This window comes from Electrona antarctica (assembly GCF_951216825.1).
Source record: "Electrona antarctica genome assembly, chromosome: 22".
Lineage (NCBI taxonomy): Eukaryota > Metazoa > Chordata > Actinopteri > Myctophiformes > Myctophidae > Electrona > Electrona antarctica.
In genome coordinates, this window is record NC_136805.1 from 14,732,393 (window position 1) to 14,854,338 (window position 121,946).

The following is a 121,946-nucleotide window of genomic DNA, read 5'->3' on the forward strand; positions in this document are numbered from 1 at the left end:
TGCATGCATGAGTGTGCGCACATGCATGCAAGCACACACGTGTGTGTCTACATGTGTAAATGTGTGCCTGTATTTGTGCATGTATATAGTATACATGCTCTTGATTAAAGGTTTGTGCATGAATGTGAGTTTTTGTGTATTTATCTGTTCATACACAAACAATGTGCACCCACACACTATAGAGACTGTATTGTTTGCAGGTATAAATACACCTTTAAGCCCAAACCACACCAAAGGGTCGCGTTGTTGGGACAAAACGGTTTTTAAGGTAAACCACACCAATGCAACTCAATGAGTTGCATTGGTGTGGTTTACCTTAAACAACGTTTTGTCCCAAGACTCCCAACGCGACACTTTGGTGTGGTTTGGGCTCGACATGTTTGTGCCAGCGTGTGCGATTAGATTTATATTATTGATCGCCTCTTGTCTTGATTGTTTAAACATGACGCCATGGGCCGCTATGCTCGATAACAGACTTGATTAGCCCAAAGCTTATTGATATTGGGTTCCTTCGGGTATCGGGTTTCGAGCTCCATCCCTAGTGATGACACAAAGCTAGAGTGCTGTAGGGGGACGTGGTTGACCGGCACACCTTAAGAATTTTGTCTACTTTGTCGGTGCACCATGTTTCCTTCCGGACAGAAACACAGGAAACAGGTAGTGACACCCGAAAAACAGAGCAGAACTCCAACCTAACAATTATCAGCTAGAAGGTAATCCAATTCATTTCACTCTACTCACCGGGGACAATAAAGTTCTGTAGTAATCTACGTAATCTAACAACTAAGACCTTCTCTTATGGAGGTCCACAGCTTAATATGTTTAGGAGTCCTTTACATGAAAATGTTTGAGAACCCCAGGGGGTATACATTAGGTTGGCATTGGTGTAAATACAATATTGTTCCTATCAAACGTAATTTGTGTGTGTGTGTGTGTGTGTGTGTGTGTGCGTGCGTGCGTGCGTGCGTGCGTGCGTGCGTGCACGTGCGCGCGTGCGTGTGCGCGTGTGCATGTGTGCGCGTGCGTGCCAGTCCAACCAAACAACTGTGATGAACTTCAGACAATAAACAGGTTGTCAGTTAAAACGGTTTAATGAATCAAACTATTTACAAAGTAAAGTAAAGACAATTTAACAAAAACAACATAAATCAGTGATTATAGGCTATAGTAGCTTTGAGCCGAATGCGAACAAAAATAAAAGCCTGGGTACCGAGGTCACCAATGTAGCTACAACATCTGAACGGAAGGAATCTATCTCTTACGTAGGATACCTGCCTGTACAAAAGACCTGCCTTTAATTGTACCTGCCTGTACAATAAAGACTACAATAAAGACTACCCTGAAACCTAGTATCCAGGGAGTGTATGTGAATGGAAAATAAAGACCAGTTATTTTTTCACCTAAACATCATTGATGTTCATTGTTTAGTCTTACAATGCCATTGGTCATGATATTTGCATATAAATACCCCCCACAAAGAAATTCACACATCTTCAAAATCTCTGGACAATTTTTAACCTTTAACCCTGAAAAAAGTAAGTAAAATGCCTGGAATATATATTTTTTGTGATCATTAGAATGTCTAGAACATGTACATTTATTATTGTGAAAGATATCCCCCAAATGTAAATTATGAATTTATTATTATTTTTTAAACATATTTTCCTCTGCAAAGTACTAGGAGTACAAAGTAGTAGTAAGGTTGAAATATCTTTTTTGCAACTAGAAATATATCCGGGTCTTGCAGGGTTAAGGGTAAATCAAACAAAGCCAGGAGCACACCTGGGGGCAGAGACAGAAACAGACTAATAAGTCTCTCCAGAGTAGCCAACCAGGTGAAGCTCCTCCCACTAACGACCTCCACGCTGCTGTCTCTTCCTGAAAGGAGACGAGAGCATGTAGTGAGTAACAGTAGGAGCCAATTAGAACCAATCAATGAAGAGGTAATTATGAGTTCATACGTATGAGGTTGTACTGCAGATTGTGCCAGGACATCATATGTATCCTGACCCATAGTGGCTAGTTGTAGACTCTGATAGGTGGAGTCTGGACCTGTGGTGTGTGCACCTCCACGCTGCTGTCTCTTCCTGAAAGGAGACGAGAGCATGTAGTGAGTAACAGTAGGAGCCAATTAGAACCAATCAATGAAGAGGTAATTATGAGTTCATACATATGAGGTTGTACTGCAGATTGTGCCAGGACATCATATGTATCCTGACCCATAGTGGCTAGTTGTAGACTCTGATAGGTGGAGTCTGGACCTGTGGTGTGTGCACCTCCACGCTGCTGTCTCTTCCTGAAAGGAGACGAGAGCATGTAGTGAGTAACAGTAGGAGCCAATTAGAACCAATCAATGAAGAGGTAATTATGAGTTCATACGTATGAGGTTGTACTGCAGATTGTGCCAGGACATCATATGTATCCTGACCCATAGTGGCTAGTTGTAGACTCTGATAGGTGGAGTCTGGACCTGTGGTGCATATGAGAGAAAAAGTAAAAAGAAATACAACTATTAAGTCATTAAATACTTATATTTGGAGCTATACTGTACTTTTCCAATCGTGGCTTTTAAGCCTTACAGTATTTGCAGGTCCAAAATGTCTCAGTGATTGATATGGTCACACTCACACTACAAAGAATGGATTAGGTTTTAAACTGAATCCTGCCAGAGCCATCGCTGTACCTACTGTGTCCTCCGTTTTCAATTCAGTACAGTATTTAAATACAAACCACCTTCCTTCTAATAATATAAAAAGGGTAACCCAGCCATGAGAAACATCGACACATAATGATGGATTGTAATGCATGTGCAATGGATCTATTTTACCGTGGCAATGTTCACAAACACTCTTCACATTTCTGCTGTAGTATATTGACTGAATGACATTCACGATCACACTGCATGCCAATAGTAACCCCGGTACAATGACAAGTGGGTCCAGCTTCTGACCTGGAAACAGAGACAAAACAATACATCAAATCTGTTAATGACAGACTGAAAATATAATCCTTAAATAGCTATAATCGCTTCCGAATAAACAGCCAAAGAAAATTCTAAATGTCAACATATCATTTAAATTTGATCAAACTACACCTGTATTTACAACATTTCAAAAGTTAATTTAAATGTACAGTATTCATACTGAACAGTGAATGATTTAAATGCAGAACCTATACTGTCGGTGTTTGTATCATGTTTTTTGTATTCCCTTCATCTGACTGTACAATAAAATAGAAGTTTCTCTTTTTGAGATAATGTTTGTTTGTTTATGTGGGCTAATATACAAATATACAATACATAAATATCACAGTGAAAGGTGCAGGTACAGTATACTCTGTAGAGTCAAAAAGCTACAAGGTTTTATCACATGGCTCCCCAACTTGAGTCAATATCCCTACAATATGTGCATTAAAAGGAAGAGGGAATAAACAATGTCAATGTCATTTTGTGTGATGTCTTCTGTTTAATTACCCCAAAATTAACTGTGTTAAATTATCAGTGTTAAAAAAACAAATGCATATCCTACTTATCTCCAGCTTAACTCCTTTGCCAAAGAGTATCTCTCCACATGCAGCCACAGCACAGTAGTACATCCCAGCATCAGAGGAGAGGACACTGTCTGTGGAGAGACTGTAGACACATCTCTGTGGAGCAGAACCAGCCTTGGTTTGACATCCTCTACTCCTGTCCCAGTGAGATGAAACCATGCCAGGATGGGACTCATTTCGGAACCAGAACACATTGTGTCCTCCAGTACACTGGGCATCATCTCCTCTACTCCCAGAGACAACCCAGCACTGGAGGGTCACCCGGCCTCCGAGCGGGACTGACCCAGACACCGGGAGCAAAGTCTGGTTGATGGACCTTTCATGGTCTGACTCTGTTAATAGAATAGAATGGAATACAAGACATTAGAGATTTTACATTAATGGACAAGATTCAATAGGCCTATGTACAGTACAGTACATTCATATGTAACTACAGCAATTAATATGTTCATATGTCAACAGTACAATTCAGATAAGTGTAAGGTGTAATCAATAGTGTAATACATAGAGACTGAATGCGACATACTGTACCGTTTACAACCAAATATGAGCCGTTGTCATATTCAACAGAAAATGGAGATCCTACACCACAGAAGTACGTAGCTTCATCGTCTTTGTTGATGTTTTTAATGGTTAGATTGGAATCGGCCATGCTTGTTGTCACAATGAAACGTGAGTTGTTAAACTGTGCCCGTAGTTCTGTTTTGTCATAGGTTGCCAAAGAAATCTGTTGGAGCGTATGTCCCAGCCTTTGCTTATACCAGAAAAGAAGATCCCCATCGTAATTTCGTGGACATCGTAAAGTAATGGTTTCATGGATTTTGACAATTCTCAATGGGATTTGCTGGGGAACCTGAATCAAGGCTGAAGAAGAGAGAACAATGGTATAGTCACCAGACACAGCAAATACAAAAAAGTGAGAAATCAAATAGAATGAGAAGTTTGGAATGTAATTTAATTTTAATTGTAAGAAAAGACAAAAAATAGACAAAGACATTAATACAACTATGAAATGTAAATGAAAATCTTATCTGGATTCCTATCCAGATAGTAATCCTATATCTAATATACATGAAATGCTGTATTATATCCTAGGTTTTTACAGAGTTAAATATTGTTCTTAGAGCATCGTAAAATAGATGTACTTACACACTGTTCTAAGAAGAAGCAGAACAAACAATTTGTCAGTCATTGTTTTGACGGAAAGCTGCCTCAAATGAAAGGTTTAGTCTGATGATCAAGGTTTACTACGTGGAAAATGCATCATGTGACTGGGAGGAACATGAAAATGCACTTCCTGTCAAACTTGCAGGCCAGCCCAAGATCCATTTGATTTGATTTGATCACTTGATCACTTGAGAAAACACACAAAGACAAAAAATACAACAATACAGAAAATAGAAATAAAAATACAGAAAATACAAGACAATTATGCAGGAAGGGAGAAAAAAAGCGAATTGGATTTATAAAAGATCCTCCCCCAAAGGATAGATACAATCAATAAGCAGTAATTATACCAACAACAAAAAAAATCCCATTTCTGCATCAAACTGTGACATTTGTGGCACCTCATAATGGTGGAAGTGAAATCACTGTTGACTCTGCGTTGTTAGAGGACCGACACACACACACACACACATACACACACACACACATACACACACCACAAACACACACACACACACACACACACACACACACACACACACACACACACACACACACTATTTGATTGATTTAAAATTTGTATTCACAGTTTGTAGAATAGGTAAGTTCAACTAAAGTACAGGTCAATACAAAAGCTGCTACGAGGATAAAACCAGAAGAAAAAAAAACACTTTGACGTGTTTACATCAGGGTCCTCCATTTTCAATTCATCAGAACATTTAAAGACGTACAAATACGCTTCTATGCAAAAAAAAGAAATAAATCATCGTAGTTAAAAAAAGTTTAAAAAGAGGAAAACGTGTAGGCTACAGTAGCCTATGGGAAAGAGGGGGGGGGGACTTTAACTTTTTTGACAGGGGCCAGTTTCGAAATGCAGCCACACGTACTGTAAGTGCTATTTGAGAGCAGTTTTGAAGGAGTCTAGGGATACCAGTAAAGTATATAATCTCTGCCTATACCGACCATTCAGTTTGTGTGAAATCAGTTAAATCATGAATAAAAAGGGGAATGTGTACATACTGTATGTCTGCTGTAGGCTATAGAAGTCACACATTTTTATATCAAATGTTTTCAAAAGCAGCTTTACATGTGAAATCTATCAAGACTGTGCAACTAAATGGCATATTTAATGTCTAAAATGTTTAAATCATTTACTAGCAACCTGCCATAGGCAAGCTCCAAAGTGTCTGTGTGTCAATCTGTCAGTCACAATCACCCCCGTGGCCTGGGCCGTGGCCAGCAGTCCAGGCACCGATTGGCCGGTAGCCCGAGTCTGGCAGTGTGCCGCGGGTTCGACTCCCGATCCCAACGGCCTTTACTGCATGTCACACCCCCATCTCTCTCCCCCATTTCCTGTCAGCCTACTGTCTGTCCCCCTATAAAAAATATAAAATAAAGGCGAAAGCCGCAAAAATATATATAAAAAAAGAAGCTCCAGACCCACAGGAACACGCCCAGGGTACCGGCCCGGTTCCGGCCCGCGTCCGAAACGGTCGAGAAGAAATTACAGTTACCGTGTGGGGGTTACCGGAACATCCAGACCCCCAGGAACGCGCCCAGGGGACCAGCCTGGTTCCGGCGTGCCGCCCCGCGTCTGAAATGGTTGAGAAATGACAGAGTTACCATGTGGGGGTCCCCAGGGGGTCCCTCCACTGTACTGTACTGTACTGTACTGTACTGTACTGTACTGTACTGTACTGTACTGTACTGTACTGTACTGTAATACTGTACGGGAAGAACTCCTTATATGGTCAGCACACTCTATAGTAGGGAGGATTATCACAACAAAACAAAAAAAGAAGTGATATTTGAATTAAGTGAAATCACTGAATATACCTTTAACAAAGTCTTCCTTTGTAACTCGAAAACAAGTTAAATAATATTTTTTTGTAATAGTGATGACGATACATTTTCAATATATTGTGCAGCCCTACTGTACTACTGTACTGTATACTGCCGCACGCACGCACGCACGCAAGCACAACTCACTTAGGCTAAATCATGGGCCAGAACGCCAGAAAATACACTAAAATGCCACAATAAATTCAAAATATAGCTCCAAGAGTCTGGTTATGTGAGTATCTAAGGGCCATCAAATATGTAATTTTACATCAAGTCCAAAGCTCTGGCCCTTATACATTACAGCATATAGGCCCTCAAATATTCTAAACTTTTTTACTTTGTTAACCCTACTCCTGTATAGTGTGTTCTTTTCTCTTCTTGCTGCAGAGCTATACCGTATTGGTTCCATATAACCATCTCTTGACATGGAAAAACTAAAGCCACACAGCCGCTCACAGATGTATGTGGTGGTCTGCCATATCCTTTGACAGACCACCGAGGCTGTTCGTGCTGAATGTTGGTATCAACAGGATGTGTAGCTCGCATGCATTTTGAGAGGCCTAGTAGAATGGACTCATTTTAGTCAGCGGTGCAGTTGACATCTTTCATTTTGGTTTCCAGGAAACACACGCACGCACGCACGCACGCACGCACGCACGCACGCACGCACGCACGCACGCACGCACGCACGCACACACACACGCACACACACACACTATTCTATAATATTTTTGCGGCTTTCGCCTTTATTTTATATTTTTTATAGGGGGACAGACAGTAGGCTGACAGGAAATGGGGGAGAGAGATGGGGGTGTGACATGCAGTAAAGGCCCGCGGCACACTGCCAGACTCGGGCTACCGGCCAAGCGGTGCCTGGACTGCTGGCCACGGCCCAGGCCACGGGGGTGATTGTGACTGACAGATTGACACACAGACACTTTGGAGCTTGCCTATGGCAGGTTGCTAGTAAATGATTTAAACATTTTAGACATTAAATATGCCATTTAGTTGCACAGTCTTGATAGATTTCACAGCTGCTTTTGAAAACATTTGATATAAAAATGTGTGACTTCTATAGCCTACAGCAGACATACAGTATGTACACATTCCCCTTTTTATTCATGATTTAACTGATTTCACACAAACTGAATGGTCGGTATAGGCAGAGATTATATACTGGTATCCCTAGACTCCTTCAAAACTGCTATCAAATAGCACTTACAGTCAATCAATCAATCAATCAATCTTTATTTATATAGCACATTTCATACAACGGGTGCAGTTCAAAGTGCTTTACAGTGCTTTACAGAGCAAAAATAAAACAAGAAAAAAACAGTACATGTGGCTGCATTTCGAAACTGGCCCCTGTCAAAAAAGTTCCCCCCCCCCCCCCTCTTTCCCATAGGCTACTGTACACGTTTTCCTCTTTTTAAACTTTTTTTAACTACGATGATTTCTTTCTTTTTTTTGCATAGAAGCGTATTTGTACGTCTTTAAATGTTCTGATGAATTGAAAATGGAGGACCCTGATGTAAACACGTCTAAGTGTTTTTTTTTCTTCTGGTTTTATCCTCGTAGCAGCTTTTGTATTGACCTGTACTTTAGTTGAACTTACATATTCTACAAACTGTGAATACAAATTTTAAATCAATCAAATAGTGTGTGTGTGTGTGTGTGTGTGTGTGTGTGTGTGTGTGTGTGTGTGCGTGCGTGCGTGCGTGCGTGCGTGCGTGCGTGCGTGCGTGCGTGCGTGCGTGCGTGCGTGCGTGCGTGCCTGCTTGCGTGCTTGCGTGCGTGCGTGTGTGGTGTGTGTGTGTGTGTGTGTGTGTGTGTGTGTGTGTGTGTGTGTGTGTGTGTGTGTGTGTGTTTGTGGTGTGTGTGTGTGTGTGTGTGTGTGTGTGTGTGTGTGTGTGTGTGTGTGTGTGTGTCGGTCCTCTAACAACGCAGATTCAACAGTGATACAACCACACACGGAGATTTTGAAAACATGACCAATGACAAAAAACTCCCATATCTGCTGGGCGAAGTACAACAATGTGCAAACACAGCAGCAAGATTCGTGAGTTGCTGTGATAGGAGAAGGATATCAAACGGAACACAACCACCCTAAAGACTAATCATTGTGTATATTCCTGCACTATACCTGCATCCAGTGATCTTGGTACAATATAGAAATTGATCTATTGAAGATTCTGACGTTCAAATGTACATATTTTTTGTTTTGATTGTATTGCTGTATTGTTGTATTGTGCTTTCTGCTTTGGCAATGTAAACGTATGTTTTCTCATGCCAATAAAGCCCTTTGAATTGAATTGAATTGAATTGATTTCACTTCCACCATTATGAGGTGCCACAAATGTCACAGTTTGATGCAGAAATGGGATTTTTTTGTTGTTGGTATAATTACTGCTTATTGATTGTATCTATCCTTTGGGGGAGGATCTTTTATAAATCCAATTCGCTTTTTTTCTCCCTTCCTGCATAATTGTCTTGTATTTTCTGTATTTTTATTTCTATTTTCTGTATTGTTGTATTTTTTGTCTTTGTGTGTTTTCTCAAGTGATCAAGTGATCAAATCAAATCAAATGGATCTTGGGCTGGCCTGCAAGTTTGACAGGAAGTGCATTTTCATGTTCCTCCCAGTCACATGATGCATTTTCCACTTAGTAAACCTTGATCATCAGACTAAACCTTTCATTTGAGGCAGCTTTCCGTCAAAACAATGACTGACAAATTGTTTGTTCTGCTTCTTCTTAGAACAGTGTGTAAGTACATCTATTTTACGATGCTCTAAGAACAATATTTAACTCCGTAAAAACCTAGGCTATAATACAGCATTTCATGTATATTAGATATAGGATTACTATCTGGATAGGAATCCAGATAAGATTTTAATTTACATTTCATAGTTGTATTAATGTCTTTTTTGTCTTTTCTTACAATTAAAATTAAATTACATTCCAAACTTCTCATTCTATTTGATTTCTCACTTTTTTGTATTTGCTGTGTCTGGTGACTATACCATTGTTCTCTCTTCTTCAGCCTTGATTCAGGTTCCCCAGCAAATCCCATTGAAAATTGTCAAAATCCATGAAACCATTACTTTACGATGTCCACGAAATTACGATGGGGAGTTTCTTTTCTGGTATAAGCAAAGGCTGGGACATACGCTCCAACAGATTTCTAAGGGGACCTATGACAAAACAGAACTACGGGCACAGTTTAACAACTCACGTTTCATCGTGGCAACAAGCATGGCCGATTCCAATCTAACCATTAAAAACATCAACAAAGACGATGAAGCTACGTACTTCTGTGGCGTAGGATCTCGATTTTCTATTGAATATGACAACGGCTCATATTTGGTTGTAAACGGTACAGTATGTCGCATTCAGTCTCTATGTATTACACTATTGATTACACCTTACACTTATCTGAATTGTACTGTTGACATATGAACATATTAATTGCTGTAGTTACATATGAATGTACTGTACTGTACATAGGCCTATTGAATCTTGTCCATTAATGTAAAATCTCTAATGTCTTGTATTCCATTCTATTCTATTAACAGAGTCAGACCATGAAAGGTCCATCAACCAGACTTTGTTACCGGTGTCTGGGTCAGTCCCGCTCGGAGGCCGGGTGACCCTCCAGTGCTGGGTTGTCTCTGGGAGTAGAGGAGATGATGCCCAGTGTACTGGAGGACACAATGTGTTCTGGTTCCGAAATGAGTCCCATCCTGGCATGGTTTCATCTCACTGGGACAGGAGTAGAGGATGTCAAACCGAGGCTGGTTCTGCTCCACAGAGATGTGTCTACAGTCTCTCCACAGACAGTGTCCTCTCCTCTGATGCTGGGATGTACTACTGTGCTGTGGCTGCATGTGGAGAGATACTCTTTGGCAAAGGAGTTAAGCTGGAGATAAGTAGGATATGCATTTGTTTTTTTAACACTGATAATTTAACACAGTAAATTTTGGGGTAATTAACAGAAGACATCACACAAAATGACATTGACATTGTTTATTCCCTCTTCCTTTTAATGCACATATTGTAGGGATATTGACTCAAGTTGGGGAGCCATGTGATAAAACCTTGTAGCTTTTTGGCTCTACAGAGTATACTGTACCTGCACCTTTCACTGTGATATTTATGTATTGTATATTTGTATATTATTAGCCCACATAAACAAACAAACACTATCTCAAAAAGAGAAACTTCTATTTTATGAAGGGAATACAAAAAACATATGATACAAACACCGACAGTATAGGACGGTTCTGCATTGAAATCATTCACTGTTCAGTATGAATACTGTACATTTAAATTAACTTTTGAAATGTTGTAATTACAGGTGTAGTTTGATCAAATTTAATTGATATGTTGTCATTTAGAATTTTATTTGGCTGTTTATTCGGAAGCGATTATAGCTATTTAAGGATTATATTTTCAGTCCGTCATTAACAGATTTGATGTATTGTTTTGTCTCTGTTTCCAGGTCAGAAGCTGGACCCACTTGTCATTGTACTGGGGTTACTATTGGCATGCAGTGTGATCGTGAATGTCATTCAGTCAATATACTACAGCAGAAATGTGAAGAGTGTTCGTGAACATTCCCAAGGTAAAATAGATCCATTGCACATGCATTATAATCCATCATTATGTGTCGATGTTTCTCATGTCTTGGTTACACTTTTTTTTATTATTAAAAGGGAGGTGGTTTGTATTTAAATACCGTGCTGAATATTGAAACGGAGGACACAGTAGGTACAGCGATGGCTCTGGCAAGATTCAGTTTAAAACCTAATCCATTCTTTGTAGTGTGAGTGAGACCATATCAATCAGTGAGACATTATATATATATATATATATATATATATATATATATATATATATATATATATATATATAATCTTTTGCAAGGGAGATGTGTAGTCGGGGGTTGACGCTAAGGTCTCAGAGGCACTTGTCCGTCAGTTTAATCGTCCATTATAAAATTAAGGTATATTTTTTGTTAACTTTAGCATACATTGCCAATATTTAATGAAGATATTTAATGACTAAATGCACTTGCCTGTCTGGCAACCTGAAATCAAACTCCACTTGCCCGAACATTTTATTTACTTGCCATGCAGGGCACTGGGCAGTCGGACAACCGTTAGTGTCAACCCCTTTGTATGTACTGTAGGCTACTGTCCTGCGCCCCACCTCCCCGTCTTTGCAAATTTCTCCATACTACAATAATAATTTTGTTCACTATACTATCTCGTTTCCTTTTAAGTTTAAATAGAATTAGACAAACCAGGCACAGGGACCTTCTGATTCCCAGGCGGCCTCTATACCCATTCAGCTACGGCCACTTAATATTCCTATAGTTCCTACATTAAAGTTGCAACACATTTTGGGTCCCTACTCATAGGTTCAGAAACACTGCCTTAGAAAGCTTATAGTTTCATGTTTATTCCATGCTTTTACTTGTAGGAACATGGAACACTTCGTCTCATCTTGGACGTGTCCGGTCAGCTGTCCATCAGGAACCGGTAATTATTTTTCAAGCAACCAAATCAGTGTTTAGCAATTTGACATTAGTATTTATGGACCTCACATTAATATTCAATATTCCTTTACCATGTGCTTCTCTCCCTGAGTGTGAGCTCTCTCAGGCATATAGGGTTGTGCCGTGGTCATCAAGGTGGTCTTTGTTTCAAGAATCAATACTCATTGTTGATTCAAATGTAATTGCATGATTTAATCACTACTCTGACTGGACTCTAGTGATTTTGGTCACAGCCTGATTAATATAGGTATATCACAATCATTTTTCTCCAGAATGGCGATGATGCGGTGAACTATGCAGCATTGGATTTCTCTGCAAGGAAAGCTAAAGGAAAGAAAAAGATACAGCTGAGAGAATTGAACTCTGAGAGTACATACTCTGCTGTGAGAGTTAGAGAGTAGACTGGCAGTGAAACGCTTCAACATAGTCAACTGTTACATCTGATCTGAGATCAGAACAGATCAGATCAGATCAGATCAGATCAGATTACACCTCCAGGCCAAAAACGTTTCTTTTTAAAGGGGCTTAAATTGATAACATTATAATCATGACTTAAGACAAATCTTACAACTCTCGTTCTACAAAAATAGAACAAATCTATGGTGGCCTGTGCTAACTATTGCTAGTGGATGAGTTAAAATGCAGTAGTGGAGGTAATTCAGCAGGTGCATACTGCAGGTGCATAAGGATCAGGTTATCAGTCATGCAGAGTCTAGATGTACATGCTCTTCTCCAATGGTTCCCAAAGTGAAATTAGAGTTTGCCCGGGACCCAATAGCAGATCTACAAGCTCACAACGCGTTGCACCATGTCACAAGCTTGTAGATCTGCTATTTTCTCTTTTCCTTAAACTTGTTTTTATTTTATTCGTATTTTTTTATGGAAATAATTTGTGTTATTTATGAAGTACTTTCCAAAACTGTTTTTAATTGATGAAAAGTTGTAATTATTTTTTGTTTAAACTTTTTGCTAATCTTTCGATAAAGGCTATAATATATAGGCTTTACTGCATATATTTTTAAATGTAGGAAACGAAAAAAGGGGATATTTACAAAAACGTTTCGATCCAAGACCCGTAAGGGTCGAAACGTTGTTGATTTTATAAAGTTTCCTGCTGGAGCAACTACACAGTGTGCGGACAACCCTCCTCTTAATGTTGAATGAATGAATATGAAGTTAATCATATATGCCCAGTTGCCCACAGTAGGCTATATAACTTGTTTATTTTTGAAGGGTTTTATGTTGAATTATAATGAAATTAGCCTTGATACCCAGGCTTTTATTTTTGTTCACATTAGGCTAAAAAATGAAATGGATATAATGAAATGGATGTACCTAGCCTATATGATTTGTGATTATTTGTGACATAAAATAAATTACAGCTGATCACTGCTTCTAAAAAAAAAGGAAAAATCTCATAAAATAACCCCACCTGTCTCCCTCTGTCAGAATATGAATGACTTTCTGCATATCTTTAGACACATTTCATAATCTTCATTAGCCTACTACTTACTGTCCTGTTTACTTGCCTATATACGTGACGGTGTGATGGCTTATTTTGTCTTATTTTACTTTGACTGAATTCTCTTAATTGTGTACGTTTGTACAATAAAAACAAAATCTTTCTCTTAGTTGTTATTTATTAATCTAAAATGTCAATAGCCTATATTTTTCAATACAAAACAAATTAGAATAAAGGTGTATTGAATTTGTCAGATAGGCCTACTCACTAGAACAGCTAGCTACATAGCTCTCAAACTTTTCCTTGCCAATAAGGACCCCCAAATTGATATAATATATAGCCTATTTGGCAATTTTTTCAAACACTTTCGAGATTTTGTTAAGTAAGTAGGCCTATCAAAATAAATTTGCTTGGGAGTTGGGACCCCCTGCAACGCCTTCAAGGGCCCCTGGGGGTCCCCGGACACCACTTTGAGAACCAATGGTCTAGCCCTAGAAGGTAAACAGGATACAGTCGCATCACGTACCTCACCTAGGCTCCAAAGAAGCAGGCTCACCGGTTTTAATTTCCCACCGTAAAATTAAAAAATATATATCGTCATGACAAACTGCAGTGAGTGGATTCTCCAGGTGAGTTAGATTAGGCTACCTAGTTAGCTGCGTAGCATAATGCAATATGTGTAATTAGGTTTTACTTGTAAAACAAACTACTCAGATAAAGCACGTCGTGTGCTGTCAAGTGTCCTTGTATTGAGCTGTTTTATTGTAATTTGTAATGCTTATGCAACCTGCAGGCATTAAAGCACATAAAGGTAATGAAATGAAATGATTACTATATTTACCCAGGGTATCTGGGCTAAGCTCAAGAACTTGTTTCCAGCCAGGCCCTGCTCATAGAACACATTTCATCGTAGTGGTTCAATGCCTTGTTCAAGGGCACTTCAGCGGTGGTAATTTTAACGTGTCGGACCGCTGATTCGAACTGGCGACCTTCCGGTATCAAGACCGATCCGCTATCCGTTCGGCCACCGCTGCCACTGAGGTAGCCTGTGGTTGTGGCTAAATCTGTAAGTATAGGCTTGTAAAGATAAAAAGGCCAGATACATAATTTGTTTGGACATTGAAATGCTGAAGGTGCACGTGCATGCCATGCATGGGTCCAGGGTTATACCTACTACTTTTAAATAAATACAGAATGTTTTGTCAGGGTGGTCACAGTCACAGAACCAACTATCCTTGATACAACAAGCTGTTACAATTCCAAACATGCAATCATAACCAGCTTTAATTACTTTAGTCTAAATTAGTAGCTTAATGACTAGTAATAAAATGTTATTGTCTATTTTGTGTCCAATTTGTATTTAGTTCATAAAGTTAACATCTAACTATAAATGCACCAAGTCTCTGTGTGTACGTCTGTAATCCACGTAACTCGAGAACCGTTAGCCCCACCGACTTCAAATTCGACACACGCGTTTCACAAATTCACACCACCACAGGGAGTGCAGTGCCCGGCGGTGTCGAGTCGGTCGGACCTGCACGGTTGTCCAGAACCGCTTCTGCCTGGGCTGGCGCCCGGTCTAGAGCCCAACTCGGCACCGCCAACTCAGCGTATGAGTAGCACGGCTTGAAGTTGAGTAGCACGGCTTGAAGTTGAGTAGCACGGCTTGAAGTTGAGTAGCACGGCTTGAAGTTGTGCGGTAAGTATTGGGAGCTGATGGTAGGTGTTGCGCTCCACCTCAGCAAACCATCTCCCAGAGGTCTAGCACATTGAAACCACAATAAGCCTCTCTGACTGACTTACTTATATTACTTATATAGCAAAAATAGCTCAAAACGTGCCTTGAGCTTGTAGATCGGCTATTTTTGCTACGACAGTAATATGCAATGTAGCTCTCTGGAGTGAGTGTGGAAATTTAGTAGCCCTCTGGAGTGAGTGTGGAAGTAGTGGCCCTCTGGAGTGAGTGTGGAAATATAGTGGCCCTCTGGAGTGAATGTGGAAATATAGTGGCCCTCTCCATCGTCAAAGTTGCCCACTGCTGTTAAAGTACAAATTTCAGAGTAAAGTTTCTATTTACAGTAATATCAATGCACTGCTGTATTCATGGATTAATTTAAAGTTCTCAGGCGCCACAACTGATTTCAGATTATTGGATAACAGAGTCACTTTCTCTGTTGTGTGCCGCAGAGTCACTTTCTCTGTTGTGTGCCGGTGTTGCACACTGAAAATAGCTTGCAGATCGGCTATTTTATGATGAGGAATGGTAAAGAGGTGGATTTATTTCCCCTTCTTAGAAATGTAATGTAATGTGGTTCTCAACCTTTTCAAGCCGTGACCCCCAAAATAATCATATTTGATTGACAAGCACTTGGTATGTAGGAGTTGAGGAATTCCATTTTCGGTCCCAAAAAAAATAAAATAAAAAAGAAAATAGCAGATCTACAAGGTCACAACGCCTCACTTTGAGCTGTGAGCTTGTAGATCTGCTATTTTCATATATAAGTACAGTACTTTGATACTGTCTACCGCTGCCAATGATCGCTTCATTGAAAGTTATATTGTAGCAAGTATTTCAACCTGATTAACACATCTAGATTTCAATTTAATCTCTCAATTTAGGTGGACAACCTTGCTTGGAGGGCTATGAATGTGGAATGTGGAACCCCCCTCCCCCAGCAGCAGAGGAATAAAGTACTGGCAAGCTAGCCATGTACTGGGCTCGAGATCACTGGAGACACCGCCAGGTTCTAATCTATCTCTATCCATGGATTCCAATTGGTTTGACCCTGGCCATCATTTGCAGTACACAACTGATGAAGTCGGGTAGAAGACGGTTCAAGCCTTCAAGGTAGGAACCTTTTTTTCTTTTTTTTTTGCTGCTGCTGCTGCTACTGCTGCTGCTGCTTGTGTTGTATGCTGTGTGTATACATTACTAATGTAGCCTGGCCCAGCCAGCGTGATTTCTGGTGGTCTAGAGGGGCGGGTGCCATAGGGAGTGGGCGGCCACCGAGAAGGCCCTGTCACTCCTAGGTTTGTCTCTTATGGGGATGTCCAGGAGGTTGGCATCACACGACATGAGGGTGTGGTCACCGTGGTGTTGCAGGAGCTCAAAGAGGCAGAGAGGAGCCTGGCTGTTTAGGGCCTTGTAAATTTATTCTCTGAGAGCCAGAGGAGGTCACAGAGGACTGGTATGATGCGGAATCTTTAGTATAGTAGCCTATAAGTCACTCATGTTATACTGTCCCCATTGGGGGGGAAATGGGGGCGAGTGTGTTTTTTGGGCATGGTTCCGGAACTTCCGGCATGGTTCTTGCTTATTTTATCTGTAATGTAACATAGACATTTTCTCTCAAAGCATGTATATTTGTAACTGTGATCAATATTATTTTATTGAACTGTAGTACTAACTTTAGATTTATAAAGTCCTATTCCACATAACACGACAATCTTGGATCTTGGTACAATGGACAATGCTTGGTATCAATCTCATATAGTACAAATCTATGGCAACTACTCCCCAAAACACCTATCACTGATATGCACAATGTTGAACATGTATGAAACATACAGCCATGGGTGTCTACTTTCTGAAAAAGGAATTGCTGCAGGCTACAGTTATTTTTTATTCAGCAGGCTGCAGTGAAATAGACACGAATGTGTGCTTTTGGGGCGTACGTTTATATGGAAGCACAAACAATATTGACAATAGTCTCTGAATGAATTATTAATCAATCCTGCTTGTGCTTCTCTTTTTCTGATGAGAGATATCTCTACATGTCTCTTAAGGGTTTCCTTCTAAGGCCTTTGGGATTGATCGATCTATAGACAGACATATTATATTAAATAATTTAAAGCAAAACTTGCCCACAGTGAGTAATAGTGATAGTATAACATGACCCCCCCTTCCCCCAAGCCAGAGTATATAAGAAATAGCTGCCACAATGTTTCAACAGAGATATTGTTCTGGTTTACTAGAGTAAAAATATTAGACATATTAAATTATCTAAGTTGTGTCCTATTCGCGGATGACACAAGTCTGTATTGCTCAGGGGGGAGCTTCGACCGGCTCCTGGATACAGTAGAGAAGGAGCTTAGAATGTTTGATATTAATAAACTGTCTCTAAACTTAAGCAAAACTAAATTCATAATTTTTGGTAACAGGAAAATAGACAAACGGATCAAAATTAAGTTCGCCGATGTTGAAATTGAACAAGTGCTGAACACTACATTTCTAGGTGTTATAATTGACAATAAACTTAATTGGAAATCTCACATAAACAATTTAAGAACCAAACTCTCAAAAACAATTGCAGTACTATACAAGATGAGACCAATTTTGAACCAGAAGTCACTCCACTTACTGTATTGCTCCCTCGTACTTCCGCACATCAGTTATTCTGTGGAAGTATGGGGGAGCAACTATCAAACATCAACCCAATATTCTTACTTCAAAAGAAAGCAATCAGAATTATAAATCACGCAGATTACTATGCACCAACAAATCCACTTTTTATTCAGTTACATACCCTAAAATGACATGATCTTGTAGACTTCACAACAGCAGTTATAATGTACAAAGTGCATAACAGACTTCTTCCGGGCTGTATCCAGGAACTGTTTGAGGCTAGAGATAGTAGGTACAATCTTAGGGGATTTGGCATCTTTAAGGGGACAAAGGCAAGAACAAACAAAAAAGGGAGATCTATAACACAAATAATAGTATAAAAGTATAAAACATTAACAATATAGTATGCCACCCATAAATCATATCTTTAAGATATGATTTATACTTAATAATATATACTTAATAAGATATTATCTTATTAAGTATATATTCATTAAGATATAGTAATGTAGAATAACCTTTATTTTCACGTGCAATTGTGAATTCTGAGTGATCAAATTAGTGTTCTCCTATTCTCTTTCTTTTTTCTGTATTTTTATTTGTGTTTGTATTTTTTCCCTCTGTTTGTCTGTTTCACCCTGTTTGTTTACTGCCCCCCCCCCCCCCCCCCCCCCCCGTATGTTAGATGTTTATATTATTCTTTTTTTCCTTACAAGTCTGCTAGGTGTAAATAGGATAGGCAAAATAACTAAAAATTACGTCATTAAAATATCTGTGTTGTAACAATGAGCAATGATGAAATCAACAACAAAAGTAATGATTCAATGCATTACAAACAGTACAAAAAGTACAGTCCATTCTGTACATGACTGAGTCCCTGATCTGTGTCCTTGTGTTCACTGTTGTTCCTCTGGTGGTTCTGCTCCACCCTGATCAGCATGTACTGACTGGAAAAACCCAGCCTGAGAGTAGGACACAACAACATACACATGAGGAGAAAAACTAGAATAAATATACAGCAAAGCAGATTTAACGCTCTAGTGTGGCCCACGGAGCGCCCCCTTGTGACCCTTGGAAGGACAAAAAAAAAAGATATATATATACCATATATATTTTTTCCGAGGGCTAATGAATGTTACAAGTATGGTGTGGGCGATATAAAGTGTGAGAATACCATAATGTCAGTAATCCTTAATCATATTCAATGATATTCAAGGGCTTTTGGAGAGAAATTAGACTTTAATGTCAAGGCAATTATGTTTATGCACTGTCAAATAGGTCTACATCTATTCTAAGGTAGCATATACCTGTATACACATATTATCCTGCTCATTACTGTGCAGACATGTATTATATATACATAAATCTTCGTGTTTGAGCACAAAATGCATTTTGAGAACCCACAAAATGTCTGTGCGGCCCCCCACACACCCCTGCTCTAGTGGCAAAATAACAACTACAATATAAAAATAGCAGATGCTGGGAATTTCCTAGTTAATGCACCTTGATTAGGATACGATGCGAGACATTATTGAATGGATACGTTTTGAACATTCATAAAACAATTAGTCTGCCTGGGCTAAAACCGTTTTTGAGACCGTTTTAAAGCGGTCTGGCCTGACTAGTTGCAGAGCGGTGCCATTTGGGGATAATGGCTGCAGGTAGTTGCAATGAGTTGCAAGTAGATTAGAACACAGTAGGATACTGCTATTACCTTGTATAAGCCAGCAGTGATCAAAGCCAAAAGAACAAGTCCTCCCACGGTTCCACCAATGATCGCATTGGTGAGGTCTGTCTCAGTGTACACCTCTACTGTTGCCACAATCTGAGGAGTGGTCACAAGAACAACTACATTTCATTCACATTCTTTAAATCATAATTTGTCTTCTTTGTTCTAAATGACACAGAGTGACATTAACATATAGATTCAATGTTACCTGTCGAACTGGGGGTTTGTTTTCAGACTCTGGTGAAAAAAAGATGTATTTGTTTCTGTCATACTCCCAAGTGGCTGTGCTGATCAAACGGAATTTGGCAGACTGGAGACCAATCTGTGGGTCAGAAACAAAGAGGGAAGAGGATGAGAAGCAGTCTTTGTTAGAGACAATTGAGAGACGGTGAATGAATGTAAACGTTTATAAATCTACAATAATTGTAGAATTGCAGAAATATTCTTATGACAACTACTGTAGACTTTTATTGATTGGTTGTGTCACTATGAACATTATTAAAAATCATGAATATTAAAACATGTTCCCAAATTGTAGTCTGAGAAAATGTTTATATGAATTGTCCGTCCGTGTGTCCCCACATTATCTCAAGAACCGTCTGACAGAGAGAGTAATGTGCCAAATGGGAAGTTGTTTGGATCAGCAGCAAAGTCTGAATAGTTCTGTGAATCTCAATATATGGAGTAGGCTACTGACAACGGGTACAATATTGCATAACCAGAGGGCATGCGTTCCCAACGGGCATCGGCCTAGTCATTTTAATGATGAATGTTAAAAAGAAAGGAGTAGTCCTGCACATTGTCTTCAATGTTGGGGGTTGGGGGTCAGGGGTGGGGTGGGAGAAGGGGAGCAAGCTAACTGTACCTGTATGTGTATGTCCTGTGTATTTGTACTGTATGTCATGTTGTGTCTTTAGTACTGTGTACTTGCAGCTGTAATTTTGTATGTATAGGACCCCCTCTAAAACGAGATGCTGCATCTCAAGGGGCCATCCTCTCAATAAAGTTCAAAGTTCACTTACAGAATACATGCTGTATCACTTCATTGAAGTAGGCAACAGATACTCATGAATGTCAGTTGAGTGAAAGTGTACAATTAATTCTTGAGGTAGCTTTAACCCTGTACTGATCCTTTACCTGTACACTAGTATATTGAGATCATTTATACGTATTGAGTAAACGCCACATATCATAGATAGACGTTGTTATTTACCTGCTCGATCCATCCGGAGCTCAGGTTAGCAGAGAGTTTGTAAACGTGTCCATCACAAGACGTGTTGCATCTGAACACTGCACACCTGGCAACGGAGCAGTCCTATTGGCAATTAAAAGAGAGATTAAACCAAAGTCATTCATGTTGGACAAAATAAATGTGTGCAATTTGTGGATGGCAAGACATATTTACCACAGTAAGATCTTTCTTGATGTTATCTACAACATCTGAGCGAGTAGGTTCCTCGTCGTTGTGTTTGTCGCAGCCTAGAATCTGAACGTTGGACAACATATCATTAGAGTCACATCCATAGAAGCACAACTCATTGAACTGAATCTGTCATGAGAAATACACGGAGCAGTTTGCACTAGGTTGGTGTGTTTGAGCTCCAATATCATGCATTGAAGTGTCCATCCATGTGAGTTACCTCTATACTACCAGGATTCACCCAGATGTCTGCATCACCAAGCCTCACTGGCACCTTGATGACCACAGTAACATTAACGGCTCTCCCAGTATTTTCAACCTGAGAGAAGATGTTAGAAAGAGGGGTGAGGTATTCCTTAATGTCGCAGTAAACCAGTAAACCTAAACACTGAATTATATTGTTAAAAGATTTGCATAACATTTTACCTTAATTGATTGCGGATGTGGTGTTTGCAGATCATTTCTTCCAAAAATAAATTTGGTGTAGAGTGAACTGAATGAAAATATTAAGAATAGTTTTATTAAATATAAAACCTTGCCGAGGTTTGATCTGCTAAGTGCTAACCAGTCAAAAGAAAATGATTAAATTAAATACAGTGAGTGGCTGACTTTGTGAATGACAAAAAAACAATGCAAACCTTGGATTGAAAATGGATAGAAAAATGCTGTACTTCACATCAATCTCCTTCTGTTGATAAAGTTCACTTTCTTGGGAATGCTTAGCATTTGCACTGAAACAGAAAACAAATGATTCCTAGGAATGTAATAATATAAAGCACACAATCACACAAGTGCAAAGTTTTCCACCAGATAACCGTACCTTGTGGCATTTGCAGTGATCAGAATCTTTCTGTCAAGTTCACTGTTGGTATCTATCCCATAGGAGACAGTGAAAACAACCTAGAATGGAATGAGAGAAAACAGAGAAAGTGCTTTGACCCAATGTATTCATCTACGAAAACAGTAGAACATACATTTTCAAAGTTATTTTTGATCTGATTATTCAGAGGTGTGTGAGCAGAAGCTGGGTTAGAATAGCAATCTAAAAGTCGAACCTTGGCATTGCTTTTGAAAACAGGCTTGTCAATGGTGCAGTCACTCTTCCCCCGTGACGAACCATTCTTAGCGTCTAAAGAGTTGCATTCCACTCTTCCCTTGGTAAAGACAGAAAACCACAAGGCATGTTAATCACATATCTTTAACGAATGAGAACAACGTATTAAGGCTGAACTTGATGTCAGTTATATAATATTGCATAGTACCATGGCAATACTGCCTTACCTGCTGTATGGTGAACTTCCTGTATGAGAGCCCAGGAGGGTATGTGAGAGTGACACGACTGTTGTACGAGTTCTCCTCTCTGTTCTCAACTGACACAGTTACGTTCAACAGATCATCTATGCCCACTCTAACCTCTGTAGAGCTGATTATGATGCAAAAATGGAAAAGGAAAAAAGTTTTAATTTCCAGGTTTCCCACAGTCATGAAATTCCTGGAAATATATTTTTATTTTAAAAAGAGAGAAAGTTTTCCAGGCCTGGAAAAGTTTTAGAATTAATCAAATGCATTACAAAATGTTTGGATATACAGTACCTTGTTTTTGTCTAACATAGAATGTAGTGCTGGGCTGCACAAGCTGCGTGAGTGTGGCCTAATGTATACAGGACATGAATAATAGATCTACAAGCTAACAACACGTTGCACCGTGATACTGTCACCTTCGCTCAAGTCTGTCTTGGTGCATTGATGACACTGGAGTAAGAGCCTAATTATTGCACCAGATGAATGCTTTTGTCTGGATATGAGATTGAATACTTGTGGATAAAGTTATGGAAAAGCTTTGAAAATTCATTGTTAATGTGTGGGAAGTGGGGATTTACAGTTCTTCTTAATCTTGAGAGTAGGTTGAATCATAAGGTGGAAAGGCAAAATGTGGTTTTAACATCCTCTGCTGGTCAACCCAAGAAATACACATTACTAATGAATTGCTTTAGCCTGTTTTCCAGCCCATAGACCACGCCCACTCACTGGAATTGCTTCCAAATTGGATCTAATCAGAATGCTATTGAAGAAGAATGTATTTTTTTTCTCTTCTCAATAACCTAGAACAGTTCAGGTAATATGTCAACAAAAGACAAATGCATTACTTTCTGGTGAAATATGTGCCTTTTCTTTTTGTAACTCTTATACCGTACGGGCGTACGTGTTCTATTGAATAAATCACATTTCAATCTAAAAGTGCTTACAAAACCCCTCTTTCTACGTCCAATTTCGGCAAGTTGGTGCACCCAATTGTTTGAGCATTTTGAGCTGTGTCTTGTTTTTATTTATGTCTGTGGTTCTTGTACAGTATTGTAGCTACCTCCCGGTCTGTACAGAACTTTGGTCAAGGAGAGTTGTTCTTAATTCTTTTACTGCTAAGTATGAACATATTCTATTGCTACCAGGCAGCAATAGTAACCTGTATAGAATTACTATTTGTCTGTGTGTTGTACATTTAAGTCAGTCGTCTATGCTACTGATATGCCTGTAAATGTACAAAGGAATTTATTGTAGCAATAAAGAAATCAATTGGATAGCATTCCTGTGCTAGTACTGTAGGTATCAAGGCATCAAGACGGCAGGTCTCATTCCCCTTGTATTCTAACATGTTGTATGATGGGAACCAGTGCTGACTCATCAACACTTATGTGTACATTATGACTCACCCGGTAAAGTTGAAATCAACTTTGAGGTTGTCAGTAGTGTCAAACTTTAACTGTTGTACAAGGGAGAAAGTCAACCGTGTTAATCACATATTGTAACAATGAGATGATGATACAGTTAAGGTGCTAAGTCCAGCAGTGGATTTGCTGCATGTCACTCCCCAACTCTCCCTGTTTCCTGTCTCTACTGCTGTTCTATATCGAATAAAAGCAAAATATCAAGCTCTCAAGGCAATGGGTAGTCTGTCTATTCTCCATCTCTAAATAAAAATAATGACCATTGAATTTTACAGAAATATTTGACCCATGAAATGACAGATAGACAGACAGGCATCATTTAAAGGTAACTTACATGATGATAGGTGGTTGTTTGAGCTTGCTGTGCAAGGCTTGGACTGAGTTTGTCTGAAGATGGAACACCTTCAAAGGTGAATCCAAGTTCATTACAAAGTTCATTCACAACATCCTCTGGACAAGCCTGCAATGACAGAGCGTTATTATCATAAAGATTCACAGTCAAAATATTATAAATGGGATTTTTGATTATTTTTAGGTTACCAACCTACCTTAATGTTGAATTCATGTGAGAAGCAGTGTGTCTTTGCCATGTCAAGGGTAAAAGTGTTGAACAGCTGTCGTTGTTTTGGTGTCTCGATGTAAGCGCGGTTGTGGGTTGAATCCAGCGTCAATGTGTAATTAATCTGTGCTTGAACTGGAGCAGTTTAGACTTTGATTAAAAGGTTAATCTTTACATGAAATTAATGTAAAAGTCTAAAATGGCTCTATGGTGTGTATATTGTGTATATAGATTGTATTAAACCTGTCTCCACATCCACAGTAGAATGGTTAGTCATAGTGAAACAGACTTTAGCTGTGTTGTTAGAAGGAGAATTGCAGTCTGAGTTGTTGGTGGGGATCTGGTCTGGGCTGAATGTCACCTGTGCTTCCACCATTACTATTGGCTTAGATCTGGAAATGAGAGAGCAATACAATTCATCACATGTTGAATCGCATGCCTGTATAGAGTACAGAGCACCTCCAAAAAGCACATTATGGTGCCACAAATGCAAGAAGTTGTACTGTATGTCATAGAAATGCTATGACATGCAACCCAGCCTAGGGGATACAGTATGCACTCTGTGGAGCGTTTAGCGTTTGTAATTATAGAGTCTGGTAGCATATTCTGATGTCATTGTCTCTATGAGGCCGAAGGCATGGGGGGAGAGGGGTGTGTGTGTGTGTGTGTGTGTGTGTGTGTGTGTGTGTGTGTGTGTGTGTGTGTGTGTGTGTGTGTGTGTGTGTGTGTGTGTGTGTGTGTGTGTGTGTGTGTGTGTGTGTGTGTGTGTGTGTGTGTGTGTGTGTGTGTGTGTGTGTGTGTGTGTGTGTGTGTGTGTGTGTGTGTGTGTGTGTGTGTGTGAAGAGACAGCTAATTTCTGGCACCGTTGGCTTGATCGCAGCCAAACTCTGCGCACACACACCCCCTGGTTGCCAGTGCTGAAGCTCTGCCCCAAAATGTTCACATAGGCCTGTTATAGCGCCACTAGGAGGTCAGGTTTTGCAAAACACATTTTATTTTTTATCCCATTTTTTCACCCAGTGTCAATTGGGTGAAACACACAGACGGTACACCTACAGATTTTGTCCAAACGTCACACAAATTGGTACACAGTCTCTATATAGCCAGTAAGCGAAACGGGTCTTTCAGATTTTTCATACTCCATCCTGATTGGCTAAGATTGGCTTCCAAAGTTCTCCGTTTTGAACAAAATACCGCAAATCATGCACACATCGGGCCGTTTCCGTGACATTTTGCACACACATTCCCAATAGGCTGAGGAAGAAATGCCACTTCAAAAAACGCTCCTAACCTGGTGGAGACCTGTGCCCCGAGGGGCACTTTTTCTAGTTTGTAGTGAAATTGTCAAATTCTCAGGTTAAAAAAAAGTTGGTTGAAAGACCTTTTTGGTGATTTGTTGGAAATGGATCATTTTTTATCACGTTTGAGGTCTTAGAACATAGCAGAATAACAACAGGATATACATTTCACCATTCTTTATAATTACCTGAGTAGAAGGACAGCACCATTTGAACCCACTGCTAAGTCAGGCAGACTGTCTCCACTGAGGTCAAAAGAAGACTGGCTAATGGACAGACCAAAGAAGCGCAGTCCAGGCTGGACATCAGAGGCAGGAATTCTCTACATGAGGAAGAAAGGAATGACAATATTTTAACCGATACAATTAGAACGTTGCATGAATCCATGGAAACTGGATTAAACTCTGACTCTCTCTCTCACACACACACACACACACACACACACACCTGTGAATATATGGGATTGACGGTTTGTCTTCCATCACCATGGAAAATATAGATGCTTCCTTGACCACCATTCTCTAGCGGTGCTCCCACAGCCAAATCATTTAATCCATCACTGTTGAGGTCAGGCAGTGGAGCAAGAGAGGAACCAAACCTTCCTCTTTGTCCTGCAACACCTTTCAACACCGCTTGTTTATCGAATAGACAATATGCTCTCTGGTGGGAAAACAGGAATGAGAATTATACTTTGAATACCTGATGTCAATTTTATGTGTTTGATGATGAGTTAAACATGCTGTACCCCGTGAGTAAGACTGCAGACGTAGACCCTGCCCTCTCGATCTTTCTCCGTGAATGTAGGAGCAGATATGAGGATTATATCAGTGTATCCCATTTGATCCCCATCCACATCCATGGTACAAACCTCTGCCCCAAAATATGCCCCAATCTGAAACTGAGAAGTCATTGTTCAAAGCAGGAATGACGTTTATTAGAAAATACATTTCTATTTTCCTTCATGTTCTGTGAATAATATTTGAATACAAAGTACAAACCTGTGGATCTGTTGAGGGGTCAATCATTTGGGAGGTTTCGTTGGAGAACACCATTACCATCCCCATGTGTTTATATCTTGGAGCACCTACAACGGTGAGAATGGCACTTTTTCCTATGGCAATTGCCATGGAGTAACCTAGGAGAAAAGAGCACTGATTTAAAATATACATTTTAAAAATATTTAATTATGCTTTGGCTGGCTGGCTGCATACTACTGTGTATATACTGTACAGTAGGTGATTATCACAATACTGTCACAGTCTTAATGAGAAGCCACCCCTAGAAGAAATATTATGCAACATACATACAGTACATTTCTTTAGTTGGTGGTCACTGTATTACAATACAGCAGGGGCTCAGGTCACCGCTTAAATAACCTTTTCATCCACGGCACTCCTGAATTATATTGTTTCTTTATAGCACCTTTTGTCATTAACAGTACATAAATATTTAAATCTTTTCCCTAGGGATGTTAACAATTAATCGCCGTTAAGAAATTCTTCGATTAAATAGTTAACAATTTATAAAATTCTGCGATTCTATCATTGGGCCGACGGATTTCTGTGAATGTAATGCTGTCTTTACGTGCGCTTGGTGTGTGGTCGAGGAATGCGACCGGTTAAAAAAAGTCCCCCCACCTTTGTAGCCACAGAAACATCACATGTTAATGTATCGATTAATACATTAAAGGGACACTTCACCCTTTTTGCAAAAAAATATGTTAATGATGTTTAGAAGAATTCTAAACACTTTCCTGATGGTCTTTATGTGTGTAATATGTGGTTTTAGATATTTTAGATTTTGGCAATGAGCCCAGTGTCTCTGATGTCATGGACACTGGGCTCTCTTACTTTCTGGACTACATGTTGTCTCAGTAAGACAGCCCTCCCCCTATCCACAAGGTGGAGCAGTGCATTAAAGCATTATGGGAATTGTAGTCCAGGAAGGAAGTGAGCCCAGTGTCCATGACATCAGAGACACTGGGCTCACTGCTAAAATCTAAAATATCTAAAACCACATATTACACACACAAAGACCCCCAGGAAAGTGTTATAAATCTTCTAAACGTCATTAACATATATTATTTTGCAAAAAAGGGTGAATTGTCCCTTTAACGTATTAATCGATAATTTGCCAAAGTAAATAAGCCTAAATAAGCCAAAGATACAGACAGTACGAGAAAGACGCCTGAGGGCGAGGTCGCATGCACGCATCCGCCTGGGTGACAGCAGACTGCTGGGCGAGCGATGGCGCTTTGGCATGGGGGGTCAGATCAACATATGGAATGAATTCTGTACAGGCCATATATGGAGCGTGTCTTGAGTGTACTGGGTTTGATGAGGTCAGATCAACATAAGGAATGTCAGAACAGGTCAACTCCATCTATGGAGATCTAAGGGTGGCAGCGGGGGCAGTGTCTTGAGTGCCATTGATGAGGGCCCAGGTAGGGCCGGGCCTTAATTTTCGGGCCTGTTGAGAAATCTACTTTTCGTCTGCTGCCGGGCACAGCTGCACTAATAACTTTGGGGCAGGCCCGTCTAGAGTTTAAATGGACAGGTATCAGTCAAAAGGGAGACCTTGAAGAGAAAGGATGGATGTGGAAGGATCAACATATGGAATGTCACAACAGGTCAGCTCCATATATGGAGATCTAAGGGTTTGAGGTCAGATGTACATTTGCTGGCCAATATTGATGACATCAGGGATCTTCATATATGGGCATGACCATATATGGGCTTAATATTGATATCAGGGATTTCCATCCCTGATGACCATATTTGGTCATGTCTGGGGGTGACAGACTAACTAACTGACTGGAAATGCACATTTTCTTAGTAAATGCGACCTGCGGTCGCAATCATGTGAAAAGGACAAGTGGAGAGAATATTTGGACATTAGGACAGACTGAAAATAAGTTTTATACTTAACGGGGGAACATTCACCAAAAATAACGGATCTACTGTATCTACTCACAACATGACGCGTTGTAGTCTGAAAAATAACACACCAAGTACAGTTTAACTCGTGTCCGTTTCACTAAGTATAGATGGTCTAAGACGGGTAAACTGAAGTGACATTGATAAATTCAAATTTTAAGTATTCTGAGGCATCCCTGGACTTGCGTCAAGGTACCAATTTGAGAAGCCCTGCAATACAGTAATTTAACATTAAGTTTATTTTGTACTTCCTCACCAAGATAGCTGTCAGGATCCATATCTGTAAGCTCCTTGAAGTCTTCCCTCGGGCCTTCCTGGTAGCTCCCCCTCCACTGGAAGGCACCAACAGCTGCCATTTGGAATCCTCCCTATAGTATAGATACAGTAAACTGATGTTTTTTATCGATAATAGTTGACTATATATTATTTTGTAGTATATAGTATATACTTTGCTTCCAATTAAGTTAAGATGGATCTGTGGAAAGGGACGGACTAGAAAGGAGTGTGTGTGTGTGTGTGTGTGTGTGTGTGTGTGTGTGTGTGTGTGTGTGTGTGTGTGTGTGTGTGTGTGTGTGTGTGTGTGTGTGTGTGTGTGTGTGTGTGTGTGTGTGTGTGTGTGTGTGTGTGTGTGTGTGTGTGTGTGTGTGTGTGTGTGTGTGTGTGTGTGGCATATACGTGCATGCAATGCTTAAAATATCTTTGTACAAAAACACAAGGAATGACATTTTAAATCCATTTAACTGCATAATGTTTGAGACTATATTGCAGTGTTTCTGATTACCCCAGGTACATAAGCAGCACTGAATCCTTCTTGAGCCATTTCCAGTTTCAATGAACGACCACTTGTCTGAGATCCTGTAAAAGCAAAATATCTACTCAATTATGCATCAAAAAAGTGATTATTGTCCTGCTGAGACACATTTTGTGTGGACTTTGGAACTATACCTTCAATTGAAAATATACTGTCCTTCAAAGCATCCCTGATTCCATCAAGAGCGTCAAAGTTGATCACTCGAAACACGTTCTGCGATGGTGCAATGATTGCCAACTCTGCTTTTGCATTATCACGATCAAAAACTTTTCCAACCTAAGGATACCAAGAAACAGTGTTTTTACATTTTTACTATACATTATAACGTATTGGTTTACAATTCTAGACTCATCTCGACATTGATAATACTTCAAAACTGAGAATATTTTAAACAAATAGTCGTGGAAATTAACTGTCAAGGTGTCTTTATTGTTGCATCATGTAAGAATAAGATTTTTTTTATTCTGGCCTCATAGGCAGCAACAGTTTGTTTGTTGGTAGCCTACTACTATAATAGTACTTCTTAGTAACAGTTTGTTGGTAGCCTACTACTATAATAGTACTTCTTAGTAACAGTTTGTTCCTAGCACTTAAGGTGCTTGACGCGGCTGTGTGCAGGTCCTTACTCCTAGGTTATGAATATAAATTCTTCATGTATGTTTGTTTGTAGGTAAAAGCTTTATAGCAGTGCTTCTCAAACATGTTCTTGTCCAGGAGCCCCACATGTTTATATTGGGCTGCAGACCCACATTTTTTTACATTTTTTGCAACTGATGCCACAAGAGGAGGAGGAGTAGTTGTTGGATTAGATTTAGTACAGAATTCTACAACTGTCTGTACTATAGGTGGGGAGAGAGAAACATGTGCTCTGAATAGTCATTAATATGTCATGCTTCTAACTGGACTACAGTACTTCTGTCTGGTGAAATTACAATGAAATTAACTACTTTCAATCTGACATCCCTTTATGGGCATGTTATGAGTTGTAATCCTGAGCCTCCGAGTTGTAGTACTTTTTCTTTTCCATGGCCTGATCATTGATATACTTGATAGAGGGAACCACTGCACTAGCAATCCTGCTAGTGCAGTGGTTGTCAAACCTTTTTGGCTCAGTTCACCCCTGTAAATAACTTTTTCATCCAAGGCACCCCTGAATGGGTACAGGCTTTATTTCCGACATACTATTGGTCCGACAACAACAACCTACCTCAAACCCTAACCATTGTTATTGAGTGTGTCCACTGCAGACCCTAGATACAGTATATCAATCATGGATAGGTCATAGCATATACAGTACTCTACGTTCCCAGCCAGTATCCACCTACTTTGCTGGGGAACCTGAGGATGTAAATTGAAATGGATACCAGAACCAACAAATAAGATATCAAGATATTGAGCAAAAGTCTTATATTACAGAGCAAAAGACCACGGGACAAAAAAAAAGTGACGCCGAAAAAAGACACAAACCAGGCTTTCCTCCAAGGTGGAGAGTTTGGTGACGCGAGGTTAAGTGGCAGGTAGTCTCTGCCGTATTAGCTACAGGTTTGTAAAACAAAACAAAAATACAGTATAAGTTTAGGTTTTAATTTTAAAATGATGGCCGAGTCTAACAACTTACCCCAATTGCAAATCGAACAATGCCTTTCTGTTCAGCAAGAGAAGCTGCCTCAGGTAATCGTTTTTCATCAGTAGACTCTCCATCAGTAATGACGATCAGGAACTTACTCACTTTTGGTCTGGACCCTCTACTTGAAAAAACACCGTTGCTGTCAGAAAGAAAAAAACAAATGTATTGAAAAACTCTTAAAAGGGTAAACTCGACATTTGTGTGGTACGTTGTGAATATAAAGGCACTTCCAGAACAAAGTTCTATTGCTTTAGCTGTAAACTTCAATTTTTTTGTTTAATATAAAAAAACTGTAATTGTCTAAAAATGTTTGACAATTGAGGTACATTGTCAATATACAGTACACAAAGACACTTACACAACCTGTGTAATTGCTGCAGCTGTATTCGTCCGTGTTCTTTGTTGCCTAATACCATCAATTTGAGTTTCCCAAGATCCGGAGGTGTTAAAAGTATCAAAATGATAGTGGATTGTGGTGGAGGTTGCGTACTGGGCAACTGCGAACTGCAAACACAGAAACACAATTGATATTATATGCTGTAAATCTACATTATGCTGCAATGGGCTCTATGCACACAGAATAACTTCCTACTTCTGGGCTGCTTCCCTACTTTCTTCAAAGGTGTTACCAATGATACTAATTAAGGCTCTGTTCCATTTTGTGTACAGTATAGTTCTCAAACTTTTAAATTTCAAGGAACCCCATAACTAGTCTGAGAGTGCACAAATGGAGTTACAGACCCGTACAGGGCCATTTGGAACCCAGCATGCACTCTTTGAGACCCGGTGTAGCAGAGTGTTTCCAGTGAGCCAACATGTTTGACCAGAATGGAACAGAGCCTTCATTAGTATCATCGGTAAGTTGACACCGGGGAAGCTATAGGGGCCCAAGTTCTTTCCAAAATGGTGTGTAATCTGTGTATGCATAGAGTCCATTACAGTAAAGCAGTTAAATCAGTTGAGAGAATCAAGCTGGAAAAAGGTCTGTATATTCTGTTCTATTAGTATAAGTTAAATAATAATCAATGAAATCTTTAAAAGTTGAAAGTGAAGCTACAATCAAGAAGATCAAGGTCAAAATTACACAATCGGTCATACTGTATTTCAGGATTAATTGTACATTTTAATTAGATTGTTGTATATCCTTTTGCTGTATGTGACAACAGTGACATACAAAAATGATACCTGATGATGGTCATTTGAGACCGAAACGTTGTAGCCAAATAAACTACCGCTGTAAGTGAAGATAGTGTGCGGGACCTTTTCCCCCCCCCTATGTTGTTCTGGGTGCCTGCTCCTACGCACCTGTTCTAGTAGGTGTGCAAAAGGAGCTTTCTCTACAAAAACTGTATGTGACACCACCACTCTTTGGTCTGCTACCAAAACAGCTTGAGAACGGGAGTGGCAGATTAATATTGATGATCTCCATCCCTGATGTCACGTGATGTCACGAGTCATGACCAATATATGGCCATATCTGGGGGTTACGGACTAACCAATGGGAAATGCACGTTTTCATAGTAAATGCGACCTGCGGTCACAATAAGACAGACCTGTGTCTAAAATGATCAAGACAAAAGGCAAGACAAAGCAAAGCCACCCTCCCTGTCTGTTTAGCCTTTTAGTTCAACATCATGATCAATTCATTGATGATGTAATATCACATCTAATGTTCTATAATAGTATTTGGAGCTCAACAGTGGAAGAAAGCGATAGAAATATTTGTCAATATGTTGACAATATGACCCATTTTAGAAGACAACTGACCAAAACCTGGCCAATTATGCTAGTCCCACCTTTGTAGATATCCCCACAAGTGAGCGAATCATTCCTTTCACAAAAGTCTTGACTGTGTTGAAATCGAGGGCGGTAACACTGAATGAGCCGTCCAGTAAGAATGCAATATCTGCTGCCTCAGGACACTCTGTTGTGTGAGAAGAAAAGATTAAGGGCATGCTCATCTTTTATTAGTTGTATTTACCATTTCTCTGCACACTTTTACACAGCATTGCTACAATTTTCTTAAAGTCAGGGCAACTGATAATTTTAAACTGTCTGACTGTCTGACTGTCTGACTGACTGACTGACTGACTGACTGACTGACTGACTCTGCTCTATTTAAATCAACATATTTACCTTCAGGAGTTGATGGGACATGCATTCCCAACTTGTCATCTGCACTTATTTCTAAGCATACACCATTGTATGTGGTGATATTTGTGCACTCTCTTGGAATGGTTGGGCCACATGCCTGAAATGGGGGAACAGAATGAACTCAATTTTGTAGAGAAATTACAGTCACAGAGATGCGTAGGGGAGAAAGAGAGATAGAATAATCAATCGGAACATTTTCACCAGAAGCCAGTTCATTACTATTGTGAATAAACATTATGTAATAATGAATAATTGACAACATTGTAGTAAGCAAATAAATACGATTCTAACTAACTTTGCTATTTACTGCATAACATAATTGCAGTTAATTAACTCACAATTGTCTTTCCGGTTGTAGGGTCATTTATCATTGTCAAGCCAAAGCTGGAAGCTGGCACTGTATTAAACATAAAATAAAACAAGAACAATGGAAAGATAAATGTCAGCATATTGAATTATATTGTGTTAGATGCATAATCAAACCAACCACGTTAATAAATATCTGCAAAAAGTTTAAACGATAGTCACAAATAAAATTAATTCTCTTGTTACGATATCAGTTAAAGATTCAGTATCTACTGCAGGGGTGGGCAACTTTGAAGCTGGAGACGGCCACTAAATTTCCACACTCACTCCAGAGGGCCACATTGCATATTACTGTCGTAGCAAAAATAGACGATCTACAAGCTTGTGGATCTGCTATTTTTGCTATATTTTAATTTAAATCCTGAATTATTTTTGGCTATTTTTTAATTTGAATCTTGAAAAGTAAGATTTTATTTAATTTCAAATGCATTTAGTTATAGTTATGATGACTTTATTAACTAAATACAAATACATTGGACATAAAAAAAGACAGACTGAAGTAAAAGCGCGTCATGTTTGCAAATACATAATATATCAGTATTCTGATATTAACCTGCAGGCCGCATTAAGTGATGGTGGGGGCCGCATGTGGCCCCCACCATCACGTATGTATGATCTACTGTATCTTATGAGTGAACGCAAAATCATAACAAATCATGTTAGTTTTTTTTACTTTACTTTAAAGTGACTTTATAATCATCATTCCAGCTGATTTCTTTCAAAAGGTATGTATATACATACAACTCTTTATGTTTTTAATGTTAATGTTGTTGCTTACCTTTGGCTTTGTCAATGGGACTGCATGAGTCTGTAGAACATTTATATATTTGTCCGCTCCTGTCTTGTGAAAAGGGTGCACTGACCAGTAAGCTATAGGGAGAGCAATCATTGACAAGAGACGTGTTAATAAAATATTGTAAACGTCTACAAATCTTAATAATCTTCTGATGCTTTATACAGTATGCACTGGCTATTCATGTTACTGTAGATGTTATTTGTATCATGGTGAGAAAACAGTGATGGGTAAAAGATGTCAAGCATGTGATTGTTTCAGACGTGTTCAATCACACAAATCCATGCTCTCTCTTTATTTACCTTGATTGTCTTTGAACCACCTTGTATCCAAATCCATCATCGGCAGATGAATCACCAGGTGATCTCAAGGATTTCCAAACCACAGGATCAATGTTAAAAGCAAATGCAGCATGGAACACTGAGAGAAACGAGGAACAAAACAGCTCATTTTTATTGAACCAGGTATAAATGCAATAAAATGGAGAATGGATAGCATTGTGGTCACTTGTTGCAGCCTTGCAGGTAAAAAAAGTATTCTCTCTCTCCATAGACTACCATTGAAAATACATGTTTTTTTTCATTTGCCTCATATTGATATGTTATATTGTTATATTCAATTCTTAATTTAAACCTGGTCTTAGTAAAAAATAAATCACACCCGTGTGAAGTGAGTGGTGCACTGGTGGACCTGGAAGTTCCAGACCCACACAGGAACGTGGCTAGGGTGCCGGCCCGGTTCCGGCGAGCCGCCTCGCGTCCGAAACGATCGAGAAAGGACAGAAAACCCACGCCTGGGTTTTGTTTCTGCCAAATTGGTGCATAACATTATAGGCCTATCACACTCTTAATGTGAGACCACTCAGTATCTGGGGTGGACAGCTTTGATGATGGATAGGGCCACTATATTTCCACACTCACTCCAGAGGGTCACACATTTGCATATCTCCATATTTTAACTTTTTTCCTAATGCCCTACTTCGTCATTCTATATCACACAATAGTAGCGAAAAATAGCTGCTATTTTTTAATTGGAATCCAAATGCATTTAGTTATACTTATGAGCTTAAATACAAATACATTGTTAATAAAAAAAGACATCAGTCATCATTAAGCTACTAATATTGACTAAAGTCAATATTACTACCATTTAACCTGAGGGCAACATTAAGTGAAGGTGGGAGCCACATATGGCTCCCGGGCTGGCAGTTGTCCATGTATGCTATATCATGTAGGCTATATGAACAGCATGGATTCTAGAAATATTTGCAGGTGTATTAATTGGCTTTGTTGGTAATATATTCTCAAGGTGCAATGTTATATATTTGCCTACATGATTAACCCAATAAGACCTGATTCTAAAATGCCTTCTAAATCAGTAGTTCTCACACTTTTTGTGCCAAGGATCCCCAAAATATGTATTTGTGCTAGGGACCCCCAGAAGAGAAGATTTGTTCAAATATTTTCAAACACTTTCAAGATTTTTCAAAAATAGAAGCTGTACAAGCTCAGCGCGTGCTGTGAGCTTGTACAGCTATTTATATTGATAGATATTTTATTCACCATTAGCTTGACAAAAACAACATCACTATGTTTTCAGTGGCACATCAACATAATTATTTTTCTGACGTCTATCACAAAATACGGAATTCTCCATCTTCATACATTTGTAGCTTTTGCACATGTAGCTAATTCACGTTTTATGGAATCACTGCTGTCTTGCAGCCACATTATCAACCCCATTAAGGTACAAAGTATCTTCAGTGTAACTACTTTTACCAAGTAATGTGTAATGTATCTAGCTTTTAGTACTGCAGTGCTCAGTTACATTTTATGAAGAGTAAGATACTTGCTCAACACTGAACATCCACCAACAGTTATGGACTTTGTTAATGATACCCTGATATTGAGTTAATAATATCTCCACAACTGTGGCAGCAATATACTGTAGGTTGTAGCGGAAAGAGTTTGGGAAAAACATTTGTCTTACCTGACAAGAATACTGCAAGAGAAACCCACTCCATGAGTGCCCTAGGTAAATGAAGTACTGGACACATAAGGAACAAACTAGTTTAATTGTTGAAACTGAAAGTAATGCCCAGTCCACACCAACTCCTTGCTACATGCAATGCAACTACTTGCAACCATTATCCCCAATGGCAGTTGTAAAACGTTCTGTTGCATTGGTGTAGTCAGGCTTTATCACGACATGTGGATTACGACATGCCCAGAGCAGGGCAGCTGGGGTAACTTCATGTGGATTACGACATGCCCAGAGCAGGGCAGCTGGGGTAACTTCATGTGGATTACGACATGCCCAGAGCAGGGCAGCTGGGGTAACTTCATGTGGATTACGACATGCCCAGAGCAGGGCAGCTGGGGTAACTTCATGTGGATAACGACATGCCCAGAGCAGGGCAGCTGGGGTTCATGTGGTTATAGTGCAGAAATACAGTCATACAATGGCTGCTGGAAAGTTGAGTACGTTTAAGTGTAATAGGAGGATAGTTTATTTTAGTTTATTAGCACATTGGTAATATAAAATAGAATGGATGGATAGACATACTGTACTGTAGTATGGTTTTATTTGGTAGGATCCCCATTAGCTGTGCCCTAAAGCAGTGTTTCCCAACCTTTTTTGTCCCAGGGCACACTTTTCATAGCCTAAAAATCTCGGGGCACACCTAGATATACGGGGGTGTGCATGTGTGTATGTGTTGTATATATATATATATATATATATATATATATATATATAGTAAAACGTCTTTGATACCAAACACATTATACTTTTGACAGAGTAAAACTTATTTGAACCCAATATACTTCATTAAAAACATCTAATTAATTGGAGGCTTTGTGATTAATTAATCTCAATTAATCACATTCGCATATCAATCTGCCTATTTGACCTGAGCAGTGAGCAAATGGATTTGGATATGAGTGAATCAATGAATAGTGACTACATAAGCATAGGCAATAAAACAAGTAGTAATAATAATAGTGATAATATTATACATTCGTCTTTGTGTAAGATTTAAAAGGCTGTGGAAGCGTGGATGAAAGCACAGATGTGTGCAATAAAGTTGTGTCGGATCTGCCTGTGCATCCCGTCTGCTGCTCGTGTGTTGTGAGTGACTCTATGTTGTGACTGTCCCTGGCTGCTGAATGCATAGTTAATGAGCGTCATAAGCATGCGCCCTTACTGCGCTGGAAGTAGCAGATCTACACGTTATCTACCCGTCGCAATGCACAGCGCTTTGGGCTTGTACATCTGTGTTTTTCCCGCAGTTAGTTGAATTATATCGATTCACAACTTTAGGATCGAACCAACGTCCGATGCAGACGCTAAAGCACCGCTATAGTCTTCCTGGGGTCCACGTATAAAAACAATACATACATTTAAAACGTACATTTAAAAAACAAAACAAAAGAAATAAAATCAAAATATACATTACACTTTATAATTCATATAGGCTACAAAATCATTTTATGAACACTAACTAATTAAAATGCATAAGAACAAAGAAAAAAAGAACAATCTAATACATGCAGCCTACAACAAATATTTCCCCAGGTGTTTGAATTGGGCTTTCTGTGTAAGTTTGGTTATTAGCAGTGGCAAAGAATTCCATTTTTCAATGTAACAATGAGCAATGAATAAATTAACCACTCACACAATACAGAAACTAATGATTCAGTGCAATACAAAAAACTACAACATACAGTCCATTCTGTACATGGTTGAGAACTTGATCGGTGTCCTTGTGTTCACTGTTGTTACTCTGGTGGTTCTGCTCCACCGTCTGCTGGACCTTGTCCTTCTCCACCCTGATCAGCAATCATCTGCTTGTACTGACTCTTGAAAAACCCAGCCTGAGAGTAGAATACAGCAACATACACATGAGAAAAACTAGCATAAATACAGCAATGCAGCATTAGCCTCCCTCCATCACTAAATTATGGCAAATTATTAAAGGACCACTTCGCCACTATTCAACCTTGTCTGCATGTTTTTAGTCATTTGCATGCACTAACTACTACTAATAGGCCTATACCACTACTGCTGCTACAACTACTATTACTACAGCTAAATCTGACCTATTATTACTTCTATCGCTTTCAACTCCAAACAACAACAGTAAAACTTCTTCTTTCTGCTTTGTGTGAAAACTCCTCTCGGGTAGTTGTTAAAAGTTGATTTCTCCCTCTGTCATTTCCTCATATTTCTAGTTTATTTAAATAATAATATTCAAATTTGTCCAGTGCATAACCTACGTACTGAAAGCCTGGTTGACCAGATTTATAAGACATTTTGATGCTCTTGCTACTGAAATGATGGATTATTTATCTGGAGAAATCCCGTCATTTAACATGAATCTCTATAGGGGAGAAGGACAGCTTGCCCTGTCTCCTCGCTGCTAACGTGTCTATTGGACAAGGAGGGGTTGTGGAGGGACTTAGTGAAGGGCTAATTGGCCATTGGCTCACCACAATCAGTGGTGTTCTTTGCTGAGCACATTTAAGTTTCATGTCAATCATAGTTGCCAAAGTGTAGTTACTTATTTGGGCTTGTTTTCTAAACCATGATTGGTACGGTTAAGGTTAGTACAAGATTCTGGCAGGTTGTTATAGCCAGACAGTGGCCTTGTGGTTAGAGTGTCCGCCCTGAAACTGGGTCGGGGGTTCGATCCCCGGCCGGGTCATACCAAAGACTGTAAAAATGGGACCCAATGCCTCCCTGCTTGGCACTCAGCATCAATGTGTTGGATTAGGAGTCAAATCAACTAATGATTCCCGAGTGTGGCACACGCTGCGGCTCACCGTTCCAAGAGATGGGTCAAATGCTGAGAACAAATTTGCGTTAACGTGTGTGACTAATCGTACAACTTTGACTTTGAGCCCTAGAGCACGGCACAGCTTTTAGTGCAGTGTAGGCCTATTACCTTATATAAGGCAGCAGTGATCAAAGCCAAAAGAACAAATCCTCCCACGGTTCCACCAATGATCCAGTTGGTGAGGTCTGTCTCAGTGTACACCTCTACTGTGGCCACAATCTGAGGAGTGGTCACAAGAACAATTACATTTTCTTACAATTCAAAGTCTTCTAAAAATGCTAAAGTGTGAAATGCACATCTGGACATTACCTTTCGAACTGGGGGATTGTTGTCAGAATCTGTTGAAAAAAAGATGTATTGGTTTCTGTCATACTCCAAAGTGGCTGTGCTGATCAAACGGAATTTGGCAGACTGGAGACCAATCTGTGGGTCAGAAGTAAAGAGGGAAGAGGATGAACATCAGACGTTGTTAGAGACAATAAGAGAGTTAATAATTCTCAGATCAAAACTCTGATCTTTAGTGGTTGGTCAGTTGGTTGGTTGTAATGTCAAGAATTGGGTTGCATTTCTGCCAAATGAGTGTCACTAAAGGCTAAATAGTGTAGTGATAGCAGTGATGCACGGAATTCACTATTCTTAACTGTACTTTATTTGTTTATTTAGACGGGACGGGGACAGTGCATATTAACACCTTATTTGTTTATTTAGACGGGACGGGGACAGTGCATATTAATGAACAGCAAAGATGCTAATTTACATCTGCAGTCTGCACAAAAAACTAAAACAGGCAGACAATAGAGGGTATGCGCGTGACATCATCATCATACCCGGAAGTTATGCAGGAACGCCTACTGGGTGGCAAAAGACTACATTCTGGACTTGACAGTCTATACATGCAAACAGAAAAGTCCTATCTGATTGCATTAAATGTCTTTAAACAACATTATATTCACTTTGTCACTCACTTTGCCACTCGATCTGCCATTCACTTTATGCATACACATACCCTCTATGTACTACATTTCACACACCCACAAACATCTAACATAGTGGAAATAATTACCAGTAAGACGCCTTAATAAAGGCGAGAAGCGACCGCACATCTTCTTCATTCGAAAAAGATGGGAATTATGCTAATTTGACCAAAGATATGATATACTTTAAGCAATTGTAAAAATATATTCACCCATCAATGATTATTTATAGATTCAAGTGTAACTTTTATTCTTGAGGTAGTTGAATACAGCTCCATTACTTTACCTACAGTAAATGGCAATGAGTAAGCTGTAAAATATAAGGTTAAGTGTTGACTGTTGAATAAACCCACATATTTTCGACATATTTACCTGCTCGATCCATCCTGAGCTCAGGTTAGCAGAGATGTTGTAAACGTCATGCTGATCTTTAACCATTAACACGTTGCATCTGAACACTGTACACGTTGCAACAGAGCAATCCTATGGGCAATTAAAGGACAAATCCTAAGCAATTCTTCATTTTGAAATGGAAAAACAAATTTATAAGCAAAGACAATACTTGCCATCAGTGATATATATATATATATATATATAAATATATTTTCTAACTTTTTAAAATATATATTTACCATCTATATATATTTTTTTAAAACAGTTACAAGGCCAGCAGCACAGCACCACCACTGGTGTGCGCCTTCTCCTGTTTCATATACACTACAGTATGCACGTTTTTGAAAATAAATATGTCGTAAAAACATATGTACCACTGTATGATTTTCTTTGACGTTATCCACAAAATCTGAGATGATGGGTTCTTCATCCTTGGATCTCTTGCAGTCTGGAATCTGAAAGTTGGTTAGTCAAATAGAAAATTAGAGTCAACTCACATCAAATAATCCTAACTAATTGAACTGAATCTGACATGAGAAACAGTTTGTCACAGTTTGAAGGTTGGTGTGTTTGAGCTCCAACATCATGCATTGAAGTGTCCATCCATGTGAGTTACCTCTATACTACCAGGATTCACCCAGATGTCTGCATCACCAAGCCTCACAGGCACCTTGATGACCACAGTAACATTAAAGGCTCTCACAAAATTCAAAACCTGAGAGGACACAATAGAAAATAGAAGGATGTACAGTAGTCCTTGGTATCACTTAGCAGTAAACCCAAAAGCTGAATTAAACTGACGAACATATACATATTTTCATAACATGTTTTACCATAATTGATTGTGGAAGTCGTGTCTGAAGATCTTTTCTTCCAAAAGTAAAATTGGCGTAGCTGAGTGAACTGAATTGGAAATATTACACTTTTTTTCATTGAATTATTGAATTGTTTAATTCATTATAAAACCTTGACAAGTTTTCATCTGCTCCCAATAAATAAAATGTTTAACTTAAAGATATTTACAGTAATGTATGAATGACAAGAAACAAATGCAAACCTTGGATTGGAAATGGAAAGAAAAATGCTGTACTTCACATCAATCTCCTTCTGTTGATAAAGTTCACTTTCTTGGGAATGCTCAGCATTTCCACTGAAACAGAAGAGAAATAATTCCTAGTATAATATAATGATAGAAAGCACACAGTGCAGGGTTTTCCACCAGGCAAAGTACCTTGTGGCATTTGCAGTGATCAGCATCTTTCTGTCAAGTTCACTGTTGGTATCAATCCCATAGGAGACGGTGAAAAAAGCCTAGAATGGTATGAGAGAAATCAGAGAAAGTGCTTAGTTTAAACCAATGTATTCGTCTAACAGTAGTTAGTTGAACATTCATTTGGACAGTTATTCATATCTGATTGTCCTTGCAGAGGTGTGAAACGTTAGAAATCTAAAAGTTTAACCTTGGCATTGCTTTTGAAAATAGGCTTGTCAATGGTGCAGTCACTCTTCCCCTGTGATAAACCATCCTCACTGTCCACAGAGGTACATTCTACACTTCCCTTGGTAAAGACAAAGAAAAACGCATGTTAATCACACATCGATGAGAACAATTTATTAAGGCTGAACTTAGGGTCAGTTAGTTACGTACGTTGGCAATACTGCCTTACCTGCTGTATGGTGAACTTCCTGTATGAGAGCCCAGGAGGGTATGTGAGAGTGACACGACTGTTGTACGAGTTCTCCTCTCTGTTCTCAACTGACACCATTATGTTCAACAGTTCATCTATGCCCACTCTAACCTCTGTAGAGCTGATTATGATGATGAGAAAACAGAGAAGCAATCATTAAGGGAAAGGCAAAATATGTTTACAATTCATTTAGGTTTCATATGAGACATAACTCAAAATATGGTTAAAATAAATCCTCTGATACCAAGAACAAAATATAGCTGCAAGCAGCGATAAGGTGGGACCAAGAAAGAAGACAATTCGCAATAGGAACAATATGCACAAATAAGACTGATGAGCTGAGTTGTCGGTACCCGGATTTGAACACACAACCTTGTGGTTGAAGGGCGAGAGCTCTACTGACTGAGCTACATGGAGACAATCAGTGACTACAATATTTTTCAGCTATCTCAGCTTCCCCTGTATCTTCTATCTATTCTTTTAATAGAATTGGTTCCCAGATGAGAGTTTTTTCAGTGATCTACAGTAAAACAGTTCAGGTAGTATGTAAAAAGTGACCTCCCAGCTGCAACAAAAGACAAATTTACAGGCCTGGATCTGGCCAAATTTGCACCCTAGGCAAGCTTTCTCTGACGCCCTCAGACTCTAAATATAGGCTTATTGTCCTTTTGGGAGTTTCAAGCCCTGAATGAACTGTCCCAGGTAGCAATAGTATCTAGATTAAATAATTACTGAACATTTAGGTCTTCTATGCTACCTGGTGCCTGTACACGTGCAAATTATAAACTGGCACTTAAAAAATGATGGGAACCAGCACTGGTTAATCAACAAAGTAACCACACTCTTAGGACATGTGTATGTCTCACCTGGTAAAGTTGAAATCAACTTTGAGGTTGTCAGTACATAAGTCATCAGTGCCACAATTTATTTCAAACCCTAACTGTCGTACAAGGGAGGAAGTAAACCGTGTTAATCACATTTTATTTCAAACAGTAATGATGAGACGATGTTCTCACAAGATGTTTTACCCTGAACTACTGAGCAGAGAAGCCAAAGGTTAATTTGCACCAACGGCATAATCATTCTGGCTTACTACTCTGCAAGCTCTATTGTCAAGCTCTCTTGGCAAGAGTAGTCTGCCTACTCTCCATCTATGAGACAGACAGACAGACGCAGGCGTAATTTACATAACTTACAGGATGATAGGTTGTTGTCTGAGCTTGCAGTGCAAGACTTGGACTGAGCTTGTCTGAAGATGGAATGCCTTCAAAGGTGAATCTAAGTTCATTAGACAGTTCATTCAGAGCATCCTCTGGACAAGCCTGCAAAGACAGGTCATTATCATGAACATATTCACAGTCTAACCTTCATGAATGTTACTGTTTTTCTCTAAGGTATGGTTATATTCAGGTTGCCAACCTACCTCAATGTGAAATTCGTGTGAAAAGCAGTGTGTCTTTCCCATGTCAAGGGTAAAAGTGTTGAACACCTCTCGTTGTTTAGGTGTCATCATGTAAGCACGGTTGTTTGGGATCTTACGGGTTGAATCCACCGTCAACGTATAATTCATCTGTGCTTGAGCTGGAGCAGTTTAGACTTTCATTAAATAGTTAGTACTCCCTACGTGTGTGTGTGTGTGTGTGTGTGTGTGTGTGTGTGTGTGTGTGTGTGTGTGTGTGTGTGTGTGTGTGTGTGTGTGTGTGTGTGTGTGTGTGTGTGTGTGTGTGTGTGTGTGTGTGTGTGTGTGTGTGTGTGTGTGTGTGTGTGTGACTGTACTGTACATTTACCTGTCTCCACAGTAGAGTGGCGAGTCATAGTGAAGCAGACTGTAGCCGTGTTGTTCAAGGGAGAGTTGCAGGAGGTGTTGGTGGGGATCTGGTCTGGGCTGAATGTCACCTGTGCTTCCACCATTACTATTGGCTTAGATCTGTAAATGAGAGAGCAATACAATTTGAGTGAAGGAAAATAATCTAATGTTCTTGGAAAATCCTCTATTAATTAAAATTGCCTAGAGGGTGGGTCGACCGTGGCACCAATGCTCCTACTCGCACCAAACCTTCCACAAACACTGTGCGCCACAAGGGGGCAACGCACCCCGACATGACAATAGTCACACCAAATAACCTAAATTGCATAACATGGTGACCATTGCTCTGATGAGTTAAATTTAGGAGCACATTGAAGTTTAAAAAGCTTTTTTTTTAAGGGGCGCTAGCCCCTTCTTTGTCCCCACACGTCTCAATATTTGCCATTGACAATGAACGGAGAAATTACGTCAGAATTCCGCTAAATATGACTTAAATTAAACATCAAAACATTAAACGCCATTGACATGTAAACGAGCAAATCGGCTAACCAATCACATGTTGGTGGGAGCGCTTGGCCAATAAGGGACCACCTTATGTAGCAATGTCAAATGTCCGCTAACATAAATTGATGTACGATGACAAGAGCGCCCCTCATTTTACACGGGTGTGATTTGTTTTTTTTAAAGCATTACCTGAGTAGGAGGACAGCACCCTTTGAACCCACTGCTAAGTCAGGCAGACTGTCTCCACTGAGGTCAAAAGAAGACTGGCTAATGGAGAGACCGAAGAAGCGCAGTCCAGGCTGGACATCAGAGGCAGGAATTCTCTACATGATGAAAAAAAGGAAAGAAAATGTTGTGAACATATTACAAGGCTCATACCTGTCCAGTAAATACAAAACGTTGAATCCATGATGGCCACTGGATTAGCCTTTGGACTCTCATGCACCTGTGAGTACATGGGATTGATTGTTCGTTTTCCATCACCATGGAAAATATAGATGCTTCCTTGGCCACCATTCTCTAGCGGTGCTCCCACAGCCAAATCATTGAATCCATCACTGTTGAGGTCAGGCAGTGGAGCAAGAGAGGAACCAAACCTTCCTCTTTCTCCTGCAACACCTTTCAACACCGCTTGTTTATCGGATGATATACAATCAGCTCTCTGGGTAAAAAAACAAACAAAAAAACAATAGGAATGAGAATTATAATTTTAATTAATTCTCATACCTGAGGTCAAACGTTGTAAAATGATGTATGACGTCAGAAAGTAAAAGCACTGACCCTGCCACTGCCAGTAAGGCTACAGACGTAGACCCTGCCCTCTCGATCTTCCTCCGTGAATGAAGGAGCAGATATGAGGATTATGTCAGTGTATCCACTCCGATCCACATCCATGGTACAAACCTCTGCCCCGAAATATGCCCCAATCTGAAACTGAGCAAGCCAGAAATCATCATTCAAAGGAGGAAGAAAGACATTTTTTAGGAGAGAAATCACACCCGTGTGAAGTGAGGGGTGCTTTACCAACATCACATATGACATCAATTTAACATCACACGTGCGTGCGTGCGTGCGTGAATAATAATTTGAGCACAAACCTGTGGATGTGTCGAGGGGTCAATCTTTTGGAGGGGTCTCTCGGAGGAGAACACCATTACCATCCCCATGTGTTTAAATCTTGGAGCACCTACAACAGTGAAAATGCCACTTCTTCTCATGCCAATTGCCATGGAGTAACCTAGAAGAAAACAGCACAGAGTAAACATTAGAAAGAAATATGCTTGGGGTGCCGATAGGTGTTGCTAATGCTGATTATCATATGACCTTAAAGAGAAGAAACCCAATGGGGATAAATATATGATTGCATAGGATGACTCTCATCCTATGAATGCCATGCCTATAGTCTCTGATGTAGACTGAACATTATAATCTTTAATTACTTACAGACATTTCTTTACTTGATGATGGTCACTATACACAATACAGTAATTTAATATGAAGTTAATTTTGTACTTCCTCACCAAGATAGCTGTCGGGCTCCATATCCGTAAGCTCCTTGAAGTCTTCCCTCTGGCCTTCTGTTGAGACGTCCTGGTAGCCTCCTCTCCACTGGAAGGCGCCAACAGCTGCCATTTGGAATCCTCCCTATAGTATAGATAGGCACAGTAAACTGGTGTTTTATGGATAATGTCTGTACTTCCAATTCTTTCAGGAAGTACAGACAGATCTGTATAAATATGTAATTATTACTTATATCACATGCTGCAAAATGGAGCAGACCCAGTGCATTTTGTTAAAACTACCTTAAAACGTACCAATAAGACTAAACACTAAACTACATTACCTACAGTAGGTGTGCAGTGTCTCTCTCACTGTCTCTGGTGTCCATACTGTACATGCATGCACGCATATGATGTCATACTGTAGGTGCGTGTGTTGACAACTTGCCATTGATCAGACATGGGTATTAACACATTGATTGCCATCTGGTGGACAAAAGTGGTGGTGCTTGGGTGCCGGGTGTTTTCAGGCTATTCCACTAGACTCGCGTCCGGTTTTGGCTTCCATCTTGGATGCTAAAGTATTAGTGTTAATGCTACCGAGCTAAGGCCAATCCTTGCTCTAGAAAACGGCAATGTTCTCATCGCGCTCACCAGATAATCAGAAAAGACCTCTGAACATCGCCGATCTGGTCAACAGAGAGAAAAAAAAAGCTGTGGCCTAAAACAGAAGCTAACTGCTATTGAGAAACAAGGAGTGTGGGCGGGGCACTGGCAACCGTGCATAGCAACCAGAGCGGTTCCAAAAATCAAACGCAGCGAGGCAATGTTATAGCGATATCAAACGCCTTATGATGAGCCTTGCTCGTCATCTGTACCCAGCGTCATTAATTTATAGGAGTTATACTCGTCATACGGATGGTATGTGCGGGTTCAAGTGTGGGTTAGAATTAATACAAACAAATTAAATATATTTATATTTCCAGTTGAGGTATTCATACCAAAGTCAAACAAGCATGTCTGGGTTGTGTCACCACTCTGCACCAAAGCATTCCTGGATGGACCCCACTTTGAGAACTACTGCCCTAAACACTAAACACACACACACGCAAGTTAAAACTTGCCTAAATCTTTCCTGTCTGCTGCACACCTCACACCAATTTGCCTGCCCTAAAATGGGGCTCTGTGATATATTGCACAGGTTTTTCATTACCCCAGGTACATAAGCAGCACTGAATCCCTCTTGAGCCATTTCCAGTTTCAATGAGCCACCGCTCTGAGATCCTATGACAAAAAGACAAAGAGACATCATCTCTCAACTCAATTATGAATCTAAAAAAGTGATGATTTTGAGGTGAGTGATGAGGTAATTTTATTTGGATACATTGGAACTATACCTTCAATTGGAAAGATGCTGTTCTGCAAAGCGTCACTGATTCCGTCAAGAGCTTGAAAGTTCGTCACTCGAAACACGTGCTTCGATGGATCGGTAGCAATGATGTCCAACTCTGCTTTTGCTGAAGCTTTATTAAAAGCTGTTCCAACCTTAGGATATCAAGATACATGCTGCTGAATAAATTACTAAAGGTATTGGGCTGACATTGATACTTTAATTGTAGATTCTATACTGAGCATATTTTTTAATGAATAGTCATGGTAATTAATCGTCAAATTAAGGTAGGCGGTAAAGGTAGGAGGTAAAGGTGTCTATTGTTACTGTACATACAGTAAGAGTAAATTGTTTGTTGTTCTGTCTTATTAATTACATTATAGCAGCATTAAAATGAGTAGTAGTAAGAAACAGAAACACATACACACACAATATGTTGGGCATGTCAATAGGCATACAACCAGCAAGACGCCCTGGGCCTGGTTTTAGCGTGACTGACTGTTTTGCAGGTTTTCATAGTAAACTAAACTCACTATAAAAACTACCGTTAAAATAGTGAAATAGCTTGTGAGCTAAAAGCTTGCAAATAGCACTAGTATTTTCTTTTTCTGTCTTTTTCTGGCCTGATCATTGATAAACCTGATTCAGGGAAGTAGCTGTTTCACAAATCTACTGCTAGAGGCTCTATGGCTATGAAGCCACTTGCCACATGTTTGGTAACATATGAAACAATCTGTGGTTGGGGTGGCTATAGCTGTCCTATATGGAAGTTGGCATACTGTGTACCCTCTGATGCACTCAGCTGTTCACATAACGACATAAGCTTGAGATCATCAGAGCTTGCGGTTGAGATCAATGTATTTCCCACACCATGCAGTGATGCAACCAGTGAAGTCGTTTCTCTTGAATCTTGAATGGAAAAGTACTTTCTGTATTTCTATGGTACAGAGTAGACTTTAGTATCAGTTCAGTATACTTATATACACTAATGTCTGTAATGTCTGGCTCTGGGCTATGTTTTTGCCGCAGTTGGTTAAGGCCCTCTAGCTGCATCAGTGGCAGTGGCAAGTTTCTTCAAGTACTTCTTGAAATAGTTGTTTGGTGTATCCATCTTTTATTATAACTCTTGGTGACTGGCGAGACTATCATCCGGATCACACAGGCAATTTAGGAACACAGACTAGGCTTTCCTCCGAGGTGGAAAGTCTGGTGACACAAGCTTAAGTGGCAGGTAGTCTCTGCAGTATTAGCTACTGTACAGGTACTGTATGTAAAACAAAACAAATACAGTGTAAGTTTAGGTCTCCATTTTAAAATGATGAGTGACTCTATAACAACTTACCCCAATTGCAAATCGAACAATGCCTTCCCTTGCAGCGAGAGAAGCAGCATTAGGTAATTCTTCTGGATCAGTAGACTCTCCATCAGTAATGACTATCAGGAACTTCTTCACGTTTTGTCTCGATCCTCTATTTCCTAAAAAAACACCTTGGCTGTTGGAATACAAAATAACTGTACTTGCCATAAAATGTTTGACAATTGAGGTACATTGTCATAATTTGTCAATATGCGTAAAGACACGTACACAACCCGTCTAATTGCTGCCGCTGTATACGTCCATCCTCTTTGTTGACTAATACGATCAATTTGAGATCCCCAAGATCCTGAGGTGTCAAAATCATCAAAATGATAGTGGATGGCGGGGTTTGTTGAGTACTGGACAACTGCGAACTGCAAAAAAGAAAACAAAAAACATTGAATTCACTGCAGTCATAAGCAGTTAAGTTATTAAGTTATTTTCCCGATTCTGAGGAACTTGCTGCTCCTGCATTTTCTTCTCAAACTGGGCCCTTTTCACATTCATCTAGCAAACATATATATATGCATGAGCAGAAATTACGTATTGTAGGCCTTTGTCCGTATTCGCAGCTATGGGGAGCAGTGCATCGCATATAGGAAACAAATCCCCATTTAGAATGGTACCATACTGTATAACCCGAGTCCGTTTTCTAAACCTGGAACCTATACTCTTTGGCGCAAGATGCTTATTAACCTGCCCACAGCAATGCATGGCTCCTGTCTGTGAACAAAATATTGAAACAAAATAACGTTTGTGACAATTGTTAGGGATTATCAGTAGTCTGCTGCTTTCAGCAATAATGATAGCAATGTGGCGGTCCATACTGCAGTAATATTAATGTTAACCAGTTCCGTAATTATTTATTTATTTCTCAATAATGAGCTCCTCGCTGTTCATTACTCCTGAGTCCTTATGTATAGTTGTGGTTGACCCTGACCCAGCAAAACAAATCTCTCTTCTATACAGGGTCAGACAGTAAATCCCTAGTTTCTTTGGACCTTTAGTTGAACATCATGTTGTTACAGTACTCATTATGTGGCATTATACAGTGCCCAGTTTGATAATCTAGTGTTCTACAATTGTGCAGAGAAAAGCAAGAAATTGTTATGTGTATCAGCATTAATCAGTTTGGAAGAAAACTGACCTATTTTTAAAGTTATATAATTTGACCATTGGCCAATTCTTCAAGTCCCACCTGTGTAGCTCTATCCACTAGTGAGCCAATCATTCTTTTCACAAATGTCTTCATTGTGTTGAAATCAGAGGAAGAAACACTGCCTGAGCCGTCCAGTAAGAATGCAATATCTGCTGCCTCAGGACACTCTGTTAGAAGACGTATTAGAAAAAAAGAAGACGTATTAGAAGAAAAGATTATGGGCATGCTCTTCATCTATTTGTTGCATTCGAAGGTTTTTCAGCAACTTTTACAAAACTTAATATAATTTAAGCATGTTCATGTATATGCGTACTGTACATATACATATAATAATAAATTCACTATATAGGCTAATGTTCAACTTGTTTGTTGCATTGCATGCGTGTGGAACTCAGGAACACAGCATCCGAACTTCTAAACTCAGAGACAAAAGCCATTTCACTTACACCCATGGGGTGTAAATTCGCAGTCAGTACTTCTATTTAATTCAATATACCTTCAAGAGATGATGGCACAGATAATCCAACATTGTCATCCGCACTAATCTCTAAGCATACACCGTTGTATGTGGTGATAGCTTTGCACTCTCTTGGAATGGTTGGACCACATGCCTGCAATGGGAGAACAGAATGTCTGAACTCAAAATGGAAGATTTCATTTTGCGGAGAAATTAGGCTACACTGCACAGTGTAGCCTAATTAGGTTAGGAATTAGGTTAGGAATGAATGCAAATTAAAAATGTAACACAAAAATAGAAATAGAGGAAAGAAATGTGAGAATTTCCTCCATAAGCCAATTAATTTAGTAAATACATTTGTAGATAATATTTAGGATTTCTTTTAAACTTTGAAATAATAACCATTATTTCGCTGAAATATTTATGTTGAAATTATGACATTATAGTTTTCAAAACAACAAAAAGACTCCAACAGCACAGCATAACTTAACTGTAGTTAATGAACTCACAATTGTGTTTCCTGTGGTCGGGTCATTTGTCATTGTCAAGCCAAGGGACATGTTGACTGCAAACTCTGGCACTGTATTTAACAAGCGCAATAGATGAAAACATAAATGTCAGCATTAATTCATATTGTGATATTGTAATTTTACTATCATAGGTTTAAACAACCACATTAAAAACTACAGTCACGACTAAAATCCCTTTCATGTTACATCATAAGTGAAACATAACATTAAACATTAATAGTCTGCGGCCATATCATGTCAATAAATAAATACACAGGAAATACACTTGCACAAAGTGACACGTCACTCTTTCTCTTATGACTGAATGAATGGTAACCCAAAATAATAACAAATCGTGTTACTTTTTTTAAACTAAAGTTAAAATAAATTGGAAATAATATTTACAGCTGAGATTATTTGTGTGCAATAATGAACATGGTATACTAGCATTATAATTATTTTAAATTAAGCCTTAATTTATATTGATGTTAAATGTTGCCTACCTTCAATAGACATGGGACTACATGACTCTGTAGAACATTTATATATTTGGCCGCTCCTGCCTTGTGAAAGGGGTGCACTGACCAGTAAGCTACAGGAGAGCAATCCGTGACAAGAAAAGTTTTAACAAAGTATTGAAAACTATGCACATGGCTAATAGTAGATGTTACTGTACAGTAGATGTGAACATTTTGAGTAAAGTGTATGATGGGTAAAAGTACAAATGTTGTATTATAAAAGATGTGTTTTAGACTTGTGTGCAGTCACACAAATCCATGCTCTGTCTTTATTTACCTTGATTGTCTTTGAACCACCTTGTATCCAAATCCATCGCCAGGTGAACTCAAGGATTTCCAAACCACAGGATCAATGTTAAAACCAAATGCAGCATGGAACACTGCAGAAAGCAAGAAACAACACACATTTTATTGAGAGGTAGGTTGGTAGGTAGGTACTAGGTAGGTAGGTGGGTGGGTGGGTGGGTGTGTGCCTACGGTGCGTGCATATTTTTAAATGTAATGTTATGAGTTCGGGGCGGGGCAGCTAAAATGAATATCAATCGATCAATCGATCAACTCAAAAACTGCCTGGGGTGTTCAAATAAGTCTGAGATAAAATTACGAACGTTTAAATAAAAAAGTGAAATATCCCTCTTTGACTGCTGGACGGATTGCACCCTCAGCTCTGACAAGAAAAGAAAAGTGTAAAAGTTTTGTCTTTTCAAACGGGGCCACTTGCCTCGTCACTGCCCATTCGGCACGCCCAACACCCCCCAGTGTTTACCATAGAAGGACTTTAGGATCATAGGACACCCGGAAAGAAATGTTAACAAAAAATCCAAGCCGGTTCAGAATAATATTATAGGATTCATAAAAATAAAAAATTCTCTGCTTTCTGTTCCCAGGCAACGTTTTTTGTTGAAAACAAGCATATTCAACTGCCAATAACGCCAATAAAGAACGGAACATCGCCTTACACACATTTTCCCAAATTAAAGTAGAGACTCTCTTCTTTCTTTTGAGATATTTGGTATAAACATGAACAAAATATTCTGTGGGTCTTGAAAGATTAGTAAAAACGCTTAAAAACAATGGCAGTGTGTGCACTGTGCAGAGTGCAGACTCTTCTAAGAAACTCTGGCAGTAAATAGGACATAGGCTACCAAGACATTTACTGCTCACTAAGGCAGAGAGAACTAGAGTACGCTCCCATGCAACTGAGGAAAAGCTGTGTTTGAAATTACAACACCCTGTATACACCAGGCTACATAGGTCTGCCTGCTGTGTGCAAGTTGGTTAATAATAGTTACATTATTGTAACAGTTCATATGAATATTCATATTTCATTATGTATTTTATAATGTTGGATGTTTATTTAGTTGTAGTTCTTCACTGAGATTTATTTTTTTAGATTGTGGTAATTTCTTCCTTTTTCCATACTGACTCATACAGTATGTAATAATAGCTCCACTTATTGTGGCAGCAATATATATTTTAAGATTTAGAAGGATTAGAGGGGGAAAATGCATTTTTGTCTTACCTGACAGATAAACTGCGAGAGAAACGACCCACTCCATAAGTGACATTGAACTTGAAGTACTGTTACTGTATTGACAGAACGGGATCAAACTAGTAGATTGCTGAAGCAACGTCTGGCAGATAGAGATGTTGAAACCAAGTGCAGAAATACCAACCTACAATCTCTGCTTTAAAGTCTTGAGGAAGTTTGAGGACAGTCTGGACAGAGGAGGAACAAATGTATGTCTGATGGATCACGACTCTAAATTTGGCTGCCATGTAATGTAGACTATTTACATTTTCTGTGTCATGCTGAGTAAGCACTGAGAAAACTGTTGCGCCTTTCTTCGTCCTTTTTCTTTCCAAACTTGACTACGGTAGCGGTGGTCTCAAAAACATAAGGGAAACTTTGACAGGAAAAGACTCGCTCACCGTATAGAAAATAGAAGTAAAACTCCTTAAACTGAGACTTAGAAAAATATTTTTTCTTTATTTTAACATGCTCATAAAGTGCTCGTGCTCAAAGTGCAATTAAAAAGCAAACGTTTCGGTCCTAGGACCTTCGTCAGTGCTATATGCATATAGCACTGACATATATGTCACTGTGTGCTATTCTTTTGTTGAACTGTCGTACTAGTAATAGTAGTGTGCCAGTTTTGACAGCATGAAGAGAGATTATGAAACCCTATTACAAATAACACCTGCCGCCAATGGACATTGCATGGTATAAACATACATTTTCAATTAGGGGTGGGCGATATGGTGTTAGTGTCCGCCATGAGACTGGGAGGTCGGGGTTCGATCCCCAGCCGGGTCATACCAAACACTCTGTGCCTCCCTGCTTGGCACTCAAGTCCCATACCAGTGTCATGTCCAGGGGGTGTACATCAAGCTTCCTCACGCTACAGAAACAGGAGATAGACTCCTGCCCTATGGGCCTCATGGCTCGGCAAGCTAAGGCTTACTTATATGGTGATAAATGGGGTTGTCCCGATCGGATCGGGTGATCGGAAATCGGCTCCGATTACATGATTTTCAAACGATCGGAATCGGGGAGAAAAGATCGGATTTTTAATTGTCTAATGTAAATCTCAAAGAAAGATGTATAAGCAATGACATTTGGAAAAAACTGTGTTTATGCTAGTTGTTTTCCTTCTGGTCCCAGTCAGAGATCATCAAACAAAGACTAGTCACACTCAGAGGTGTGAAAGATTATGAACACTAAGGAAATGCAACCCCCACTATGCATGATGGCATAGGTGTCTGTAGTACTCTCTTTGAATGAGAGAGATACTCTTTAAGAGTTTTAACTTCAGTTCTATAAGCTGTAGAACTGTATTCGCTTTTCAACAGGTGGTCCGTGGATCACTGGTGGTCCGTGGACCACTGGTGGTCCGTGGAGGTATTGCATGTGGTCCCTGACCATGCATTTAGTAATGTAGGATTTGTTGATTTGTTTTAATTTACACTAGTTGAGAAACCGTGAACTCATGAATGAATCCATGTCATTTACTGACAAGTTGGAGTTCAAGAAAGTTAGAGTTAGAATCTCAAGAAGGGGGAAGTGCACCGGATTGTCTGGTTGAGTCATTATTATTAGGACATTTTACCAGTATTAGTCAACGGTTGAGAAACACTTACAGTGGAATGTATACACATGGTATGCATAGCAAGTGTTAACTTACAAAAGCACTAATCTTAGCCCATATCCCCACCCAACACAATAGTGGTCCCCAGGTTGATTCTAAGTCAGGGTGGTGGTCCCTTGTTCACAATCAGTTGAAAACCCCTGCTCTATTTAACCAATACATCATTATTTTGCTATGATTTCATGCTTTCAAGAAAAAAACACAATGACAGTCATTCTAATAAAAGTATAGTCACAAAGGCAACACAACACAACAGACTACACTAGAGTGACATACATAAGGATATTTGCTATTGTGATATGGCATAAGTGTTATATAAAAATATAGAGATCGGATCGGGAAAGATCGGTATCGGTATGTCTCAAAATCAAATGATCGGAATCGGATCGGGAGCAAAAAAACGTGATCGGGGTCCCTAGTGATAAATATCATCAAGATGTTTTGTGTCGTTCCCCTCTTGTTTCCTCCCGCATCTCCCTTGTGTGTGTGTGTGTGTATAAGGGAGGGCTGGGTAGGTAGGTGGGTGGGGATAGACATGTAGATGGGTAAGTGTGAGTGTGTGTGTGTGTGTGTGTGTATGGGTCTGTGTGTGTGTGTGTGTGTGTGTGTGTGTGTGTGTGTGGGAGAGTGGGTGTGAGTGTGTGTGTGTGTGTGGGTAAGCGTGAGAGCGAGGCTTAGTACAGTATGAATGAGGTGTGAATGAAAATAAAATGAAAAAACCATTGGGTGGGTGAAGCCATAAAATTAATGAAATACGTAACGTTTAATAATGCTAATGTTATGTAAAACCATTTCCTGTTCCTCCTTGACTATGATCATTGCTTAACCCATTTTGGGCGGGAACCCCTGTTGGTGTTAGCATTATGTTTTGCTTTAGCTATTGAAAAATAGCAGATCTACATAGGTCTGCTATTTTTGAAAAATCGAACGACTGACATAGAAACATAGCTTTTTCAGAAAGCTGTCAGGATATTGTGTATTGATATGTATTCAAGAATGTATGTAACCACCCAATTCAAAAATAATTATAAAAAAATATATAAATATCATCAAGATGATACAATGTCTCCACGATATGACTTTTCAGAGATATCGTAAGTATTTTGTTCTAAATTCTGTTGCTCCTTTTTCTTTTAGTTTTTGTTACCTTGTAGGTGATCGTACGGAGCCCTGGAATGGCCACGGGACAATATTTATTGTATCTCTACCGGGCAAGATAATATCTCGACCGGGCGAGATAAAATATTTTTGAACCTTGGCTACTTAGGGGCTCCGTAGATTGTACTGTTAAGTAACTTGAAAAATAACCATAAAAAACACATGAAAGAATATCGTGATAATATTGTGTATCGTGATACTGCTTGAAAAAAATTGTATCTTGTATATTGTGATTTTGTGATTTGTATAGTACAGTACACCCCTATTTTCAATCTCATATTACAAATCTATGTCTCTACTTCTAACTATTCCCCAATATACTTTTCATTGATGTGCTAAATAAACACAATGTTGAAAATGTGTAGAATACAATGTAACAACAATTCATCTGAAGGTATAGGGTGCGCTTTCTCTGGACGCGTTCATGAGCAGTGGGTGCTCAGCCACAGCAAAGACTAATTAGATAAGGTTGCCACACTAAGGTGGAAGTATGGTAAAAAGAAAAGGATGCGAGACAAATGCTCAGTTATTAATTCTTTATTTGGCTAATGCGTTTTGGCACGAGCCTTCCTCTGAGCAACTATGTTATTTTTATTCAGCAGGCTTTGGTGAAATAGACTGAATGAGTGAACTGTTGTGAAGCTTTTGGGACATTATGTTAATACATTTAAATGGATGGACAGACAATACCGTCAACAAAATTATTTCTGTTGATCAACCCTGATCATGCTTCCCCTTTTCTAACAGTAGATGTCTCTACATGCCTCTAAATGGTTTCCTCCAACAGGCCTTGAGTGCAATAGATAGTCATGATTTATAACATTTAACAAAAGTTAAACAACTTGCAACTTCTCCATACCGTAGTAATATTTCCCAGACCATATGGCTCGGAATAATTTGTGGGCCACAGACCCATTTTTAAGGGTAAAAACCTTTCCTACAATGTTTTCAGAAATGTAAAAAAATTCAACAATTTTTTAAAAAATAATTTAAAAGATGTATGTAAAATAAAAAAAATTGAAAATAGCTGATCTACAATTAATAATAATTATTATTATTTACTATTAATAGTGTTAAAGTGGTTAATAATGTATTTGTATATAACTTTTGTACGTTTGTGTCCCCGGGAGACACCAAATTGATCTTTTGGGTCTCAGCTCAAAATGTTTTGGAGCCCCTGCCGTTAGTGCCGTATAACATTCACTAAGCAACAACATATACTGTCACAATTCTTTTTTTATGTATTGATAAAATACTGCTTGAAATAAGAGCTCTATTTCTCCTTTTGTATTCACTTCCTTTCTTTGTCCATTCGATCTAATCCACCTTGCATCATTCCTCAAAGCACATGCTGGTATAGGATGGAAGTGAAATCTATATGAAATAGATTGTAAGGTTGTAATGTGTGTGTGTGTGATCTGAGAAATAATGGTCTATTGAAACATATTTATTTTAATAGTGCATTTCATACAAAGCAAAAATAATTAATACAGCATGTGTATAGATGTATAGTACAGTACAATAATCTCTCTCCCACACACATCCTATATACTTTATATACACACAAACTATAAAATAAATGGATTTGGACATTTACATTTTTGTACTTCTGCATGCTTAATTGAAAAGAAGATAAATATGCTCGTTTCACTATTCCTTAAATTAGTTTTTCTTACAACTTAATGCCATACGCGTTGAGTCTGATTAGTTTGAAGAAGATTGTTCCCAAATTGACACAATATACAACTACAAAATTCTATATTACCAGTGGGAATACATTTAAGGCATGATGAAAAACATTTTCATACATTAGAAAGAGAACGCCTATTATGTTAATTATATAGCTAAATCAAAACCTGCCCCCAGTCAGTAACAGCGAATAAAATAAAATAAAAACTCAAACCAACAAAGTATTATAAGAAATGTAGACTCTTGTATATTAATACACATTCTTATATTATTACACACACACACACACACACACACGCACACTCACATGCACCCTCTTTGTCCTCCTGTGGACAATACATGTTTAAGTTAACGCACACACACACACACACACACACACACACACACAGAGATCTGTAGCACACACACCTAACCCGTGCATACCCAACACACATGCTATACATGCCAGTACATACAGTGTCAGTGATGTTAATTCCACCTGTAGTCGAACATAAAGCCCGGGCCTTAACCCTGTCCCTGGCACTGGACACAACAGAAAGCCAGATTGACCTGTAACCTTTTCTAATAAACTATGTTGTTTACTGAAGAGAAGGTACGACCTGAGTCTCACATTGCATTCTGCAATTACTACAATGGCACAATGTTTTCTACTGATCAAATGTGTTATTTGTCTGGTGTACTAAAGTGGAATGGCATTATACCACGCTATTATACAATTTATCTGCAATGAAATCCAATGAGCAAGGATGAAATAAACAATAGAACATGATGGAATGATCCAGTGCAAATCTGTGTCCTGTGTGTTCACTGTTGTTACTCTGGTGGTTCTGCTCCACCGTCTGCTGGACCTTGTCCTTCTCCACCCTGATCAGCAATCATCTGCTTGTACTGACTCTTGAAAAACCCAGCCTGAGTGGAGAATACAGCAACATTCACATGAGGAAGAAAAACTAGCATTAACAATCATTAAACAATGACAAATGATTCGATGGGAAAAATTGCATGTGCTGTTGTGTGTTAATTTCTGCGCGAATGCTGCATACAACTCTGTCACCGTAAACCGTAGGGGCCATCCTCGGGTTCAGGAATGTGCACAGCAAAGTCTATGGCAATAGTTTTCAAGATACGTTGTTTGGTACCAAAACGGTGGATGGAAGGGCAAACAGACAAACTGTTAATTGACTGACAGACGCGTCCTACAAGACTGACATTACACACTGCATGGTCACATGAAGTCAGACATTCACTTCCACACTGGAACCACCCTATTCCCATGTGAATCCGGGAGATCCATATGATTTCATTTTATTCTAAGTAACTAAATTATTAGTTAGTTAAAGCTGCACTGTGGAACTTTCCTCTTCTACCCCAGATTTGAACCCGGTTTTCCTGCGCAAGTGCTGACATTTTAGCCTGCCTGCTGCCTGCCTGCCTGATACATTAAATCTTGACCATCAGGTATTACCTTATATAAGCCAGCAGTGATCATTCGTGTGAGATCCTGTGTCTAGGTGAGACATATGGCCTTTTTTGTCTCAATAGAAGAGCAGGGAAACAAAAATACAACCACCCCAACTCTATAGAGCGTCGCAGTCCCACCAATCAAATTGTGAGAATGGGTTTACTTGTATAAAAGGTTAGACACTGTTGGTAAGGTTACTGTTATGATAATGATCTGGTGGGGCGTTGTATGCATACACTGGCATACAACAATAAATACCAGTAAGACGCCCTGAGGGCGAGAAGATTAACTAACCGGTTGATAAGGTTCAATATCAATTAATGTATTAATCGATAATTTGCATCCCTGAAAAAGCCAAAGATACAGTACCAGTAAGACGCCTGAGGGCGAGAAGCGACCTCGCCCTAGGGGGCACGCATGCGCCTGGGTGACGGAAGACTGCTGGGCGAGTGCTGGCGCTTTGGCATGGGTGGTCAGATCAACATATGGAATGAATTCTGTACTGGCCATATATGGAGTGTGTCTTGAGTGTACAGGGTTTGAGGTCGCAAATAAGTCACTTCTTACACTCTTACACTTCTGCAAGGGTACCTAACGTGCACAAAATGGATGCCATGGGATTCTATGCGATGAGCTGGGGATTTCATGCATAGCCTACTTCATGAATCATGATAGCTGGCTTAACCGTTTCCGTACATAGGACGTCTCCCGCAAAATATGAACGCTTTTGGGATCATATATCGTATGAACTAAAACGATCGCAATGTAAGCTAGCTATGTAAAGTAAACTTTTGGTGGATTGTTTCCGGGTCATGGGTTTCAGAGTAAAAGCGGCCATGTCTTTCCGGCACCCCAGAGCTCCTATTTTGAAGGACTTCCGGCACTGATTGTGTTTTAATAGGAACTATCTGAAGGGCTGCCAGATCATAACATGATATGGGACATCATTCTGTATTTATTATATTGTTCATGAAGATACTGTATGACTTGTGCTTTCATCAAACCATACAACCGTAACTAATACCTTGAAATGAACGTACAGTATATACAGTGTATTACCTTATATAAGCCAGCAGTGATCAAAGCCAAAAGAACAAGTCCTCCCATGGTTCCACCAATGATCCAGTTGGTGAGGTCTGTCTCAGTGTACACCTCTACTGTGGCCACAATCTGAGAACAACAATTACATTCAACATCATATTCAAAGTCTTCTAAATGACAAAGAGTGAAATGAACAGAATGTTACCTTTCGAACTGGGGGATTGTTGTTAGACTCTGGTGAAAAAAAGATGTATTGGTTTCTGTCATACTCCAAAGTGGCTGTGCTGATCAAACTGAATTTGGCAGACTTGAGACCAATCTGTGGGTCAGAAGTAAAGAGGGAAGAGGATGAGTTGCAGTCTTTGTTAGAGACAATTATTTTTTGGAACCTGCATGAAACCCACATTTGTATCTGAGGAAAGATATGGGAATTATTCTATTTTTCCCAAGGATATTAGATGCTGTAAATCAATCTATCCATCTTCCACCACCATAGATTACTTATTGTGTCAACTCAGTGTAAAATGTATTATTGACGTAATTTAACACTACAGTTCCCTTACTTTACCCACTGTAAATGGCAATGATTAAGATCTAAAATGTAATATTCAGTGTTGAATAAACAGCACATATTCACCTGCTCGATCCATCCTGAGCTCAGATTAGCAGAGATGTTGTAAACATCCTGCTGACGTTTCACCATGAACACCTTGCACATGAACACTGTACACGTGGCAACGGAACAGTCCTATGGGCAGTTAAAGGAAATCTAATGTCTTCAACATATCCTACTCTACGTATAATTAAGCAAGTGTGTGCGTGCATGTGATATTTACCACTGTATGGTTTTTCTTGATGTTATCCACAAAATCTGGGAAGTTAGGTTCCTCGTCCTTATATCTGCTGCAGCCTGGAATCTGAAAGTTGGTTAGTCAAAGGGAAAATGGAACCTTAGAGTCACATCAATATCAGATCAAATAACCCTAACTCATAATATTTTTGCCTCCTTTACGCGACTATGAGGGTTGTATGGTATTGGCAGAACGGCAGACGATGCAATGACACGTTGAGAGTTGATTTGGAGCAGCAACATGCATCGTTCCGTCTTTGCAACGTCACGTCGCTGGCTTCCATTAACAGCGAATGGTAGACTGCATCATTTAATCTGCCCCGCGTGAACGCAACATTATTCCAATACCTCCAAATTAGAGACTATACACGCAAAAATATTCCACATTTTGAATCTACTCTAACTCCCTCACACGAGTTATATACAATTATGAATCAATCCCGATTCCCTATGAATCACTAAGGCTTCGTCCACACACACGTACACGGGTATTTTTTATAAACTGAGCTTATTCGTTTTCGTTTTTGAAAATCTCTGCGTCGCCATCAACACGGCCCCATTTACAAAAATCTCTCCGTCCACACGACAACGTAGCTGAAGTGACATAGCCAGCCTTGTCTTGTTCACACGGGACGAGTTTAAAAAAATCTACAGTGGCCAGTTTTATGCATGTGTTTGTTTGTTTTTCTAGTCTGTAAACGTGAAAATGTAAAAAAAAAAAAACTCAAATCAACTGGTATTTGAGCTCCAACATGTAAGTGTCCATCCTTGTGAGTTACCTCTATATTCACCCAGATGTCTTTTTTACCCAGCTTCGTGGGCACCTTGATGACCACAGTAACATTAAAGGCTCTCACAAAATTCAAAACCTGAGAGGAGATAGAACATGATAGAAATAATTAAGTATCCCTTGATGTCGCATGATATGTCAGTATCAACAGTAAACCTAAAAGCTGAATTTAATAAGCATACATAAGCTGTTTTACCGTAATTGATTGATTAAGTGGTGTCTGCAGATCGTTTTTTCCAAAAGTAAAATTGGTGTCCCTGTGTGAACTGAATGGAAAACATTTTATTTAAGGATTGTTTTACTTCATTATAAAACCTTAAGAAGTTTTGATCTGCTCCAAATCAATAATATTTTGAACCTAAAGTGTGAATGACAAGAAACAATGCAAACCTGGAAATGGAAAGAAAAAGGCTGTACTTCACATCAATCTCCTTTTGTTGATAAAGTTTACTTTCGTTTGAATGCTCATTATTTTTTCCACTGAAACAGAAGATACACAATTCCTAGCAATGTAATATAAAGCACACAATCCCACAGTGCAGGCAGGGTTTTCCACCAGACAACAGTACCTTGTGACATTTGCAGTGAGAAGCATCTTTCTGTGAAGTTCAGTCACAGTGTTGGTTTTGATCCCATAGGAGACAGTGAAAACAACCTAGAATGGAATGAGAGAAATCAGAGTGCAATATGAACTGCCATTCAGTTAATTTGTTATTCATATTCATATCTGATTGTCCTTGCAGAGGTGTGTGAACCTAAGAAACATTAGAAATGTAAAAGTTTAACCTTGGCATTGCTTTTGAAAATAGGCGTGTCAATGGTGCAGTCACTCTTCCCGCGTGATAAACCATCCTCACTGTCTGACTCTATAGAGTTACATACCACTCTTCCCTTGGTAAAGACAAAGAAAACCACAAGGCATGTTAATCACACATAATCTTTGACCAACGACAACTTATTAAGGCTGAACTTGGTGTCAGTTATATAATATTGCATAGTACCTCGGCAATACTGCCTTACCTGCTGTATGGTGAACGTCCTGTATGAGAGCCCAGGAGGGTATGTGAGAGTGACACGACTGTTGTACGAGTTCTCCCCTCTGTTCTCAACTGACACATTTACGTGCAACAGATCATCTATGCCCACTCTAACCTCTGTAGAGCTGATGCAAAAACAAAATAAGTTATTACATTGTGTCTCCTTAAGTGTATGAGGAATTATTAGGGGAAAGGTGCAAGATCATGTTTGCCGTTCACTTTGATTTTATATGAGACATGAAATTAATAATATATCTTCTGTTGGTCAACTGCTATTAAAGAGGAATGTCAGTGACCATGACCAGTCAGGTTGTATGTAAACATTGACCTATTAGCAGTTACAACAGACAAATACATTACTTTCTGGTGAATTGGTTGTATTTTTGTTAACAGATATTAAACAGTGAGTACTCTATATAGAATTACATTTCAGTGAAAAGGTCAAACAAAACCCCTCCTTCTACAGTACCTCCAAGTCTCTTAGGTCGACTGACCTAGCTGTCTGACCCAAACTTAAGTTCAGTGGTCTTTGCTGTCAAAACACAACAGCTTCCCCCCTCCCTGTTTGATCAGTACATTGAATATTTTAAGGCCCAAGAACTCATTTTTATTTGCTAGCATTTCTATCCCCCGATGTTTTTATTTTTTGTTATTTTATTATTGTTTATTTGTGCATTTGAGCTGTGTGTCTTGTTCTTTGTCTGTATTTAAATCCCTTGTGGTCTAGCATTGTGGTAAAGGTTAGTTAGTTAGTTAAAGGAAAAGGAAAAGTAAAGTGGTAAAGGAAAGTTGTTTTTAAATGTCCTTTATAATTACAACTAGACTTTGACAGTCCAGCAGTCTGCCACAACTATTTGTTTATTAAAACCTTTTTCAGGGTAAGAATTTCTAAGAAATGATACTGGTTCATCAACAAAGCAACCTCATTCTTAGAGGACATGCGTACATTATGTCTCACCTGGCAAAGTTGAAATCAACTTTGAGGTTGTCGGTACAGCGATCATCAATGCCACAGTTGATTTCAAACCCTAACTGTTGTACAAGGGAGGAAGTCAACCATGTTAAACTCTCTTAAACTCTAAATAAAATAATTACCTTTGCTGTATAGAGTAAATATTTGAACCCATGAAACGATACAGACAGACAGACAGACAGACAGACAGACAGACAGACAGACAGACAGACAGACAGACAGACAATTAAATATAACTTACAGGATGATAGGTTGTTTGAGCTTGCTGTTCAAGGCTTGGACTGAGCTTGTCTGAAGATGGAATGCCTTCAAAGGTGAATCTAAGTTTATTAGACAGTTCATACAGAGCATCCTCTGGACAAGCCTGCAATGAGAGGGCATTATTATGAAAAGATTCATAAAGTAGTCGAACTTTCAAACAAAATGATTTCTCTAATTCATGCTTCTTTACATTTCCAACCTACCTGAATGTCAAATATATTTGGAAAGCAGAGTGTCTTTCCCGTGTCAAGGGTAAAAGACTTGAATAGCTCTCGTTGTTTTGGCATCTCAACGTAAGCACGGTTGGTTGGAGGGTTGCGGGTTGAATCCAATGCCAATGTATAATTAATCCGTGCTTGAGCTGGAACTGTTTAGACTTTCATTAAAAGGTTACTCTTTACATAAAAGTATTTTAAATGCTAAAATGGCTCTGTGGTGTATAGACTTGGAGGAAATTTGAAAAAACCTGAGTGAGAAGTCATAGTGAAGCAGACTTCAGCTGTGTTTTTCAAGGGAGAATCGCAGTCTGGGTTGTTGATGGGGATCTGTTCTGGGCTGAATGTCACCCATGCTTCCACCTTTACTATTGGCTTAGATCTGGAAATGGACACAATCACTGGAATCACCTTTACCTTTACTATACTTTACTTGGTAAGGGAAAAGGCAATAGTACCTTAAGCGTACCATGGTGCATCTAAAAGGAATGACAAAGTTAAGCGACATATTTAAAAATGTTTCTTCTATTTTTGTTTCTTAAGCTTATAATGTACCAGTTTACTGCCATGGACCTGCATAGCAGTGACAGACTAAAAAAGAGTAAACTAGTAAAGACCTGTGCTCAGGTCTGTGGCCTCCTGGTGGCGCTATAAAAGGCCAATATAGGAAATGGGTGCCATTTCTTCTTACGCTTTTCACCGCAATTGGATGGCTTTGATGATTTGAGGCATTTTGTTCCAAAAGTGTTTTGTAAAATTCGACCTGCTGGTATAACAGGTCAATGTGAAAAATGATTTCTACCTCGGCCTATATAGTGGGAATAGGCTATACAGGTATGCATCCAACCCTTCCACGTTCAGCAGCCACCGCTGCACTCCGCTTGCCAGAATTTGGACCCGGACATTTTGAGTACCCTAAGGTTTTATGTTAAAAATGTTGAGTATGGGTCGGGTCCCCAGCATTTAGAAACTGCTTGATGCTATCTTGCATATGTTGGGACATTTTCATAATTAGCATAATAAGCTGGGGTACCATTAACATCCAATATAAGGCAACATTTTCAAAATGTCATTATGCTTTAAGTAGCATGTGACTGGTCAAACTACTGGTTTTGCATGATTCCGAATCCATTGAAAGTATTATTTTTGCACAAAAATCACTCCTTTGGCTAAATTTGGCCATAGCCACATCATATTTGTGATGACGGCTATGGCCGTTTTTAGCTGAATGAGTGTTTTTCGTGAAAAACTAATGCTTGCAATGGATTCAGAATCATGAAAAAACCCTAGTTTGACCCGTCACATGCTACTTAAAGCATAATGAAATTTTGAAAATGTTGCCTTATATTGGATGTTAATGTTACCCCAGCTTATTATGCTAATTATGAAAATTGCCCAACATATGCAAGTTAGCATCCGGCAGTTTCTAAATGCTGGGGACCCATACTCAACATTTCCACAATGGGGCTCTATGGGCTGGCAAGCGGACTACACTATTGGAAGTTCCAGTTGCCAGCTGACTCATTGATAGTGGACGTACGGTTGTGATTTTGTAAGAGAAAAAAAATGGTTCTTCATGGTTTCTTGGTTTCTTCATTCAATGATTTGATGATGTGTTTTTTTCATAGTTTGTATTATGTATGTGTGTGGTGGCGTTGACATGATGACATGAGTTAAAACGTCTTAAAATCTCCTTTTAAATACGGCAGCTCTTCCAGTTGTTACACTGCTGTCCCACTCACCCACTCTCACTGCTCACGCACTGACTAGTAGGTGCGGTTCCATTAAGCCTTTGCGAAAAGAGGAAGCGTATGTTCATTAAGTCGGAAAAAGAAAAGCGAATTGTCGGTGTTTCCATTAAACTGATAAAATGCGCATATGACATACGTTCATTAAATATGCAGTAGTTGGCACTGTTTTGCCAGTAAAGTGAGGCTCATGTAAAGTATAGTCCTAATCCATGTTCACACCATTGATTTAGGGATTTGATGGGCTTTCTTTACAGTCAAAGAACGATTTGTTGTGTAATGCTTGTCTTAATATATTCGGGGCACATGTAGCCTATATGTCGCGGGACTCGATTGGAGCATACTGGTCGTTTATACTGTAAATGGATTGATTGCAGCTGCAAACAGTTGTGGATAACTTTCATCGGCTATATAGCCTATAGCCTACACGTTTAGGTTGCTTATCTTATGCAATGAATATAAATATATAAGAATAGATGAAGCATATCCATGGATCGAAATCGAATAGCCTGCAGGGACCCGACAGCTAGGTTATATAAAAGTTTAGTCTACTACGCTACTCATAGTCCACGTGTGTGTGTGTGTGTGTGTGTGTGTCTTGCATCCATACAGTAGCGATCCAGATATCAAAATGATCGGAGCGCCCCGATCAACTCGGGAGGATTCAGACTTCATAAGGGATCTTTGAACACACTACACAACTATTAATCGGACGGGTCGGGTAGTAGTAAATTGGGACCTTATCCTCTCCCTCTCTCTATCCACCATCCCATGCACCGTTCACTCCACTGCCTCCGTTTTTTATTTTATTTTCCAACTGTTCAAAAGCGATATAATGCGAGTTCAATGCTTTCTAATTAAAAACCTTTTCCGCAAGTGTTTCCATACACTATTTGCGCATTTCCCTTTTTTCTAAAAAGCCTAAATCCGCAACCTCCAAGCGAAAAAGTGTTTTTGCGAAAAATGGAGACTTATTCGCATATTGATGTGTTTCCATCCAGGAGATTTTGCGCAAGAGCCTTAATGCGCATAAAAACGGCTTGATGGAAACGCACCTAACTGACTGTCTCTCTCCCACCCATGAGGAATACATAATCTGCGCTCTCTCTCTCTCTCTCTCTCTCTCTCTCTCTCTCTCATATGCACGGGCCAGGGTTTGTAAGGACATCAAGCACTTCCCTTCCCTAGATCAGCTACAGATATGCTGGATAACTGTAACGCACCTGGGAACTGATTTAAGGTAAGGTAAGGTAAACTTTATTGTCCACAAGGGAAATTTGTCTTGGGCTTTCACCCCAGCTACAGCCACACATAAAACATCAATGACAAACAAAAATACATTACAGAGGAAGACACAACATTACACAATTGCACACATGTGGATAATCTAGCCTCACACAGTTACTGCTGTTTCAGAGCCTCGTTCAACATCTTAGTTGATGCTGGTACAAACTATTTTTTTAATCTGATGTACTTCCACTTTGGTTCTTTGTATCTTCTCCCAGAGGGCAGAAGTACAAACTCGCCATTTAAAACATGGGTAACATCACTGACGATTTTTTGAGCCTGTTTTAATGTAGCCTGCTCATAAATAGACTGCAGAGAGGGGAGTTGTCTTACCCCTATGATCTTCCCTGCAGTCTGCACCAATCTGAACAATTTGGACCTCAGTTGCACTGAGAGATTACCGAACCAAACTGTGATGCCCTGTGATTTAAGGTGTAGATTATCGTGATTTACTACGCGGTCTAATCAGAAACCAGTTAATCAGAATCAAGTATTGGGACTAACCGTTTTAGAATACTAGAATTACACCAGGCAGGGATAGAATTACACCATTATTTTTTCTTTTCTTTTAAGATGTATTTAGTGACTGTACAAGTACAACCATCCAATGTCTTATAATTACCTGAGTAGGAGGACAGCACCCTTTGAACCCACTGCTAAGTCAGGCAGACTGTCTCCACTGAGGTCAAAAGAAGACTGGCTAATGGAGAGACCGAAGAAGCGCAGTCCAGGCTGGACATCAGAGGCACGAATTCTCTACATGAGGAAGAAAGGAATGACAATATTTTAAGATACAGTTAGAACCTTGCATGAATCCATGGAATCTTGATTATCCTCTTGACTCACACACACCTGTGAATGTATGGGATTGATTGTTCGTTCACCATGGAAAATATAGATGCTTCCTTGGCCACCATTCTCTAGTGGTGCTCCCACAGCCAAATCGTTGAATCCATCACTGTTGAGATCAGGCAGTGGAGCAAGAGAGGAACCAAACCTTCCTCTTTGTCCTGCAACACCTTTCAACACCGCTTGTTTATCGAATTGACAATATGCTCTCTGGTGGGAAAACAGAAAAACAGGAATGAGAATTATAGGTTTAATTGTCATACCTCATACAATTTGATGACAGAAAGTTAAACATGCTGTACCCCGTTAGAAAGGCTACAGACGTAGACCCTGCCCTCTCGATCGTCCTCAATGAATGAAGGAGCAGATATGAGGATCGTGTCAGTGTATCCACTCCGATCCACATCCATGGTACAAACCTCTGCCCCAAAATATGCCCCAATCTGAAACTGAGCAAGCCAGAAATCATCATTCAAAGGAGGCAGAATCACATTTATTTATTACTTAATTAAAAATAAAAACTATTTTCCTTCATGTTTCGTGAATAATATTTGGAGCACAAACTTGTGGATCTGTCGAGGGGTCAATCTTTTGGGTTATTTTGTTGGAGGAGAACACCATTACCATCCCCATGTGTTTATATCTTGGAGCACCTACAACAGTGAGAGTGTTGCCATATCTTCTTTTGGCTATTGCCATGGAGTAACCTAGGAGAATAGAAAGAAATAATTAATGATGTGCATGTATGTGTAGGTATTCTACCAAGAAATTACATTGGACTACAGCCACTATAATTATAATGATGTCCAAATGGGTCTTATGTAACATGCAGAAGATTTAAGACTATTGCGAACAAAGGTCGCAGTTAACTATGGAATCGTGCATTTCCTGTGTGTCGGGCATAGTGCCCAGGTCTCGTGACATGTGATGTCATCAGAGATGGAGATGTGGAGACCATGAGACCCTTAGATCTATGGATATATGTTGATCCTGCCCCATCCATCCTCCCTCTTCGATGTCTCCCTTTTGACTTATACCTACTGTACCTGTCCATTCAAATTTCAAACTCTAGACGGGCATGCCCCAAAGTTATCAGTGCAGCCGCGCCCGGCAGCAGGCGAAAACTAGAGTTTTCAACAGGCCCACCTGTCCATTCAAACTCTAGACAGGCCTGACCCAAAGTTATCAGTGCAGCCGCGCCCGGCAGCAGGCGACAACTAGAGTTTTCAACAGGCACGAAAATTAAGGCCCGGCCCTACCTGGGCCATCAGCAAACCCTGTACGCTCAAGAGAATGATGTGAGTGCTGGTTTTCTCTTTTAGAGATTTTTCTGCACACTCCAGAGAATGTCCCCGCCATAGACATATAAAGGCAACGCCCCTTTCGGCTCTGGAGCGCATGTGCTCAAGGGAGGGCAAAAACTCCCTAGGTTCCTTGCGAAGCCCCGCGGAAGCATGAGTGTGCGTCACAGAGCGCATGTTCGGGTCTGATAAGTCCCAGAAAAGATGCGCTGTGATTGGCCAGTAGTCACTTGAGTGGCAGCGTGACGTAGTGTGCCGTCCACTCTTCCAGCGTACCAGTGTAAATTCTTCCGCCCTCCCGTCAACACACATGGCTCCAACGAACTGCAGCAGCCAATGAGACATCTATTTTTTAATATCTATGGTTCCCGCTGCCACCCTTAGATCTCCATATACTGTATGGAGCTCACCTGTTCTGACATTCCACCATTATAAGTCGAAACATGTTGGATTAATAAAGTATCTTCTCCCTTTTTAAACTTTGAGTAAACAAGGAGGAGATCCCCTCCTTGTTTACATAATGGGAAGTGAATTGACTTTCTCACCAAGATAACTGTCGGGTACCATATCTGTAAGCTCCTTGAAGTCTTCCTTTCCCTCCTTGAAGTCTCTCACTTCCTTGAGACTTCCCCTCCACTGGAAGGCACCAACAGCTGCCATCTGGAATCCTCCCTAGTATATGTACAATAAAACATTTATGGAACATTTTCTTCCACATTTCTGAGTGGTGTAAACCACTCCTACAACTGGCTTTGTTAGTTTACGTGTCTGTCTGTCTGTCTGTCTGTTCGTACCAAAAAATGAGCATGGTTGCTATGGTCACCCAGTTCACACGGGTGTGATTTCATTATGTCAGACATTACGTCAGACCACAGCTGATCATTCTATATAATAAGACCTTACACCACTCAGTTCACACGGGTGTGATTTTTTGTTAGCGTTGCCACTAACATCACAGGTTGTGCCTTACCTCCTTCATAATTGTAATATCACAGACTGCAAAATGGAGTGGGCATAATTTACTTTGTTAAAGCGATCCTAAAATGTAACAATAGAAGCGTGCAATTATTAATATCACAGGCTGCAGCATAATGTAGCCTGAGGTGGTATGTAAATGGTGGTAATGAAAAAAGTGCACAATCAAAGCAGTATCCAGTGAATTTCCCTCAGGATAAATACCTGCCTACAGTTGGAGGCCATCGATATTGTCCTTTTCTTTTTGCTGAGGTTTGCGTGATCTGCGCAAAAGGACAGTTAACCCATTTTGGGCGGGAACCCCTTTTGGTGTTTTAAACATTATGTTATAATTTAGCTATTGAAAAATAGCAGATCTACAAGCTCATAGCGCGCCACCGAGTGGCACGCTACGAGCTTGTAGGTCTGCTATTTTTGAAAAATCGTGAAAATATTTATTTCAGAAAACTGGAGGATTTAGAAGGATTTTAAAAACATTTGAGGTCAGGCCTAAATGGGTCAAATGATAAGGGACAATATCGGTGGCACCCAACTGTACCTACATACCCATCCATCCATCAGCATACTTATCTCTGCCAGGCCAGGAGGCGAAGATTATGCTTTGTCTATGTGTATTTCAGGTTTAACAAGATTCAAAACTTGCCATTCACCTCCAGATTTTTTTTCATTTGCCCATGTGCTGTACGCCTCATATACCAATTCACATGACCAAGATTACCGTAGGTACATAAGCAGCACTGAATCCCTCTTGAGCCATTTCCAGTTTCAATGAGCCACCGCTTGTCTGAGAACCTGTAAAGGCAAAAATAAATCAACAAAAATATCTCACTACTCATTTATGAATGGGGGGAAAAAACGGATTTCCTTGCTAAGCCAGATTTTATCTGGACATTGGACTAAGTACCTTCAATTGAAAAGATGCTTTTCTGCAAAGCCTCCTGGATTCCATCAAGGGCTTGAAAGTTGGTAACTTGAAACACATGTTTCGATGGATTGGTTGCAATGGTGTCCAACTCTGCTTTTGCGTTCAAATTATCAAAAGCACTTCCAACCTAAGGATATCAAGATTCAGTTTTTACAATGTTTTTCTTACTGACCATGGTACTGTTTATAACTTTATTATAAGTTATTGGTTTATAATTATTTGCTCATCTTAACTTTGACATTGTAGATTCACAACAAGCATGTACTGAAACTAAATAAAATAGTAATCACAGTGAATCGATCCTGACTGTAGTGAGGCTACTGTTACTCACTGTAGGTTTTTGTAGTCATGCCCTATGACCAATACTAATCCTAGATCTTCTACAATATACTGCTAATATTTGATACAACTACGAACATTTGATGCAAAGTAGGACTTTGTATTGAGTGTGTCCAGACCGTAGAAGTAGGATGCTTATTACTTAATCATTTTATACTGTATCTATGTGCACAGTCACCTACTTTGCTGGGGGACCCGATAATGCAAATTGCTATGGAGATACCATAAACAACACATATACATATAGAGCAGAAGCATCATATTCATATTAAGCAATCACATCACATCCGTTATGGATTGAATAATTTGCTGTGACAATGAAGCACAGTGTTGCTATTATTCAGTGTGTTATATATGCTAGTCTAATCATTCTCTCTAAGTCCATATCTACAGTATATGGTTTTCTTTTTTGCACTCGTAGATGTTCTACATACTTTGTACTTTATTACATACTGTATTATTACTTAGTACCCTTGTATTCTTTTTTTAAAGATATTTTTTGGGGCTTTTTCTGCCTTTATTGATAGTTTTTTTTAAAGTAGACTGAAATGGGGAGAGAGATGGGGGGGGGGGAGACACGCGGCAAAGACCATCGGGATCGGGAGTCGAACCCGCGGCACGCCGCCAGGCTGGCTCAGCAGCCCAGGTGCCCAGACGGCTGAGCCAACTGTCCGGGCCAGTACCCTTGTATTTTAAACCTAATTGCCTACTTGTGTTATACCTTGTTTTAGATATAATGTTATACCATAATGTTATATAATGTTATTGATTTCATTTCCATGGTCCAGACTTTAGTAGAATGTCTCTCTGGGCTACATTCTTATAGCCACTGTGGGTAAAGGCCCTCTGGCTCTGCTTAACTACAGTAATAGTTGCCTCAGTGGCCTAGTAGGCTACTCTCAGTAGTATAAGCTACAGGTATGTGAACATTAGAATTAATGTCTGGTTTTCATCATAATATATTGTTTTTCTTTTAGTATATACATTTTTAAATGACGACTGACAACTTACCCCAATGGCAAATCGAACAATACCTTCCCTTTCAGCGAGAGAAGCAGCATTAGGTAATGCTTCTGGATCACTAGACGCTCCATCAGTAATGACTATCAGGAACTTCTTCACGTTTTGTCTCGATCCTCTATTTCCTAAAAAAACACCTTGGCTGTTGGAATACAAAAGAACTGTACTTGCCATAAAATGTTTGACAATTGAGGTACATTGTCATAATTTGTCAATATGCGTAAAGACACGTACACAACCCGTATAATTGCTGCCGCTGTATTCGTCGTGTATCCTTGTTGACTAATATCATCAATTTGAGATTCCCAAGATCCTGAGGTGTCAAAATCATCAAAATGATAGTGGATGGCGGGGTACTGGGAGTACTGGACAACTGCGAACTGCAAAAAAGAAAACAAAAAACATTGAATTCACTGCAATATACAGTATGCTGCAATTACAGTCAAGCAATTGGAGTGGTTGAAAAAAATCATAAGCAGTTAAGTTATTAAGTTATTTTCCCGATGTTCTGAGGAACTTGCTGCTCCTGCATTTTCTTCTCAAACTGGGCCCTTTTCACATTCATATAGCAAACGTATATCTGCATGAGCAGAAATTACGTATTGTAGGCCTTTGTCCGTATTCACAGCTATGGGGAGCAGTGCATCGCATATAGGAAACAAATCCCCATTTAGAATGGTACCATACTGTATAACCCGAGTCCTGTTCTAAACCTGGAACCTATACTCTTTGGCGCAAGATGCTTATTAACCTGCCCACAGCAATGCATGGCTCCTGTCTGTGAACAAAATATTGAAACAAAATAACGTTTGACAAATGGTAGGGGTGATCAGTAGTCTGCTGCTTTCAGCAATAATGACATCCCTTTTGTTGGTTAATTTGATGGGGCTTTGTAGAGTACTGGTGCAAGCGCAAACTGCAAACACAGGCACACTAGAAAAAGATTTAAATCACTTTTTGAGTGGTGTAAACCACTCTTACAACTGGCTTTGTTAGTGCAGAAAAAATGAGCATGGTTGCTATGTTCACCCTGTTCACCCGGGTGTGATTTCATTACGTCAGACATGATTTTTGAGTGGTGTAAACCACTCCTACAACTGGCTTTGTTGGTCTGTGTAGAAAAAATGAGCATGGTTGCTATGTTCACCCTGTTCACCCGGGTGTGATTTCATTACGTCAGACATGATTTCATTACGTCAGACAGGCTATATTACACCACTCAGTTCACACGGGTGTGATTTTTAATGTATAACTCATCACAGTTATGTTGGTTTTTGGCGCACAATGAATTTCACATGCGTTTTACTTTGTGATTATTACTGCCGATGATAAAAGTGAACCTTGAACCTATATGCAAACGTCTGCATGAGCGTTGATGAATTATGAATTATAGGCCTATATCAGGGGTGGGCAACTGGCGGCCCGGGGGCCACATGCGGCCCCCACCTTCACTTAGTGCGGCCCGCAGGTTAATATCAGAATACTGATATAGTATTGATTTCAGCTGTTGCAATGACAAACATGCAAACATGACCTGCTTTAATTATACTTAATGACTAGTATTAAATGACTAGTACTTAACGACTAGTATTAGTAGTATTGTCTTTTTGTGTACAATTTGTATTTAGTTCATAAAGTTATCATAACTAAAACTAAATCTATTTGAAAATCAATGAAAAGGTTACTTTTCAGGATTCTAATAAAAAAAAAAAGCAAAAAATAATTCAGTATTTCAATTTAAATGTAGATTGGCTATTTTTGCTACGACAGTAATATGCAATGCGGCCCTCTGGAGTGAGTGTGGAAATATAGTGGCTCTCTCCATCGTCAAAGTTGCCCACCCCTGGCCTATATGGTCATGTCAGACTGTATTTAGAAGTTGCAGGATTTGAATCATTGCGTCTCCTAAAGATGACTTTAGGATTTCCAGAATGGTACAGTAGCATAATGGAGGTTATCTTATCTGAGTCCTGTTCTAAAACTGGAACCTACAGTATTTCCGTCCACAGCAATGCATAGATGTTTATTTTAATCACTTTAAATCCCTTTTGTGAAAGGAAGGTGGTACTAATGATCAGTAATTCAATTATATAATTCAATAATTTTAATTAATTGGAATGTTAATTAGATTAAATTACGTCATCCTTTGCCATGTGACATCACACTGTGCCATCTAATTTCCTTTATCTACAAAGTATTTTGGGTTTTCAGACTTTCTTGAAACTTGGAGAAAATGACCAGTAGGTCATAATCAAGGTCATATAAAATTACATAATGGGTCAGATCTCAGGAAAGGAGAAATGTTGTATTTGTATTTTTGTGCAAATACAACCAAGCTGCTTTTTATTCAAAGCAGTGTCTGTCTAGAATTAACTATTGATTAAATGATTCCAGTTAACAGAAATAGTAGGCTGGAGGAACGAGCCTTTTCCAATGACTAGAGGGATGTGCTGGAACTGGAATCCAGCGCTGGCTCCCTATTGGTTCACCAACTTATGTTGGTTGTGGTGATGTCATGATGATTTGGTCTATTGCAGGCATGTGGAAAGTAAAGCCTCCCTCCTGGTCTCTTTTGTTCAACTGTAGTGTATATCTACTAGAATCTCGCGTGCATGCAGCGCGCTCGCGTCTTCTTAACGCCACGCGGTTAGACGCGGTCCGAGTGTGTGTGTCCTTGGCCACTGCGCTTTCCGTGCTGGGCATGTTGTGTGTTGTTGTTGTTTCTCCACGAATGTATGTATACGTGTGTCCACTGTCCGTGTATATTCTCGGCCATCACGGAAAGGGAAACCACAGAGCTGGGTTGGGAAGGGAGCATAGGGTCGGCGACGTATGCCGCGGAGCACGGGCATAGGCGGTGCTTCCGCATGCTCGGCATGCATTCTATGAGCTCACAACTTGTTACCGTTTCAAAGGTAAATAGATGGTGCCTCCGATATATGTCTTAGGTATGTCTGAGTACGAGGCCAGTGCCACTTTAGGTCACCCTGCAGCTGTTGAGCAGCCAAAAGGGCCATTCACACTGATCAATATAACTATAGCTGCAGCCAGCCAGCGGTGTTGTTGAGCAGCCTACACCACTCAGTTCACACAGGTGCGATTTTTTTTTCTAATCCGGTCAGCATGCTTTCAACGGCATATAAAATATGGCCTAAAAGTTTTGGAAAGAAATTAACTTATTATATATGTCATATATTATATTATTATAGTCTCACCTGTAGGAGTGTAGTTTTAGATATTAGCGAGGTAATCACACTTTTAACAAAGTCCTTCATTGTGTTGAAATCACTTTCCTCGACACTGCCTGAGCCATCCAGTAAGAATGCAATATCTGCTGCAACAGCAGGACACACTGTTAAAAGATAAGAAGAAAAGAATTAGGGCATATAGTCATCTTTTGTTTGTTGTACTCTGCTGTTTCTCTACAACCTTATATTGATATTACAGTATTTTCTTCAAATTCACTTCACCCACCCTAGCTCAATCGTGTGTGTGTGTGTGTGTGTGTGTGTGTGTGTGTGTGTGTGTGTGTGTGTGTGTGTGTGTGTGTGTGTGTGTGTGTGTGTGTGTGTGTGTGTGTGTGTGTGTGTGTGTGTGTGTGTGTGTGTGTGTGTGTGTGTGTGTGTGTGTGTGTGGGGGGGGGGGGGGGGGGCGTGGCTGTGTACTTGTAAATCAACATAAATAATTATTTACTTTTAAGAGATGATGGCACATATGATCCAACTGTGTCATCTGCATTTATCTCTAAGCATACGCCATTGTATGTGGTGATACTTGTGCACTCTCTTGGAATGGTTGGGCCACATGCCTGAAATGGAAACAGAATATCTGAACTCAATGTACAATATTTTTGTTTTGTGGAGAAGTTACACTGTCACAGATGCTATAGGGACACAAATGCAAATGAGAGAGAGAGAGAGAGATACACTATTGTAGATGATAAGGAATAGCTTTTACTTCAGAATAATAACCCTGAATTATCCCTGAATGTTTTATTGACAAAATACTTTCAAAACACAAACCAAGTTCATAAGACTCTTTTGTATTTACAATTAATATAACTGCAGTTAATTAACTCACAATTGTCTTTCCTGTGGTCGGGTCACTTGTCATCGTCAAGCCAAGAGACATGTTGACTGCAAACTCTGGCACTGTATTTAACATTAAATAACAACACAAGGCAGATGAAAAGATAAATGTTAATTTATATTGTAATATTGTCATTTTAGTATCATGGGTTTAAACAACCACACTTTTAATATACATACACAGAAATATTTCGGAATAATCTGCCATCTTAATATGTCTGGATTCCTCTATAGGCCTACTTGTTATCTTACATACATATCCAAAAGTAGGTGTTTTGTTCTAAAATCGTATAGTCACCTCTTGAACAAAGTTTTGCCGTCCCTTATGAATGAGTGAATGCAAACAAAATGTTCACTAATCACTAATTTAAACGTCAAACAATGGAAGTTGTTTACAAAATAACTTTAAATCATAATTGTGGCTGAGACCATTGTCCTGAATAATGAACATCATGTAATGATAACTTAGTTTCTCAAAAATAGCATCTCATTTTTAATGATCTTTTGATGTTGCCTACCTTTAATAGACATGGGTCGGCATTTAGAACGCTTTGTAGTACACTTATATATGTTGCCGCTCCCGTCTTGTGAAAGGGGTGCACTGACCAGTAAGCTGAAAAGTGTTAACAAAATATTTAATACACCCAGAAATAAAAAAAATCATTAAACTTATCCAGTGGCAATTAACAACTGTTTAGACTTGAGTTCAGTCACAGACCTTGATTGTCTTTGAACCACCTTGTATCCAAATCCATCACCGGCAGATGAACTCAATGATCCATCACCAGATGATCTCAAGGTTTTCCAAACCACAGGATCAATGTTAAAAGCAAATGCAGCATGGAACACTGAAAACAAGGAAGAACAGCTCATTAAAGTAATATAATTAAGATATGTTATATTATGTACCAGTAAGTCGCCTGAGGGCGAGAAGCGACCTTGCTGGGGGGTCAGATCAACATATCCGCCTGGGTGACAGCAGACTGCTGGGCGAGCGCTGGCACTTTGGCATGGGGGTCAGATCAACATACAGTATGGAATGAATTCTGCACTTGCCATATATGGAGCGTGTCTTGAGTGTACAGGGTTTGATGAGGTCAGATCAACATATGGAATGTCACATCTCAATATGGAGATCTAAGGGGGGCAGCGGGGGCAGTGTCTTGGAGTGTACAGGGTTTGATGAGGGCCCATGTAGGGCCGTGCCTTCATTTTCGGGCCTGTTGAGAACTCTAGGTTGCTGGGTGCGGCTGCACTAATAACTTTGGGGCATGCCCATCTAGAGTTTAAATGGAAAGGTATCAGTCAAAAGGGAGACGTTGAAGAGGAAGGATGGATGGGGAAGTATCAACATATGATATATGATATAGTACTTTATTGTCAGTTCGCACTGAAATGTGTCTTGCGGCCCAGCGGCCTTGTATGCAACACATACAGTATACACACATTTGACATAACACAAAAACAGAAATAGAAATACATGTGGGATGTCAGAACAGGTCAGCTCCATATATGGAGATCTAAGGGTTTAGACAAGGCCCCAGTGAAGCTCTCCAACGTTGAGGCGTTCGGCCCTAGTGGTAAGAGTGGGGACTGCAGGCGGACCTGTGGAAACCCGGTGCATCTGAGCTTTAACATTGAGCGCTCGTTTGCACTTCCGCATTTTGGACACCAAATTTTGGTGTCCGGAAGTAGAAAAATGTGGAAGTAGACTGTTCTGGGCAGTTTAGAAACCGTCCTCCAGTGACATCATCATTAGGCAGTTTTTTTTTTAAACAAGATTTTTTTACAAAAAAGTTTAGATTTGTATTATCGTGAGAACGATGGCTTCTATTTTCGCATTGCTAGTTTCAGGACTAGAAAGCCTGCAGTTTCTATTAGCTTGTATTCCCCATCGATGATGTCACTGGAGGACGGTTTCTGAACTGCCCACAGCCCTCCTATGAGACACAGACCGAGTAGAAAAAAGCCGTGTGAAGTAAGTGGTGCAACTCCGTGTGGGGGTCCCCGGGAGGGGGGGGGCTCCAGACCCACATGAACGCACCCAGGGTGCCGGCCCGATTCCGGCGAGCCGCCCCACGTCCGAAACGGTTGAGAAATGACAGAGTTACCGTGTGGGGGTCCCTCTACTGTACTGTCACTGTACTGGCACACCCAAAATCACCATATATACAGTTAATATGTGCATGTGTGTTTGTGTGTGTGTTAGGTTGCGCACAGGTGGTGAAAAACAACCATGCTGTTTTCGTGCTCAGACGCACCCAGCCAGGCAGGAATCCACACACCACTTAAAAATTGCGCCATTTTTTCATGATTATTAGTGAGGACCTATTATATATATTGATTGATTGATTGATTGAAATATTTATTAACAGTTTGCAGAATTACAGTACATTTCAAGCACAAACTCAATACAAAGGCTGTTAACTGTGAGTGGACGACCCAATTAAGCATTACACTTGTTTACAAGAGGGTCCACCATGTTCAATTCATCAAAACATTTAGAGACGTACAAATAGACACGTCTATATAGACAAAGAACAGAACAGGAATTCATCATAATGGAGGTAAAAAGGGAAAAGAAACATATACAGTGAGGGAATATAAAGATATGTTGAAAAGTGGTGAAGTGGTCCTTTAAGAACGATGAATAAATACAGTACATAAATGGTGGTATAGGAGCAGATGGGAGCCCTGGGTAGATCATTTCTTGTGATAATTCTATTCCGTTATCTTCCACCCTTTTTTGCAGTTCAGGCATCATTCAAGTTTTATTTATTCTCGAAATTAAAATTAATTAAACTCATTTTTGTTATAGTGCATCACCGGCCATGCACTATAACAATAAACAATTGATTGAAAATGGAAAATTTGATAATGGGACATAAATCATGCCCCATTTGACCTGTAGAAATGACATTTTTACACACATGCCTCAAGGACCCATAAGTTCTGCGTCATAAATATTCCAACATTTTGAATTATACAAAGAAATCCCTTAAATCCCTACTCCTAGGATGTTGTTTGAGCAATCTGCACCAAACAGTCTACACACATCTGTCTAAACATAATCTAAAATCCCAGTTGATGAAAAGCTGTTACATTAAAAAAAAATACATGCTTTACTGTATACAAACTCAGCTCAACTTGAACACATTTTAAGTACAGCCACTACATCTTCATTGAAATAGTTGATATCGCGCTGTCTGGAAGAAACCACGTAACTCCAAACTCCAGCTCAAGTGGAGTTAGGAGGACAGCAACAAAAACTATAGTTCAATAGACTTAATGATATTAATATACTCACAAAGGGTCAAACAAGGCAAAGCGTGATGACCCATCCTCTCCTGATGAACAACTCCTTTCTGCTTCCTATTCACAGTGAATAATAGCTACAGCTGCTGTAAATAGAGAAGACACATTCACAGAGGGTATGATCTGCACATACGTTTACGCCCATCCTTATTTGGCACTTTGACCACTTTCACATTCTACTAGGCAGTCTGCTGGTGTGTGACGCACACACTCGCGCGCGCATTTGTGTGGATGTCTGCATGTGTAATACAAAATAACTATGATTAATTGCGTGGTAGTCTATACTGACGTAAATTAATTTAACATGGTTTCTTTATGTAAAGAAACCATGTTACTGATGATTGATTGAATTTGATATACTTCAAAAGGTTATTCATGGAAATACAAAATAACCTATTTATTTTATATTGTTATTATTTTATAAAATAAATCCTCTCAATGGGTAATAATAATAATAACAACATAACACAACACAACACAACACAACAATAATAACTTTATTTACATAGCACTTTTTAAAACATGCGTTACAAAGTGCTGAACAACAGTTAAGTAAAAATAAAAACAGGTTAAGAAAAAAGCCTATGAAAATAAAGTACTAACAAGAAGTTTGGTCGAGCTACGCAATAGACAATTAGTAAACTACGAAAATTAAAAATAGTGCAGGTGTCAATGACTAAAACATACAATAAAATGATGGTAGTCTAGGGGAAGGCTTTCCTGAATAGATGGGTCTATAATAGGAAGTAACACTTGAGCAATTATTATTTTCCTAACATCAAAGGAAAAGCAATTCATAGAATGATAAAGTGAGCTTAGGCAACCATATATTTTTTTAGTAATGTAATCTATATGTGGTTTGAAGGTAAGCTCTGGGTCGAGCCACACTCCAAGATATTTAAATGAGTCGACTTTCTCAAGATGAGAGCCATTTGAAAAATGTATGCACAGTCCAAGTGTGCTTGCTTGACTGTGTCGTGTGCCAAACACCATGCTGCAGGACTTCCTCTTATTCAAAAGTAATTTGTTACTGTGGAGCCAGTTCTGAACACGGTTGAAGTTCCAGACCCCCAGGAACGCGCCCAGGGGGCCGGGCCGGTTCCGACGTGCCGCCCTGTGTCCAAAACGGTTGAGAAATGACAGAGTTACTGTGTGCCGGTCCCTGTACTGTACTGTACTGTACTGTACTGTACTGTACTGTACTGTACTGTACTGTACTGTACTGTACTGTACTGTACTGTACTGTACTGTACTGTACTGTACTGTCACTGTACTGGCACACCCGAAATCATATATATACAGTTAATATGTGCGTGTGTGTGTTAGGTTGCGCACAGGTGGTGAAAAACAACCATGCTGTTTTCATGCTCATGCCTACCTACCCAGCCAGCCAGCCAGGCAGGCAGGCACCCACCCACACACACACATAAGTCCGTAAGGGAGTGGTTGCACCACTCAAAAAGGAGTGGACCCAAGGCAGAACCTTGTGGCACACCTTTCTCAATAATTGAGTAATCAGATTGGGTACCTTGTGATTGTGAGACAACATACTGGTGCCTATTATGGAGATACGCATTCAATCAGAGAATGGCATTTTGCTGTAAACCAATGAGCTTATCAAGAAGCAGTACATCTTTGGTGAATTTTAGCAAGGCAGTGGTGGGAAAATGTGGTCTAAAACCTGATATTGTGAGAGCTGATTATAGATTCGTTTTTCAAAGATTTTTGGAGTCAAAAACATAATCTTCCGGCCTATAGAGGGTATGCGTGTGACATCATCATCAAACCCGGATGTTATGCGGGAACACCTACTGAGTGGCAAAAAACTACTTTCTGGCCTCTACAACCCATACATCCAAACAGAAAAGTCCAATATGATTGCATTAAACGACGATAAACAATGTTAAACTCACTTTGCCAATCACTTCGCCACTCGATTTGCCACTCGATTTACCATTCACTTTATGCATGTGCATACCCTCTATTGGCAGAGATAAAAATGCTTTAGCTGCTACAATGTAACAGAAAGCTGACAGTTTCATGAGTCTCTGAAAGAGATGAACACATGATGACGAGACACTGAGAAAAGGAAGTGGTTGATGCCACTTGGAAGTGGTTGCTGCCACTTGCTGATGTTATTTTTATTCAGTGCCAACAGGCTGGTGAAGTAGACAAGAATTATTGAGTGCTGTGGTAACGCTTTTAAGACGTATGTTAATAATATATAGATGGAAGTACAAGAAATCCAGTATTTTGCCTACACTGTTTCTAAAATTATTTCTATTGATCAATTGTGAGCTTCCCCTTTTCTAACAGTAGATGTCTCCACATGCCTCTAGATGTCTCTAAATGGTTTCCTCCATCAGGCCTTGAGTGCAATAGAATAGTTAGTCATGTTTTATGCACACCAGTTGAGTGTTATAAGTGCATAGAATATGCATTATCAGCTGTTATCAGGACCATGCAATGGGGCCCAGTATGGACATTTTGTTTTTGGAAATGGGTTTCAACTCTCTAGCTCTACTGTAGGTCTCCTTTTTGGGTTCACTTCCCCTTTCCCATCTCATTTGATCCACTTTTTGGTTTGAATTGAGTAATCATACACATTACACAAGGAAGGAAGGTAGGTAGGTAGGTTGGTAGGTATAGATACAGTAGATAGATACAGTTATATACAGTTAAAGAAAGAAAAACATGTACAGTATTGGGGGGGGGGGACTTTGGACTTTTTTTTAAATTGCAGCTGTCCGTAGGTGCTCTTTGAGAGTGGTTTTGAAGGAGTCTAGGGATTAACATTTCTTTATGGCTGTTGAGTGAGCACTCATTGAGCTGCAGGATTGTGAATGAACTTGAGTCTTCAAACAGGAGTCTTCAAATTTAGGGAAGTTCAGCAAAAGTTCAGTAATCTAACCTGTTGGAGCAGTTTTCCAGAGAGATTGTGACAAATATTGTCAAACTTTTGAAATGTCTTTTTTATGATATTATGTATTCCTAATAATATTAGCGATTAATTTTTGAATGTCAGATCTGCATCTATAATAACATCCACCCAGGTTTCTGACCTGCTCACTGGGTTTCACATGCACACGCTCGTGCGCAACACAAAACGTTAAAATATGGAAATAAGATATGTTTATGCCCCACAGCAACAATAGCATGAATTCATTTTGATTATCACATCTTTAACCACTTTCACTGTGGTGTTATGAACGCAATGTGTGCTTATAGATCAGTTATTGACACTATGTTTAATAGGACTTAAGTTGTTATTAAAAGCGGACTCATTCAACCAACAGTCTCCATTTAGGAAGTGAGGTCGTAACCCGTAGCACACCCTGATAGAATCATAGAATGTCATGCAAGCTGATCACTGCATAGCATATTCATGGTAACGGTGAGCAAAGGCCATGACTTTTCACATCGGGCAATGTATCATTTCCTGGTATATCTGTGACACGCTCTTTTCATTGACCTATCACCTATCACCAATAGCTGTTGGGGTGTTCCAGCAAAATGTGTTACTTCATCACAATCACTTTAACCTGCTTAAACCTACAGTATTTCATACTTACTGGCTAATACAGGTATAAACATCATATCTACAAGTCACAACACGTAGTTATGCAATGCTTCATGGGCTTGTAGTTCTGATATTTGTGAGGTTTTTTTAAAAGAATATTAAACATATTTGAACTTTTTAAAATTCAAATATACTTTTTAAAATTCACCACTGGTGCCCCCGGCACCAGTGGTCTTTGTGTGCCAATGTGCAAGCATGCAGTATTGACACACTTACATTTAACACACCCATATTAATTTGATTAGCTGCAGCTGTGTTGCTTACAGCACAGTGTACTAAGATCATCGTCTTATGCAGCCTGCCATGTTTTACCCTGCCGTAGTTTTTTAACCTGATTGGAAAACAATCAAATTAGCCTAGCCTAGGCTGTATGGTCCTTTTTGAGTGGTGCAACCACTCCCTTACAGAGCTATGTGTGTGGCTGGGTAGCTGGCTGGGTGGGTGTCTGGGTATGAGCACGAAAACAACATGGTTGTTTTTCACCACCTGTGCGCAACCTAACACACACACACACAAACACACACGCACATATTAACTGTATATATGATGCTTTCGGGTGTGCTAGTACAGTACAGTGACAGTACAGTTGCACCACTCACTTCACACGGGTGTGATTTTAATTGATCAAGAACTTCTATATAACCATGACATTTCCGTTGCTTTGCAAATTCTAACACTGACGAAGGCCCTGCGCACCAAAATGCGTTTGTCTGGTCTGACTGCTGCTGTGGACTCTCTACATTATTAAATAAGACTCTTACTACAACTGAGAGTGCGAATTTTATTCTCTTTCTACACCTACTGTAAGTCACCAAAGTATTCCAGTCTTGCTACTACCAGATTAGGAACATTGCTAAAATGTAATTTTTGTCATATGCAGACCTGGAAACCCTCAAACACGCTTTCATACCTTCACGACTTGATTACTGTAACTCCCTCTATTCAGGTATGAGCAAAAAAAAACATATCTCGTCTTCCAGATGGTGCAGAACACCTTTGCTTTGGAACACCCTGCCCTTGGCTCTTAGGCTAACAGAGTCTTCTTTCAAAAAGCTTTTAAAAACATGTTTTTCCTAATATTGTTTTTTCAATTGTCTTTGATGTCTTTTATGATTGATGTTTATAACTGTAAAGCACTTTGTAACTATTTGGAAAGGTGCTATATAAATAACATTTATTTATTCATTAAGCCCATTTTATACTTTTGTTTTTCTAAAATAGCCAAGTGACAAGCTTGCAATGGGAGCTTGTAGATCTGCTATTTTCAATCTTTTTTTTTTTTACTTTTTTTTAAATAATTATAGTCAATTGCCCAAAACATGGATGCCATGTTAAAAATGGTTGGAGGAAAGTGTTTGGCAAATTCAGAGAGAGATAAATGCTCACAAAGTTCACAGTAGGTGACACAGGCTAACTTTGTCCATGTGCAACCTTTACCAAGACCGCCTCCTCAGGCCACTTCATAGTACCAGTTAGCCTAATGAAAAAGGTCACGAAAAGGTCTAGGATCAGGATGTGCTAGATAGAATTTCTAAGGGCAGGTTAGCAATATTGTCACATGGTGTGTGTGTGTGTGTGTGTGTGTGTGTGTGTGTGTGTGTGTGTGTGTGTGTGTGTGTGTGTGTGTGTGTGTGTGTGTGTGTGTGTGTGTGTGTGTGTGTGTGTGTGTGTGTGTGTGTGTGTGTGTGTGTGTGTGTGTGTGTGTGTGTGTGTGTGTCCAAAATGAAAATCGGTTTTTATAATTCAATATTAACGATTAATCGATTAATCGTTTTTTTTTGGGGGGGGGACTTTTTTTTTTAATGAACCCTACAAATAAAAAAATCCCCCCCCCCCCAGGGGTACCTAAGCCAAAAACGTTTGGGAACCCCTGATGTAGATGATTAACAACAATTTTAACTCTTGAGAGTTGATAAGGGTCCATTTGGTTATGAGGACCACCTGGAACCCCCTCAAGGACCACTGGTGGTCCCTAGACCAGTGTTGAGCCAATTGATCACCATAGCAACCCTAGCCTAGGCCTGATTAGGTAAATTCCCAACACCTGCTAAATCCTCCAAACCTGTATCTTGATTGGAATCAATCTCCATTCACACTCAGTCACTCACACTCCTCTCAGTCATGCAGCTACACAGACACATCCCAGGCACCCTTTGGCCTGTCCTGTTTGGATGACAATATTGCCTTTCCAACAGAATTTTTAAAAAAATATCGATTATCGATTTATTTTTATTTTTATAAAGTATATTTATTGGTTTTAACAAATGTAAGGACAACAAACATACATTACACAACAAGAACATAATAACAACAAAAGAAAAGAAAGAAAAGAAAAGAAAAACAGCTCAGGCACAACACTATTATAAATAAAAAGATTGAATATACAAAGACATGGCAAGAACAATGACAATAAGTGGTTTTTGAGTTTTGATAGACTCCCATTCAGGAAATACATCCATACAGTATATAAATACATTACAATAAGAGCAGACCCATGCATACTCCACTCAAAGGCGGCAACCCCCCCCCCCCCCCCCCCCTCCAGGGGGCAGGGCCACCGCCCCAAGAAAAGCCCCCGATGCAACGCATCGAGACCCCTGCCCGGGCGACCACCCCCCCCATACCCAAAGGGCAGACAAGCCCCCTGTGTGTGTGTGTGTGTGTGTGTGTGTGTGTGTGTGTGTGTGTGTGTGTGTGTGTGTGTGTGTGTGTGTGTGTGTGTGTGTGTGTGTGTGTGTGTGTGTGTGTGTGTGTGTGTGTGTGTGTGTGTGTGTGTGTGTGTGTGTGTGTGTGTGTGTGTGTGTGTGTGTGTGTGTGTGTGTGTGTGTGTGTGTGTGTGTGTGTGTGTGTGCGTGCGTGCGTGCGTGCGTGCGTGCGTGCGTGCGCGCGCGCGTGCGTGCGTGCGTGCGTGCGTTCTATCTTCTGTCTGTTCATTAGGCCTCTGGGTACTGAGATGCTCTTCATGTAATCCTTGTATCCTTGATTGAGTGTCAAAAAACATATGTCACTGAATCGGCATGTTAATACCCGATTAGCTGAACCTACAATTGTGATAATATTTTCTTTTCAATACTGCATGTAGCCGATAAATCCACAGTACTTAGGTGCCATGAACGTATTATAGGTTAATAGAGGGTATGCATGTGACATCATCATCAAACCAGGAAGTTATGGAGGACAGCCTTGACAGCCCATACATCCACACAGAAAAGTCATATCTGATTGCATTAAACGACATTAAACAATGTTAAACTCACTTTGCATGTTGCTTTGCCACTCGATTTGCCACTCGATGTGCCATTCACTTTAAGCATGCGCATACCCTCTATTTCAGAATTATGTAAGTAAGCCTATACAGAAACCTCTGACAAGTTTAGAGAAATTGCACACGAAAAGAAAGAGAGAGAGAAAAGATCAGGAAAAACCTTTTGGGGAGAAAATTGTTCTTTTCTGTATGTCGGACATCCGCCCGCTGTGAGGCCATCCTTTACCGTGCTTTTGCGGTTCTAGATGACCTTCAAGCTCTATTCTCTTTACACCTATATGTCTACGTTCTTTTATACCTATTTTCTTCTTTCCAACAATCCCCCACATCCTCCTTCCCATCCCAAATCTCTCTGTCTCTCCCCCTGTTGTGTCTGTGATTCATATTGGATCACTGTTTGCCCTTTTGCTTGCCATACGCCGGCCCGTTACTCCAGCACAGTTTTTTTGAATGTCACGAGCCATCTCTGGTTGCGTCCTGTTCTTTTTTTAGCCGGGCGGCTGAAATGTGAGGGGTCACAATGGGTGGATAAATACAAGGGTCTGCGGGCCCAATAGTTGTCGCGGACTAGAACCAGATCTGCACCTCCTCCAGCTTCTCCCAGCTCTCCTAAACCTCAAAGGTAATTGAACTGTTATTATGAAGACCCTCTTGACTTGAAGAACTAGATGTGCCATAGCAAAAATATCTTAATCTTGACTCTAACTCTAATCTTTCTGTGTGGAAGGACAATCTCTGGTTCGATTTTCTTTCAATAATAATAGTTGAATCCATGTATTCAACATTGGTTGCCGTATGTTGGCATAATAACAGTAGTGTTACAGCAGTGCATTGGTAGAACATTCTTCAGCATACACATTCATGGGAATAACAGCCTTTAGTAAGACAACAGACAGCTAATTGCTATAGACCAGAAAACTAAGATACCAACCTGTGATGAAATGACGCGTAGCCTGGAGCAATGAATGGGAGACATTAATCTTAATTCAACGAATTTGCAAGTGAGTGAACTAGTCTCCTTTTCCATCCTTTCAATGTACTCTCTTTGGAGCAGTATATGCAGTATATGTAAACATAGCGTTGAGGTGCCATGAAGAACTAACTAACTCATTTGCCTCTATAACTACATATTAAACAGTTCAACTTAAAACTGGTAGTGCCTCCTATTTCTGAAAGTGCATATAGCTAGCCTACTGGTCCTGAACATGCATAGGCTACTGACACTGTATGCATGACTTATTTACTTGAGAACTGTCAGTTTATTCATTCAAGCTCAACTATGGCACCTACTTTACTAGTGATCTGACACCATAATTGTTTCGTTATCATACTGATGCAAACGCTGTTGCAAGACTTTCCATTGCAATTATTTTCTGTAGTCATGCTGGTGCGTCACAACATTGACCAAGTCATTGCTCTCATCACAGTGCATGGCTCAAGTCTCTCTTACGTAACTCCCTCTGGCTCCGCCATAGCACTTTATACCACTGAGGGCAGCTGCAGTGTACAGTGTTTATATTTAGTCCAGCCAGTTGATAGTGGCAGCAGACAGGAATGGGAGAGAGCGAGAGAGCTAGAGCATGGGGGGGAGGGGGGTGTTAAAGGACGTGTGTGCGGTAGAAGAGCAGGGGTGAGGAATGAGGGAGGGGTGGGGGGTTCAAGGGGAAAGGAAAGGTCAGGGATAAGAGACCAGAAAACAGAAAAGGTCACCCACATGCCTGTCATCATGGCATGTGGGTGCCATGACAGGACAGGCACCCGAATGCAGGGAGTGGAGTGCATAAGCAAAGTGGGGTTGCACATTGTGTTAGCTGGGGGGTGGGAGTTGGGTGCAGGGCTCTTACCATAGCATATGCATAAAGCCAGTCTGCAACAGCTGTACTTGCAACAATGTTGAATGTTTCAAAATCACACAGGCAGACATACTATAGGAGGAACAAACCGAGGCACTCGGATAAAGAAAAAGAGAAGGGAACCCGCACACTCTTGCGCCAAAAGATACTCAGATAAAGGAGAACAATTATACTTCCTCTTTAGAGTAGCTTGTGAGACAAGTAGCTTGTGAGACAAACACCCAAAAGATAATAGCATATGTTGCTAATATATCCTTTTAAGTTGGATAGTTGGACTTTCATTGAATAACCTCAACAATAATGTGCTGGGTCTGGACTTCCTACAAGTGCTTATACAGTGCAACATTAGACACTTTGTGTCTTCTGCTTATATATACTCCAATGTTCCCTCACATTCTTCCCCCTCTTTTTGTTTTCCAGAGTCAGGATGCCTCACGCATACCCTTTCCTCACTCCTGAGCAGAAGAAGGAGCTCAGTGACATTGCTCACAAGATCGTCGCTCCCGGCAAGGGAATCCTCGCCGCAGACGAGTCTACCGGTAAAGAGCACATTTAAAACATTGTACTGCTTTCAAATGCTGTCCTTCCCTCTCCCCTGTCCCCCTGAACCATACAGTATGTCCTTCCCTCTCCCCTGTCCCCCTGAACCATACAGTATGTCCTTCCCTCTCCCCTGTCCCCCTGAACCATACAGTATGTCCTTCCCTCTCCCCTGTCCCCCTGAACCATACAGTAAACCCTCTCCCCTGTCCCCCTGAACCATACAGTAAACCCTCTCCCCTGTCCCCCTGAACCATACAGTAAAATGCTGTCCTTCCCTCTCCCCTGTCCCCCCGAACCATACAGTAAAATGAGTCCCTTTTTAACTTGGTGCTTATAGTGGTCATTACGGCCTGCCTTTTCCCGTTGGGATTTGCACGGGATGTAATCTCACCAGTGACTTTCCTCACGGCTTCCTCGCAGCTTTAAAACCACAACATCTGTCTTCAGAAGTTAAATGGCTGAGGATAAAATGAGACCCACGCTAACCCTTGTTTCTCCCTTCCCTTCCCTGCCATGCAGGCAGCGTTGCCAAGCGCTTCCAGAGCATCAATGCTGAGAACACTGAGGAGAACAGGAGGCTGTACCGCCAGCTGCTCTTCACCGCTGATGAGCGCATGGAGCCAGCTATTGGTGGTGTGATCTTCTTCCACGAGACCTTGTACCAGAAGACCGACGATGGCGTGCTCTTCCCCGAGTTCCTGAAGAAGAGAGGCATGGTTGTTGGAATCAAGGTTGACAAAGGTGTTGTCCCCCTTGCCGGAACCAACGGCGAGACCACCACCCAGGGTGAGCCAACATCTGTCGCTAGACACAAATGCATGCCTCAATATTAGGCCGACTTTGACCCATTATTGTTATTTTACTTATGCTTCTCAGTGTAAAGTTGTAAACCATCAGACCTTTATCCCCTCTCCTCTTCCTAGGTCTTGATGGCCTGTATGAGCGTTGCGCCCAGTACAAGAAGGACGGTGCAGATTTCGCCAAGTGGCGCTGTGTGCTGAAGATCACCCCCACCACCCCCTCCAGACTGGCCATCATTGAGAACGCCAATGTCCTGGCCCGCTATGCCAGCATCTGCCAGATGGTAAGACACAGACACAGCAGAGAGTTGTTGAACTCTTCATCATTGTTAATGGTTTCACTTCAGAAAAAGTGAAAATAAAATGTGCATAAACGCTTACTTCCTTTTCATATTGAGGCGGTTGCACTTTGAGAAATGATAGATTTGAAGTGTTTAATAAACTGCCTTTAAAAGTCATATTTATTTTAAATACGTATACAGAGTAGGGCATCTAAAAAAACAGTATTACCATGGCCACCAATGATGCTTTATTCGTGTAACCATCTCTAGTACAGCCACACCCAGCCTCCACATTCTGGCGGGAACATTAGCCTACATACAAGCCCCACAGTATGTCACAGTTCTCTCTAGACTACAGGGGTTTAAAGTGGTTTACGTCTCGCCCCTCCCTCCCCCGCAGCACGGCATTGTCCCCATCGTTGAGCCCGAGATCCTCCCCGACGGCGACCATGACCTGAAGCGCTGCCAGTACGTGACCGAGAAGGTCCTGGCCGCCATGTACAAGGCCCTGAATGACCACCACGTCTACCTGGAGGGAACCCTGCTCAAGCCCAACATGGTCACCGCTGGACACTCCTGCTCTCACAAGTACACCAACGAGGAGATCGCCATGGCAACCGTCACTGCTCTGCGCCGCACCGTGCCCCCCGCAGTCCCCGGTGAGCCACGCTTTCAGACACACACACACACGCGCGCACGCGCGCACACACACACACACACACACACACACACTAGAGCTAAATGAACACAGAATTTTTGCTCTTCTCATCTCTCTTTCCTCCATATATCACACCAGGCGTCACCTTCCTGTCTGGTGGCCAGAGTGAGGAGGAGGCATCCATCAACCTGAACGCCATGAACAAATGCTCTCTGCACAGGCCATGGGCCATTACCTTCTCCTACGGCCGTGCCCTGCAGGCCTCTGCCCTCAAAGCATGGGGAGGCAAGAAGGAGAATGGCAAAGCCTGCCAGGAGGAGTTCCTGAAGAGAGCTGCAGTATGTGACTACTACTATTGACATCCATTATCTAATATTGAGGGTTCATTATCTAATGTTTATGCAACTTGATGGCACATTATGTCATATTGATATTGGTACATTGTCTAATATTGATCTATTCTTCTCTTCAGGCCAACAGCCTGGCCTGTGTCGGCAAATATGCTGCTGCTGGAGCCAGCGCCGCTGGCGCAGATTCACTGTACGTGGCTAACCACGCTTATTAAGCATGGACACTCTCTACGATCTTCACCATCCCGGTACAACAGAAACGGCCAAGCCTTTCTAGGCTCTGCCTATGAAGATATCTCTCTTTCTCTTTCTCTCTTTCTCTTGACCTTTTGCATCCCGTCTGTGAGAAGTTAAAGTGAAAGTTGCAAAAGCCTGTTCTTTGGGTTCTTGCTGAAAGGGAGAAGATTCTGCAAAACATTCTGCCTCCATTCCCTCACCGTGTATTTGCTGTAAAGCACCTTTTTCCAGGTGAAAAGATTTCCACATGATGTTTTTACACATGTTGTTTTGTTCCTTGGACTGTTTCCACCAAGTCTGGTATATATGTTTATACTGGTGCCATGGAATAAAATACTAAAGTATCACAACTTGTTTCTCTTCCTCTTCATTATTGGATGTAATTGATCATACAGATTGCATTGTTTGAATAGCAATTCATGAAATAGGACCGACCTTTTATTTACAAATATTGCTGATAGTTAACCTGACCTTGTGTCTGACACAAATGTATCTGGCTCAACTTGGCACTACTAGTAACTTGGCACCACTACTTGTAAACTTGATGGAAATATTGGTACAATTAGGTTCGGTCACCATGAACACTAGCTAAATCTTTTCAAGTTCAATCTATTATATCATTGAACCTTTCTTCAAAGGTTTTTGTGGATGCATTGCTCGGAGCACAACTGTTCTTGACACCCACAGCAAGCGACAGCTTTGCACAACCCTGACAAACCGTGTATGCCAGATAGCCTCGACTATTTCCTTCCTGTAGTTTCTGCAACTGACGCAATACCAGTTGTGTGGAAACAGCTTATCACACATGTTGAAATTCAGCGATGCTTCTGAAAAACACTACAGACTGATCTGATTCTCAACCCTCTATCGAGCTTGTAGATCAGCACACAACAAAGTATAGCTAAATAAGGCTTTATTCTGTGAGAATGGTATTTTCTGCTCTTCCGCCCAGAGGCTCACAGTTCAGTGGAACTGAGCTCATTTATACTTCCCCTAGCACAGAAAGAGGGTTTCAGGAACTTGATGCAGTGGCTATACAGAGCAAAATGGCCAAATTGTCAAATATACAACGACTTGCATTGCGAGGCGTTGTGAGCAAACTAAATGTAACGCCTACAATTCGGGTGGTCCCCAATTAAAATAAAATGTGATTTATTGCGTTTATTACTGAAACATTTGGGACCCCGTGCTCAACACATCTCCGGAGTTTGAGAAGGATGAGGGAGGGAGATACTGTGTGGAGAGGCCATTGAATGAGTGATGAATTTGATAGTCAGATGGTTACAAATTATCAATGATACAGGATCAGATATGTTGTCAGTGCTTTAATAGCTAAAGGTCAGACTATTGATCGGAAACATCTGATTCTACATCTGTGACAAAGCATCTTTGATATTACTCTAGCAAAAGCATGCCTGCAACTTATTTCTACCAGCTTCAGAGACAAGTTAGTGTTTTATATTTGTTGCTGGATATCTATTGCTATGCACAACATATCTATGAAACCGAGTGTAGGAAGTGCTCTTTCATTATCAGAGGCTCTGAAAGCTGAGAGAGAGAGACACACAGAGAGAGAGACAGAGACTGAGAGAGATGTTAGAAACTGTGAATTTCAGGACACTTCTGCCCTCTAGTGGCCAAAGTCTGACAGGATTTCATGCTTGTACATGGGTATACTAATAGGAAAATCCAACATGGAATAAAGATATTCAAATTCTGTAATGCTCGGTATTAAAGATTCAGACAGGGGGACAGCAGTTCAGTTCTTATGTTGATTAATTGATTACATATAGGACCACAATGGATACTCTAGCCTCTAGCCTTAATGTCTTACTGTAGGCCTACCACGTGCTGTTTTCATTCTGACTAAAAGCTATTCAATCAATCAATCAATCAATCAAAAGAAAGTAGAGGAGTGACATGCAGCAAATTGTCAGGAAGAAATCAATATTTAAACTGATTCAAATATAACCAACATAATGTTATGAAATAATGAAAATGAATAATTAGGTGTGTTGGTGTGAGTCGGTCGGCCCGGGGTCATCCCTATGTTCCCCAGGTTCTATGTTCCCCAGGTTAGGTTTCTGGTCTAAGGACTTCAGTGTTTTGTACTATACAATTGTATGTATAAGTACAGAACAAAGAATGTTTGAGTCTGAGCAATTATGTTTTAGTTTATTTTATGCCAGTGTTAATGTTTAGTTGGCTAAGACTAGATAGTTTGCCTAGGCAGGCCTAAAGTTCAATGGATTGTTCAAAGACTGATCTTAAATCAGAATTTGCTACTAAAAGTAAGACTAAGTTGCTAAAATACTTTTAGTCTTACTAGAATTACTGAAATTACTAGGTTAGGTTTCTGGTTTAGGTTTAGGTTTATTCTAAGTGGGGAACAAAGAACCTTTTTTTGCATGGTGGGGAACATAGGTACGCTCCCGTCGGCCCTATATATGCACATGGGCATAGTGGTCGAATCTGTGGCCCTGGTTATCAGGTTTGTATATGGCTATGTCTGAGTCAGAGTGATGTGGCCGTGGTCCTGCCTACAGTATACAGGGCCGGTCCTGAGCAATCTGGCGCCCCAAGCAGGATTTTTCACGGCGCCCCCCCCCCCCCCTCAAAAAATAAAAAAATAAAAAAAGTTTTTTTTTTTTTTTACTCTGTCCCAAAAATTGAGGAGACACTGTGGAGGCACTGGGGGGACAGTGGGGACACTGTGGAGGCACTGGGGGTCCATTGGGGAGGCACTGTGGGGACACTGGGGAGGCTCTGTGGAGGCACTGGCGGGACACTGGCACTGGGGAGACACTGGGGAGGTACTGGGGAGGCAGTGGGGGGCACTGGGGGGACACTGGGCAGACAGATTTGGGACAGAGTAGAAAAAAAAATGTTTTTTTTTTTTTTGGCGCCCCTCCCCCATGGCGCTCGAAGCCGTTGCTTCGTCGGCCTGTAGGAAGAACCGGGCCTGACAGTATATATATATATATCGGGTATGTTCATGGTTATGTCTGAGTCAGAGTGATGTCAGATGGCTGTTGTCGTGTATGTTCATGGTTATGTCTGAGTCAGAGTGATGTCAGATGGCTGTTGTCGTCTGGACAAACTGACTATGCATCCAAAACAATTACATCACATCATGTGAAGTGGGTCTGGTCTGCTGCAGAACACACACAACTTACATTTGTACGCATATGGCCTACTGAATGTTGGTTGGATTAATGCCCTTTTATCTCAATGGAAGAGAACAGAAGGAAACTGCCGGTGAGAGAAATGTGTGCAGATAAGGATGCCTGCATAAATCAGCATTGTTAGGCATGCAACAACAGTAACAGTTTGTATTGTGAGTGACATCAGAACAGAGCTGTGGTCAGCATAAAAGTGGATAAAGGGCTTCCAGACTTAAGTGTGTTGAGATGACAAATACACTTACCATAGAGGAAAGGATCTAAGGTCCGAATGTGAGCGGGAGAGAGTGAGGTTTTTCAAGTTGACTTTTCAGCATGGGAACGTGTAAGCGTGCACCATCAGCTACCAAGAGCTTTGCAGACTACTTGGACGATGGACTCTCAGCGAAGCAGCTGTTCTCTGCCGGAGATGGACTCACTTACAATGACTTCCTGATTCTGCCCGGCTTCATTGACTTCACGTCCGACGAAGTGGACCTGACGTCTGCCCTGACCAGGAAAACCACCCTGAAGACCCCTCTCATCTCGTCGCCCATGGACACGGTCACAGAGTCGGCCATGGCCATCGCCATGGCACTCATGGGAGGCATTGGTATAATCCACCATAACTGTACACCAGAATTCCAAGCCAATGAAGTCCGCAAAGTCAAGAGGTTCGAGCAAGGCTTTATCACAGATCCACTTGTGATGAGTCCACACCATACTATCGGACACGTGTTCAAAGCCAAGATTCAACATGGATTCTCTGGCATCCCCGTCACAGAGACCGGAAAGATGGGCAGCAAGCTGGTTGGCATCATCACCTCCAGAGATATTGACTTCCTGTCTGAGAAAGACCACAGCAGACCTCTGGAGGAGGCCATGACCAAGAGAGAGGAGCTGGTAGTCGCTCCGGCTGGTGTAACACTAAAAGAAGCCAATGGCATCCTGCAACGCAGTAAAAAAGGCAAGCTTCCCATCGTGAATGACAGCGATGAGTTGGTGGCCATCATCGCCAGGACAGACCTGAAGAAAAACAGGGACTACCCACTGGCGTCCAAAGACTCTCGCAAACAGCTGCTCTGTGGCGCCGCCATCGGAACCAGAGAGGACGACAAGCGCAGGCTGGACTTGCTGGTCCAAGGCGGAGTGGACGTGGTCGTACTCGACTCTTCACAAGGCAACTCTGTTTATCAGATCAACATGATCCGTTACGTTAAACATAAATACCCAACACTGCAAGTGGTGGGAGGGAATGTGGTCACAGTAGCCCAGGCCAAGAACCTGATCGATGCTGGAGTGGATGCTCTCAGGGTGGGCATGGGCAGTGGTTCAATCTGCATCACACAGGACGTGATAGCATGCGGGCGGCCCCAGGGTACCTCCGTGTATAAACTGGCAGAGTACGCCAGGCGTTTTGGGGTGCCAGTCATCGCCGATGGTGGCATCCAGACCGTTGGGCACATACTGAAGGCGCTTTCCCTTGGGGCGTCAACAGTGATGATGGGCTCGTTGCTAGCAGGAAGCACAGAGGCCCCAGGAGAGTACTATTTCTCTGACGGCGTGCGGGTGAAGAAGTACCGTGGTATGGGCTCTCTGGATGCCATGGAAAAGAATACCAGCAGCCAGAAACGCTACTTCAGTGAGGGTGACAAGGTGAAGGTCGCCCAAGGGGTGTCGGGCTCTGTCCAGGACAAGGGATCCATCCTTAACTTTGTCCCCTACCTGATATCCGGCATTCAGCATGGCTGCCAGGACATTGGAGCAAAGAGCCTCTATGTCCTCCATGGCATGATGTACTCTGGAGAGTTGAGGTTTGAGAAGAGGAGCATGTCTGCACAGGTGGAAGGTGGTGTTCACGGGCTGCATTCATACGAGAAGCGGCTTTACTGAGCAAGGAAAGTTGAGCGATATCGATTATATAAACAAATCGCAGATTTTAATAATAATTGATTGAAAATAAATATATAATAAAACAATTGATTTAGAATTTAAATCTATATACATTTTCATTTTAATTATTTTGCTTGTGAAAATTACAGGAGCGAATCATGGCGTGTGATAATATGAAAAGTACGTTTATATAAATGCAATTATTGTTTAGTTATCATCATTGATTGTCCATCCTACAGTATGTAGAATTCTTCAGTAACTTCAGCTATGTGCACAAGGGGGGGACATTATCACTGGGTATTTATTTTGTACATGTATACTAATTATTTCTTGACTTGATTACACAAGACAATCTGTGTACTGTACACACAACACTTGTGTGCCTATTTCAGCCATGCAATGCCACGTACCCGGCTATTCTTTAATTTTTTTGTTATCTGGCCCAAGGGCCATTGATTGGGCAGACTTAGGCCACGAGGCTCAATGACAATTTACTGAAACTAGAAAGGCGCAATTCTGGGGAAATGCAGTTGTGGTTGCAATAAGTACAGTATGATGGTGTGGCAGCGGTGGCCGAACAGATTGCGGAGCGGTCTTGATACCGGAAGGTCGTCAGTTCGAATCAGCTGTCCGACACGTTAAAATTACCACCGCTGAAGTGCCCTTGAGCAAGGCATTGAACCACTACCATGAAATGTTCTATGAGCAGGGCCTGGCTGGAAACAAGTTCTTGAGCTTAGCCCAGATACCCTGGGTAAATATAGTAACTTTGCTTTGCTTTTATGTATTGACCCACATGACATCACAGGGACCCTAACAAGTTTATATGAAATAAAGTTAGACAACTACTATCTGGTTGCCTTCTGGAAACCACACTAACAACAGTAGCGGGCCACTATGCGGCTCTCGCATTCGGGCTCGACGTATAGGCTATAAAACAAGTATAGTACACTAAGTACAGTAGACTATAATCTGAAAGGTCACTGTGACAACAGTGACATTATATATGTGCCATTATCTCCCCATCCAGATTTCACTCACCTTTCATGTGACGTGCATTCCCTTGTTGTTCTCAGTTCCACCAGGAGATGGAACCAGATATTCAGTAAGTCAAAGTATCAATACTGCAATGTAGAATTACTGTTACAAGTAAAAGTCCAGAGTTCCAAATTTACTTGAGTAAAAGTACAAAAATGTACCAAGAGTAGAATGTACGTGTATGTTTTGTACAAATCTACAATGTAACTAAAGTTACAAAGAATTGTAGTGGATAGTGGGGAGAAGTAAAGGCACTAAAATTTTGAAATACTCCAGTAAAGAAGAAAAAATCACACCCGTGTGAACTGAGTGGTGTAAGGTCTTATATAGTCTGATCAGCTATGTCAGTGACGTCTCACACTAACCATAGCAACCATGCTCACCTGTGCACGGACAGGTACAGGTACAGGTACACAAACATACAGACAAAGCTGGTTGTTGGAGTGGTTTGCACCACTCAAAAAAAGAGAGAAAAAGAAAAAGAAAATCTCAAAAAAAAAAAAAGTAGAATACTTGAGTAAATGGACTTAGTTACTTACCACTGGGAGCCTGCTAGTCTCTGTTTGGCCACAAACAGAGACTATGGTCCTGCTACATTGACATGTTTATTTTGTATTAAGTCATTTGTTGTTGGTGTTCTGTATTAAACGCTTTGCGACTTTGTTTTTCACATTTTGTTTCTATTTTGTATCTTTTAAGTTACTCACGGCAAGTGACTTTATGTTGTGTTTTTTATTGTTTGTTTTAATCTTGATGACATAATAAGCCAGGTCTCCCTTGTAAAAGACTAGACTAGCACCAGTCTAATATCATTAATTAAAAATTGAGACAAACGGAAAGAAAGAAAGAAAGAGAGTGAGTGATTGAAAGACTAACAGAGTTATGATAGGTAATAATAGAGTTAAATGCTGTTTATATCCTCACCATTTCCATTACCATTGCTTTTGATACATGGTGTGAATTGCTCATTCTGTGCTGTTTTTGCCAGCACATCATGGTTTCAGTTAAAGATAATCTTAACACATAAAATAGGTTTTTTTATTTGTTATTATAAAAATAATAATTGGATGGCTCAGAGTATAGGGCTGCACGATATGGACAATATTTGATATCTCGGTATTTATGACAATATTGCGATATCGTTACGATATACGATATTATATATTATATATTATATTCTATATTTTAAGTGTTGGAACATTGAAAACTAAACATTATTATTATCAAAACTGCATCATAACAAGTCAATATCACTCACAATTTATCAACGATATATATCGATATATTGGCGATATATGATATTACGATAGTACCGTTGCCTTTTTGTAATACTGATATTGCACATGCTCATACCTTGATAACGATACGATAACGATCAGGGCCGTGCAGAGAGCACTGAGGGGGCAGGGGCTCAAACCCCAGAAAAGGGCACATGTGTGCCCTTTCCCCGATTTTTGGGGGTGGTCTTTTTGTGGGGTCCGTCCCTTGTGCCATTTCATGTCATTGGACTGTAAAATAAGAAATACGTTCTCATTAGTCTGATACACACAGCAGTTACGCATTTATTCTCCAGAGAGATGTGGCTCCCTGATGAGAATAATAGTGACAAACTCCATAATTAGAATGTGGTATATGTTGTTTTTTTATTTCAGGGCAGGCTATATAGCAGGTTGTTATGCAGACCTTATAGTAAAGATAAATGAAAAATATTTCAAACAAAATGCAATCTTCATTACAGTTATTATGATCTGTTACCATTGGAGGAAACCACACATACAGTACATACATATATACATACATACTGTAGTATATGAAAGGCAAAGATGAGCATGTGGTACAACTGATTTTTGCTTGGTTTATAGATATTAACTTTGACGATGTTGGTAATAGAAAAGACAGAAACAATTTGGATTGATATATTAAATACTAATCCTGAGTGAAACTAGTTTTGAATTCTTTGTCTGCTACTTAGGCTACTATGATAAAGACATTATGCACATAAGACCTCAAATGACAAAGTTGGAAGGAATCAGGGATTTGAGCTACAATGCTAAAGTGCCAGTGGCTGCATGCTATTTATTTAGTGTATCCAAACATCTCTCTTTGGGACAGATATCAGATTTTCAACATTCCATCCCATACGTATGTTAGGAGCTACATTCCCAGATCAGCGCTGTATAATGATCATATCAACAGTTTGCCTCACAGAAAGCAACACACCTAGCATGTATACAAACAGTGTACATTGTGCACAGCTCACACCAGAGCTCAGGGTACAAACAGCGCTGTCTGAGTCATTTCCACTGGACCTGAAGGTCACAAAGCTCACACTCATCCCAGCCACATTGTCTTTGATCCATGCCTCAAAATGAGACACTTGTGCATAGACTTCAGGGTAACCAAGAGCACAGGGAATCCCAAAGCTGGCGATGCCCGCTTGGATCCAAACCAAGCCCTGTTGACACAGTAAAGGACCACCGGAGTCCCCCTGAGAGAGACAATAAAGCAAGTGTGTAATTGGTGATTAACAGCTCAGTTTGCGTGTAACTCTGAATGTAACCAACAGTAAAGTGAGATTATTTTTGCTGACATAGAAACATAGCTTTTTCAGAAAACTGTCAGGATTTAGAAGACATTTTTATTGTTATTTCTTGAGCGATAATCTCACCTGACAGGCTCCCTTGTTTTCTTCCCCAGCACACATCATGGTCTCATAGGCAGCATTGCTATGCATGTGTCCAGTGTACTGGCAGAAGCAATGCTTATTACCAACCACAGGAACTTCCACTTCCTGAAGTGTCCGAGGAGGGGCCAAGTTGACTGTGGGAGTTCACAAAATTATTTAATTGTTTTGAAACCTGACAGACATCATACCTTTGCATAATTCAGATAACCACCAGTAAGACGCCTGAGGGCGAGAAGCGACCTAAAGGGGGAGGTCATGTGCACTGGCCATAATATGCAGCGTGTCTTGAGTGTACAGGGTTTGATGTGGTCAGATCAACAGTCAGAACAGGTCAGTTCCATATATGGAGATAAGCGGGGGCAGTGTCTTGAGTGTACAGTGTTTGATGAGGGCTCAGGTAGGACCCAGGCAGGGCTGCACAAATAACTTTGGGGCAGGCCCGCCTAGAGTTTAAATGGACAGGTATCAAAAGGGAGACATCGAAGAGGAAGGATGGATGGGGGCTTTCTTTTTGAGTGATACACTGACGGGAAATGCACGATTCCATAGTTAACTGCGACCTTCGGTCGCAATAATCTACATGGTTCAGTATGGCATGGCTGGTTTGAATGAGATTGAGACTTAAACGGTTAAATTTAACATACAATTAAAGTAGATAAAAATGTTTATTTTGTTTAATTGCAGAAGTACTTCAGGAGATCCAGGCAAGCGCATCATAGCTGGTGTTATGAGGCCAGTGCCAGAGTGAAGGTTTTAATTTGTCTCATAAGCTTCAATCTACAGTACTTGTAAGTGAGTACCGTAAGTACATTTTATTTATAAAGCACCTTTCGAAACAAGGTTACAGAGTGCTGTACAGCGGACACAATATAAAAACAATCAGGTTAAAGCAAACATAGTAGTATAATAATGCAAAAAATACAATCAATACTCAAGGAGTAAAACAGAAACAAAACAAACAGACCTGTAGGAGAGATCAAGCGACAACATGGGGAAAATGTTTACAGAACAAAAACGTTTTTGAACTGCTTTTAAAAATGTCAACTGACTTGGAATTGTTTAAAGGCAAAGGCAGGGCATTCCACAGTGTAGGAGCAACCACTGCAAAGGCCTGTCACCTTTTGTCTTCAACTTGGTCACCGGGATTTTTAGGAGACCTTTATCCGAGGACCTGAGAGGTCTCACATTATCCTTAGGGGTTAAAAGATCAAGGATATAAAGTGGGGCCAGTCCATGAAGTGCTTTAAAAGTAATTAACAGGATTTTAAAATCTACTCTGACCTTGATGGGTAACCAGTGCAGTCCAGCTAACTGGGGTTATGTGTGCTCTACGGTTAGTGTTGGTGAGGATTCTGTCTGCAGTGTTCTGTACTAATTGGAGTCTGGATAATGAGGAGTGGCTCAGCGTTGTGTAAAGTCTGTTACAATAATCAAGGCGGGAAGATACAAATGCATGCATAGTATCTTCCGAGGGACTGAGAATTGGCTTTATTTTTGCGATGTTGCGTAGATGATAAAACATTTTTAACATGGAACTCGAGGTTCATTTTATTGTCAAAGAATACACCCATGGTTCTTTGCCGTGGGTTTAACATTAGCTGGCACTGCCAATGAGCCGAGGGACTGCCGAATGTGATTTGAGCCGGTATCAGGGCCAATGATCAAGATTTCTGTTTTTTCAACATTGAGTAAAAAGTGTTGTGCCATCCAGTCTTGTGTGGAACAAGTCCACTCTGACTGGTGGCAGCGGTGGCCGAACGGATTGCGGAGCGGTCTTGATACCGGAAGGTCGCCAGTTCGAATCAGCGGTCCGACACGTTAAAATTACCACCGCTGAAGTGTCCTTGAACAAGGCATTGAACCACTACGATGAAATGTTCTATGAGCAGGGCCTGGCTGGAAACAAGTTCTTGAGCTTAGCCCAGATACCCTGGGTAAATATAGTAATCATTTCATTTCATTTCTATTTGCCAATATTAAAAGCCCAGTTGACAAAGAGCAGACATGAAGAGCCTAATGCACCTGAAAATAGCTAAACGATATACTGAATACTCACCATCCTTTTCGGTATCTCCCCAGCCAGTTGTCCAGCATGACGTGCCATGATGGAGGAGGCTTGATTTGCCCGCTAGGCAGATGGGTCTTATGTAGGTGTTAAAGTTGACAGGGCTACTGAGCTTCATGAGGGCAATGTCCCTGCCCAAGGTGAAATTGCGGTATTCAGGGTGGATGATGATTTCAGACACCGATCGGCTCACCTCATTTGGGTTGGATCCTGACAGACTCTGTTTCCCCAGGAACAGAATCCATTTACTCGGCTTTGAACTAAATGAAAATGGTTTTGCTTAGTTTAATTAATTTAATTAGTATTAATACATTATGTTTAGCTGAGATTAGGTGAGTGGGCTTTGCTTATTTGTTTGTTGGTTTGTTTGTATATTTATTTAGGAATTTGCAAGGGATAATGTATGGCTGAGTGGTCATTGTTTATAGATAAATCATTGACAGGCTGATTAACCACCGACACGAAGTGGAGGTGGTTAATCAGCCTGACCCAAAACACAACAAAACGAGGTATTTCCTTGCTTGGTAATGAGTATTCCATACGTGTTGCGCTGCACCGCGTCTGCCCAGCTGCAGCACAGTCGGAACGCAACAGACGTTTCAGAAAATATTTATTTAAAGACCTTTAAGCATCGGACAAAGTCAACTCGGCTCCTGAGGGGGGTCCCTGCAACATCGAGACCCCCAGGAATGTGCCTAGGGGGCCGACCCGGTTCCGGCGAGCCATCCCGCGTCTAAAACGGTCAAGAAAGGACAGAGTTACCGTGTGGGGGTTCCCGGGGGGTTCCCGCAACATCCAGACCCCCAGGAACGTGCCCAGAGGGGCGGCCCGGTTCCGGCGAGCCTTCCTGCATCCGAAACGGACGAGAAGTGACAGAGTTACCGTGTTGCAGCTTTTCGTGCTCATACATACATACATACATACATACATACATACATACATACATACATACATACATACATACATACATACATACACATAGGTGTGTAATGCATCGGAGGCACCGATCAAAAAGGGCAGGGTACAACACTTTATTTTTTTAAATTATTCTTTCTAATTATTTGTTCGCCGCAAACAATTCTGTTTATTTGTCAGGAGCCGAGTTAGCTTTGTCTTAAAGGTCTTTAAATAAATACTTTTTGAAACGTCTATGGGAAAAAATAATGGGAAATTCTCTTCCGGGCCACTCATAGTTCTGAAAGGGGGCGAGACTGCGACGCTCTATTTCAGGAACTACCCTAATGGAAATAAATAAGCGGTAATGTATTTGTATCTTATTTAAAATTCCCTGATTTAAACAGTTATTTTAATCTGGTGCAATAATCCTGGTAAAGTAAGTAAAGCCACTATAATATATCACAATGTATGATCCTGTACGGTAAAGAATTAATATGGAGTTAGTCAGTAATAATAATATAGCATTGTCTTACTTTGACACGCAGTGAGCTGCAGTAAGCACCCATTGGCTGTTGATGAGGGTCCCTCCACAGACGTGCAAACTGTTGACGTGCAAACTGACCTGCCAGGGCCAGGCACCAGCAGTAGCATCTGCACCCCCAACTATCCTGGTGTTCCCGGCCGTAACATCTGCACCCCCAACTATCCTGGTGTTCAGGGGTGCCACCCCGCAGTCTGATGGGGTTTATGAGTGTAAACCAACACACGAACATCAGACATGGCGTTGGAAGATTATAGCATTTTATTTTTAACCATACTACAGATGTGGGAAAATCACTTGACCTCCTTCCAGTGTTGTGTTTTAAGTAAATATTTAAAGTACGTCTTCAACTTTCTATGCGTTGTTCACAGACCAATAGCTATTTATCATGGTTCATATGAGATGTATGATTTACTTGCATCATATTTATGATTATTTAACACCTCACTGATGAGGGCACACAGGGTTGGTGGAATTGTTTTAAAGGTAGATGTTTTAAGAAGTAGGCTAGTAGGAAGACTACTTCCTACTAGCACATAACTTGCTCAGTAATACATATTTGCGTTTACATAAGCATATATATTTTTATATATTGAGTACATTATACAGTGTGAAATGTATAGCCTAATTAATAATTTGTGTAATACCATACTGTAATATGTAACAAACTATATTTTCTGATATTTAGTTTTTCTCTTATTTAGCTCCTACAGATACTTGCCTTGAGCATTCGACCCTGGAGAAAAGAAAGGATGAAGAATTTATATTACAGGTGCGGAAGAACAAAACACTGATCCCTGATAACATGCTAAAATGCATTTTTTTCAAAATTGATGACATGTCAGACATTTGACAGTTTGCATACTTACCTGGAAATGTTATCACCAGCTGGTTTGATTCGTAATGTTAGCATTAGATTGCATGCGTTGGCAACAAAGGGCTCTGTCATTACCCAACAAGTGAGAGTTCTGAGCAATATACACATACGTCTCCTCATAGGTACACATTTCACGGTAGCCTTAAAGGAGCACTTTGCCCATTTTCAACCTTATGTTCATATAATTGGTCCATGCTAATGCTCATTTTAAGAAAGCACACTTTCTGTCTATACCACTCTGTGTCTCATTGGTGGGCTATGGTAGTTCAGATTATTCATTTATTTGTTTATTTATTCATTCATTTATTTCTTGTTTGAAATGACAATCTGCTTATAAGTGATGTCACAGGTATGGTTTGTCCAGTGACACACTGACACAGAGCGAGTAGACCATGAAATGGTGCCATCTAAATCGAATGTGTATCATATCATTTTGTCAGTGCAATTATTATTGAAGTCACTGCATTTACAGTTTACACATGCAGGTCCATCCAAATAAATAAATAAATAAACATGCTGTACCTTCCATATTGAGAATGATAGGCAGTGTAAGTATCCATGCCTTCCAAGACAACATGACTGCTGGATGCTCTTTTGAAGACACAGAATACATTATGTAATGTTGAATTCCATCTACAAATAGTGGGCTAATGTAAGGTGACATGGCTGTCAATCAGTCACACCCACAACCATTAAAACCTGTTTTTGTACATGTTAATAGTAGCCTAGCTTTTGGTGGCATCCTTATCTATCAATCTGTAAATGTCACAGACCTTTGTGTCATTGATTGTAGGTAGGAACGCCCTACCAACAGCCATTAAGACATGCAAATCCCTTGACTCCTTCAAAACCGCTCTCAAAGGGCACCTACGGACGGCTGCAACTGGCCCCCGTAAAATCTGAATCCCCCCCGCCCCCTTTCCCCCTTACTATATATGTTTCCTTTCCATTTTTACCTTACATGATTTCCTGTTTTTTATATAAATGTTCTGATGAATTGAAAAAGGTGGACCCTGTTGTAAACAAGTGTAATGCTTTATCAGTGTGTCGTCCACAGTAACAGTCTTTGTACTTTCATGTGAAATGTACCCATTCTGCAAACTGTTAATATATACTTCAATCAATCTTGGGCTTGTATTTCTATGTCATGTTACCTGGTCTAGTTTTCTTGGTTCTGTGCAGAGTAATCTAAAAAGAGAGTAATGACACTCCCGTTGACTCTCATTGTAACAATGGAATGCGGAAGTGCTCATTCTATCTCAATGAAATAGTTCCAGCCATAGAAGCAATGTTTGGAACTCGCCCATAGGTGTGAACGGCGCCATAGGCACCCGCTTTGCGGCGAGATCAAAGCGTGTCACCACTCTCTTACTATATTACTCTGGTTCTGTGTCTGTTTGCTCCAGCTGTGTCTCATTTGTAATCGGTCTGTCAGTCAGTCCTTGTTGAGTCTTGTGTCACCTGTTTTTAAGTCTGTTTGAGATGTTCTTGTTCACCTGTCTCCTGGCTGTCCTGCCTTTGGGTTCTCACTTCTCACCTCACCATCACGTAACACAGAATCCTTTTAACTAAATAAACAAATAGGTTAACCCAGGACCACTTCACCTATTTTCAACCTATCCTCAATCCTCATATAACATGTCCTCTATGTATATTGTCCAATTGTTTTCCCTACTTGGTCTGTGTCAGGGCTTATTTGTGGACAGTTCAGAACCCCGACTACCAGCAACATCTTCAGTGGGGGAATCCAAGGTAATAGAAACTGCAGTCCTTATCTCCCTGCAAAGTTAGCATGCTATAAATTGAAGCCATTGTTCTCGCATTAATAACACCATATACAAAATTGAAATGTCATCTGAGACAGACCAAGTAGAACAAAATGGTAGGTCTACCATTTAAAAATGTTATATATAATATTATACATAATCATGGGGGAAATGGTTCTTAAAGCTCTAAATACTAAATCTACAAGCTCACAACACTTCGCTATGCTTGTAGATGTGCTATTTTTGCTATTTTGGAACATTTGTGATATAGTTTCACATAATATGGAATGTTATGTTGTTAATGTTGGAATATTATTCAAAAGAATAACCTGTGTCCACCAGGTTGAAAGTGGTTAATTGGGTGTTTCAGAAAATATTGTCATGTAAAGATTGTCATATCAACCTATTACAAAGTAAACCACAGTGAGTTAGTATTCCATTATTTGTTACTTTTACAGTCTGGGTTGACTTAATGGACATAGAATACTGTAGGTAACAGAACAAACTATTCAGCTTGTTTTGTAGAATGTATCAGGAAATGTTCCATTGAAATGATGGAACCACCCTGGACTTGTAACATTGACTGGAATCATTGTTGGCATGCTAACAGACAGGTATTTCTAGATACCGTTTTGTCAGCTGAAGACAGTTTGTTCTAGAGATACAGAGTAGGCACGTTTTTCTTTCTTTTATCATTAGTCCTTTCTGCCTCCTTGCCCCCGTTTCTCTTTATCTGCTGTGTATAGGAATTGTAGTAAACAGACACCATAAAACACATACACCTACACATTTTTGAAGTGTGGTTGCCCCCAATAGAAGGCTGACCGTTGGAGAACAATTAAATTAAGTTTGTATGACTTACAGTTACACATTTAGCATTTGTGGCACCCGGCACCGCACCACCCTATGTGCAGTGGTATGTTCAGAAAATGAAGCACTTTTAGCTGTGCACTGTTGTGATTCAGATTTGCGGTCGCACATTTGTCAATAAAATCACCAATCAAACAGCCAATGAATAAAAATTAAAAAAAATTATATGGCATCTGTTGCCGAATGAAAAAAATCTGGATTTAATTTTGTTCTGTCCACGAACAGGATCAACTTTTGATTTTAATTTGTATTAATCGGTATCCCTGTTTTTGGTCATCCTTTTGCATTCTCTAAACTCTAAAGATGATGATAAATTACAATAAAGGCTAAGTTATGGTTTGCCAAAGCATCAGTTAGGCTTAATTGAAATAAATAAATAATACCATAAAATAAATGTATAATTTATGCGTGCATGTGTCCTGAGAGCAGAAGAAAATACTTCATGCCTTACATAACTGATACACTGAACGGACATGTTTTTTCTTTTTACCTTTTTCTCTGCAACTCATGTATGTTTCTTTCCATCTCATTTCATTTTCATAATCACTGCGAGCACGCTCTGTGTAATCTAGGTCAGTGGTTTTCAAACATTTTAATTTCAAGGACCCCTCCCCAAATTCATCTTTTAAATCGTTCAATTGAAAACAAGTTCTTCAGTTTTCTGTCTACAAATTGATTGTAGACAGTTTCACATGTGAGGTGCATAGTAATGAAAGGCTGTTTTACCCAGTTCGGAATTAACATTGGGATTTCTAAAACAAGGTAGTTTTGGGAACGTGCCACCAGTGGTACTAGTACCAGTGGTTGGGAACCTCTGATTTAAATCATCTTGTCATGGTAACCTGATGAAAGTTTCCGGATTTGTGTGCATGAGTTATTTCTTCTGCTTTTAATATCCCAAACACCCTCGGGCCAAGTCTAGAAGTATTGCAGCAAGATAGCTGGCTACGTATTTTGTATATTGGCATTTGGTTGTACTGAAAAAATATGCCGTATAACATATTTTTCAAACATTTCTTAATCCTTTCCAGATTGAACTGATTAGACACAGTTTCTGTACCCCTAGGATACCCCTAGGATGCCCTGGGTGGGTACTAGTACCACGATTTGAGAAGCACTGCTATACAGTAGGTCTGTGTGCTCTGTGTAGGCCAGCTGTTGGCTGGTTAAGTACTTTCAATATACCCCAGATCCCATTATGGTAAACTCCATAAACGAAACAAACAAAAAGTGAATGCAAATGTACGGGTCCATATGGTTACATAAGAACTCTGTCAGAGTTGCAAATGGCTAAATTAACGATGAAGATTTTGAGGAAGCACCACATTCATGTTAACAGCATGTTGACTGCCCTAGCTCCTTTGGCTTGCCCTCCGTCAAACACTTGTTTCCCTTCAGTCCTCTTGTCTGAGTCTCCTGGAGTGTGCTCCATCTTATGCCCAGATGAAAGGCACAACGGTGTCAGCGAAAGAAAGAAGGGAAAACAAGAGGTCGAAGCAAAGCGGCTCATGTGTGAACCTCAAACACAAACCACCAAAAGACAAACGAATGCAGTGAATAATAGAGCATGTTTATTCACCCTTTTAATCCCCATTCCCCAAGCCTCGCTTTTGTTTCAACTTCAAGCAAAGTGTGATAGAGAGGGAGCCACAGAAAGTAATGTGTGACAGGAATACATTTCCAACACACTTGAGAAACACGTTATCTCATATGGTCGCCAAACAAGGATTAACCCACATTTAGTGACTCAAGTGTTCCATGGACAATTAAGAGTTGCTAATAAAGTTAATGAATATTTTGAAAGGGGGAGGCAATAAACATTTTATTGTCCAAACTTCAAATGGTACATCTGGATAATATTTAACCACAATCAGGGGACTGAGTATAGCAGCGTACTACACAGAAGCACAGAGTGGAGAAAAACAACAAGGTGCGAACTGTTCTCTCTCTCTCTCTCCTTCCCATTCTAAAATACACCGCTACAGTAACTTGCCCCCCAATAGAAAAGAGGGACTGCCAACGTTTGCCCACAGCGAGATCACCCACACTGTTTGTTCATGGCAACACAGGACCAATGTAAAGTAGCCCCCAAACCTTGGCCAAAGGCCCATCTGAATTTTAAGTGACCACTGTCGCCAATCGCGTGTCTTTGGACTTTTCACTCCCTCTTTCTTACTCTGCTTCTCACTCTATTGGTCATCTAGGGCTCATTTATTTAGTCGGACATACACATATCAAGGGCCTCCTTTCAGTCCTGTGGGGCCTAAGGACAATATTTCTTATTCCCCCAATGGCAAGACAAGCCCGCCCACTGTCCCCTCATTGCTCTATATAAGAGTGTGTGAGGGACTTATGATAAGAACTTCAGTCTCAATACAAGCCTGGCCATGCGGTTTAAAGTCCTCCTTCATGTCTACCTGCTGTCACTCATAAAGCATGGTGAGTATTGTGCCACCGGCCTTGCAGATATGATAAAAAGTATTGTTTTCTTCTGCTAATACCCTGCTTTTTGGAGTGCAAATCAGTGCATTGTGCACTCTCCCGACTTAAGTGTTGCAAAAATTATGTTTTGTGGCAATCCCAGTACAAATCAATGGAATGAAAATGTAGGAAGTGGATCTAATCGTGACTATGTTTGCCAGACACGTCTCAGTCAGGTTAGGTCATATCTGTGTCAACTCAGACCTGACTATATTGTAATCTTGTAATCTCTCATGATTTGTTTGTAATTTCAAGTCAATTTAAAACTGCGGATACAGCATGCTTCTGTTTGGAGTTTAATGTACACATCACAAGCTTAGGGCTATATATAGTGAATAATGGCGTGTGAGTTCCTGTTTGGCCCAGACAAAACTGTGTAGTGTCAGCAAGCATTGTAAGCTTTCATATAATGTTGATGATTCAAATACTGTTAAGTCAGTAGCTTTGTCATCTGTATGAATATCTCATTCCACACTTTAATATGGCCAGGTCTTAACCTTTTTGTTTAATGAATCATATAAAAAAGAGGAGTGCATTTTAACATAAGAAACTGATCAGGCATGTGCTCTGGGTTGACATGACCTGAATAAATCCTAATGTGAAAATTAATCTAAAGAAAAGTGTGGCATAACAGTTTCTTTGATTCTGTTTGCTATCGTATTTATTTGATTGTAGTGAACAATTCACACTTAGAGTGAGTAAACACACTTAGACACTTAATGGCCATGAGTATTTCAACACTGGTGAGACATCGTGTCAATATGTGTCTATCTGTCACTCTTAAGAAGTGCTACAATAAACACTTCAGGGGGAAAGTTTTCCACTGCCCATCTCTGTGCACCTAACCAGACCAAAAGACCTTTTGTTTACCCTATGACAAAGGATCTACAAGGTATATTGACAGTCTTCTCTTGAGTCATGTTCAAATCATTTTCACGATCTAAATTTCTACTACATTTTTCAGCATAAGGTATAGTTGATTATTTGTTCAGGTCATTTGGAATGTGAATTGTTGGAATTGTATTGTACAATGTGTTCTCATTTGTATGACTTACTGGAGCATTTCTATTTGATCTCTCTGGCTCTAATTCCAAATAGTTTAGTATCTAAAAGAAAAGAAACACCTGCTTATCACATACTGTACCGAGACAGACACCCTGTTTACACTTTGTATTGGAATGCGTCTTAATCAGGCAGCAATTTGATTTCAAAACGTATACAATGCGTCTTTGGTGTGTTTACACTTAGATTTATATGTGGTTAAACACATTCCAGAAGCTATCTCATTACTTAGATGCATTATAAGGCTACAATCTTATCTGTGGGCGATGTCTCTTACATAGTCCATTGGCACAGGTTACATAGTGTATATTGACAATGACCATATACTGTAACATTTCTTTCAGTGGTGTTGGAATTGGGTGATAATGGAGAAATAGTTCAATTTGCACTCCCTTTTAGGTAGAAATACGTTTAGGTTTTAATCTTCAGCATGGGGATCAGTACCCTCAGTACCAGACAGTTCTGACCCACTCGATATTTAAAGCTAATTCTAAATAGTTCATACAATCTCAATGTAAAGCAGTACAGTCTCCTTTCTGACAGTGTGGACATCGGTCTCAGTAACAGACACTCTCCAAAGATCCTTTCATTCTACAGTATGTCCATCAAAGACCTAATTTATATTTTATTGTGCGACATTGTTGTAATTAACCCTGTACATGATTTGATACATTTTTCATGTAAAACATCTGTTATTTTCAGCAAGAGACACACACAGCTTAAACCCTTTTTCTTCTGCTGCTCACAGCTTCACCAAATGAGGTGACGGTCAGCCCTTACACAGATGCACTCCTTCCCTGCTCTGCCACCTTGCCTCATGCAGCACAAGAACCCCTGCTTCAGGTCAGCTGGGTAACCAATGGCTCTGAAATCGCCTCATTCGGAAATGCAACGCAGCACATAAACGGGGGATTCAGCTGGGACACCAGTCAGTTTCTCAATGGAACGTTCGGGCTGGTGGTCCTTAACGCTAGCCTCACCTCACAGGGGCTGTTTGAGTGCACTGTCACCTACAATTCCACTCAGCGGAACACCACAAATGTCATATTGAGTATTGAAGGTAAATCCTTGCATTCCTTGAAGTTTTCTCACCTACTCCTACTCTGATCTACTCAATAGAGTAGATCAGAATTGTAGTGTCGTTTACTTTCAGTGCTGCTATGACAACAGAATGTCGCTTTGGATCAAGTAGTTTGAAACGCCCCCAGACAATCCTTAAAGGACAACTTTAGTTTTTTTCAATCAAGGTTCATGTTTTAGGTTGTTATTAGAGAAAGTATAAGATGAGTGTTAATTTTTCTTCATTTGCTGCTTTCTTTCGTTTTAGGGATTTTAGCGGCTTTTGACAGGGGGGTGGGGGCATTCGAGCATGGGGCTAAATATGTATTTATTTACAAAATTTTAGAGCGATTTATTTTTTTATTATTTACCACCCCCTGTCAAAAACCGCTAAAATCCCTAAAACGAAAGAAAGCAGCAAATGAAGAAAAATTAACACTCTTCTTTTACTTTCTCTAATAACAACCTAAAACATGAACCTTGGTTGAAAAAAACTAAAGTTGTCCTTTAAAATGTAGATCAAGAGTTCCATGCTGACAAACGAGTAGTATTGTATTATGTGCCAAAAATATATTGACTTTGAATACTTGATGTATCTGTATGTTTGTCTATTCCTTATCCTCCTTTAGCTCCCCCCACTCTTTCGGTCCCGTCCCAGTGGGTGGTGCTGGAGAGAGAGAGCCAGCTGGATTGTCGTGCAGAAGGTTTCTACCCTCCTCCCATTTACTTCTCCTGGACCAGAGATGGGAGCGTGATTCAACCTCTCCACCAGGTTGAAGCTGAACAGGGTCTAGATGGGTATTACTGGGCTGTGGGCAACCTGACATTCTACCCTTCTCAAGAGGACCAGAATGTGACCTTCGGCTGTCAGGTCACTCACTCTGGGGTCAATCATGTCCTACCATTCCAGCTCAACATCACCTGTGAGTGATAGGACTCTGGACCTTTGTTTTTGTTTTCAAATGTTATGTTCAGTATATACAGTACAGCATATCTAAAAGGGATCAAAAGCTAAGAAATGTTCTACTTTTACAATATTTCAGTTTTCATAATTGTTTGACAACTGTTGCGTCTGATTACTGTACGATAACCACAAATGTATCTATTGAAATCCACACACGCTTTTTTGTGAGACTTATTTAGTACAGGAGTAGTCACCTCTATAATGATGTTTTACTACTACTACAGTTTATTAATTAATATGAGTCACTCACTCTTGGTAGAGATGCCATCTAATCTAGGAATGTTGCCGGTTCGACCCTCGGCTTGCCCAGTCAAAGTATCAAAGTATCCCTGAGCAAGAACCCCTAACAGCTCCTGCCTGTGCACTCATGTGAGCCACCTGAGCAGCCATCTACTGGGTGAAGCAGTAAAAGTAATCCTCCCCCCATTTCCCTTTACGTAAATGCTGTAATGCATGTCGTCCTCTCTCTCTCCTCAGACCTTCCCACGGTCAGGCTGTCTGTTGTGCCCCCGTCATCCCGCGACACCCCTTTGACGCTGTTCTGTGACGTGGAACGGTTCTACCCGGAGCAGGTGTCTGTGACCTGGCTTCATAATGGCTCGGTTCTGCCCGAGCCCCCCGTCAGTGAGCAGAGCCCCGATGGAACCTACAGTACCAGGCGCTACTATAACCTGGGCCCAGGGCTGAGGGAGCAGGCTGGGAGTGTGGAGTGTGTAGTCAACCAGCCTGGGGTCATAAACCCAGCCCACAGCAGGGCCTCCCTGGAAGAACTGGATCCCCCAGGTATAACACTTAATTTCATTGATTCGATTGCTAAATATAAACTGTTGTGTTTTTTTAAGCAGAATATTATAGAGTAGGACAGAACAACCCAGTAAAACCTCATTGTTAAATTATTCATTTGTAGTATTAAGGATTTACTGTCTGTTGTCCGTAACTTCTTTGTCCTGCCAAGGACACAAAGAAATCCAAAGTTCTACTGTTGAGCTAAGGCAGAATGTCCTCTTGGGCATTCTTCCAGTGGATGTCCTACCTGACACCAGGGTCTACATTTCTAACATGGGGACCAACTCCAACCACTGCAGTTGTATTTGTATAGTTATTGTGCTATATTGTATTAACATATTCTATCAGACACATATTATTGATTGAAACAATAAAAAAAATAAAAAAAATTCAAAGTTTATTCATTAAAATATGTTCTGGATTACAGCCTTAATCACATTAACCCTATAGCTTCACTGTTCTGGGCTTCTATTTGGCTAAAATAGGCGAACATTCTGTGAAAATGGCAGATCTACAAGCTCACAAAGCGTTGCAACGTGGCGAGATGGGAATTTGTAGATTGGCAATTTTAGTTATAAGTGACATGCATACATCTCCCTTTCTCTATGTCTTCTCAGAAAAGGATCCGGTTCTGAACAAGTCTGCCAAAGCGTCTGTGGCTCTGATGTGTATTTCTCTGGTTCTGGTGTTCCTGCTCTGCTTTGGGTTTTCGTGGAGGAGAAGAGATGGTAAATCACAGCACAAGAACACATCAATGTACTGAATCTCCTATGTAATATAATACCATAATGATCGGCTGTGTTCAAAGTGAGTGGTGTTCTGAAATCTTAGCTGAATAACTGTCTTTTTTTTTGTTTTTTTTGTCTTGCATGCTGTAGCGTATAGCCAGACGATCAAAGATCTTAGCCAGCCTTATTATGCAAATTAGCGTTCCTTCATGGTGCAGGGTATCAGGATTGGTTGTATCAGGATTGTTTTTCAAAGCAGTGGGCATACCGTAGGTTTGTGTAGTGCAGATTCTCTCCACTGTTCAACTCCATATTGAATTTGTAATACCTCAGATGTATCATAGCAGTCGGAGATCTCTGATCGTCTGGCTTTGCGAGATACCTTAAAGCAGGGGTTCCCAAACTGTGGTGCGTGCACCCCTTGTGGTGCGTGCACCCCTTGTGGTGCGCGAACGCCCTCTAGGGGGTGCGTGACATGAAAAGGGTAATGGCGGTTTTATGGTGTAATTTAACACAAACAGCAAAATCTGGTAAACACTGTTGTAAGGAGATACAGCAGCTGCATGTCTCTCAATGCAGTGACATTCTGTGATAATTTGCCATAATCATAGTAAAGAATTTATCATATTCGGCCAAATAGAACGAGACTGAGTGTTGGGGGTGCGTCAGCTACGTCAGAAGATAACAGGGGGTGCACAGCCAAAAAAGGTTTGAGGACCGCTGCCTTAAAGGTATAGTATGAAACCCTGTGTTTACAGTACATAACATGACCTCTATACCAGCCGTTATCAGACACTGTGGTGGTGTGGTGGTGTTCACCTGCAGAAACACATTGCTCTAGGTCGCTGTATGTCGGTTTGTTTTGGTAGACGGGGATGTTTTTGGGCAACCAAAGCAAACAGTGCAAAACAGTGAAAGAATACAACAAAAGGAGCAATGTGTTTCTGCAGGTAAACACCACCACACTACTACAATGGCTGATAACGGCTGGTACAGATGGAAATGGTGGGTAAAAAATATATATATTGTTTTGTTATAAAAACCCAGGGCAAGATTACATACTATCTATGCCTTTAAACTGTTGCTCTAAAACTCTAAACTTTTAAATCTGGGAATTCAACCGTGTACAAGCCATCGTTGCAAAGTAACATAATATACCACACTCCTTCCAAGGCAACTGCAGTGCTTGAGAAACCTCTGCAAATATTGCACAATGGCTGACCCCCTGCACCACTCCCCTTCTCTCCCCTCCCTCCCTTTCTTCCATTCCTGGGACTCAGAAAAGCAGAAGTCTCTGACCGTATCAGGGATCATCCTTCCTCCACGGGTCATAGTAGGCCACAAGGGCAGGGTCACAGTAAGCATCGAAGGCAGGATGGTGGACCGAGTACAGACCAAATGGTTCCTCAATGACACCCCGATCACTGACACCTCGCTCACAGGTAGGAGGGCAGGCCTCTGTAGAGATATTCATGGGGTGGCTGATGGACGAGTGATTATTTTCTTTTGTCTGTATGATCTTCTAATCTAATCTTGATAGTGACAAGTGAATAATGCCATGATATTACCATTCACTGCCTATTTTTTCCAACCTCATTGTTTGTTTCTTTGTTCTCTCTTTTACACTTTTTAATGCTGCTAACAAATTATAACTTCACATATTAAGGACCCTTAAAGGCTCAAACTAACTTTAACTGCCTCTATAACCCCCTAACCACCATCCATCTGCCCTACGGTCTCACTCTCACATCCCCAGTGTCAGAGAAGGGTCCTCTGCTGCCATCCAGAGGAGAGATGGGATACTACAAGCTGCACACCCAGGGGCCACTGCACTCATCAGGGACTGGTGGCACACAGCAGCTGCTCTCTTCACTAACCTTCATCCCTCAGATCTCAGTCCACAAGGGGGCGGTGTTTAAATGCCAGGTGTCTTATGTAGGCAAGGACAAGGTGGTGGTGGAGAAGGTGTCAGAGAGGTTTTCCGTACTAGGTAAGGGAAAGATACTGTTTTGTGTTCTCTAATGGCTGAAGAAATACTATGATATGGTTCATCATGTCTACCACTGTCAAATCATAATGTTGCTGAACGTCCTCTTTCAGCTGCTCCAGAGGTCTCCGAAATCCAAATGGCAGAGACAGTGGATAACTCGGGTAAAGTAGTTTAAAATGGCAGAAGTTGATCGAGTAAAAGGTGTTGGTTCTGTGCACTGGGTTTCTCAGTCATAATGCCGGCTGTGATCTCCCTGAAAAACCAGACTCAAACTGTCCCCTTCTAATTTGTCTCATCCAGATGTTATCACCATGACGGTCCAGGCCTCCCATTTCCACCCAGATATCATCACATTCCGCTGGTTCTGCCAAGGGGGTGAGCTGAGCCCTGTGGCATCCCAGGCCCTGACGTCCCCTCGGCCTGATGCCAAGGGCTTCTTCTCTGCCTCCAGCCAGTGCAAGCTGCCCCGCAGTGAGCTGGAGGCTGGGGGAACCAAGGTGTGGGTCAGTGTGCACCACATCGCCCTGAAACAACCCGTCACCCGTGAGACTCGAGGTGAGTCTGGAAAGAAAGAAAAATTATACTTAACGGTGCTGCAAGTGATGTTATTGGTATAGTAATCATTGCTATAGACGTAGTGTGTTTTCTCAGTAACAGGAATCTTCCCGTCTCCAACTCTTTTGTAAACAAAATACATATTCAGGGCGGGATACCAATTTCATCAGGAGAGAGAACTCATACAGGATAAACAAGTGAAATTGTATTTTATGTTTATTAAAGACCCCTGTACTGAATAAACACTCTACAGCAATGATTTAATTGAAAACATGGTGTTATAACCAAAACAATCACATGTGTGATTGATTGATTGATTGAAGTATTTATTAACAGTTTGCAGAATGGGTACATTTCACATGAAAGCACAACTCAAAGACTGTTACTGTGGACGACACACTGATAAAGCATTACACTTGTTTACAACAGGGTCCACCATTTTCAATTCATCAGAAAGTGTGTGAGCTGCACTCTTATCATCATACATCACATTCCGTGCTCAGCCAATCAGTTGAGCACATTATGTGCTCATACAGACACTCAAAGCTGTGCACAGGAGCTTTAATGTTAATTCTCTAACATATTCCTGCCAGGTTTCATGAAGAGACCATGTGTGGCCGAGATTGTGCGCTGCACCTACGCCCCAGATCAACCATTGACGTTGGGCTGTGACATCACAGGGTTCTACCCTCCCGACATCTCGGTCACCTGGCTGAAGCTGAGGGCAGGAGAGCAGGATGACCAAGAGGATGACATCATCGAGGGAGGAGATGTCTGGGGCCCCATACAGACGTCTCCCAGAATGTACCGGGCCACCGCCACTCTCAAGACGGGCCTAACGAAGGAGGACAAACGGGTTCGAGGAGGAGGGATCATGTGCAGAGTGGAGCACTGTTCACTAGACGAGCCTATAGAGAGGTGCTGGAGGAGCGATGATGTTGGTATGTACTGTATGTTTGTTTACAAGCACTTTGGGAACGTATACACACAGTGACCGTTTTGCTGAAGTAAGAGCAAAATGTGTGTCACCTGTGTTGTGGCAGCATAATCTTTTGAAAATAGTGAAAACAGATGATCTACAAGCTCACAGCATGTCGCATCACGTGTCTTGAACATGGGCTATTTCTGCTATGTTATTATTGTTAAATAGTGCATTTGGTTCAAGGCATTGCAATTCTTGTACTAAAACAAAAATACAACATAGACAAGACACATCTGTGCATACTATATTGCATTACACATAATGAAACAAAAATAAGAGTGACAGTAAAATAGGTTTTTTCCCATTCCAGCGCCTCCCTCCATCCCGTCATCCATCTCTGTGTGCTGGAGCAGCGAGGGGGTTGGAGTGTTCTCTCTCCTCCTGAAGGGAGGCCACCCCAGGGCCAAGTTACTCTGGTCAGCCGGTGGAAACACACTCGCACCTCTGGCGTCCAACGAGACGGAGGACATAGCAGATGACGGACAGAGGGAACTGAAGAGCGTGTGTGCCCTGGAGAGGAGCAGCCAGCGGCCGAGTCACGCAGCTAAGCAGCCGGAGAGAAGGAGGAACGGACATGCACCGAGTACGTATGATGAGTTTGACCACTTTATTGACCAAGGATTGATGGATGGAGGGAGCGGAAACTAAATAATAATTTCCCAGCGGTCACAGCATTGACCTATGCATAATGACCTCTTAGAAATGCAAATGTGCAATGGTGATGATGATGTGTAGCTACCGCATGGAATCGAATTCCCAAATATTATTTACCTTGTGTAAACTAGGCAAGATGTGAATGTATATGTAGGCCTACTCTTATTTACTAAGTTTACTAAGTTTTTCTCCTGTTCCAGGAAGCTGAATGAATTTGTGTTTTCTTTACAGAGACAAAAGCTGCAGTCACAGACTTTGAAAGAATTGCATATATTGACGAGAAGTTGGAAGGAGAGAACAACAACATTGACAAGGAGGAGGCGGAAGAGGAGAGTGACGAGGAGGAGGAGGAGGAGGAGGACGTCGTAGAGCAGCAGCCAGGTGCACTGCACATTAACGGAGTGAACTTGAAGGGCCTGAGAGCGGATGAGAGAGAGCAGCTGAGAGTGTGTGTGGAGATCACACACCCATCACTCAAGCTGCCTGTCTACCGGACATGGACAGGTACGTTATGATCGTATGATCGCTCTGCCATGAGCACATGCCACAAAGAGTTGGTCAGTGTGAGCTTGCCACCATTGGTGTATGAATGTGGGAAGTGAGGTCGCTGGCGTCGACTGTTTGCCGCTTCACCTCCCAATGTATGAATGAATGAACCATTGTAAAGCGCTTTGAGCACTTGGAAAAGCGCTATAAAATGCAATTCATTATTATTATTATAACTAAGTTTACTGTTGACCCCCTGGAACCGGGTCCTTGTACCCCACTTTGAGAAACACAAAATCATCACTGTTAAGTTATTACATTTGTAACTCTGGAAATACGCTTAGTAATTTTTTTTGGGGGGGGGCTTTTCTTGCCTTCATTGATAGTCAGTCCACAGGTAGTGTAGAGTAAAGACTCAAGAGACAGGAAACTGGGAGAGAGAGAGTCGAGGAGTGACATGCAGTAAAAGTCCACCGGGCCCAGGAATTGAACCCTGCCACTGCGGCCAGGACACGTCAAGTATTGGGGGCCAGGGCCTACGTGGTACGCACCTTAACCACCCAGAGTTAAATATCCCAGGGGGAACTGTTTTCGACAAAAGTTTTGCTCTCTTTTTCAGTGGGTGGAGGGAGCAAATAATGGTGCACTATAACTAAACAAAAGCTTGTTGCTGTGCACTAATGTGGTTTTCCTGTCCAAGAAAGAATGATCACAGGGTGGGTGCAATACAAATGCACAGGACAGGATGTGTGCAGTGGTTGTCATATTAACCACTTGATGCACGATGTGTTGTGAGCTTGTACATCAGCCGTTTTTTTTCTTTCTTTTTTTAACAATTCAAGTCTAAGCTTTGACGGAATGATGCATAAAAGGCATAGCTACATTACAGATAAATATAAACACATTATTTCAGACAAGATAAATTGCATTTAAACTGACCTAAAACCCACTGCCCCTATCCTACCGCTGGGAACTAAAACAAACGTGCACATTTTGAGAACCACATTTCTAAGACTGGAAGGAAGTAGCCTAGATTAAGGAAGTTTGATAACGTGTAGCTACTTCTCCATACTGACATGACTCGCTCACTTTTTTTCCTCCAGAACCACAAGAGGAGGTGTCTTCTGCATGATGACCACATCCAGTCTGCACTCTGCAAAGGGTCCTGCATCTGTCCTATATGTCATCTATAGCAGTGGTTCTCACTTTGTCATGCGTCAATGACCCCCATCTGAACAGAGTTTTGTGCCCCCATACAAGATTTGTGTTGTGCATGATTATTATTATTTTTCAAAAATATTCTTTATTAATATTCTTTTGAAAATAGCATGAAGTCACAACGCACCGGCACTGCATCACAATGCGACGCGTTGTGAGCTTGTAGTTCGGCTAAAACCGATGTGTATATAGGGTTAAACAGATTTGGATGCTATATTAACATACTGGGGACCCCCTGTTACCCCCATCAAGGACCCCTGGGGGTCCCCAGACGTGCATTCCTCATTTATAGGCCTATAGTATATATTTATTACTTCATGTTCCTAATAGGCTACATCATCCATGTTCTCTGTTCTCTCTTCCAAATCATTGATTTTATTTTGTCTAACATTTGTTTGTGTTTTTGTACAATTGTTTTTGCAATTTTTCCAAATACCTGTATTTTGACAATAAAATATAGTTTTTTTTAATTGAGATTTCCCCTTTTGTGGGTTTTACAATGTTTGTCATGGTTTCTGTTTTTTAGTTTTTGGTTTTTCAGCTGTTAATTGATAGCTCTATTAAGAAAACATACAACTTTTTGAATTCACATCATAGACTGTAAAATATAGATTCACAATCATTTCTGCACATGCATATGACTTTGATTATGACAATTCAACTTGAAGAGATAGGTGGCCTATTATATATTATGGATTATCTACATCTGTATTTGAAAGACAATTCTGTAGGCATATTTCTATTAAACTCAATAGTTGAATGAAATGAAAACATAGGTTTGTTAGTGAGGAACTCTGAAATGTAGGTTAATAATTAACCTTTAAGTAGGCTACAATCCATGAAACCGCTAGCTGATTGCAGATACAAAAGTGTTAAATTGTAGTTTAGGCTTATAGGCTATTTTGATATATGTATAGGCTCTGATCCATAGCTCTAGCTATGGTCCAGAGCTAGTATAGGCCTACATTAAATATAAGATCAGGATGCCCAATGGACTAGTCTTTTCCTCAAGATATTTTTTAAATTTCTTTACCCGAAAGTATAGCCTCTATTCTGAAATAGTAGCCTATAGCCTATATGACGTGTTTTGACTATTTGCTTAATTTCGGGTCGAGCTTAAAATAAAATGGATAAAACAAGAAAAAACAACATGGCTGGCAACTTCCTGGCATAACTTGCAAAAGTGAAAGTACACTTCGAGTTTGCGAGAGCTGCGCAGCTGATCATTCTTCCTCATATTGAATATAACGGACATAGCACCGCCACCGAGAGTTCACACAGCGTTCACTTCAAAGATATAGTCACGCGTTGAGGTTACGGTATTGTTTATTCATGCAAATTGTGGAATAACCAATCGAATTAATAAAACGGCACTATAGCACCAAAGGTGCATCAAGATTATCCAAGTGAGAGATGGACCCCTCTCCGAATCAGTTTTCGAGAGCTGGGAGAATGTTCTGGTCGGTTTGGGTGAGTTTTCACAATATTTTTTAATTTAGTTGCTCATGGGATAGCCTAATTAGCCTAGGTCTACTGCATGGGGTACGTTAACAGGATAGGTGGATAGGTGTTAAATTGGCTATTTTTTCCAAAATAAAATATACAATATTTGGAAAATGTTTTAAGAAAAGTAAAGTAGGCCATTAGAACATGCTTACGATATAAACATATAGACAATTAAGGTCTAACTACAATTTCCACAAAACCTCTATATAT

General features: G+C 40.4%; 7 protein-coding genes across 7 annotated transcripts; 3 read left to right on the plus strand and 4 right to left on the minus strand.

Moving 5' to 3' along the window:
* Nucleotides 1–18,801: 18,801 nt before the first annotated feature.
* Nucleotides 18,802–50,965, minus strand: LOC306914996 (integrin alpha-M-like; the record flags this gene model as incomplete). Its single annotated transcript, XM_079492238.1, has 26 exons — nucleotides 18,802–18,846; nucleotides 38,143–38,215; nucleotides 39,286–39,396; nucleotides 39,487–39,600; nucleotides 40,524–40,634; nucleotides 40,919–40,999; nucleotides 41,161–41,259; nucleotides 41,378–41,447; nucleotides 41,602–41,694; nucleotides 41,776–41,855; nucleotides 42,005–42,103; nucleotides 42,212–42,353; nucleotides 43,099–43,172; nucleotides 43,429–43,554; nucleotides 43,656–43,813; nucleotides 44,020–44,159; nucleotides 44,733–44,866; nucleotides 44,989–45,204; nucleotides 45,324–45,476; nucleotides 45,641–45,780; nucleotides 46,064–46,187; nucleotides 47,256–47,326; nucleotides 47,440–47,587; nucleotides 49,988–50,115; nucleotides 50,445–50,559; nucleotides 50,915–50,965. 26 exons carry the CDS (start codon nucleotides 50,963–50,965, stop codon nucleotides 18,821–18,823), a joined length of 2,877 nt encoding a protein of 958 aa, XP_079348364.1. The 3' UTR covers nucleotides 18,802–18,820.
* Nucleotides 18,962–36,363, minus strand: LOC306915843 (integrin alpha-M-like; the record flags this gene model as incomplete). The annotated part of the gene is made up of 28 exons (XM_079493482.1): nucleotides 18,962–18,994; nucleotides 19,639–19,749; nucleotides 19,862–19,975; nucleotides 20,867–20,968; nucleotides 21,059–21,139; nucleotides 21,294–21,392; nucleotides 21,500–21,566; nucleotides 21,712–21,804; nucleotides 21,894–21,973; nucleotides 22,129–22,227; nucleotides 22,355–22,496; nucleotides 23,782–23,831; nucleotides 24,131–24,256; nucleotides 24,345–24,490; nucleotides 24,599–24,747; nucleotides 25,842–25,975; nucleotides 26,101–26,313; nucleotides 26,399–26,551; nucleotides 26,652–26,788; nucleotides 28,846–28,957; nucleotides 29,371–29,444; nucleotides 29,535–29,676; nucleotides 31,019–31,166; nucleotides 31,386–31,531; nucleotides 32,824–32,951; nucleotides 33,164–33,278; nucleotides 35,001–35,146; nucleotides 36,330–36,363. 28 exons carry the CDS (start codon nucleotides 36,361–36,363, stop codon nucleotides 18,962–18,964), a joined length of 3,174 nt encoding a protein of 1,057 aa, XP_079349608.1.
* A 6,210-nt stretch (nucleotides 50,966–57,175) lies between the features above and the next one.
* Nucleotides 57,176–79,961, minus strand: LOC306915254 (integrin alpha-M-like). The gene is made up of 30 exons (XM_079492539.1): nucleotides 79,897–79,961; nucleotides 77,308–77,437; nucleotides 77,108–77,202; nucleotides 76,582–76,652; nucleotides 76,195–76,309; nucleotides 75,717–75,853; nucleotides 72,736–72,881; nucleotides 72,493–72,643; nucleotides 71,122–71,269; nucleotides 70,936–71,009; nucleotides 69,788–69,914; nucleotides 68,506–68,648; nucleotides 68,244–68,390; nucleotides 67,945–68,151; nucleotides 67,715–67,848; nucleotides 64,309–64,439; nucleotides 64,046–64,209; nucleotides 63,823–63,945; nucleotides 63,567–63,640; nucleotides 62,592–62,733; nucleotides 62,358–62,462; nucleotides 62,141–62,226; nucleotides 61,962–62,051; nucleotides 61,768–61,837; nucleotides 61,561–61,650; nucleotides 60,768–60,848; nucleotides 60,569–60,679; nucleotides 60,137–60,250; nucleotides 59,950–60,060; nucleotides 57,176–58,337 (listed from the first exon to the last, which is right to left on the minus strand). Exons 1-30 carry the CDS (start codon nucleotides 79,928–79,930, stop codon nucleotides 58,242–58,244), a joined length of 3,447 nt encoding a protein of 1,148 aa, XP_079348665.1. The 5' UTR covers nucleotides 79,931–79,961; the 3' UTR covers nucleotides 57,176–58,241.
* A 7,298-nt stretch (nucleotides 79,962–87,259) lies between these two features.
* aldoab (aldolase a, fructose-bisphosphate, b) lies at nucleotides 87,260–91,821 on the plus strand. Its single transcript, XM_079493398.1, has 7 exons — nucleotides 87,260–87,371; nucleotides 89,023–89,141; nucleotides 89,665–89,931; nucleotides 90,069–90,229; nucleotides 90,627–90,885; nucleotides 91,023–91,222; nucleotides 91,357–91,821. The coding sequence occupies exons 2-7, from the start codon at nucleotides 89,030–89,032 to the stop codon at nucleotides 91,447–91,449; spliced, it is 1,092 nt and encodes a 363-aa protein (XP_079349524.1). The 5' UTR covers nucleotides 87,260–87,371; nucleotides 89,023–89,029; the 3' UTR covers nucleotides 91,450–91,821.
* Nucleotides 91,822–94,968: 3,147 nt separating this feature from the next.
* LOC306914997 (inosine-5'-monophosphate dehydrogenase 1b-like) lies at nucleotides 94,969–96,525 on the plus strand (the record flags this gene model as incomplete). The annotated part of the gene is made up of 1 exon (XM_079492239.1): nucleotides 94,969–96,525. The coding sequence occupies one exon, from the start codon at nucleotides 94,969–94,971 to the stop codon at nucleotides 96,523–96,525; it is 1,557 nt and encodes a 518-aa protein (XP_079348365.1).
* A 2,385-nt stretch (nucleotides 96,526–98,910) lies between these two features.
* On the minus strand, nucleotides 98,911–105,158 carry LOC306914998 (mast cell tryptase; the record flags this gene model as incomplete). The annotated part of the gene is made up of 8 exons (XM_079492240.1): nucleotides 98,911–98,958; nucleotides 99,824–100,051; nucleotides 100,232–100,383; nucleotides 102,306–102,574; nucleotides 102,857–102,883; nucleotides 103,745–103,946; nucleotides 104,474–104,488; nucleotides 105,152–105,158. The coding sequence occupies 8 exons, from the start codon at nucleotides 105,156–105,158 to the stop codon at nucleotides 98,911–98,913; spliced, it is 948 nt and encodes a 315-aa protein (XP_079348366.1).
* Nucleotides 105,159–109,652: 4,494 nt separating this feature from the next.
* On the plus strand, nucleotides 109,653–120,654 carry LOC306914999 (uncharacterized protein; the record flags this gene model as incomplete). The annotated part of the gene is made up of 13 exons (XM_079492241.1): nucleotides 109,653–109,704; nucleotides 111,557–111,868; nucleotides 112,497–112,790; nucleotides 113,309–113,614; nucleotides 114,235–114,345; nucleotides 115,626–115,787; nucleotides 116,102–116,335; nucleotides 116,446–116,496; nucleotides 116,636–116,890; nucleotides 117,484–117,831; nucleotides 118,183–118,455; nucleotides 118,758–119,030; nucleotides 120,116–120,654. The coding sequence occupies 13 exons, from the start codon at nucleotides 109,653–109,655 to the stop codon at nucleotides 120,142–120,144; spliced, it is 2,700 nt and encodes an 899-aa protein (XP_079348367.1). The 3' UTR covers nucleotides 120,145–120,654.
* Nucleotides 120,655–121,946: the final 1,292 nt, after the last annotated feature.

Coding starts and splice junctions, on each gene's coding strand:
- aldoab (XM_079493398.1), top strand. CDS start 89,030: ATGCCTCACGCATACCCTTTCCTCACTCCTGAGCAGAAGAAGGAGCTC. Junction 90,230..90,626: donor ATGCCAGCATCTGCCAGATG/GTAAGACACAGA, acceptor CCTCCCCCGCAG/CACGGCATTGTCCCCATCGT. Junction 90,886..91,022: donor CGTGCCCCCCGCAGTCCCCG/GTGAGCCACGCT, acceptor ATATCACACCAG/GCGTCACCTTCCTGTCTGGT.
- LOC306915254 (XM_079492539.1), bottom strand. CDS start 79,930: ATGGGTCATCACGCTTTGCCTTGTTTGACCCTTT. Junction 68,152..68,243: donor TCTGTAGCCTTTCTAACGGG/GTACAGCATGTT, acceptor TTTTCCCACCAG/AGAGCATATTGTCAATTCGA. Junction 60,849..61,560: donor ACATCTGGGTGAATATAGAG/GTAACTCACAAG, acceptor ACCAACTTTCAG/ATTCCAGGCTGCAGCAGATA.